The sequence below is a fragment of the Podarcis tiliguerta genome (assembly GCF_965153285.1).
Source record: "Podarcis tiliguerta genome assembly, chromosome: 14".
Lineage (NCBI taxonomy): Eukaryota > Metazoa > Chordata > Lepidosauria > Squamata > Lacertidae > Podarcis > Podarcis tiliguerta.
Window position 1 is genome coordinate 25231786 of NC_139547.1, and position 127772 is coordinate 25359557.

At 46.3% G+C, this 127772-nt stretch overlaps 6 protein-coding genes across 9 annotated transcripts; 3 read left to right on the forward strand and 3 right to left on the reverse strand.

Annotated features, from left to right (window-relative positions):
* Positions 1-392: 392 nt before the first annotated feature.
* RASL12 (RAS like family 12) lies at positions 393-17934 on the forward strand. Its single transcript, XM_083412304.1, has 6 exons — positions 393-871; positions 5200-5324; positions 6027-6083; positions 11739-11812; positions 13403-13593; positions 14425-17934. The coding sequence occupies exons 2-6, from the start codon at positions 5207-5209 to the stop codon at positions 14807-14809; spliced, it is 825 nt and encodes a 274-aa protein (XP_083268430.1). The 5' UTR covers positions 393-871; positions 5200-5206; the 3' UTR covers positions 14810-17934.
* Positions 17935-18335: 401 nt separating this feature from the next.
* Positions 18336-29190, reverse strand: SLC51B (SLC51 subunit beta). The gene is made up of 6 exons (XM_083412349.1): positions 28043-29190; positions 26058-26260; positions 23710-23800; positions 20812-20961; positions 19621-19711; positions 18336-18884 (listed from the first exon to the last, which is right to left on the reverse strand). Exons 3-6 carry the CDS (start codon positions 23747-23749, stop codon positions 18662-18664), a joined length of 504 nt encoding a protein of 167 aa, XP_083268475.1. The 5' UTR covers positions 23750-23800; positions 26058-26260; positions 28043-29190; the 3' UTR covers positions 18336-18661.
* Positions 29191-29458: 268 nt separating this feature from the next.
* MTFMT (mitochondrial methionyl-tRNA formyltransferase) lies at positions 29459-37958 on the forward strand. The gene is made up of 9 exons (XM_083412197.1): positions 29459-29736; positions 31046-31258; positions 32799-32921; positions 33751-33853; positions 34328-34403; positions 35156-35247; positions 35889-35970; positions 36519-36601; positions 37328-37958. The coding sequence occupies exons 1-9, from the start codon at positions 29474-29476 to the stop codon at positions 37520-37522; spliced, it is 1230 nt and encodes a 409-aa protein (XP_083268323.1). The 5' UTR covers positions 29459-29473; the 3' UTR covers positions 37523-37958.
* A 2225-nt stretch (positions 37959-40183) lies between these two features.
* CILP (cartilage intermediate layer protein) lies at positions 40184-65193 on the reverse strand. 2 transcript variants are annotated; one of them, XM_083411850.1, is made up of 9 exons: positions 65063-65193; positions 60790-60966; positions 54956-55039; positions 52211-52480; positions 50373-50558; positions 48054-48368; positions 47689-47797; positions 45231-45388; positions 40184-43456 (listed from the first exon to the last, which is right to left on the reverse strand). In XM_083411850.1, the coding sequence occupies exons 2-9, from the start codon at positions 60878-60880 to the stop codon at positions 41109-41111; spliced, it is 3561 nt and encodes a 1186-aa protein (XP_083267976.1). In that variant the 5' UTR covers positions 60881-60966; positions 65063-65193; the 3' UTR covers positions 40184-41108. The 2 variants fall into 2 exon arrangements, with proteins under 2 accessions (XP_083267976.1, XP_083267977.1); XM_083411851.1 differs by lacking the exon at positions 65063-65193 and adding an exon at positions 61367-61432.
* Positions 65194-83768: 18575 nt separating this feature from the next.
* LOC310663805 (gonadotropin-releasing hormone II receptor-like) lies at positions 83769-95785 on the forward strand. Its single transcript, XM_083412235.1, has 4 exons — positions 83769-84682; positions 88457-88975; positions 90262-90463; positions 92926-95785. Exons 2-4 carry the CDS (start codon positions 88460-88462, stop codon positions 93330-93332), a joined length of 1125 nt encoding a protein of 374 aa, XP_083268361.1. The 5' UTR covers positions 83769-84682; positions 88457-88459; the 3' UTR covers positions 93333-95785.
* PARP16 (poly(ADP-ribose) polymerase family member 16) lies at positions 94336-103840 on the reverse strand. Of its 3 annotated transcripts, none has more exons than XM_083412264.1 (8): positions 103691-103840; positions 103120-103214; positions 102560-102766; positions 100028-100165; positions 98827-99033; positions 98203-98374; positions 96912-97053; positions 94336-96230 (listed from the first exon to the last, which is right to left on the reverse strand). In XM_083412264.1, exons 2-8 carry the CDS (start codon positions 103120-103122, stop codon positions 96089-96091), a joined length of 1011 nt encoding a protein of 336 aa, XP_083268390.1. In that variant the 5' UTR covers positions 103123-103214; positions 103691-103840; the 3' UTR covers positions 94336-96088. The 3 variants fall into 3 exon arrangements, with proteins under 3 accessions (XP_083268390.1, XP_083268391.1, XP_083268392.1); XM_083412265.1 differs by having other exon boundaries at positions 103558-103734; XM_083412266.1 differs by lacking the exon at positions 103120-103214 and having other exon boundaries at positions 103691-103790.
* Positions 103841-127772: the final 23932 nt, after the last annotated feature.

Here is a 127772-nt window from a genome sequence, read left to right on the forward strand (position 1 = left end):
TATTATCATTTCATCTCTTAATTGCCTAAATTAATCAACCTGTATTTGGGTAAGAATTGCATACAGACGGAGTTGGTGGACAGTTTGAAGGACCCTGTGTGAGAGAGGGAAGGGGAGATCTCACAGGGTGAGAGGCTGTCGGAAGAAAAAGATGTTCCTAGGTGATAACTGGTGCGGGGAGCACATATTTTTCAGAATGGGACAAAGGATGGGATGCACTTGTGAGAGAAAATCTTGTCTGTTTCTATCTTCTTTTTATTATTCTTTGTGTGGGTTGTGGGTGGGTGGGTGCCTTTTATTGTATGGTGAAAATCTCAGGACAGCTTTATTATCAACCTGCGACACAGGGTAGGCTCAAAAAGATGGCTCTGCTGCGGTGGGGGCATGTAGGTGGTTCTACTTTAAGAATGAAGCCAGAAAGATTCCCCTCCCCCTTTCTGGGCATCTTTTATATGATGTTGATTATTCGCCCAGAAGAAAAGGCCTCCTCCTCTTAAGCCTGCCCTTTGCTGATGGGAAACTCTGTCCATCAGAGGCCAGGAGAGGCAGCAGCTTTCCTTACAAGGAGTTTGGCAAGGGCTCAACTGGCGAAAGTCTCAGGGAACGGGAGTTCCTCTTCCTCTGCCTCATTCATTCAAGTCAAATCGGAGTGACCTGCAGCTGTGCGGAGCAAGCAGACGCCTCTTTGTTCCCAGCGGTGAGAGAGAAGGGGGGGGGGCTCCTTGTTGCTCACTCCCTGCTTCGATTTGGGGAGGGAGGCCTTGGAGAGGGACTCTCGGCAACCCGAAGGTGAAAACAGTTGTGGATGTGTGGCTGTCAAGTGACTGTGTCTTGCCAAGAGGTCCCATGGCGATCCAGCTCTAATCTGAAGGTGAGCTGCTGCTGGTCTGTTTTTGCTACTTCTTGGTAGCTCAGTGGTAGAGCATCTGCCTTGCATGCAGGAGACCCCAGGTTCGATCCCCAACAGCATCTCTCCAGGTAGGTCTGGGAACATCCTCCCTCTGAAATCCTTGAGAGCGGCTGCCAGCCAGAGCAGGCAATGCCGATCTAGATGGACCTGGTGGTCTGACTCAGAATAAGGCAGCTTCCCAAATCCCTATGACCCTGAGGCCAAAAGGAAGGAGGGAATGCATGGCACCTGTGTCATGTGGGGTTGAATGGGGCAGGGGGGAAGAGTCAGCCAATGGATTTAAGACATAGGAGCATAGGAATTTGCCTTACACAGAGTTAAACCATTGATCTAGCTCAGTATTGTCTACACTGACTGGCAGCAGCTCTCCAGGATTTCGGGAAGAGGACATTCTGGCCTTACCTGGAGATGCCATTCTGCATGCGGCGCAGATGCCCTGATTGAGGCATAGATGTCCTTGCAGGGCTTTTTTCTTGCCCCACTGTCTTCTCTGCTTTAACAGGTTGTCTAGACTTCTACAGCATTCTGCTTGTTCTAGTTACTTTTTAAAATTATCTATCAAAATAAATTAAATCTCCCACTCTTCATCCAAAAAGAAGAAGAAAGTTCTCAGAGCAACTTACGATTGTCTTTTTCTTTGGGGGGAAAAAAGAAAAAGACAAGGCTTGCAATCTAAAAAGACACAACACTAAAGGAAAACAGATCAGGAGGGAGGAGGAAGAGCACAGGAAACAAGGGTGCATACTCTGGGCCTTGTTGCATCTCTCCTATCAGCCTCAATACTCTATGGAAGAAAATATTGCCGGTCACCACCAGACTTTTAGAGAATTATGGGCTGGATGAGGGGATGAATTGTTGGTCTACCTATTTGCAGCTCTCAGACTTTCATATTCAGAGCTAACTCTGGATGTCAGATATTGGAGGCAGACATCTCAGAAGAGCTATAGCCTTGGCTTGTGAGCTTTCTAGAGGGATCTGCTTAGAAACAGAATGCTTGACCAGGTCAGTGTCAGTCTCACCCAGGAGTGCTTTGACAGATGTCCCTTACTGTGTTGGTGTGAAACCTGTTTACAGAATGCCAGTCACCCTTTGCTCACCTAGCCTCTACATTTTTCTCCCCTCCCCTCATAACTGTTGCTTGCTGTTTAGATTGTAAGGTCCTTGGGGCAGTGACCTCCTCCCTCCATGAAGCACCATTTAAGTGCATCGCTAATGATTTAAAATCAGGGACCTTGTCAGCTTGAAAGCTGTAAGGCTGCAATCTGGGAGCTGAGATGCAAACAGGAGCTTCACTTCAGCCAGTCATCATCGTCTGGACTTAGCTTTGGACCCTGTTTCCAGATCCAGGGTTCTACGCCAGCTTATGGAAAGGAATGACAAACCAGGCAGGGCCTCTGGGAATGTGCAGAAAGTTCTGCTCCCTGTCCACAAAGCAAGCCCTGAAGAGTTCCCTTCCCACCTAGGAAAGGGTGTGCGACACCCAGTTCAGAGAGGTGATCATGAGAATGGGAAATGTCCAGGTTTGAGAACATTTGCGCTTCTGGCTAACAGTTGTAAGAGCAGGAAAGGCTGCTGGTTTCACGTCTTGCTCAAGTGGTTTCCTGGAGACCATCGTGGGAAGCAGAGATCCCTTAATGATCCCCAGTTTGCCAGGGATGAGTGTAATTTTATGCCAAGGACAGAAAATTAACTCATCTCATGAGAACTGGAGGAAGTCCTTGAATGAGTCAGATGTTCCTTGTTTTTCATGATGACCAGACTTGATCCTCAAAGCCTCTTACTTTGTTAGACAGGAGATAGTCAAGAGTTAAGAGTGGCATGAAGGAGGCATCATTTCCTATGATGAACACACATCTTCATTTTGACTTGCATCCAAAGCTGCGCTAAGCCGCTCGTTCTATTAGTGCAAGGATTTCTGTTTGTGCAACAGAATGTTCTCTACCTCCCCCCACAGAATCACAGATTTGGAAGCAACCCTGAATGTCATCTAGTCCAACCCACTGCAATGCAGGAATCCTGCCCACAGCTGTTCCTGAGTGGGCTTAAACCACCATCCACCAGCCAGATTCATTGCAGTCCCCATGCACCCCCTAAACCTGTTCTGGGGTTCCCACCAACTCTTCAGAACAGATATGGGAAGGGTGGATGGCACCTGAGATGAGAGAAGAGGGGCAAGTTTTTTTGCACAAGCCAAAATCCTTTTGCTAATGGAACAAGGGCTTCAAATAATGTTCTTTGTCCCGCCATCGTCATCGTTGGTCATTCTCAAGATCTGTAACACAATGGCAGCGCACATGCTTAGCTTGCAGAAGGTTCAGTCCTCAGCATCTCCAGGTAGGGCAGGGAGACAGCCGTTTTTGAAATCATGGAGAGCCACTGCCAGTCATTGTAGACCACTGACAACTAACATGGCGCCCTTTGAATATTGTTGGACTACAACTCCCATCAGCCTCAGCCAATGTGTCCAACAGGGATGATGGGAGCCCAGTGAAACCTGGAGGGCACCAGGTTCACTTCCCCTGATGCAGACTATCCTGAGCTAGATGGACAAAATGGGGAGTGACCATAACTCAACACTAGAACATTTCTCTGCATGTAGGAGGTCGCCAGTTCAATCCATGACATCTTCAAGCAGGGCTGGGAAGGACTCCTGCCCCAAACCCTGAAGCCAATCAGCACTGAGCAAGATGGACCATGGTCTGGTGTGGTAGAAAGCAGTTCCTACGTTTCTAAGCAGGCTTGGAAGTTATCAAGAAACCTATCGTGCCCGCTGAGCAGAAGCACAAATAGGATTTTGTGAACACCCCACAGCAGGGGTAGCCAACATGGTGCTCTCCATATCTTGTTGGACTACAGGTCCCATCAGCCCTGGCCGGCATAGCCAAGGGTACAGGGCTGATGGGAATTGTAGCTCAACAAGATTTACAGGTTTGCCACGTTGGCTACCCTGACATCACAGACTTTGAAAATGTCATGTCAGTTCTGTGGACAAACTCTAGTCTTCATTGACAGTGCACAGCAGGGCCTTGGGGGGATGTTGTAACAGCTTGGTTTTCACAATTTCAGAAGAAAGAAATTGTCCTAGAAAACAGTAAATCACACCATTTATTTATTTAATTTAAAAATATCACTTAATAAAAAAAATTATCTCCGAGGCAATCAAACAAAACATTGGTATCAATTCGTAGAAAAGTACAAGCTTTCCTAAAAGCTAAGGAAAAACAGACCCGAACTACAAATCACAGATTAAACTGAGCAGCTTACAAAACAGATAATTAAAAAACTAAGAGTCCAAGTCCAGGGAATCTGGAGTAAACAACATACCGGTATAAGTTTTCATGAGGTGTTCAGAGGTCATTACCATATCTGCCTCCTTAATCACCTGAGGGAGAACATTCCAGAGGGTGCATGATGTCATCGAGAAGGCCGGCTTCTGTGACCACTGGCTGGTTGTGGAATGACCTGCAGGGACTTCTCAGAACATATTCAAAACCAGCTTGGTATGTACTGGGGGGGGGGAGCAGTCCACTAGGTATCCTGCCCCCAGTTTACTTCTACCTTGAACTTCATATCCACCAAGGAATTAGTGAACATGCTTGTGCTTCTGGCAGCGTGTCTGCTTATTGTGCAATTAAGAAAAACCAAATTATTAAAATTATTAGAAGTGTGTCCTAGGGTTGCCATATTCCCCAAAGTGAAAATCTGGTCAAAGTTGTTGGCCTTTATTGGGAACATCTCCCTTTTTAAATCGCTCTACTTGCCCATGGGGTGCTCTGGTCCATGGGGTCACGAAGAGTCGGACATGACTAAACAACTCAACAACAACAACTCGCCCATATGTCCAGGTTTTCCCAGACATTTTGCAGATTCAGCAAAAATCCACACGGACGCCATTTTTAGAGCCTGATTCCTGGACATATGGCAGCCCTATATCTTGGGAGCTGTAATTTGTTAAGGATGCTGAGAGTTGGAGACCTTAGTCCCCTTATTCCCCTCCCAGAGCTACAACTCCAAGAGTAGTTTAACAATCAATCCCTCTCCCCAGGAAATTCTGGGAATTGAAGCTCTAGCAGGGGACCAGGTATCTCCTACCAACTCTCAGCACCCTTAACACATGACAGCTCCCAAAATCCTTTGGGGGAAGCCATGACTGTTTAAAATGGTATCCTGGTGCTTTAATATGTAGAGTGACTGTTACTTGAGGCTGTCTCAACGGGACAGGCTGGAAAGAGAAAAAACGAACTGATTACTACCGGAGGATGTCCCCAAATTTGCTTCTGTTCCCACAGCCAGAGGATGTCTTCCATGTTCAGCAAGACTCGGACGGCCCACTGTGCGAATGAGCGCCATCTCCACACCTTTCCCCAGGAATGCAACGTGGCCATATTGGGGTGTCAAGGATCTGGAAAATCAGGTTAGGAGATGTTGGGGGACCTGGGAGTAGGGAGGGGGAAGAAATTGTAATCCAGCTCACTTGTAAAGTTGAACCTGTTTACTTCGCACAGGGAGCAGCACATTCCCATTTCTCCTCAGGTGGTGAAAAGGGACAACCCCCCCCCCCCCATTATATCACAGCTTTCGTCCATCCTGGAACCCAAAGTGATGTTCATGTGGTTCCCAGGAGCTCACTTAACCAGGCACTGATAAGACTACGGTTGTCTAACTTGTGGCCCTCCAGATGTTGTTGGATTCCATCAACTTCCAGCCCCAGCCAGTGCACCCAGCTGTCAAGGATGATGGGAATTGTAGTTCAACAACACCTGGAAGGCCACAGGCTAGCTACTCCTCAAAAACACCCCAATCTGCTTTAGCTTTAGCAAAGTGATGGTCCCATGAGCTCTCACATCATGCCCTGGGACCATCTGCCGCAGTAGTCCCAGCTGTGGTACTGCCCATGCAGCTGCTCAAAAGTGGAACTGCTCTCTCTTCATGTCTACTGCTTGCAGGCTAGAAGGTAGGTCTTCGCAGGATAGGTTCCCAAGCAGAAGGGTCCGTTCCTTGTGTGCAAAACTGAGGTCTTTCTCATCCATTTCAGCAATAAAATAATAATCTTGCTCTTCTGGTGAAGACTCACTGCTGGAACTAAGTATCTCTCTCTTTCTCTGGCTTTTTTCAGCGTTGACAGTGAAGTTTCTAACCAAGAGGTTTATAAGCGAATATGATCCTAACCTAGGTAAGAAGACCTTGCTCTGATCTCATGGATTCCCCTTGCACCCCTCCTTCCTCCTTCCTCCTCCTCCCCTTCTTCCTATGTTCATTTTTAAATCAGTACTTTATTCAGAACCATGAGGCCTAGAATCTTGCTTTATCATTAGGAGAAAGATCATAGATGAGTAATATAGTACATGCTTTGCATGCAGAAGGCCTAAGGTTCAATCCCCAGCATCTCTGGGTAGGACTGGGAGAGGTCCCTGTCTGAAACCTTAGGATTCCTAGAAACAATGCCTTATATGGAGTCAGGCATCGGGCTCATCTACCTCCAAATGCTCAAAATCCAAAGATCTGCTTGTGCAAATTTATTTATTTATTGCAATTATATCCCACCAGAGCCAGTATGGTGTAGTGGTTAAGAGCGGTAGTCTCGTAATCTGGGGAACCGGGTTCGCGTCTCCGCTCCTCCACATGCAGCTGCTGGGTGACCTTGGGCCAGTCACACTTCTCAGAAGTCTCTCAGCCTCACTCACCTCACAGTTTGTTGTGGGGGAGGAAGGGAAAGGAGATTGTTAGCCGCTTTGAGACTCCTTAGGGGAGTGAAAGGCGGGATATCAAATCCAAACTACTACTACTCCTCTTCTTCTTCTTCTTCTTCTTCTTCTTCTTCTTCCTTCTCATCCGAGTTGCTCAAGGTGGTTCTCCCCTTCTTCACTGAATCCCAACAACATCCCTGTGAGGTAGATTAGGCTGAGAGGCAATGACTGGCCCAAGGTCACCCGGTGGTGATTTGAACCCTGTTCTCCCAGATCCTAGACTAACACTCTAATCACTACACCACACTGGCTCTCTCTATTCTTTGCAAGAAAAGTTTGCTTTTCAATTGGGTAAAGGAGGGCAGTGGTGAAAGTGCCTCCCTTCCCTCAGAGGAACTTATCTTCCACCCCACTGTATTTCTAAATGTGCCTCTGAGAATAAGTATTGTTGCATGCCACTCCAGTCTCTGAGCAGTGTGAGATTCCAGGTGCTTACCACCCAGGGTTCGTATTTCCTTTTGGAAATGAGGCACAGCGGAGACTATGGTGTCTTTATGATAAATGGTTTACCTGAGCCTACAATGGAGGGGTTCACAGCATTAACCATTGGATCAACTATTGCTCTGCTTCTCGGGCTTTGCAGCTTGCTGCTTTGCTTCTCAGTCACATCACAACAAAACTCAACCCTAAATTCAGGCTTTGTGCCTCTAACAATCCCTAAATTGAGGGAGGGGCATCTGGCACAGAGTCCCCTTTCCTTTGTTCTCTTAATGGGCCATCTCTCAGGTGATTATCTCATCAGGAAACTAGCCTGACTTCTATTTTAACACTTGCTGGATCCAGGAATTGGAAAGGGTAGGGTACCCTGAACCCGTAACAGTATTTATGCAAAGACAATTTATCTGCCTCCTGGATGAACAGAGCAATAGCACTTTGAGGTCACTTGGGTCAACTCTCACCCACAAGGACTCATCAGAGACACAAAAAAGGGGTCCAGTAATAATTAAGCAGAAAAGAGACCCAATTGTTGGGTCTCTGGGGGACATCAGCCACCGTTCCATCTGCCTTCTTGGAGAAATGGCGAGATGGGGGGGTGGGGAGAGCTTGTCCGGAAATATTCCAAGGTATTTTAAGTTGCAATGTTTTTTTCCGCCATTGTTTCAAAACAAACTGCCAAATTTAGAGCACATACCAAGGGACGAAGCAGAGATGGAAAACACTGATTGTGTAGCAAGCAAAGGCAAGGCAGCCAGGATATAAAACGAAACCCTCTAAATATCTCTGTGTTGCTCTCTTTTACTGTTTGTGAGCTGGGAGGCTTGTGGACGGCATGCACATTTCATTGAGGCAGAGATAGTCAGCTTTCCCCAACCTGGTAACCTGAAGAGGCTGTTGGACTACAGTTCCCATTACCACTGACCATCCCCGTCTGGGGATGATGGGAATTGCGGTCCAGCAACATCTGGGAGGCCACATCTCAGTCACTTCTGTGCTACAGGGTTGTCCAGATAGTGGCTACACTGACGGATATGGGCTCTCCAAGGTTTCGATTTCCCAGCAATTTCTGGAAATGGCAGGGAATTGAAATTGCCATCTTCTGCTGCTCTACCACAGACACACACCCTCTCATGTTTTGCCAAGAACCAGTAAATCAGGGGTGTACATAGAAGCAGTGGCAGAGCTTTATGCTCCAGTACTGGGGGGGCGGGGGCGGAAAGCAGGTGGGGGCAGGGCTGGCGTGTGTTCCGGGGGTGGGGCATGCCACCTGCAGGGGCGTGGCACCCAGCACTCTTCCCGCACTCCTCTTCCGCCAGTGCGTAGAAGACACAGGAAGAAGAAAGGTACCAGAAGATGGGGTGCAGGCCATATCTGCACTACACATTTAAAACAGTATCATCCCACTTTAAACAGCCATGTCTTCCCCTAAAGAATCCTGGGAGCCATAGTTCATTAAGTGTGCTGAGAGTTGTTTGGAGACCAACTCTCAATTCCCAAAATGGTTTAACAATCAATTCCCTCTTCCTAGCACCCTTTACAAACCACAGATCCCAGAATTCCTGGGGGTAGAGAAGCCACGACTGCTTAAAGTGTGACGATAATGCTTTAAATCTATAGTCCAGATGGGGTCTCAGATCGAATGTCCAATCTGTGGTTTGCTTGCTACTTCCAAGCCATTGCATTGAAAATGTGTTTTTAAGGGTTGAGGGTACAGCATTTCTGACATTCTGCAGTGTGATAAGCTACGGTATACCGAGTCCCTTTTCTATGCAACTTTTAAGGATGCGATTGCCATGCATTTCCATGGGTTTGCTTCTGAAAGCAGCCTAAACACTAATATAGATACCTGATTCCCTCTCTTCCTTTTTTTTACTTTTAAACATAGTCTAAATGGTGCAGAAACAGCTCTATCTGAATGCACAAACCTGCAATGTGTTAACTTTGGCAGGGGTCTTCTTTCTAAAAACAAATGGGTCTGGCTGGGCCAGAATTCAGCGCTCACAATTACCTTGCGCTGCCAATGTTAAACATTTCCAACATACTTTCCCACTGATTGCATTCAAGCAAACGGGGCTGCTTTTTTTCATAGGCCAACCTCAAAGGGGACGGCAACGAGCCGCAAATGATTTATGCCGAGTTATGCATGCAGGCAAAACCCAGGAACCCATCTGAAGGCCTCCTCACTTTAATGGGTTCTGTGTTCCCAAATATTCATTCTTCAAATGTCGGCAATTATAACCTTGTTTTCAACAAAAGGAAAAGGAGTGGAGGATGCCGCTGCACCAGTTTTGAAGTCTCTGTGAAAATATTACTCTGCGGAAATATCTTGCTAGATGAATCACTGGGCATTCATTTAGCAGAGCAATGAAAAAGGGCATGGAAATGTTTTTTAATTGGACCGAGAGAGTTTTCCCTTTGCTTTGAAGGTCATTATTGTCCAGCTTCTGGGGCAATCCAGAAAAGAGGTGGGGTGGAATTTCCAGTGTGGAGTTTCTTGTCCTCTGGGATGCCCATCCTCTGAGATGAAAATGGTCCCTGGTGACTGCGGGGGAAACCCTTCAAAAGATGGAGCAAGGGGCTCTTTTGTCCTTGCAGAATAAACTTTGCAACCCCATGCACTGCTTAGTTAACCAGGGAAACTGTAGAGGGGCAAAGGATAGCCCTTAGCTTGGTCATGGGGCATCTGCTTTGCATGAAGAAGGTCCAGTGGTTGGGAAGGACTCTGAGCTGTAACTTAGGAGAGCTGCTGCTGGTCAGTGTGAACAATACTGAGCTAGATAGACCAAGGATCTGGCTGTATGTATGTATACAAGCAGGGAGTTCTCGCTTGATTCTGGAGGGAAGGCTTAGTGGAAGAGCACACACTTTGCATGCAGAAGCTTCCAGATTCATTCCCTGGCGTCTCCAGGTAGGGCAGGGAAAGACTCTCTGTCTGAAACCCTGCTGCCAGTCAGAGCAGACAATACTGAACAAGATGGACCAAGAATCAGACCTGGAATTTCCCCCCCCCCCCTGCTAATTGATGCATCTGCAGAGAACAAGAGCTCAGTCTGCCAACAGCTTCATCTGTGTGTCAGTGACAAGACAGTTGAGATGTAATCTTGCAGAAATTCTTGGCAGGTGACTATTCTGAGTCAAGCCCAGAGGCCTGGGATGGGGAGAGGAAAATTTAGGAGAAAGCCAGAGTGCCGGGTGTGTGTGAGAGAGAGGTGGCAAAGGTCTGGACCTATCAAATCTCTTTCCTGAATGCAGAGATTCCAGGAAAGGGGGCTAGAGATTATGTTTGCCAGTTTGCCTGCCTGCCTGCCCATCCATCCATCCGTCCGTCCATCATCTATCTATCTAACTATAACTGTCTGTCTATCCCCTCATCTCTTTTCTTGATTCAAGAGGAAACATTCAGGCAATATTTCTAACTGCTTTCTCAGCAAGAAGCAGATTCCAGATCCCAGTGTTTTGGCCAATCGGTCCAAAGGGGACCGAAATGACTGTCAAGCACTTGACACTTTCTATTTTTGCATTTTTAACGTGACAGAGCCAGTTTAGGTTTGAAGCACAGAAGACGCAGCAGAAGGCAGCCACTCCAGCCTGTAAGCCCAGGACACATCACTGGTGCCTTCCAGGTGCCAGGAGACAAAAGACATATTGAGGGCTTCTCCTTGCAGCCAATTGCTCATCTAGCTTTGATTATGGTGGGATGGAAGCAGGGCTAGCCCTACCATGAGAAGCAGAAGGAGGGGTCCACTCAGGAGGTAGAGGCTGGGGGAAGCAGGCAGTAGCAACATTTTGGAAAACAGAGCTGTGTGGAACCCACAGTTCTGTCCCATCACCAGTGTTGACATAAGATCAACTGCTTCCCTAACTGGCTTCTGCCCATGGAATGGGATGGAATCTCACTTAGCCTCAAGCAGAAAAAAGTATTGGATGAATCCTGGACAGAAAGGCTCCATTCTGGCATAGCCTGTTGCTTGAGGGTAGCCGGGCGGAAAAGTGGATGGGACTCCTGAACCTTTAATAGTGTGTAGAAGAGAAGATTTCAGCTGGTCATGCAACTATCAAAGCTGCAGAAGCCCAGTCCTCCTCCTCCTCCTCCTTATTATTATTATTATTATTATTATTATTACTACTACTACTACTACTACTACTACTGCTGCTGCTGCATTTATATACTGCCTTATACTCACAGGTCTCAGGGTGGTTCACAAGATAAAATCATAAGATAAAAACACAAAATGCATAATAAAAATAAGAACAAGAACAACCTAATGATCCCCCCAACACACTTTTAAAGGGCATTGGATGTCAATCAGCCAAAGGCCTGGTTAAAGAGGAATGTTCTGCCTTGTGCCTCAAGGTGTATAATGAAGGCACCAGGCGAACCTCCCTAGGGAGAGCATTCCACAAATGGGGGGCCACTGCAGAAAAGGCCCATTGTTGCGATGTCACCCTCTGGACCTCTAATAGAGGAGGCACATGAAGAAAGGCCTCGGATTATGATCTCAGAGTCTGGGTAGGTTTATATGGAGAGAGGAAGTCATTGAGGTATTGCAGTCCTGTTGACCACCCTAGTAATGGCTTGGGTTTGGGTTTAGAAGCTGGTCTGCTTCTAGATTAATGCCATTTTAAAAAACATTGTCTTGCAGAGGACACATATGCTTCAGAAGAGGTGGTGGACCAACAACCAGTTCTACTGAAGGTCATGGATACAGCCGACCAGGTAATGGAGAAGTGAGTCCTGGCACAAAGGCTCCTTTGCAACTGCACCATTCATGCACTATCTCACTGTGAACTTGAGCATTTCTGTTCACCAGAGGCACACTCTGCTTTGGACCCTGGAGTCAAGTTGCCTCTTTCTCCTCTTCATTGCCCTGGAATATTTTTAAAGTTTATTAGGGACAGTGTCAGGTAAATAGAATAGGGTTTATTTTAAAACCAAGCTTCTTTTAATTGCCTTCTTTTGAAAGGCAGAATGACAGATTAAATGGATGAATGCCAAAGCCAGCCTGCAAGCCTATCTTAGCACAGGAACAAAATGCCCCATTCTTATAAGGCTCTGAGGATTAGTTGGCCCCAGGCACATCAGGAGTCAAATTGCATAATGGCTCTTGTTTCTAATGCTGCAAACAATGGACAAAAGCAGGAGGAAGAGGAGGGGAGCTGCTAGCAGCTGGCCTGCAGCACCTTTCTTGTGAGTAACAGCCAAAGCATTTTGAAAGTTTTTCAGTTTAGAAATAACAAGGCACGATGCAGATTTTTGACATTATACATGGTGTCTGGGGATGGAGAGAATTCTTTCTCCCTCGTAGCACTAGAATGCAGGGTCACTCAGTGGCATTCATTGGTTGGCTGTAGAGGCGGAACAGAGAAAAGGAAGCCCTTCTAACAACTCCTGTGACCAACTTGCAGAACTCACTGCTGTTCTAAGTTGTGCTGCTGTCCTTAGTTGCTTTTAAAGGGGTGGGAGGCAGGGATAAACAAATTCCTGCAGGAAACAGCTATGAAGTTTAATTTATTTGTTGCATTTATACCCCCCACCTTCTTCTGCAAAGAGCCAAAGGTGGCCTACATGGATTCCCCTCCTTCTTGAATCCCAACAAAAACCTTGTCAGATTGGTTGGGCTAAGAGGCAGTGAAATTCTTATGGGTACCGTGCAAGTTGCTTCATAGACAAGTGGGGATTTGAACCCTGGTCTCTCAGGCCCTAGCCTAACACTCTAACCACTACACCAAGAGCCATTCAGCGTACTTGGTGCAGTGTGGGACTAGGCTTGGGGAGACCTGGGTTCAAATCTCACACAGTAGTTAAGTTCACAGGATGGCCTTGGACCAGTCACCATTTTCCAGCCTACCCAACCTTGCAGGTTTGTTGTGAGGTTAAAATGAAGATGGGAGTTACCAGGTCCTTGCAAGCATCCTTTTTATTGTACTGAGGCAGTTATACCGCAGCATTCTGCAGCCTCCCCAGGTGCCTGCATTTCCTGTTCTGAAACAGCCCAATGAGAGGAGTTGCCTTCTCATCATGGATACCTAGGAAGGCTGCAGAGTGTGGACCACTGGAAAGATGATTTGTAGAATGAAATCACAAACAACTTTCAGCCACCCATGAAAATTTCATTTAAATTTTCTCTCCTTTTTGAGGAGGAAGAGCAGGATATGCATGGGATTGGTAAATAAATTTTCAAATGCAATTTAAGAACATAAGATGAGCTTCCTAGATCATGCCAATGGCCCATCTAGTCCAACAAGCTGTTCTCAGTGGCCACCCAGATAGTCACTAATAATCCCCATGTGGTTGGTTCCCTGCTAGGATGTGCCAGTGAGCTGCGAGCGATACTTGAATTGGGCCAGCGCATTCATGGTGGTCTACAGCATTGACAACCGGAAGAGCTTTGAGGGAAGCCAGCAATACTTGGACGTCATAGCACTGCACCTGAAAAATGCCCAGCATGAATCTCCGGTTTTCCTGGTGGGGAACAAGCTGGACATGGAACAATACAGGTAATGCCTTAAGCAGGCACCTACTGAGACCATTACTGTTTACACTGACTGGCAGCAGCTCTCCAGGGTTTCAGGGAGTAGTCACTCCCAGCCCTACTTGGAGATGCCAGGGATTGAACTTAGGACCTTCTGCATACAAGGCAAGACACTGTACCATGGACTTATGGCCCTTCCCCATAAATGAGAATGATGAAGAAGCCTGACGCTCCCCAAACAGGCTGCTTAGTTCAAATGATGATGTAAAATTGAGCACCTACATCAGGGCTGGGGGACTTCAGGTTTTCTGAACCTAGTTTAAGAAAACCAGAACCCTACGATCTATCAGCCAGACCTATGCAGTGGCATACTTAATTTGCATTTTCTGAAATATGCAAACTGAAACTCAGACATCTTTCAAAATTCTCACTTCTCTGAATTTTGCCATGCAGTTCCCCAGCCAAGAAAAGTGTGCAAAATTCCATACACTAGCATGAAGTGTGCATAAAAATGCATGCGAAATAACATACAAAAATTCATTAAAGAAGGGAATATATTAGCGAAAGCATGCTTTGCAAAAATGTTGTTATTAGGAGCAGTTCACACAAAATCTTATGAACTGTCTTGAGGACTTTAAAACAAAAACAAAAAAACAAACTCAGAAATTGAAATGTGGAGAACTGAACTTAATAGGAAATGAGAAACAGAAAAACAAAAATGGCCAGATTCACCCACCATCAGAGTCCCTAGCCCAGGCCTTGCAATGCCTAGACCCCCAGAGCACCATTTGAGCAGGGGTTTTTTGTAGGTCAAATGGTCTGCTGGAGAGTGACCATTTCTGATTTCTTTTCTCAGGCAGGTGACCAAAGCTGAGGGGATTTCTCTGGCCTCCAAGTACGGCTCCTCCTTCTACGAAGTCTCAGCCTGCCTGGATTTTGAATCCGTGCAGCACATGTTCCACGAGGCAGTGCGAGAGGTGAGGAGGGAGATGGAGAGGCACATGGCGGTCCGCCCCTTGTTCATCATCGAGGAGAAGCCGTCCCTTCACCTCATCCCTCCAGCCGCCATGGCCTCCAAGCACAGCCTGGCCAGCTGCACCTACAACACTCTCTCCACCGTGAACTTCAAGGAAATCCCTTCGGTGGCCCAGGCCAAGCTGGTCACGGTGAAATCCTCCAGGGCCCAGAGCAAGAGGAAGGCTCCAACGTTGACATTACTGAAGGGATTTAAGATCTTTTGAGGGGAGGCTGCAAAGGGCTGCTCCAAGATAGGAGAGCAAGTTGGGGCCCTTTGCCTGACTGCATTAACCCTCAGCAGCCATCTTAAATGCTGGTGTACTGGCCTTCCTTGCTTCCCGCTTGGCCTCTCGTACTAGAGCAAAGCATGCTGGGAACATAAGAGCCTTGCCAAAGATTCATCTAGTCCAGTGACCAGTTCTCACAGTGACCAACAGATGCTTATGGGGAAAACACAAGTAGCACATGAGCGGAACAGCAACTCTACCTATTTGTGATTCGCAGCAGCTGCTGTTTTGGGACCTAACACCTCCAACAATAGTGGTTTTCAGTGACAAGGCTGCACCCTCCTGTTCAGGCTCCAGTTCAGACACTGCTGCACTGCTTTTTGCTCTCCCTCAGCCCAGCTGATCAAAACCCTCCCCAGCTTCCACTGAGGCTCTCTACTCCTCAGGAAGATCAAAGGGGAAGAGCTGGCATCCTTGCTCCCCCTTCCAAAGTGACTGAAGTCCAACCTGGGCCAGCACCCCATTTCTCCCTCCTCCATCAGAGCCTGCTATGCTGATGCCAAAACTGCAGGGCTAACGGCATTAAGCGACTGTGCCGCATGCAGTTTGACCAGGATTAGTATCGACGCTGCTCCAATACCTTTTTCAAATTCTGCACCCAACGCACGGATACCTTACAACCGGCAGAAATTGCATCGCATAGTTGCATACTTTGGTTGCTCTTGCAAAGTTTGTCTGCGTTATGAATGGCATTTTGTAACCGCCAATCTGTGTGTGTGTGATAGGCTAGGAAATGGAGATAGCAGATGGAGATAGCAGGAGGACAGGCACAAACGCACTGGGGTGTGTGGGCAGGAGCACATGACGCGTGTGCCGTTGAAACAAAAAGTGCCTGTTGTTTGGGTATTGAGGATGCCTCCACGTCCAGCTTTCCAACGCACTGCCAAAGAACAGGCTAAAGGGACACAGAGCCCCCTGGTGAAAGAATGGCATATCGTTCCTTGCGTACATTTTCCGTCAGCGCTCCTGGAGCAGGGGTCAGCAGCTTTTTTGGGCCTGTGGGCACATTTGCAAACCGGAGAATCTGTCCTGGGCATCACACACACACAGCACATTCCAGTACGCACTGCAAACCTAGAGTGCATTCAGAAGCGGAGAGTATTGTGTTCGTTTTCCTGCTAGCTCTTCTGAACTGATTTCTAATGTTCCTTTCACACTGCAGTGTCACAGAACTCTGGCTTTATACAGATACAGGCATTCCACCATAGGAGCCAACTCCTAGGGGCAAAGGTCCCTTTGCCCCCCAATAAAATATTTGAGGGGCCTGCCCTCCCCAAGTTAATGGGCACTGCCATTCAAATGGTGTTTGTGTGTACCACATCTTGTGATTGATTATGCAGGGCAGGGCTTACATGGGCCCCCTTGAAATATTTTATTCAAGTTGGCACCCCTGCATGCCGTGCTAAATTTCACTCACAACAGTGGGTGAGGTGTGACACGACAGCAAACATTATTGGGCCACATTGCTACCCCCCACCCCCAAAAAGTTTTTTTTGGGGGGGTCATGTAAACAAAACAGCCCCAAAGACACCTGAATAGCCTCAAAACTACAATGGTGGGGCAGGTAAGTTCCGTTCTTTTCCTGCTGTGCAAGGCAAAGACAGCTTCCCTTCAAATGCAAATAGCAGCTTCTAAGGGGCAGTTGTTGTAGTTGTGGACTGTGGCAGGGAGAGAGAGAACAAAACTTCGCAATCTTCGCATGCCCCAACCCCACCCTGTAACAGACCAGAGCTGGTCAAGCTCCATTGTGGCTGCTGCTTACACCTCACAAGAACAAAGATGCCAACTGCATCCATGCCATTGAGGTCCCATCTATTTCTGTCCTTAAACTAGTTTCAGGGCCCAGAGAAGCATCTGCGAGGGAGGCTGGGAGGTTTCTAATAGCGGAATATAAGGTAAAAGCCCATCTAGCCCATCATCCAGTTCTCACACTGGCTAACCAGCTGCCCCAAAGCAGGACCTGAGTGCAACAGCGCTCTCAAAATAAGGGCGTAAGAATTTCCCAACTTGATCTGGCCCAAGCCCCTCTAGTCGAACACCCTGTTCTCACAGTGGCCAACCTAGAAGATATCCACAAATAAGACCTTAGAGCAGCCTTTCTCAACCTGTGGGTCCCCAGATGTTGTTGAACTACAACTCCCATCACCCCTAGCTAGCAAACCCAGAGCTCAGGGATGATGGGAGTTGTAGTCCAAGAACATATGGGGACCCACAGGTTTAGAACCGCTGCCTTAGAGGAACAGCAGCACTCTTCACGCCTATGATTCCAAGCAACTGGCTCTGACTTTGAAGGAACAGCATAGCCATTGAAAGTCCTATCCTCCATTATAGCCTTATGTACAGAACCCTGGTGAAGGCGCTGAAACACCAGTTCTCAGTATCAGGCAGTGGAAGGGTGTGGGGAGAAAGAGACGGCAATTAAACTAGTACAAAACCAGCATCAGTTAGATCTGACCTCGGTAAACATCCAGTATCATTTTGTCTGTTCAACTGAAGTAATGAGTTAAATGGTGCCTTAGCTTAGAATGCCTCCCTTTTCTTCTTTTTCCCTTCTAAGTCTGATCTGTTTCCCATTTGCCCCAAATTATTTTGCAATCGAATGACAACATGCAGCAATGCTGCTCTAAAGGTAACCAAGAAACTAAGAGTGAAGAAAACCAGTGCGGCACTTTCATAATAAAGACCATTGATTTATTTCCCCATCTGTTCTCTTTTTCCGCAAGGGGAGTAGGAAGGAAGTGGGCTGTGTGTGCAGAACCAACTTTAGCTTCTATCTTGATGCTTCTTGGGGAGCGGTGACCTTTAAATCCAGCATTGCTATTTCACTCAACTGGTGCGGAAAATATTTTGATGAAGGAAACTTTGGGGAAGCCAAGTGCGGAATCTTTTGTTTCATTCTGCTTGTTGGCACAATTGCAATTTCCCCTCCCCCTCCCCTTCTCTGTTTAGGGTTTGATTTATTCAGCCCTAGGATCCTGTAATACCAAAGCCTTGTGCATTCATTCATAGGGATTAATTACCACTCCTGGTTCCATTTGCGTATATAAAAGCTATATATGTAACTTTGTAATGTAAATGTGTTCATTTATTCATTCATTCCATGTTCTTGGACATTCTGGTCACTCTCTCCAGTTCAGTTTCAGAATTCACCGTTTTAAACTGCACTTTTAAATTGTTATTTCTCCCCCTTTCTCCCCTTTACTGAGCTTTTCTGAAAATGCAAATTAAAGAGAAAGAAAAACAAAACAGATGCAAGGGGTACTGACATAACGGGCTTAAGATAGCTCAGTCATTATACATGCTGATCATCTTAATGCTTCTTTCCTCCCGCACAAGCAAATGTAGCTCAGAACTGGAAGACCCTTTGGAATGTAAACAATATTGACCTGTGGTACCAAAAAGTTTGGCAATGTGCCTTTTTAGAGAAATGAACACACACAAAATGTAACAAGGGGACAAATGGTAAATTAAGAAAATATGGAAAGCATTTATTGATCATACAGATGTACAGAATAATACCTGCCCTCCACTCCTTGATGTACAGCAGACCATGGAACTTTTGAGTTACTTTCTCTTTTCATCTCAAACCCCTTGTAAAGAAAATCTGAAGGAGCACTTTTAAATTATAATTACACCCACTGCATGAATAGAAATGGTCAATTTGGTACCTTGCACCACATGTAACATTAATACCCCCCCCCCCTTTGCAGCTACTTTGGGTCCAGTTGATGAATTTCGCTTTGCTTAGAAACCCAATTTCCAAAAAACTAATGGCAATCTTGTGTAACCCTATGCATCCTCTTCAGGCGCATCTGCAAACATGGTTGTAACGTTCCCATCCTTCCAATGGATTGTCACCTGCCCTGCATTTTCTACTTTTGGAAGGAAGTTCTCTGGGGGGGAACCAGAGTTGTTATCTTCCTTCAAAGGCACAAAAGCTTGCTTCATTTCCGACTCATCAGGCTGGCCAGCTACATACCCTTCTTGGTGCATGAGGGCATTCTTCTGGGCTCTAGCAGGATGGGAGGAGAAGAAATAAATAAAATAAATTCATCAGGCTCAGATTAATTTTGAGGCAGGAAGAGAATGAAAACTATATTTCTCAAGGTTTCCTGGGGATAGAAAATGGCTCAAACCCATTTAAGTCTGTAGCAGAGACACATCCACAGTATTCAGGCTACATGGCTGGTGCTTCTGCACAGCTCCAACTTGCAGCCCCTCTGCACTATCACAGCACCTTGAAAAGTTATGGCTTCTCCCAAAGAATCCTGAGAAACATATGAAAAAGTTCAGAAGCATGCCAATTTTGAAGGCTAGCTGCGTTTCCTTTCAAGTATTGTTTTCAGGAAGTGTAAATGAGGTAAGTTTGTATTGAAAGGTACCGTATTTTTTGCTCTATAAGAATCACTTTTTCCCTCCTAAAAAGTAAGGGGAAATATGTGTGCGTCTTATGGAGCGAATGCAGGCTGCGCAGCTATCCCAGAAGCCAGAACAGCAAGAGGGATCGCTGCTTTTGCTGTGCAGTGATCCCTCTTGTTGTTCTGGCTTCTGAGATTCAGAATATTTTTTTTCTTGTTTTCCTCCTCCAAAAACTAGGTGCGTCTTATGGTCTGGTGCATCTTATAGAGCGAAAAATACGGTAAGCTGAACCAAATTTCTTCCTCATCTCCAGCTCCAACTCTGCAAGCCGACGTGCCCAGCTGAGGAGAGAATTACATAAGAACCCTCCATTCTGGCATTATCCTTACCTGTTTGCTGCAATATTTTTCCACAAGAGGACTATGCCTACAAGCAGAACCAGCACTGAAAGGCCGAGAATGCAGTAATTCCATGTCGTTGCTGCAAGAGAAAACAGGGAGCTATGATAATATGGGTCAATAACTCCTGGGAGTTGCTGTCCGGCTGTCTCTCTCACAGCCTGTCCCCCCCCCCCTCTGCCTTTCCAACATGGGCTCCATCTGCATTATACATTTAAACCACCTTTGTACCACTTTAAACAGTCACGGCTTCCACCAAGGAATTCTGGGAACTGTGTTTTCTTAAGGGTGTTGAGAGTTGCTAGGAGCACCTGTTCCCCTCAAGAGTTACCATTCCCAGAGTTCCCTGGGAAGAGAGATTGACTGTTAATTCACTCTCTAAGCTTCACCCTGGGCTCTCAGTCTCCACACTCTGAGTCTTAGAAAGACTCTCCACACATTGCATTGAAAACAGGTACATGCTCTCTCTTACACATCGACGAGTGCATGTGTGGAGGAGCGTACATTTGGTAACATGTACAGTTCAACTGTTGCATGCACAGGCTGTGCACTCGTTGAAGGTTATGTGTGAAAAGCTCTGTAAGTGTACAGCTCAGCTATTACACAGAATGTGTGATGTGGGAACTGCCCTAGGGCCTGCAACACTCATCAGTGACAATTCTGCAACAAGCCTATTGTGGCGATCACACAGGGTCCCAGGACGTTTGACAGTCTATTGATCCCTGTGCCACCACTGTGATTGCTTCCCCGCTGTCACCAACCCATTTCTCTTGGGTACACACGGAGTCCAGACAGTTGTTAACATTAAACCAAATAAACAAGTTTATTTTATAAGCATTAACAAGTTTATGGTTTCAGATAATTTTTCTTGTCAGTTTCTTAATCTTAGTTTCTTTACTGGCCTATGCCTTCCTAATAACTTCTGACTGATTATCCCAACTGTCTATCTGACTCCTCTTAACAGATTCTCTCACTCTCTCACATCAAACCATCCCAACCCACAGGACTTATCCTCCCTCTCTCTTCTCTAACACCCACTGACTCCTTAACAACACTAACTCTAACTCCTCCCCTTGGGTTCCCACTTGCCAATCACTTGACACTCATTTAACCCCTTCCTTATGACCCAGCATGATGTCACCTAGGAGGGCAAACGCCACAGCTATCTTTGTGAGAACTCACATTCTTCTCTCCGAAAAAACCACAGCAGCTCCTGCAGCATCGCTGAAGGCATCTCTTCTGTTTCAGTCTTACCGCTGATCTCTGGGGGATCTTGAGCGTGTGGGCTAGACATGGCCAGGGCAGAGTGTCCACTCAGGTCTGTGTTCACTGCTGGATGAGAGAACAGCACAAAATGAGTTTCCAGTCATAGCTTTAACCCTGGGCTGTAATGACTATCAAACACTGTCCCTTGGTTCTGTATTTAACCTTTATAGCAACAATGTAACTCAGCCACCTCCCAACCCAGTGTCCTCCACATTATTTGGACTGCAACTCCTGTTACCTCTGACCATTGGCCCTGCTGGCTGGGGCTGATGGGAGCTGGAATCCAAAGCCTCTGGAAGGCACCAGGTTATGGGAATGTAACCAGAACCAGCCCATCATGACATGGAGTTGTGCCCAACATTCTCTGTCCGCTAGCACCAGGGCTTTCGTGCTGGTGGACAGATGAGTTTTAATGTCACACAGCAGAGGAAGCCAACACAGCAGCTGTGCTAATGGAAACTTGCTGCACAACAAATTGTGTGTTCTACTGTGCAACAAGGTGACCAGCAATCAGCTGGTGCAACATCTTGTGCAACAGTGTTCCACTAATGCAAAACAGTACAGTGATACCTCGGGTTAAGTACTTAATTTGTTCCGGAGGTCCGTTCTTAACCTGACACTCTTCTTAACCTGAGACACCACTTTACCTAATGGGGCCTCCCTCTGCTGCTGTGCCACCACCGCACGATTTCTGTTCTCATCCTGAAGCAAAGTTCTTAACCCGAGGTAATGTTTCTGGGTTAGCGGAGTCTGTAACCTGAAGCGTATGTAACTTGAGGTACCACTGTACATCAATGGAGCAACTATAGTAAGCCCAGAACCTACGCAAATTTAACTTGTGCTCATTCAGCTTTACATGTGTGGCACAAAATTTAAAAAACAGAAAGGGAGCCGAGTTCCGGGGGGAAAAATGAATTGGACAATCCCACCTGCCACTGAACCAGATGTGTTTTGACTCTACACAATTTTAGCTTCAGGCACAATCTCTGGAACCTAATCCCTGTGTAAATTGCGGGTTTACTGTATACCACTAAGTGACATAAATTTGGTGCTACATTGGACACACAACCCATGACTGGGTTTTAAATCTGGTTAATGCATTGGACAGTTCATAATTTCCCAGGTTGTGAGTGCCTGCGCGTCTATGGAGCTCTCTGACAATTGTTTCATTCACTGGCCTGGACTGTTCGTTTCAGGTTGGGAGAGGCTCTTCAGATCCTGAAATGGAAGTGTCTTTCCCAGCTGTCTCACTTGACATTCTTTAATCCCAGTACAAGATATTGGGCCAGGCTGAGATGCGACAGAGACAGATCATGCTAGTACTGTATTTGTACTCTATTGCATTGTACACATATAATGAATGGTGTTAAAGACAGGAGGAGGCAGTTGGCAGTTGGCAGTTGGTTGATTACGGTATTCCGTTAGTTGATTTTTTGACTGAGAATGTTGAGTGGGGTGACTTCAAGCAGACACCTTCTGGAGGAGTTTCTGAGAACAGGCAAGGTTTGGATTAATAACTTATGCACTGCTGTGGAGGAGTTTTGAAAGCAAAATGACTAAACCCTCTCTTGGACTCAAGGGAGAAAAACATTGCATACACACACACACACACAAATATGAGTAAAGATTTACCTTCGAGTGCTGTGTAAGGCATCTATTTTATCACAAACAGATAACAGATCATTTGCTGTAAGACCAGTGCCAGATTTACGTATAAGCTAAACAAGCTATAGCTTAGGTCCCCACTCTCTTGACTCCCCCCCCCAAAAAAATCACTATTAATATACTTCTTCTTAATTGTATTTCAGTTCAACAATTACTTTGATAAAATACATACTTTGTTATGTGCAAATGGCTTTAGATACCGTATTTTTCACCCTATAGGACGCACTTTTTCCCCTGAAGGGGAAATGTGTGTGCGTCCTATGGGGCGAATGCAGGCTTTCGCTGAAGCCTGGAGAGTGAGAGGGGTCGGTGCGCACTGACCCCTCTCACTCTCCAGGCTTCAGGAAGCTCTGCGCAACCCTTGGGAGACCGGCTCTGTTATGTACTGAAGTTCTCACCCTGGGCCAGCAGGGGGATACTGTAGATAGTTTTCACTCAGGTCCACATCAGTTATTTTAGGCAGGAAACTCTGGGTTGTTGTTGCTACAATGTTGACAGCTGACTGCCTATAAAAGCAGGCAGGCTGAGCTGTTTGCAGTTCAGTTCTGTTCCAGCTTACAAAATAAAGAGCTGCTTTGGAGAAATTGCTGTGTCGTCTGCCATGTCTACCCACTATTCAACAGGCTCGACTTTGCGCCGGGCTCCCAAGGGTTGAGCAGAGCTGCCTGCACTCCCGGGCTTCGCGCAACTCTGCGCGACCCTAGGGAGCCCAGCACGAAGCCGCGCCGGGCTCCCAAAGGTTGCGCAGAGCTGCCTGCATTCCGAAGCCTGGGGCGCGCTGAAGAGCGCGCCCGGGCTTCGCGCAGGTCTCCGCAAGCCTGGGGAGACCGGCGCGGCTCCCTAGGCTTGCGGATAGCAGGCTGTTCTGGGGGCTGGGGTCGGGGGAAGTTTGGGCTTCCCCCGCGCCAGCCCCATGCCTGGGGGGGAAATTATTATTTTTTCTTTATTCCCCCCCCCAAAAAAAAACCTAGGTGCGTCCTATGGGGCGAAAAATACGGTACTTAAATAAAAAAGCGAAAGCTAGCTTATCAACAGCTTATTTTTGCTGGCAAAGGGGTGTACTCTGCTGAACTCACAAACGTGAGTAAGGAAGGATGATACCTAAGAAATATATCCTCTCCTAGTTTCTATACACACCCCTATACTTACCATACACCACAAAACAGAGGATTGCCCAGAAAGTATTCATGATGGCGCAGGAACTCTTCCAGTCTTCTTTCAAAGGATCTTCAAATAGAACCTAGATGGGGGAGGGGAACCAAGATGCTTATATGCGTCCAGATTATTGATATTCTGAAAATGGACAGCATCACAAGAGACAGGGTCCAACTGCAGCAAAGCCCATGAGATTTGAAGAGGAAAACATGTTTCCATTCCATTCCACTACACCCAGGTACACACAGTAGCCGGGGGGAGGGGGCAGTCCACACTGGGGGGCCATAGGGCACCATGGGGGTCTTTTGGGTGGCATGGAGGTTTGTAGTGTTCAACAACTTGGGTCTACCCTAGGAACTGGCGGAGGCTGCTACACTAAGGTTACCAGATGTCCCCGTTTCCCAGGGACAGTCCCCAGATTTACAGATCAGTCCCCTGACAAAATCCATCTACAGTCATACGTCATGTTATGTCCGCTTCATGTTATGTTCTTTGAGGTTACGTCCTGTGGCAACCCGGAAATACCGAAAAGGGTTACTTCTGGGTTTCACCGCTCACGCATGCGCAGAAGCACAAAATGACGTCACACGCATTCTCAGAAGCGGTGATTCGCAACCCACGCGTGCGCAGACGCATCACTGCAGGTTGCACACTTTTCATGTTGTGAACGGGCCTCCGGAACGGATCCCGTTTGCAACCAGAGGTACCACTGTATTTAGTAGGAAGTTGACAAGTGTCCCCGGATTCATTGAAAAAAATCTGGTAACCTTATGCTACACCTCTGGGTACACAATCAAATTTTCACAAAACACTCCAGCCACTAAGTTTTAAAATCTGCATTCCTCCCATCCACAGCAACATTTCTGACACAGGTTCATTTTAAAGATGTTTAGTATAAGACTAGCCTGCTGGATCAGGCCAATGGCCCATTCAGTTCAGCATCTTGTTCTCACAGTGGCCACCCAGATGCCTGTGAGAAACCAGCAAGCAGGACCTGAGCAGGAGAGCCCTCTCCCATTCTGTGGTTTCCAGCAACTGGTATTCAGAAGCATCACTGCCTCTCAAGCTGAGCCACAAGCATAGAAAGCCTCAATTGGCTGCTGCTAATCCACTAGCTCTGAGTCATAACTATCAAAGAGTTTCTACCCAGGGCAAAGAACACACATCCTTGCGGTTAGTGACCTCCTTTATCACTTTCCCTCTTGAACATTCCCCTGGATTTAATCTCATAGCAGGTCAAAGTTCACATTTCATGGCCAAAAGAGGCTATTGCAGTTATAGAGACAGAAAAGAGTGTTATAAGCTGCGCATGGCTCTGTATGTCTGTGTAGTGACAACCACAGCATACATACCACTTTAACAGTCAGGGCTTAGCCCGCCCCCCACAAGAATCCTGGGAACTGTAGATTACTCCTCACAGAGCCACTGTTCTCAGCACCCTTAAGGAACTGCAGCTACCAGTCCCAGGATTCATAGGGGGAAACAATATACTTAAAATATATGGTGTGGGTTTTCAGAATGCCTTTCTCAATCAGGGAGACTTAAGTGCAAAAGAAGAGGAGCACACCAAAAAGTTAGATCAGGAAAGGGAGCTGTCCTCAGCCTGAGGCCACATTCCCTTCTGGCCAGTCTTTTGGGGTCCACATGCCTATGGTGGGTGGGGCAACAAATGTAAATTTTACATTTTAGGGGGCTAGTTTTTACATTCACTCACCACACCCCTCTCTGTCCTCCATTCAGGCAAGCAAGAGGGATTCTCCAGTACAAAGACACAGCCCAATTGGGCAAAGACACTCAAGGAGGATGCAAAGCTGGACCAAAGAGGGATGTGCCCTCCAGATGTTGCTGGACTACAACTCCCATCAACCCCAGCCAGCACAACCAGTGGTCAGGGATGATGGGAGTTGGAGTCCACCAACATCTGGAGGGCACTACCTTGCCCCCCACCCCCATCCCCGTTATAAAGCTTAAGAACATTTCAAGGAACTCTGGACAGAAACATCTCTAAGCTTTGGCAAAATGTGTTACCTTCCCACTGAGGAGTCAGAGTGATCTCTTTGACATCTGGGAATTGGGGGCCCAAACTGCAAATCTGAGCTCTAGTTGTCATCATCACCATCTGTTCATTTGTATGCCACTTTCCCAGAAAATTATTCCCCTAGGTGGCTCAGAACATATCAAATGAATAACAATTCAAAAGTATATTAAGCAATTAGAAATAACCATAACATACAGAAATAATAGTGTTCTCCTCTTAGAAACCAACTACCTTCTTCCTCTCCCTAACACACCTTCTTGGTTTCATCCCATTCCCCTTTGCAAACATTTAAGAATGATCTTACCAGAAAGTATGCCCTTTGTGCTCAGGAATCAATGGGAAGATAGTGTTGTGTTGAATCAGCTTTCTGAAGATGCTGCCCCTCTAGGCTGTTCAGTGTCTGGGGTCTGTTGTGAGAATCTCAGCAATGACTCTTTGGTTGCAAAGGCTGCTGTTACTCACACACACTCATTCATTCTCCTGTGCTATAGCCAAGGACCGCTGGAGCTAAGCACAGAAGAGAGGAATTTGTAAAGTCCCTGAGCTGTCCACACCCACAGCTCCAAACCAAAGGTGAATAAACTCATCCCCAAGCCAAAAGCTGGGGCTTCATCATTTATTGACTTGTTACCCTGCTCACTTAAGAGAGTCCACGGTGGTGTTTTTTTTCCTCTGGGAAAAAGAAATTACTTTTCTGCCATCGTGAAATGAAACCATGGCACAAATTTGGAGGGAAGCAGACTGGTGCATTATCTTTCTCTCACTGTGGATAATAGTGGCACTTATCTATACAGCACAAAGTCCTTCAGCTAGCGGTAATGAACAATGCATACCTTTTAGTCAATGGACTAAATCAGGGGTCAGCAAACTTTTTCAGCAGGGGGCCGGTCCACTGTCCCTCAGACCTTGTGGGGGGCTGGACTATATTTTGGAAAAAATAATGAATGAATTCCTATGCCCCACAAATAACCCAGAGATGCGTTTTAAATAAAAGGGCACATTCTACTCATGTAAAAACACACTGATTCCTGGACTGTCCACGGGCCAGATTTAGAAGGCGATTGGGCCGGATCCGGCCCCCAGGCCTTAGTTTGCCTACCCATGGACTAAATGGATACTGGCACCAATGGACACTGGCCTGGCCAGGACAGCTTTCCTTTTGTATATTTTGGGCTTGATGAGGCATGTGACCCTCACCTATCCTGAGCCTATTCCAGCTGAGGAATCACACACCTCCTTCCTGAGCTAGTGAGCCCCACCTGGGCTGTGGGTCCTTGCCTGCCTTCCCTTAGAACTGACAACTGTAAGTTCTGGAATCCTGAGGTGGTAAGTCCCATTTTGCCACCTGAGGCAAAACAGGAAATGCTACCTTGCTCTGCCGCACCACCACCAGTGAGATACTCACCACCACGGCACCACCTGTCGGTGGCACTGCAGCTGTACCACCAAGCTGTGCCACCTCTGCCACTTGTGGAGAAGCGGTGCTGGCATTGGCCCCAATTCCCTGAAGGAGCTTGCAAGATCTCACCCAAATCTCATAAGATCCTTTGCTCTCCTTTTGCTCCTGCAAGACTTTGATGAGATCTTGCAAGATCTTGCAAGAAATCAGTAGGAAATCAGCACCTATACTGGGACTGCTTCTCTAGCAGAGGTGTGGGCATGGCAGGAGGCACCCATGAGGCAGGTATTTCATGCCACTTCGTAGGTGGGCTGGCTTTGCACACGGGTTATCTGTTTACCTGTAAGCACATACCTTTACTTTTTTTTTTAATACAACTTTTACAATCTACCAGATTTGCACAAAACAGCAGCCGTTTGTGTGTGTGTGTGTGTGTGTTGCTCCAAGCCAGGAAAGCTGAGATACTTGGGTATTTGTTTGCATGTGCACATACACCTTTTGTGATCTACCATGAGTGCACAAAAGAGCAGTCCCAAAATAAAAATAAGCGATCCCTCACTCCAAACTAGGTAAGGATTTGGAGTTGTTCACATGAAAGGCTGCTTATTGCTTCATTTCTTCCCCCTTTCCTCCCCATCCTCTGTACCCATGGACGTACCCAGGGGGGGGCAGGGGGGCAACTTTGATTTCCTAAAGATAGCTCCTTTTGCCCCCTAACAAAAATCCTGGTTACACCCATGGCTTGGACATTGAGCTTTTAAGCACAGCGAAAGGTAAACCCTTCACTGGCCTTGCTTGGCACACTCCCTAGTGCCTTTTCTAAATACCAGCCTAGGCAAAGTTTACTGCAAGCAAAGGCCTGCCGTATTCTTGCCTGAAAGATTACTCACCAGGAACATAGTTGCAAAGGTGAGTTTCGCCCTTGATATATCTAGGAAGAAACTGCAATCTGGGATGTGGTATATTTCAGGTTGTTTATGAGTTCTTGCAGATATTACCTTGTGTCTTCAGTGTCTTTGACCTCAGATCCCTGCCTGGTTAGAGAATAACTAGTGCTGCCTGCATGCCAAAATGGATGGCCAGCCCAACCATTAAGACAGGATATGTGTGTAGCCAGAATTTAGGGGGGGGGCACAATTGGTTAGTTAGTTAAGTATTTTATTTATTTATTTATTAAGTATTTTATTTATTTACACCCATGCAGGGTGAGGCCTTAGATGACAGAAGCCCCTGAAGTGGGACCCCTGCAGTTGCCCCACTTGCCCTGCAGCCTCTGACAGTGGCGGTGAAGTCCCTAAAGATGGATTTCCTTAATCTTTTTTTGTTAAGATTGGCAAAACCCCCCAAAAAACCCCCAAACCCCTTTTGAACACTTCAGTGTAAAACAAAAGCATTCTCTCAGAAACAATTCTTTAAAACTATAGGTTTGAACTGACAATGTTATATAGCAACATGTTATAATTGTGGCTGCTGTGTTTATTTATTTATTTTTGAAGCATTTTATTTATTTTGTTTTCAAAAGTTTACATAACCATCAACAATATGTTTAATTAATCCGTTGACTTCCCATCCCTCCCTCCATGATGTTCTATGTTTATCCTTTAATGCTGCGTATTTTAACTTATTAACACTCCTAAATCGTTAGCTTGAATGTCTTTCTGACATTAGAAAGATATGTATTAAATTTGCATACCACCCTTCATCCGAGGATGACTAAGCGGTTCACGTTGTAAAAGCATAAAAATACGTAACAAACAAAAGAATAACACCCACAAAGAGAGAGAGTTTAAATGGCCATAGACACTTATTCCGCAAACTGCTTTTGAGCACAATGGTGTTGGTGGGAAAATGTGGTATTCCTATTCCTATTTCAATAGCAAGGGAAGGCAGAGATGCAGCAGGTGACACCTGCCTACCACCAATGACATCTCCACGCTGCGGGGGAGGGGGGCACACCTGTTCCCGCTGGTTTTTTTTAAAATATTTTTTTTATTTGCTTTTCTATTTCTCCAAGAACACACATTTTGTTACAGCCATGAGAGAGAGACATTGCACACTTTTGTAAATCAACAAAATCTTTAATAAGAAAGCAAGCAAGCAAGCAAGCACAGGGGAGAACAAGACAACCCTCCTCCTCCTCCTCCTGCGAGTAGCAGGGACTGTGGCAACAAGTGGACGGGCTCGAGGTAGGCCCCGAACAGTTGCCATGGATACGGCTTGCTCCTGGTTGCTGCGGTTACTGGATTAACACCGCCCAGCAATCCCACAAGCCCACGCGGCGAGCCAAACTTAGACTCGAGCAGTTGTTGCCCCGCCCACAGATGCGCAAGTGGAGTGTCGCGCGGGGCTATACGTCATTCGCGCCGCGACGCTGGAGCGCGCAGGCGGGGTGGGCGGCGGCGGCCTGTGGAGGGGCCATGAGGGGCCGGATTTTGCGGGCCTGGCGGGGCCGGTGGAGCCTGGGGCGGGGCTACGCTTCGGGAGCCGCGGAGGTTCCGAGGCGGGAAAAGCCGCCCTGGCGGGTCCTGTTTTTTGGGACTGACGGCTTCGCGGCGGAGACTCTCCTAGCGCTCCAGGCTGCCCGGTGGGTCCCTAGAGCGGAGGAGGGAAGGGGGAAAAGGCCTTCGGGAGCCGGGTCAAAGTTTATGGTTTGGGACAGGGAGAGGGTGAAAGGGCATCGAGTGAAAGGGAGAAGAGAAGCCCATTTCCAGCTCACTATGGCTATTTATTTATTTATTTATCTATCTATCTAACCCAGTAGTGGCTGCTCTGGCTGACAGTAGCAGCAGCAGCTGCATTTTGAGAATGGTATTCCTCATCAACTAGCCACCTCGCTGTTATTACCGGTATCATTATGTTTATTTTTCGTTTCTTAACTGCCCTTCAGCACAGTGTCCTAGCATGGGTACATTTTAAAGGTACATACATTATTAAGTCCAATTTAAAACGGATGCAGTCAAAAGAATAGGAAGGGTCTATATAGGCCTTCCAAGCATTCCATCCTCAAAGATCCCAAAGTGCCACCTTGGAAACAGCACCATTTCATTTTTATCAAAGCAAGCTAATGAAGGCAAGAGACAAAATGTTTTGCAACATAAATTATAAAATACTGTTCTGTTGGTTAAGCACAGTACTGTGTGGGTATGTATATAAAAGGTAAAGGGGACCCCTGACCATTGGGTCCAGTCGTGGCCGACTCTGGGGTCGCAGCGCTCATCTCGCTTTATTGGCCAAGGGAGCCGGCGTACAGCTTCTGGGTTACCTGGCGAACCAGAGCAGCACACAGAAACGCCGTTTACCTTCCCACCGGAGCGGTACCTATTTATCTACTTGCACTTTGACGTGCTTTCGAACTGCTAGGTTGGCAGGAGCAGGGACCGAGCAACAGGAGCTCACCCTGTCGTGGGGATTCGAACCGCCAACCTGATCAGCAAGTCCTAGGCTCTGTGGTATAACCCACTGCGCCACCCGCATATATCAGGTGTCAAAAAGCCAGTGTAAAGAGGAGTGACTTGAGGATGGAGATGGAGGGGGGTTCCCTCACTGCCCCAAGGTGTTTGTATTGTGCAGAAGGCATTGGAGAGATAAGAATGATAGAGAGCACATGTGGAAAAAGAGGGACTAGCTCAATTGGCAGAGTGAATGCTTTGTATGGAGAAGGGCCAAGGTTCAGTTGTTGGCAATTCCTGTTAAGTAGATTTGGCAGATGGTGATGAGAAAGACCATAGACCTTGGAGAGCTGCAGTCAAAGGAGACAATACCAGGCTAGATAGACAAAGCACCTGACCTGATATAAAGGAGCTTCTTGTGGGAGGGCATTTACTGGGGTGGTAGCAGCTTGGCACTGTTCTCAAACATTGTCCTCCATGATTCTCTTTTATGTCCTGTGGCAGAGAGGCCAAGTCAGGTCGTCTTGTGGACCGTCTGGAGGTGGTAACGCTTCATTCCCAGCTGCCCAAGGGTCTCCCTGTCAAGAGCTGTGCAGAGCAACTTAAGCTCCCCATCCACCTCTGGCCAGATGTAGGTCTGTGTGACCACTTTGATGTCGGTGTGGTGGCATCATTTGGGCGCCTGCTCAGTGAGGACCTCATCCTGAAGTTTCCATAGTAAGGCTGTGAACACAAAATGTGTTGAGTAGTTTGTTTGTATTGCAATCTGGGATGTGTGTTAAAGGAAAGTGGTTGGAGCAGGATAATATGGGATAGGCTGTAATTCTTAATCAGACTAGTATTTTCATCTAGCTATGCAGGATTTTAGTGCCTGAAGACATTACAGTGGTACCCCGCAAGACGAATGCCTCGCAAGACGGAAAACCCGCTAGACGAAAGGGTTTTCCGTTTTTCGATGCGCTTCGCAGGACCAATTTCCCTATGGGCTTGCTTCGCAAGACGAAAATGTCTTGCGAGTCTTGAGGTTTTTTTCCGCTCCCCACCCCCTTTTTCTAAGCCGCTAAACCGCTAATAGCCTTTTAGCAGCTAATCCGCTAATCCCTTAAGCCTTTAATAGCCACTAAACCGCTAATAGCGCTAATCCGCTAATAGGGTTGCTTCGCAAACGAAGAAACCGCTAGACGAAGAGACTTGCGGAACGAATTAATTTTGTCTTGCGAGGCACCACTGTAATAACAAATTCCCTCTCAAATGCATTATTGTCTAAGGGGGTACAATAAGGGTTGCTTTACATGCACTGTCAGTATAAAATTAAATTGATTTAGTACTCTAACTTCCAATGCAAAATATGTAGGGCTTTCACCATAAATTGATGCAGAGTGTACAATTCTTTGTACATGCAATGGGGAACCTATTGGAATGACTGTGTTAATTTCCTATTGAAACCCTTTACGGTGCTGTGTCAGCAGCATTTGGCTAGTGAATCTTGGTTAGAGAGTAGACTTTTACCTGTTGCAAGCACACAGGTATGCTTGTATGTAAGAAAATAATAAAGTTGTTTATTGTAGGAAATGCATAACTTGGATAGAAAAGGTTTATCATTCTAGTCCGACTAACTAGTCTAAAGAAGAAAAAGGTAGCCATGCTTACGCCTTTGTTCTCTCAGAGGCTAGTTAAAGATAACCTCTCATCTTCAGGATAAATTTGTAAATAGAATACAATCTAAGTTGTATCAGTCTGTTAATAATAATAATATTAACTAGATTTATATATCACCCGTCATCAAAAGATCTCAGGGCAGTTCACAAGACAAGTTCTAAACAACAAGGAGAGAGAGAGAAGTAAGCTGATAGGTCGTGAGTGTGTGGATGTTCTTTACTCTGTCAGTCTATCAAAAGTGTTTACATCTCAACTTGCTAATTCCAATTAGCCAGTTTTGATGTTACTTAAAGGCATGTTGTCATGTGCTCCCTCATTTTCTTTTCCATACCCTTAACTTTTCTTGATTATGTTTTCCACTGTTTATCAGTGGGACAGTTTACTGGTTATAGCAAAATACAAAAATGGGAGAATACCTTTTTTACTGTGTGCATAGTTGTGTGATACTAAGTTTTCACATTATATTTTCATATCTTTGGGCAGTTACAATGAATGCTAAGTTGCATTTTTTAAAGTGAGTTCTCAAAATGGTTACTATTCGCTTATATATGTTACAGAATTACTGGTCCTATTCTAACTTCCAAATGTTCTGATTCAGTGGTGTGCTGAATGTCCATCCCAGCTGTCTTCCAAGGTGGCGAGGCCCAGCACCAATAATCCACACAGTGCTCCATGGAGATTCAGTTACTGGGGTGACAATTATGCAGATCAGGCCTAAGAGGTACAATAGCTATTTAATTCAACAGAACGTTGGTGCAAACATGTCCTTTTTAGGAACTCATAATTTCATGGGTGCCAAATAGAGATAGGGGAAGAATCTGGTCAGCATCTCTAAACAGGCTGACGTGATCAAGTGCTCCCAGCTTTGCTTGTGGACCCAAACACAGTTCCCAGTCACTTCTCCAGATTTTGCAATGCATTTTCAGTGCACTAAAAATGCACCCAAGAATGTATTTTCTATGCAAAAGATGTGTACACAATGTGCAGTTAACTGGTAAATTAATTTTGTGTAAGAAGTGTGTAGAAAATGCATAAAATGGGATAGAATTAGTTGTTCAGTCCATCCTTAGTGCTGGGTAATCTTCTCAGTGTCTTAAATTCCTTTGTGTTACTATTAAGGCAGTGGTTCCCAAATCTTCATCCCCCACAGATCACTTGAAAATTGCTAAGGGTGTTGGCAAAACACTTAAATGGGGAAGCTTAGAGGGAAGGACTTTAGTTCAGTGGTAGAGCATCTGCTTTGCATGCAGAAGGTCCCAGGTTTGAGCTCTGACCTCCTCAGGTTTGGTTAAGAGAGACTCCTGCCTGAAATCCTGGAGAGCCTCTGATGATCAGTGCAGACTAGTGTTTCTCAAACTTGGGTCTCCAGCTGGTGTTGGACTACAACTCCCATAATCCCATAATCACTGGTCCTGTTAGCTATGAGCAGGAGTTGTAGTCCAACAATAGATGGAGGCTCAAGTTTGAGAAACACTGCTATAGACAGCATTCAGCTAGGTGGACCAGTGACAGCTTCCTGTGTTCCTTAAAGTTGTGTGTTGTGTTCCTAGGTTTGATGTAGGTCCAATTATCAAGCAGGAAACATTCACAGTGCCACCCTGTTGTTCAGCAAAAGAGTTGGAATCCATGTTATCCAAACTTGGGGCAAGTATGGTAAGTTAACACTGCTCCCCCCGCCCCAAGTTGCATCTCTAAAACAGTTGAAAACTTACGAGATGCTTAGAAATTCCAAGTTATGGGAACCAGGTCAGTTGAAGCATCCAGTTTCTAAGAGACAACAAGTTGAACATTGAGAAACTCACTTTCCTAAGTTCAGAATATAAATATAGTGGTACCTCGGGTTAAATACTTAATTCGTTCCGGAGGTCCGTTCGTAACCTGAAACTGTTCTTAACCTGAAGCACCACTTTAGCTAATGGGGCCTCCTGCTGCCGCTGCGCCGCCGGAGCCCAATTTCTGTTCTCATCCTGAAGCAAAGTTCTTAACCTGAAGCACTATTTCTGGGTTAGCGGAGTGTGTAATCTGAAGCGTATGTAACCCGAGGTAGCACTGTAACACTATTATTGTAGTCAAAACATTGTTTTCATGCTGTGTGATGTATGTTTCGGGTTTTTTTCTTCCTTTCAGCTCATTTCTGTTCTGAAAAACCTACCTGAAAGTTTAAGGAACAAGACAGAGCAACCAAAGGAAGGAGCAACTTTTGGTATGTACCCGATGTTTCATGTTTGTTCTTGTGAGCACATTGCAATCAAGCCTACAGTTTCTCACAGTTCAGGAATGGCAGCTGGTCTTTCTGATAGCCCAGAAAAAATGAATCATGACCTCCCCCGCAGGCCACTTTGACATCAGTTCAGAACCTTAAAGAGGCACACAGTCAGTGCTGATCAGCTGACTGGCACTGACAACACACCTTCAAAGGGGGCAGCTGTCAGCAAGAGCAATTTGGTGTGCAGCTGCATTTTTACCTGCCACACATGTCAGATGTGGGGCAAGTGAGCATGGTGTAGGTAAAATGGCCTGGCCACAGTAGGATCCCTGCCAGGTCTCATTAGACCCACAGGCCAGAATTTTTCCCATTGCCATTCCACCTTGGCACAACAGCATTGAGAGAGGGAGGGTGCTGAGAGACCAGTCTGTGGTAAAAGCCCCTCAGTTTGCAAGGAAAGAAGCAGGGGGAACCACAATGCATTGCAGTGAAAGAATACTGGTGGTGCAATCATTTGAACTGTAGGGCTAAGAATGTAAGACAAGCCAGTTGGATCAGGCCACTGTTCTCTCTTGAGCACAAGAGCCTTCTCCCCTTTTGCAGTTTCCAGCAACTGGCATTCAGAAGCTTCCTGCCTCCAACTGTGGAGGGAGAGCATAGCCATCACAGCTAGAAGCTGTTGGTAGCCTTTTAGCTCTATGAACTTGACTCAGAGTTCACTCATTAACTTTCGTTTTGTTATCTTCAAGCTCCTAAAGCCAGCATTGCAATGAGCTGCATCCAGTGGGAAGAACAAACTCCTGAGCAGATAATGAGGATGCATCGTGCCTTGGGAGCAATGGTAATGCAGTGTTGCAAAGAAGTTCACTAAAATCCTAGGCTACAAAAGCATTTCAATAGCCTATCAATTATATATAATTAAATGCTGATTTGGGAGAGAATTTCTCCCACCCTTTATTATTCAGCTTTGGAGGAAATGGGTTAACCCCACCACTTACCAGCTGTTCTGGGATTGCAAAATTAAAATTTAAAAAAGCCGGAGGGGGGGAATGCTAGTCGATTTTTTACTTTTTACGTCGCTGTAGCTTCAAATGAGCAACTCGTTCACCCACAGTTACATATTAGCTTTTTGTTGCTCAGATTCCTTTGAAGTCCTGCTTACCGTAGATTTAAACTGCATGCCTTATTTCCAACAAAGCTACAGGGCTGGCAGGTGAAGGCTGACCTTGATTTTTAAAAGTTGTTTTAAATCTAAAATGCACTCAAATTTCATACACCTTAGGGAAACTAGTTTGCATCTGACCTAGTCTTCTTGTATTTGAAATGCTTCTGCTAATACACATCAGAAAAAAGCGGAAACTAGCCCTAAATTTGTGTTTGTATTGCTGACTGAACATGAAAACAGTTTGACAACTCTGGATTCATTTAGCTGAAATGAGTGTGAACATCTGTGGCTAAGATACCTTACTGTACCTTTTTCAGATGCCTCTGCAAACACTCTGGATGGGTACTACTGTAAAACTCTTGGATTTTGTGGAAGTGGAGGCATTACATGACCACAATGGTATGTACATACATCTCAGCAATTTTGGTTGTTAGCTATGGCGCAAAAAGTAGTTAAACATAACACTGGAGGCACCTGTGAAACTGAAGTTATATATCATTCCTTGCCTTTGCTGTGAGTGTTTCAAATTGCTGTGTGGCCTTTTAGCTTGGTGTCATCTTACCTTCTGGCCATAAATGAAGACCCTGCCTTTGATCTCTTAAAACCTTTTATAACCAACAGAAACTAACCTGCAGGGGCAGGGTTCAGCAGAGGCAGTGATTTCTTACCGTGACAACTATGATCAGCCAAGAGAACCCTGTTTGGGTTGGCCTCCATAACAAATATGGATGACCTGGGGAGTGTAAATCCTTTTGAGTGGCTTCCTGCAAGTTATGCAACCTTCCCTTGGATGTTTACTAAAACCTGAGCTTAAGCAACACTTGGAAGCTTTGCAAGATATTTTCATTTGAGCTGGTTGTATGTGGCTGATGATACATCGGGCATGCACAACTCCACAACAGCCTGCTGTGGGAAAACTAAGTCTAGAACATGTGTTTTGTGTTCAGATAGGTTAGCAGCTGAAAACGGAACCGTCCCAGGATCAGTGTTCTATCATAAGCAGTTGCAGACACTGGTGATCCGTTGCAAGGTATGTTTGTATGTACAGTGGTACCTCGGGTTAAGTACTTGATTCGTTCCGGAGGTCCGTTCTTAACCTGAAACTGTTCTTAACCTGAAGCACCACTTTAGCTAATGGGGCCTCCTGCTGCCACCGTGCTGCCGCTGCACGATTTCTGTTCTCATCCTGAAGCAGAGTTCTTAACCCAAGGTACTGTTTCTGGGTTAGCAGAGTCTGTAACCTGAAGTGTATGTAACCTGAAGCGTATGTAACCTGAAGCGTATGTAACCCGAGGTACCACTGTATGTGGTGTTTCACTTTTCTTTCCTCAGATTGCTATAACTAGACTGTTCACAGGCAGCTGCAGTAAGGGGAACAGCTTGTAAATTTATGTTGAAGTTGCTTGCTTTTACCACTCAATGGCTTGGAGAATCAAACTATGCAGAGTTCACAAGCATTTCCTAAATCCATCCCTCCTTCCCATTGCATTACAGTAAATTGGGTTTTTAAACATGATTGAGAACTGACAGGATACTGAATTTCATGGATTGTATCCAGTGTTTGTCCTTCTCAGAGTAAACATCTTGTAATTAATGGGCATAACTTTACTTAGTTCCACTGATTTCAATGTGTCTATTCTTGAGTGTGTAAGTCAGTTGGATACAACCCCATGTTTTTGCTGTGTGACTTCAGGACTTGTGGGATGTGCTGAGACCTCTCCAAGACTCAGCTTCACCTTGTTCTTTTCCCCTCCAGGAAGGCTGGGTTGGAGTTAAAGCTGTGGTGCTTAAGAAGAAGCTGACAGCTGCTGACTTCTACAATGGCTACTTACATCCTTGGTTCCAGCAGAATTCCAAAATGACTCCTGGGACGTGCAGGTTCCAAACACTCAAGCTAGCCCCAGCGAAAAGGAGTCGGCAAGGAACACTGTTGCATGTTCGCAACACATAGCAATGAAGGCCTGGTACGCTGTCTGAATCAACCAGGTGTTTGTTTATGCTGGCAGGGTGGGAGACATCTCCGCGCCATATCATCTCTGCATCAGAAATTGAGTCTTGGTGTCTCCCTGTGTAGCCATCAATTGAAACAGGGATGGAAGGAACAGGAAGATGTCAAGAGGCGGTGGAGTTTGACTGTTGCTCCTCTATGGGTCTCCCAAACGGTTTTCATTCTGGCTACCCTGAACAGTGTGTTCATCCACAGTATCTGTAGCCTTGAAATAATCTTTTCAGCTCTGCGAGAGAGATTTATATGGGCATCCTTTCTCTGGCTTTCTAGGTTAACAGTACATTAATCCTTGTACTCAAAAGTGCAGGTTTGTAAAGTTACCTTAGATAACAATGGTACACTTACTGCAATATTGAATGATAAATTATTTTTTACATAAGTTTATCTGAATGATGTGGTCTTCTGTGACTCTTACAGTGTCTGTGGCCTACACTCTGATTAGCATAAGGATGTCTGTAAAAACAAGTCCCCTGCATTTTTCACATGCTAGGATAATCAAGAAGAAACAAGTCAGCTTTGTGTTTTGTTTTGTTTTTCTTCAAACACTGGCTTCCTCACCAATAGCAGGGAACAAGCTTTGTGTTGACAAGGGTGGTATTTGAGAGTATATCCATTTACTTTTCCCTGTAAGAGTGAGGAGTAAAGTGTTGTTTTGGGGACAGTAGCTCCTCAGGGTCTTGGGCTAAGATAAATCTTTCTCTTACCTGCAACCCTCAAAACCTGTTGCAAAGGGCGGGGGACTGTTGGCAGCACATGTGGGGGCATCTTGAAGGGGTGGGGAGATGCAGAGCCAGAGGGAGTCCAATTGCATGAGTGGAAGTTGACTCATAGCATTGGACACAACTCAATGTGCCTGCATTCTATGCACTGTGCAGCGCTGTAACACCTTGCAGTACATAAGTGCTCTCTCCACACACAGTCCACTTGTCATGATGGTGGGTTTTTTTTACCGTTGTTTCTAACATTCTTGGCGGTGCTGTAGCACCAGTAAGCCAACAGGTGGCACTCTGTGCTTCTGAGCCTAACATACATGGTCAGCCAACATTACTCCTTCAGTTGGAGTAAAAACAGTATCTAAAGGATGCTGTTAGATTAAACTCAAGCAATCCACAGCAGAAATTCAGAATAATAGCAGCAGCCAGCAGGCTGCCTTTGCTAATGAAGTTGCTATTTTTGGGCTGGGAGTCAGCCATATACTTCAAATGCAGGTGGTGCAATTAAAGGTTATCTGGCAGTCATGCATGACAAAACTGCCCCCCAAAATAGACCTTTGTGATAAAGAAAGTGATAGTAAAATGCACCGGAGAGGTAAGACTTGCTTAACGAAACATCATCTAACCTCCCAGCAAACACATCAGAATGGAGCGTTGGATAAACAGATTGTTTGGAAGCATTGGAGCCAACTCATAGGGGCTGAGGTTCCTTCAGGGCCCCCAATAAAATATTTGACGAGGCCAGGCTCCACCAAGTTCACAGGCATTGTCATTCAAATGGTGTGTGCATGCTGTGTTTTGTTATGTGGGGCAGGCCTTACCTGGGGGCCCTCAGCATTTTATTCAAGTTGGCACCCCTGCATGGAAGTGACCGGAAACTCTTCTCAACTACAGAAGTGATTGCTGTTTCTATTTAAACCCACTTATTCTTCCTCACAAATGGGCATAATATTGACTACTGATTTCATAGAACAGGTGTGGGGAATCTGTAACCCTCTAGTTGTTTGCTATGTTGGCTGGCATGGATTGGAGTTGTAGTTCAACAACTGAAGTTTCCCCCACTTCCTGTCGCAGAGGAGCCTTTTTCCTATGAAGGGCTACTGACTTACAGGAAGAGTCAATCAGCTGACCTACAAGTTCCCTAGGCTGGCTAGGTATAGCATGGGCCCAACAATTCTGCTTCAAAGAAGAAGAAGAAGAGTTTGGATTTGATATCCCGCCTTTCACTCCCTTTAAGGAGTCTCAAAGCGGCTAACATTCTCCTTTTCCTTCCTCCCCCACAACAAACACTCTGTGAGGTGAGTGGGGCTGAGAGACTTCAAAGAAGTGTGACTGGCCCAAGGTCACCCAGCAGCTGCATGTGGAGGAGCGGAGACGCGAACCCGGTTCCCCAGATTAGGAGACTACCGCTCTTAACCACTACACCACACTGGCCTCAAAACAAGAGTAATGGGGCACATGTTAACTCTTGATCCATAATATTTCCTGTTTCTATCTTAGGGAAGTAATGTAAGACTTGTGGGCCAAACTCATCCCTACAGACTTGTCCCCTGTGCTCTATTTAGTTAAGCACAATTTGTGCTTAACTGGCACTGGCTTCTTTGACTAGAGCTGGGGAAATTCTAGGCTGAAATCACTAAGCCACAGAGCTCACTGGGTGACCTTGAGCCATTTGCTGTCTCTTGGCCTGCCTCATAGGATTGTTGTAAGTACTGGCGGGGAGGGGGGGGTCGGGTCACAGAAGAGCCCATACATGCTGCTTTGATTTCCTTGGAGGACGTGTGGGGTGAAAATGTAGTGAATACATTTACGTAATTGGCATTTCTGTGTTCTGCAAACAAGGGAAGAAGTTCGCAAGAGCAGTATGGCAGGAATGAAGACACACACACAGTTGCAGAGCAAATACAGAAATAAATATCATTGTTCACATTTACAGAGTCTTACAGATACTGTAGATTCAATATGAAGGAATAGCTTCCTTTTTATTTATCATTTGTTAATGGGGCTGCCAAAGCCACTTATCAGAAAAAGAATTTATGTACATTTTTTTTAAATATTCGATATAGCTTCTTCCACCCTTGCAGAGAACATTTTTTTACAGTTTTAAACATTCTTCTGAAAAACAAGATCATAATTACATAGATTAGGTGTTAACTCTTCAGCTGCATTTGGTCAGAGACTCTTAAAATGCAACCTTCCTCAAAGGGAATCTTCAGTACTGGTACTGATTAAATGCAGTAAGTTCTAAAATTTCAAAGAAAGGATTTGCCGGTGATGCAGAATTTGGGCTGAAGCATATGGGCTGAGCTAGCTTACCTGCAAATATTCATTCCCTTTTTAAGAGGTATGCAAAATTTAATCCAGGTGGAAGGAAGTGGAGCACATCAGTGAGAGAAGGGCCTTCTTGTTGGTGCATCTTGGTCTGTCCTGCATACACTCTCTTCTTTTTTTATTATTTATTTGTTGAATTTATATACCGTCCTATACCCGGAGGTCTCTTCAGACAGTACTTCACTGAGAGGTGCTACTGCTTAAGCCAGGGGCAGCCAGTGTGGTTTTATTAGATGTACTAATCAAGTGCTTGCTATTTATCTTGTTAAGTATTTCACTGCATTCCTAGGATGAGATCTGAATGTTAGTAAAAGGTGTTGAAGGACTCAAGGAACTTCATATGGGTAGAGGCTTCCCCACATAAATCAGTGTTTAAAAAAATACTATCGTCCATGTGATGCTGTCCCCAGAATTTACGTGTGTGCGTGCTGGCAAAGACCCTCTGAGCCCCATGGAGCTGTTGGATCGCGTTGGATTATAAGATCTTACTGGGTTCTTTGAGGAACTCTGACAAAGGGGGTGCCTTTCCCCCTAATCTGACCAGCACGGCTTTCGCTTGACCTTCTCACCCCTACCCTTCCTCTAAGAGGGCTCACCGGGTACCTGTTCGGCACATTGCGCAGGGATTGGAACAAGCTTTGCTGTTGTGCGTCTCTCTCTTGACAGTTGAAGGTGAGCGCTATGCCCACGTTGGTCTTCATAATTCTTGAGGAACCATCAGATGTTCCGTCGAAGCACCTTCCCAGAGCTATCTCCTTGGCTGTCCTGGGATCCTGGTCTGTAACTGTGTAGATCCCATAGTTGTGACCAAGAGGGTCAAGAGGTGCCAACATGGTGTACTGACTGGAGTCGTTGTTGACCGCAACGGGAAGGTGGTTCACCAGATACTCATGAAGTGTGCTGCTGACACTCTCCCGGTAGCAGTTCCCTTGTGGGATGATTTTCACCAGTGTCCGGTCAACACGTTCCTGGTCATACAACATGCCGCTACACTTGAATTCCAGGCACGCTGCTGAAATGTTGGGTCGCTCTTGGTCACGGATGCTACGGACATCTCTGATGCCATACAGCTGGCCAACTGTACGTGGGTGCGTGCCCCCCATGTTGCGAGACCTCACATTCACCTCCAGGGGCCCGTTGATCCTCACCTTGACATAGCAAGCCCTAAATTCCATCGGTTTAGGCCACCAGGCCAAGTAGTCTTCTGTCCAGTTCATGGGGTCGTCCTCATTGAAAGGAACTGTGTTGTAGTCATACCTGTCTCCTTCTACCCTGTAAAACCTGAAGTGAGCGGCGCTATGTGGAGCCATTTCACATTCTCGAAGTTTCTCGTAAGGGTATATGGGGCCGTTGCTCTCTTCAGCAGCGTTTGGAGTGGGCTTCGCCACGCTGATGCTGAAAGCGGTCTTCTTCACGTTACGATCCACGTGGTCCGTCCGCCGGTACTTCAGCTTATTGAGATACGGCTGCGGGACTCCAACAGCAGTAGGACTAAGCCTTGGAGATGAGGGGACAGCTTCAAGCTCCTCCCCTCCAAGGCTCGCCATGACGTAAGCGCTGTAGGCATCTGGGTTTTGGTCATCGCAGAAAGCGGGCACGCAAACGCCGTTGGAGCCAGTGACAGCGCTGTCAAAGCGGCCCCATGCTCTAGGATTGGTCGAGTAGCCTGGTGTGGGCTCCATGTTGATAACGGAAACCACCACCCCCGTAACTTGTTCACTGGGCATGTACCTTTCACTTCTGTAAGTGCGCACCTTGATATAGCACCGCCTGCTCTCTGGGACGTCAAGGTTGAAAAGCCTCCTTTCCCTTATCTCCATGTTGCCTACCAGAAATGTCCGTTCTTCTCGCTTGTTGCGCCTTCTCTGGTCAAGCTGGAAGTCTCCTTCTTCTTCCCATAAGCCTGTCTGGGGGTTCAGAGACCAGAGCTTCATTCCCTTCAAGTGTTCTGGCATCCTCACCTGAGCGGAGTCTAGGTGGACTTTCACTTTCCCTGCGTTGAGGGTTTCGGCGGAGGTTTCATCTGTGAAATCCATGGAAAACATGCCATACGTCCGCAGAGGGAGCATGTCGCCTTCGTCGTCTACAAAGTTCAAGTCGCTTTGTGCTATGGCTGCACTAGAGACATTTCTTGGATCCAGGAAGGTCACACTGGCTTTCACCTTCCCAGCATAGAGTTCTCCGTTCTGTCTATAGAACGTATTGGGGGGAATTTCCAGTTCGGCTATTGGGTCATCCCCCTCCATAACTCCCAGAGGTATCACGCTGGTCTCTGTCGACTCCAGCGTGACGGGCGGATTCTTCCTTAACATCTTGATCTCGTGGAAGACGGTCCCACCGTTTTTGTTGAAAGGCAGCACCTTGGTTGTGTTCACAAATTTCTGAAGGCGATCGACGAACGTGAGGACCAGCCTCTCTGTGTTGGGTGGCACTTGAATGGAGAAGGTTCCCTTATAGCCGGTCATGCTCACCCTGTTATTCCCCATGTATATATGGCCAAACCTCATGGGCTCTTGCGTGTCGGAAGCCACGGCTCTTCCTCGCACCGTCACCTTGGCTTCAACGCACTTCTGACAGCCGCACCTCACATTGACTTTGATGGGAAGTGTGTACCCGGAACAGGTTAATTCTCGTGTCTCCATTCTGGAGACCCCACAGCAGTAAGCGGCAACATCTTTGCAGCGGAGGCCGTTATCCAGCATCCCAAAGCAGGCACTGGATGGGCACCTGCCAACGTCATAGTAGAAGGAGCCTGTTGAGTTTTGGAAGCAGTCGTGTGGCAGCCGGATGAGATAGCTCTCAGGCCTTGGGTTGCAAGGAGCTTCATTCTTTGCTGTTGAAATAGATTTCATATGTTAGTTTCTTGTGCAGCCATTTCTGTGAGAGTTCAGGGACTTCCCTTATGCAGGAATGTTGTTCAAGCCAAAAAGTGAGAGTTCTGAACCCGTGTAACTAAGGGCTGAATAACAGGATACTAGTGACATGGGTTTCCATTGAGTGAAGAACTTTTCTCTGGAAAGTAGCTAGCAATGGGGGAGAGTCATCAAATTGTAACGTTGGAAGGGACCCCAAAGGTCATTTAATCCAACCCTCTGCAATGCAGGAATGTGCAGCTGTAATCCATTTGGGGAATCGAACCTTGGTGTTATTAGCACCGCATTCTTACCAACAGAGCTAAGCTGGCGAAATTCAATTCAGTTTGCATTTAAAGGCAAATCTGCGCAATTCACGCTTTCCAAACGATAAGCAAACCCGAACACAGCACTCCTTCAAAATTCACGCTTTTCTGAAATTTGCAGTTCTCTGGCCACGTAATGTGTACCAAAAAAATGCACCAGCTAGGGAAAAGTGTACATAACAATGCACACATTTGTCAAAACAGCACATCGTAACACACTATATATTAGGCAAATTGCATACAAAAATGTGTGCATTAGGAAAAAGCCGCATAAAAATGATGGATTTTCATGAGCTTGCTGTCGTTGTTTTCAAGCAAACTAATGTGGAAATGTTGGAGAATTGAACTTAAGGTTGGGAAAATGAGAAACTGAAATTTGACAGCTTCACCAATCCATGCAAGTAGCCAAATGGCACGAGAAGTGGTGGTGGGGAGTTTTTACAAATTGCCAGCATAGGAGACTCAACTTGGATTGGGACCCTGGTTTGGGAGGTATGGGGGCTCTAGACTGAGTCCTGGACATTATAGATGGAGAGAACAGCTGTCCCATCATGAGTGCAGCTTCGCAGCCAGATTACAAAAGGGGCACCTACTTCAGGTCTGTTTGCCATGGGGCCTAGCTGCTATGGCGCCATAGAACTCCAATTTGCTTCCCTCCATCCTTCTCTCCAGTTTCTAAATGTTTCATTTGTTCCAAGTTCAGCTGAGCAACAGTTTTTACCCTATAGATGTCAGGTATAGAATACAGGCAGAATATTTGCAGCTGCTTTTCAGATACCTTTTTTCATTTTTAAAAAAAGCTGGTGCGTTTTGAGATGGCACTACTTTGTTTTTTTGCAAAACAGTTGCCTGCTAAAAAATAAATAGATGCCAAAATAATTTTTAAAAAAATATTCTTTAGGATATGCATTTAGAAATGCACACACTAAGATAAAATAATGTATAGATTTTTTTTTTAAATGGCAACAACGTGTGAAAGGGGGAATTGAACAGACTTCTGAATGGACATCTGTGAAATCAACACAAACTATAGAAATCCACCCATCCTTTCTTGCCTCATGAAGGCAATTTCCACTGCTTCAATTAATTAATTAATTTATCTCATAAAATGTATATACAGTGGTACCATGGTAGTCAAACATTCGAAGCTCCTGCAGCCAATCGGAAGCTGCGCCTTGTTTTTCGAACCGTTTCGAGAGTCGAACGGACTCCCAGAGCGGTTTAAATTTGAGAACCAAGGTACAACTGTACTGCTTAATTGGAGTGTGGGGGGGGACCCTCCAAGCGGTCCAGTCCCACTTCCACTCTGTGGTGTGGGTGTGCACTGGGACTGCCCCACTTGCTTCCATACACTATAAGTAAGGAACAGGGAAGATCTGAAGTCCACCACCACTTCTGCCTCCCTGCCCCTCCAAAAATGGCTCCTTACCTGTTAGAGAAAGTGTGGCTGCTCGGGACTTCACAGATCCTGCATCATTGCTGGTCTTGCAATAATACTCTCCAGCTTGGTCCATTTTCAAGTTCTTTATCACCAGGTTGCTTTTGTACTTATAGAGCGAAGGGTCTAGCAAGGTTTCGTTATGGTACCTGTAGTATTTTCAGAAAGGGAAAACTCAAGGCTTAGAATCAAAGAAATATTTTTTTGCTAAGTTGTGGGTGAACATATCAGACGACACAGCGATTCTTCAAACAGCTCTTGTTTATTCACAGGCCAGAACAGAACTGAACTGAAGGGTTCAGCCAGCCAGCGTATATAGAGCTCCACTAGAACGCAACAGTAACCTTTTTCTGTAACTATCCAATCACTGAATGTCACTTTCAATCCCTTATTTGCATATGTGGGCCTGAACTATCTACAGTATCCCCCTGCTGGCCCAGGGTGAGAACTTCAGTACATAACATTTTTCTACCTCTCTTTGCTTTTGTGGATTTTCCAGGTCTGCTGTCTTGATGATTTCCCTTTCCCCACCCTGGCAATGGAAAGCTAATGGGAGATCTGTGATAAAAGTTTATCGAATCAATAGCAGCCTCGTACTCGGCATTGCTCAGGAATTCTAAGAAACCCAAAAGATCAGTGCAGTTTTGAAAGGTCGGGTCTGCCATTGTGATTCAAAATGGCGTCCAATTGCATCCAAACATAAAAAGCTGCTTCCTGATCTGAGGAACCATTGTGCAACATTTGGTTAGGGTGTCTTAAGCAATGTCCCAATGAATAGCGAACAAACAAACAACGTTCCAAAATATATAGTAGATAAATAATGTGAAGAAATTAGCAGTATACCTCTAAGAACCAAGTGTTTGGGACAAACAAACAGGTGAATGGGTTTATCACCCAGACTCCTCCCTCCATCAGTTGTCACCTGGCAGCAGTCATTCCATCAGGCAGCAGCAGATGCGTGAAGAGAAAGAAGCAGGACTGCTCCATCAGCACAGCAACTTCTGTTGCCCCCTCTCCCTGAACCTTTTCATCCCAGCTGGACATCAGAACAATTTGTAACCTTTCAACTTGTAGATGAGTTTGCCTATCTCTTCCTCCCTCCCAATCCATTTTCCTTTTGCGCTGTGTTTTTGTTTTTTTGTAAGCCTTTTAACTGACTTGCAAGCCACTCTGCAAGTCTCTCTCTCTCTCTCTCTTTTGCTGAAGAGTGGGATTAAAAATTGTCATTGTCAATAAATATTGTGGTTAGTATTCAGCTAGGCTTTACTCAGACTAAACCCATTGAAATGAACGGAACTGAGTTTGTTGTTTAGTCATTTAGTCGTGTCCGACTCTTCGTAACCCCATGGACCAGAGCATGCCAGGCACTCCTGTCTTCCACTGCCTCCCGCAGTTTGGTCAAACTCATGCTGGTAGCTTCGAGAAAACTATCCAACCATCTCATCCTCTGTTGTCCCCTTCTCCTTGTGCCCTCCATCTTTCCCAACATCAGGGTCTTTTCCAGGGAGTCTTCTCAGCCAAAGTATTGGAGCCTCAGCTTCATGATCTGTCCTTCCAGTGAGCACTCAGGGCTGATTTCCTTCAGAATGGAGAGGTTTGATCTTCTTGCAGTCTATGGGACTCTCAAGAGTCTCCTACAGCATCATAATTCAAAAGCATCAATTCTTCGGCGATCAGCCTTCTTGATGGTCCAGCTCTCACTTCCATACATCACTACTGGGAAAACCATGGCTTTAACTATATGGACCTTTGTTGGCAAGGTGATGTCTCTGCTTTTTAAGATGCTGTCTAGGTTTGCCATCGCCTTTTCCCCAAGGAGCAGACATCTTTTAATTTCATGACTGCTGTCACAATCTGCAGTGATCATGGAGCCCAAGAAAGTAAAATATCTCACTGCCTCCATTTCTTCCCCTTCTGTTTGCCAGGAGGTGATGGGCCCAGTGGCCATGATCTTCGTTTCAACCAATTTTAGTGGTCTACGCTGATTAGATCTTGGTTGAACACCACCCTATTTAAAGAATTGTTTATTCTAGTGCTATTAGGAGGCTCCATATGTTCTGGGCTCACAATTTCCCCCCCTCCAAAAGCTTTCCCATCTGCAATTTTCCACATGGGCAATTACTTTTATAACTACACACGTCAGAAGCACCAGGGCGGGTAGCAGCTAATGTTGATTTTGGGACAGAAAACATCCCTCCTTTTGCAGGTTGCTTTGTGTTCCTTTAACAGCCCCAAAACCATGTTGGGGAGTCACAACATTCAATTCCATGTAATGTAAAAGGTGTCGCTTCACGTGGTTACATTTGCTGCTTTAGAACAAAACTAATGTCAGTGGGAGCTTAATGAAATAAAGACTGTGGCATTAGTGTAATGACTTAATTATAGCTTTATACAGTTTTTATAACCTATTAAGGAACACACTTTGCCTGTGTGAACTTTAAGGACTTACCAAAAGTATCGGTCAGGTACTGGGTCTCCAACAGCCTGACAACAGAAAGAAACACTTTGTCCCTCTCTCCTGGCTTTGCTCTCGGGATGCGTCACCATGTACGGTTTTTCTGGGGGCAGAAAATATTCCTCACTGAGTTGGCTTACATAGCTGGATTTACCATTTCCTGTGTTTGATCCAGACCTGGAGAACCTCAGGCCTGCTGGCCTAATTAAACCAACAAGGCCATTTCCTCCCAAATTACAGCCACCTGCTCCACCCTTGATGTCATATGTGAGCTCAGGTGTGTGGCAGGTAACAAGAGTGTGGCTCCCATCCCTTTGAACAGTTTGCACCAAAGTTGCTTGTTAACAGACTTTGTTTACCTGCTCTTTCCAAGTGGATGTGGACTGATGAGGAACGTCCGGAACTCTCGGGGACGGTGACCAAAGCTGTTTTGTAATTGGGCTTTTTGATCTGCAAGACGGTTTTGCCATCAAGGCACACGCCAGGAACCTGAAACTCCCCATTGCTGTCAGTCACTGTCAATAGTTTTGTCGGCTTGGTTTGCAAGGAGATGGCCGCACCGACTGCAGGGCCACCACCTTGCAAGGAGACTTTGCCACGAAGCAGGTGTTCCTCGCACATGCAGGTGTCACATTCAGCATTCACGTGGCCCATGGAGCAGGTCATGTTGCAAACTGAGGGATGGAGAAAACAGCCGGTTATGACCCATCACATCATTTTTTTATTTGACTACGTACACAGCTTGCACACAGAACACAGTACTCCCCAAAGAACGCTGGGAACTGTAGTTTGTTAAGGCTGCTTGGCATTGCAGCTCTGTGAGGGGTGAACTACAGCTCCCAAGATTCTTTAGGGGACCTCATGTGCTTTAAATGTATGGTGTGTACATGGTCTTCTCTGAAACCAGCACAATTAAGGGTTGTATCCAATGAAGTTATAGACCTACTTAAATTTATGCATCTAAGTTAGGTGTGTGCATTAATTTCAGTAAGTCTACTCTAAGTATCACTGGTGTTGGATACAACCCCAAAAGAAGGAAGAAAAGAAGTATCCTAATAAACACATTTTTACATGCAGTTCTCTGACTAATGTACACATTTTTGCAAGGATTGTAAAAATGTGTTTTACTAATGTGTTCATTTTTACACACACTTTCCACTAATATTTGCATTTGATGCAATGAGTGCTGGAAGGAAGACTGCTTCCTGCTACAGGGCTCATTTCCACCTAGGGGGTGGAGCCCAGACTCACCTTGAACAGCTAAAAGAGGCTCCTGGGAGGACGGAGGGACAATGCTAGAACAACTCTAGGGTTGGGGCAACTGGCTAAAATGTTTTAAATGGTTCTAATTTTGGTTCCTCTTTTGTTTTTGTCAGATTGGTGTTAGTTAAATGTTTAGTTAAGGTTGTGGTTATTTTAATTTGGGTATAACTGTAAACTGTTTGTTATTATTGTTATATTGGTTTCTATTGATTTATTGGTTTGTTGGTTGCTTGTATAGGATATTTTGTTTTTTAATGTTTGGTGTTTTGTTGTATTTTTATATATGTTGTAAGTCACCCAGAGTGGCTGGGGAAACCCAGCCAGATGGGTGGGATATAAATTTAAGAACAACAACAATAATAACAAAATTATTATTATTATTATTATTATTATTATTATTATTATTAGTAAACAGTCACTGGAGAACCACACTGTAAAATTCTGACAAGTGTGAATTTTGGGTAGCTGTATTTCGGTTCTCATATTGTTTGAGAAAGTGAGAATTTGATAGATTCCCCTTTAAAAGTGAACTGAATTGAATTTCCCTCCCATCCCTAGACAGAGCTGAAAGGACCACAGTCACCACCAGCCTTTCCTCCAAAATCCACAGTTAGGCAATGCCTTTGTTAGCAGTATGTAGTGGCAAATTCAGACGCGCAGGGTCCTTCCATGACAAACACAGCCGTACCTCCTCACAGCCATGCCCCCTTCTAAGACTATACAAAATTCTGAGAATATACAATAAGGCTATAATTCTACAACAATAATATTTGTTGCATTACAACAATCAATGCAGATCTCCATTGGTTGCATTTCAGCAAGATCTATTTTCTGTTGACATAATGCGGGTAAATGATTTGGAGTCCTCCAATATATTCTTTCTGCCTGACTTAATTTATGTTTCCTTGAAGTTCCATTGTATATAACAGAACTTGCATACCATTCCCTTGAAACAGAAGCACCTTGTGTTTTCAGTGTTCATAAATGCTTAGCTTTGGAACATACAAAACAATGGCTCCTCAGTGATCTTCCCACTCTCTTTCTCCAGAGTGACCCTTGGAGCCAATCCTCAGTGGCTGGTTCCAATCAGCAGAAAGGGTGGGAAGACTTCATCTCAGTGGCCAAGAAGCTCCCCTTTCATGCCAGTTGGGTGACCCCAGTATGCTGGAGGGAGGGACCCTCCTGGGACCCAGTTGCCGAAACAGCAATGGGTCTTCAACCCCAGACCACAACACCTCTTGTTGGTTAGGGACCAACCAAACTCTCACAAAATTGTGACAAGCTTTTGAGTTCTCTTCATCAAGCAAGATGCTAGACAAGGCATTGTGAGGGTAAGAGTTTGAGGTATTGGGGGGGGGGGGTAATATGCAAGTACAGTTGACCCTTAACACAGTCTTAGAATTTTATGGGGGCACCTGAGCAAGGAGGTCCAGCACAGCGTCGCCCTTCCTCGCTCACTTCTTTGCAGTGTGGCTCCTGAAGGCTTTCTGCAAGGCAGGTCCTGGTCCGAGTCTGGACGCCATCCTGTTCACATTTTGCAGAACATTCACTCCATGTTGACCACGAAGACCATAACATTTTGGAATCTTGAGGTAAAGTGTCTGGCAACAAGATTGTCGCTGTGTTACAGAGGTCTGGCCTCATGCGTCCAAAATAAAACAATTGGGGCCTTTCTCTTACAGTGATTTCTTTCTTTTTTAAAAAGAGTGCTTTTAGAGAATAATAGAATTAGCCTTCTCTACCTCATCTTCTCGAGCATATCTTGGCCATAAATCTTTCCAAGGAAGACTACTTTCTCCTTTGGCAAAACCTGCTTGTGCAAAGACCCTCACTAGGAAATCTCCCAGTCATGCCCATCCACTTGGGTGGCTTTAAAATGGGGGTATTTAAAGTGCAGTCAAACCATCAATTCATGTTTTGCTAGACAGGGACATGTTAGGAGCTGAATCTCACAGAGTTTTCCTGTAAGTTTGCTAGAGAGAACTCTGTGCCCTGAGCTATACACATTTTCCTACCAGCCTAGCCATATCATCTTCTTTGTCACTTTCCACCAAGCCAGAAATGCTGCATTTGAGCTCCAATGTTCAGACACCATCTTAAGCTAAGCTAAAGTATGTCTTTCTAACAGAATTACCATTTTAAGCCTGAACAAAGTCTGAACAAAGCTGCTGTATCTGTTACTCTCCAACAAGCTTCTGGGTGAGTAAATGTTGTTTTTACCTTTTTACAAGACTGTTTGTGCAATTATTGTTTTAAGGGGGAAATACTAGGAGAATCCAGTCTGCCTTAAAGCATCCTGGATTGCTTAAACTAAAAGTCTAAAACTAGCCTATCTATGCTTCCCTTTTAAGTTGCAAAGGGATGACACTCTGCTGAACTCACAAATGTGAGGAAGGAAGGATAATATCTAATAAATGTAGCCTCTCCTAGCATCTATTCACACCCCAACATAATAAAAGAGGATTAGACAAATTCCTGGAGGGTAACGCTAATGGTGGCTATGCTCTGCCTCTACTGTTGAATACCAGCTGTTGAGAATCACAAGCGGGGAGAATGATGTTGCAGCCAGTTCCTGCCTCTGGGCCTCTGGTTGGTCACTGTGAGAACAGGATGTTGGACTACATCTAGCCTGATCCAGTGAACAGGCCCTTCTTATATGATCCAATACGATAATCTTTATTGTCACTGACCCATACAGAACAATGAAACTGAAAAAAATCTACAGACATTCAAAAACCAACAAGCCTGCTAGCCTAGCTATCCCAGCCTGGTTAACCCCCTAAAAACTCTGATACCCCATAATTAAATACAATATACTCCCATAGAGACAACCTTATAATGCGTTTAAAACCCAAATCACATTTGGGTAGAAACTGTTTCTCAGGCGGCTAGTCCTAGTCTTTATAACCCTGTACCTTCTTCCAGAAGGCAGAAGCTGAAAGAGATCATTTCTGGGGTGCGCACTATCCTGCACTATCTCTGCAGCTTTCTTATGACACCCGGAAGCATAGATTTGATCCAAGGTAGGAAGAGTGCACCCAATTATTCTCTCTGCAGTCTTTACAACCCTGGACAGCATTGTTTTTCCCCTGACTGTGCAGCTCCCAAACCACACACGCAGACCATAAGTTAATACACTCTCAACAGTACAATGGTAAAATGCCATCAACAGGTCCTTTGAGAGATTGTTTTTCTGGAGGATTCTCAGAAAATATAACCTCTGCTGTGCTCTCTTCATCAGGTGAGCACTTACCTCTGGGGCACAGGAAACGCACAGCATAATTCAAGCATGTTTGCCCTGCAGGCTGCTCCTTGTTCAGGCACCAGAATCCCTCCTGAGCATTGGAGTGAACCACCTGGCCTGTGCTGGCGGCAGGGATCCAGTCTGTCGTTCGGGCTTCGACGCGGATGGGCCTGGGACACAACCTGTCCCGATAGTAGAAGCGGATGGCATCTGTGCGCTCGTAATCCCCATTGCCTCCAGGGTGGTCAATGTTAAACCAAGTGGTCCATCTCACATTGCCTGGATAACGGAGAAGAATGCAGGGTGCCTCTCACATACCTGGAAACCTTCTTGTCTTCCATCAGTTTTATTGTTTAGAATTAACAAACCCCCTAGCTTAGCAAGATGGAAAACATGATTTGGAAAAGACACTGATGGGAGGACCATAGCTAAGTGCTGAGACATCTGCTTTGCAGACAGAAGCTCCTCATCCTTGGTTGAGATCCTTGCATCTCCAGGTATGTCACCTGGGAATGTCTTCTGCCTGAGGCCCTGGTCACTGCCAGTCAGTGTAGATAATGTGGAGCCAGATGGACCTATAGTCTCTTAAATGAGGTTTCATATAACACAGCCTTGCAGGATCTCATCTAACTCCAAAAAGCTGTTTTTAGCTAGTATGTATATAATTCAGCTCTGTTTTAATTTGTCCCCTCCTTCTCTTCACCCCTTTGATTGGTTAACTGCCTACTCAGCTTTCATTTTCTATTTTCTTAATCCAATGTAAACTGGAAAGTTTGCAGGGAAGGGCTCAGTGTTAGAGCATCTGCTTTGCATGCAGAAGGTCCCAGGTTCCATTTCTGACCTCTCCAAATAGGGCTGAGAATGTCCTCTGCCTGAAATCCTGGAGAACCACTGCTAATCAGTGCAGACAATACTCAGCTAGATGGACCGATGGTCAGGCTTCATAAGGCAGCTTGGTCGGTTCCTCCACTTGCTCTTAGACATATTCAGAATCACTTTATACAGTGAAGGTGGTGTTGTATATGGACAAAGAGACTGATCTGTGGATCAGAAAGTCCCTGGGTTGAACCTCGCTTGTGCCATAGACCCTGTTGGTAAGCCACTCTCTTTCACTCTCTGCCCCGCAATCCTCAATTTTTATTTTATTTACGTATTTTTCGCTCTATAAGACGCACCAGACCACAAGAGGCACCTAGTTGTTGGAGGAGGAAAACAAGGAAAAAAATATTCTGAATCCCAGAAGGCAGAACAGCAAGAGGGATCGCTGCACAGCGAAGGCAGTGATCCCTCTTGCTGTTCTGGCTTCTGGGATAGCTGTGCAGCCTGCATTCGCTCCATAAGACGCACACACATTTCCCCTTGCTTTTTAGGAGGGAAAAAGTGAGTCTTGTAGAGCAAAAAATACGGTATATAGCATTTGATTACTTAAAAAAAAGCAACCCACAACCTCACAGCAGTTTACAAAAAAGAATAAAACAACTAAATTACCCGTAAAACACAGTTAAAAACAACAAATTAAAATCTCTGAAAACAGTGTTTCCCAAACTTGGGTCTCCAGCTGCTTTTGGACTACAATCCCCATTATCCCTGGCTAGCAAGACCAGTGGTCAGGAATGATGGGACCCGTAGTCCAAAAGCAGCTGGAGAGCCCCGTTTGGGAAACACTGCTCTAAAAATAAGTAACATCAGCGTTAAGCTAAAAACCAGATTAAAGCATATCAACATTACAGTGGTACCTCTGGTTACGAACTTAATTCGTTCCAGAGGTCCATTCTTAAGCCGAAACTGTTCTTAACATGAGGCGCGTTTTAGCTAATGGGGCCTCCTGCTGCTGCCGCACCGCCGGCGTGCGACTTCCGCTTGCATCCTGGGGCAAAGTTTGCAACTAGGGGCATCTACTTCCAGGTTAGCGGAGCTCGTTACCTGAAGCATTCGTAAGGAGGACGGTATGTAACACGAGGTTCCACCGTACACATATCTGGAAAGGCTTGCCTAATCAAAAACGTTTTAGCAGGCATTCCGAAAGAGCACAGTGAAGGTACCCACCAGATGTCAATAGACAGGGAGTTCCAACTTTCTGGGTGCTGGGAAATGATAGCAATTACCATGGCTAACCTTTGACCTATGCTCACCCCCAGTGGCGTAGCGTGGGGGGTGCAGGGGGGGCCGGCCGCACCGGGCGCAACATCTGGGGGGTAGGGTTAGGGGGCGCAAATCACGGGTTAGGGGGCGCAAATCCACGGGTTAGGGGGCGGAAATTACTTGCCTTGCCCCGGGTTCTGACAACCCACGCTACGCCACTGCTCACCCCCCCCAAACCTTTTTGTAGCTACTGAATGCTTGACTAAGGTGGGCTTTGGGCATGATCTAGAAAGGCTCCCTTTCTGTTCTCATGAGGAATAAATGGACCAGGTGCTGCCACCGTTCCTTACGCCAGTCTGACATATACTGCCTGAGCAGGCTGCCTTCTCTGCCTATTGGCAGGACCGGCCTTGAAATGGGCTGCGGTTCTATGTTTGACTTTCGCTGTCCAGCAAACGCAGCCAGGCCGATTCTCTTTTGCTGCTCGCCAAAAGTCGTTCAGCAGTGGCAGGACTTACTTAGTATGTTTTCCATTACTGAAGAAAGTCGTGGAGACAAACTGGTTGGATCTGTTGTAAATTAAATCATTCTCTTTTTTTAAAGGAACGGCCAAGTCCGAGACATCCTCCCTCTTTCCTAAAACAAAACTACTAGAGATGGGAAATGACTTACTGTCTGGACCGCGTTTGATCAGAGGGTTGTACAGTTTCTGTCCTGGCTTGATCCTGCTGACTGATTGCTTTAGAACTCGCTCGCCTCAGGGAGAGAAAAGTCAGGAGAAAAACATAATCAAACGAGCTGGAGAAAATAACATATTGAAGTGATAACAGTAGCATAAATTCTATTATACCCAGCTATTAGTTTCTAGAGAATACATACTGGGAGTCCTCAATGCTCCTTGTGATGCTGGAATTTTGTAAATGCATGTCCACTTCAATTCCTGATGTGTAGAGACACTGTCGTTACTCAGTGTAGGAATGGGTGAACCTTTCAAATTTTGGCTTCTCATTTTTTCCAGCCTTAAGTTCAGGTTTCTACATTTCCACAAAAGTTTGCAATATTTTGTTTCATGTCCTGATGAAAATTCACCAGTATTTTAATACCAATCTCTCCTAATGTACATATTTGTAGGTGCAATCTCTCCTTATGTACACATTTTTGCAAAGCAGTGTTCCCTAGTATAATACCTGGATAGCTCAGTTGGTTAGAGGGTGGTGCTGATAATGCCATGGTTGCAGGTTTGATTCCCGTATCGGAGAGCTTTATATTCCTGCATTGCAGGTGGACCAGATGATCCACGGGGTCCCTTCCAACTCTACAATGCTACGATTTTAGTATGATTTTTCTGCTCACTATAATGTATACATTATGTGCACACCCTGCCCTAGCATGTGCACATTTGTACACATTCTGCGGCTGGAGAATTACACTGCAAAACTGGGTGAAGCGCAAATTTTGGTTCACGGATTGTTTCAGAAAGTTCATACAGGTTTCCCTTGAAATGCAACCTGAATAAAATTTCTTTCCAGCCCTACTAAGGATCCCTTGTACATGTCCATAGGTTCACATATTCCAAAGCATCCTAAATAGGTTCTGGGACTCAGCCCTGCCTCAAACAAAGCCTTAGTTAGAGCCAAAAAGAGCCAGAAAGCGACTCCCTTAATATAATGGCATCAGTGCACAGGCTTCTTTATAGAGAACATGGAAAGGGTTTTTTTTGGGGGGGGATCCCTGCCTAAAAGTGCTCACTGTCTCGGATCTCAATTTTTAGTTGCCCATGTTACTCTCTAAACAGAAGGGGGGAAATAGGATATGGGGGAAATGGAGAGACATATTTGACCCACTAGACCAGGGGTCAGCAGGATTTATCTTGACTGGGCCGGATCAGTCCCACGGAGATCCCTCCGTGGGCCGGATTGTGCATGTGTGTGAGTGATTTTTGGCATCTGCGCATGAGCAGACACAATTTTCAGCGCCGTGGAAGTGAGTCCCCGCGCTGCACTGCATAGGTTTAGCGCAGCGCGCAAGCGCGCAGCTTAGTTTGGGGACAGCTTGTGGGCTGGTCAAACAATCTCCGCGGGCCACTTCTGGCCCATGGGCCTTAGGTTGCTGACCCCTGCTCTAGATTCAACTAGCCATTTAGATTCAATTTAACTTTTAAACGTTTTTCTATTCTGTTCTAACCAAAAGTGGCTTATGACACAAAACAGCGGAAGTACAGTGGTACCTTGGTAGTCGAACGGCTTGGCTCCTGGGCAAATTGGCTCCTGAATGCCACAAATCTGGAAGTGAGTGTTGCTGTTTGCGAACGTTTTTCGGAAGCCGAACGTCCGATGTGGCTTCCGCTTGATCGCAGGAAGCTCCTGTGGTCAATCGGAAGCCACGCCTTGGTTTTCGAACCATTCCAGGAGTCGAATAGACTCCTGGAAAGGATTACGTTTGAGAACCAAGGCACCACTGTACGATCTAAGGTATTAAAATGACATGTTTGATATAGCCATATCGATAATATATTCCAGCTGCTGCTCCTCTTCCTGTCCTCCACACAGCAGAGTCCCTGAGATGCCAACCCAGATTCTTCAAAGGACCACCCCAAAGTGCTGTCCTCCCATGACCTCCACCCAGAGGCAGTACCTGCCCCACCCCCCAGGCACCAAGACTTCACATTTGTGGTGTTCTTCTGACCCTTCTGGGCCCTGCCTGGCCTGCAAAGGTGACACTCTGCGGGTGTCAGAGTGGAAAGATTGCCCCATCCCCTGCCCCAATTCTGCTGCTATCTCTGTTGGTAGAAGCCTTATTGGCCACAGTGCTGGGCAGCCTCACAGCTGTAATAACAGCTGCCAAGTAGAGCTCTCTGCATCCACACACACACCCAATAGATGTGCGTGCAAAGGAGAGGCAAGTGGGTGCATGTGAGCATTTGGCAACGTGATGCAAGAACAAAATTGTATAGTCTGCTGCAGACCTTTCCCCAATTTTTTTGTGCTATACAAGACATTAGGCATTAAGGGGAGGAAGGGAAACAACTCCCAGACTCTAAAAGGAAGCCAGATGACGATTCGAATGTAAATGAAAAATCCAGAAAGTTAAGAGAGGAAATGACTGGCTGATACAACCTCCCTTTGTGGTTCTGTAGACTCGGCTTGCTTGTCGCTGCACAGACTTGGCTGAAGCTAAACTCCTCTTCTAATTCCTTCCTGTGGAGGTAGAGCATGGCTTGTTGGCCAAGTCCCTGGCACTGCTTGCCCTTAACTGCAAGGAAGGATGTGATCCCGTTGCCAGCACTGAAGAAAGGACTTTGGAGCAGTGTGGTGTAGTGGTTAGGGTCATGGGACTTGTGAGACCAGAGGCCAAACCCTCCATCAGCCTCAAAGCTTGCTGAGTGACCTTAGGCCAGCCACTTTCTCTTCTCTTTGCCTCACCTACCTCACAGGGTTCTTGGGAGGATAAAATGGAGAAGGAGGAGAACCACCTTGAGCTCCTTAGAGGAAAGGTGAGGTAAAAATGTGATTTGAAAATAATATCATAGATGACCTATTTACTGAGTGGTCACCCTGATTTGATTACACATTAGGTTTTCTTGATTACCCAGAGGGTTACACAATAGGGTGAAATGCATCTCACACAATTATTATTATCATCATTTATTAGATTTAGATACCATCCTTCGTCACAAGATCTTAGGGTGGTTCACAAGATTAAAAGTACATGGTAAAAGCACAATTAATAGTTAAAACAAAGACAAAAAAATAATACTCCCCTCCCACGAACACGTTTAAAAGGCTGATTTAATCAGCCAAAGGCCTGGTTGAACAGATATACAGTGGTACCTCGGGTTAAGTACTTAATTCGTTTCGGAGGTCTGTTTTTAACCTGAAACTGTTCTTAACCTGAAGCACCACTTTAGCTAATGGGGCCTCCTGCTGCTGCCGCACCGCCGGAGCACAATTTCTGTTCTCATCCTGAAGCAAAGTTCTTAACCTGAAGCACTATTTCTGGGTTAGCGGAGTCTGCAACCTGAAGCGTATGTAACCTGAAGCGTTTGTAACCCGAGGTACCACTGTATAATGAAGGCACCAGATGAATACACTGTCCTTGCATAGCAATGAACCTGAAGTCCCACCTGCATGTTTAACAGTCATGTCTTGTCCCAAAGTGTTCTGGGAGCTGTAGTTTGTTAAGGGTGCTGGGAGTTGTTAAGAGACACCCCCTATTCCTCTCACAGAGCCACAATTCCCAGAGTTCGCTGGGAAGAGGGAGTGCTAAAAACCACTCTGGGAATTGTAGCTGCCAGCACCCTGTACAAACTGCAACTCCCAGGATTCTTTTGGGAAAGCCACGGCGGTTTAAAGTGCTGTCAACGCACAATGTAGATGGGACCTCTGGTTCATTGCTATGCGGGGTGCAGCACCTCTGTGCGAGATGCGTTTTCAAAAGAACAAATGTTCACGGTGCCTGTCGTTGGTGTAGTGGTTCATTTTATGGCAGCCGACCCAGCCTGTGGGGCAAGAGAGCAGCTGGTTTGGGGATTGGAAACAAAAGGTTTTGTGTCTGTTCCCTGTCAAATTCGGTTTCCACTTGAGTGTGCCAAGCGGCAGCTGTCTGCACGGGCTGTTGAGCAGAACCTCTTGCAGAGTTGAAACCACGACAAACCCGCCTCCCGCCCCCTCAAATGCATCCTCCGCTGAGGAAGGCAAGCAAGGTTGTTGGGGCACGCAGGGGAGGCCAGAAATTCAGCACACAGAGAAGCAATCGTCCCGTCCTATTCCCAGCACAACTCCATCAAGTCCGGTCCTACTGTTAGGCAAAGTGAGGCAACTGCCTTAGGCCACAGATCTGAGGGTGGAGGCAGCTTTCCTAACCCACCCACCACAGCCATTCCCAAGGGGAAGGCAGGTGTGTGTAAGCAAAAGACAAGCAAATCTGTCCCTTTGGGTTTCTCACATTCTCATTCCACCCCCCCCCCCAGTCTTGAGTTCCGTTCTCTCCACATCAGTTTTTTGGTTGGGGGGATTTAAGTCCTCGTGGGTAAGTCACAGGGATGTCAACTTGAATAAAATTGGTGGGGGGGGAGGCAGGTAAGCCCCGCCCTGAATAATCTATCATGAGACGCAGCACACAAACACCATTTGAATGGCAAATGCCCCCGGCCCCCACAAATATTATATGGGGTGGGTGAAAGGACCTTGGCTCCTATGATCTCTCAGCCTAACCTACCTCACAGGGTTGCTGTGAGATAAAAATGGAGACGATGAGAACCATGTATTTTCAAGCTCCTTAGGTGGCATATAAATGCGACAAGTAAGTAAGCATGTAAATAAATAAAGCATAAAGAAATTGAATGTGAAAATAATTTAACAGTGTCCCCCCTTACATTTAGGCTGTGCATACACAATACATTTAAAGTCCCCCCTCAAAGAACCCCAGGAACTGTAATTTGCTAAGGGTACTGGGAATTATAGATCAATGAGGGGCAAACTACACTTCCCAGGATTCATTGGGGGGGATTTAAATACATGTTGAGGTAGCCAAGGAGTACCTTTTATTGGTCTGCACTCCACAGCCTTCCCAGGTGTTTCCTGAAAATCCCATGGCATCCTGGGCTGGGAATTCCTACTCCCTGCTGGGCACCTTTTGTGTTCTCAAGTAACACATTTACTTTTTCACTTTTGAAGAAATCCCTGCAGAATTTTATGTTAAGGTACAAGGAAGGATTTTCCTTAAAAGCAAGGTCTGCAAGCACACCAACCTCTGGCCCTCAGCAAACGTCTCCCTGGCCTTCTGTGCAACTGTTTGCCCCCTGAGGCAACTCCTCCATTGGGGCTTTTTCAGATCAAGAAGCAGAGGCAGCCAGGGAGGCTGCGAAGTGTGAGAGAAATGTTTACTGGGAAGAAAAACACATGCCATCCTTGGCCACCTGCAGGGCCAGGCCACTTTGACACTTGAGGCAAAACAGAAAATGGCACCTCTGCTGCTGCTTCCTCCCTCCACCCCCTGCCGCACTTCCTTTGCTGCCTTAGGCAAGTGGAGATGGCCAGGGGAAGCCCTGGCATGTTAAAGGAGGTGGGGCAGATACAGAAAGGAGCAAGCGGGGTAGCAGCAAAGGAGGCAGAGAGCGGCATGCTCCTTGGGGGCTGCCTCTGCCATAACTGCCAGCCGTCCCCAGCCAGCTGCCTGAGGTGACTGCCTCATGAGCCTCATGGGCAGGTTAGCCTGGTCACCTGGAAACATTAAGGTAAGCTCTATACTTCACAGCCACCAAAGTTATAAAGGAATTCTCAGATGCCCTGCGAATGAGATGCAAAAAAACAGAAGCATCGTTCCTTCAGGAAATTAGAGAGCGAGTTTTGGCCCAGCACAATTCTCGATGGACCTTTAGTCTGACCCAACAGAGCTTTTTCTGATGGTCTTTCCAGAGCATGCAAAAGCTGCATGAAGAAGATCTTTCTTAGACCTGGATAGCTAAAACAAAACAAAATAATAATAATTTCATCTGTGATGCTCACCAAAAATGCCTGCCACTCCGAGAAGGATGAAGGAAGCCAAGAGGCATCGCTGTGTTGCAGCCATCCTCCAGGGACAGAACTGGTTCCTCATGGGGATCTGAGTCCCAGTCAGATTGGATGCATTCAGGTGGTGCCCCTCTGGTCTGAGTGGATGTTTAATCTTCCTGCATGGAACAACTGGTGGAAAAGGAGGACATGTCTATCAACAGGAGCCTGACCTTGAGACTCTTGAGACTTTGCAGGGATCTGCTTGGCCGCTGAAAAAACAGGAGGCTGGACTAGATGGGCCATTGGCCCAATCCAACAGGCCCTTCTTACATTCTGACAAAGTTAATAGATGTGATTAATATGGGTAAATTCATCTCAGTGGGTCTACTATGATTAGAATTTAGTTGGATACAGCTGTGATGGGTAAACGCCCCGGAAAGCGTGGGATGAATGGAAGGATTAACGGGAAGACGTATAAACACTCCACCCCACAAATAAGGATGAACGGAGGGTGATTGCCACACGTCGTATAACCGCACCCCCCAAAAAACAAATTAGAGTGAAAGCTCAATAAAGACCAAAGTCTAACCTCCATGTAAGCTTTGTGTAAGCAAATCTGGATGAGTGCTCAATAAACAGGGCTTCTAATGGAGCACCCGGAAAAAAACCACCCATGCCCTCTTAGGCTGTTTTCTCGGGACAGTGACGTCATCAGCAGAGAGGGTCTGTTCCCCGAGCATCTTGGCCGGGGAGGACGCAGCAGGCTGCACTTTTAGGAAGCTGGCTCTCCCTGCTCTAACTTATTGGAAACTCGAGTGGATGTTTCCCCTCTCCGCCCCCCGCCCTGAAACTCCTGGCATAACTTCTCAAGTATAACAAGAGGGAAGCGTGTAGCAGAGACGGTATTCATATCTGTCTATCCACTTAAGCTTCCACACTAAATCTGTTCTGCAGATGATGGCTTCTTGCAATCTCATTGGAGGCCCCCTTTTAAAAGGATTAAACGCCCCCAGAACCGAAATGATTCAAGAATGCTGAAATAACGGAGCTTGGCCACGGCATATCCATCCTGTAACACAATCCTCCCTCCTGAGATTGGAACATCCTCCGAGACATATGCTAAGGAAAATAAATATCCTTGTTATAGCCAGTTTCGCTCGCAAATCAGATAGGAATGTAGCCAGAAATGATGAGGAAGTGTAAACCCTTTCCCCAGGGCCCTCAGACACAGATGTGTACATGCACATGCTACATGTTTTGATTTGCACTGAGAGAATATACAAATTATTTTACAAGTTTCTAGTCCTGTTGGTGTTAGGATTTTTTTACAAAAATAAAATGTCTGTTAAATGGTAAAGGGACCCCTGACCCTTGGGTCCAGTCGTGGCTGACTCTGGGGTTGCGGCGCTCATCTCGCTTTATTGGCTGAGGGAGCTGGCGTACAACTTCCGGGTCATGTGGCCAGCATGACTAAGCCGCTTCTGGTGAACCAGAGCAGCACATGGAAATGCCATTTACCTTCCTGCTGGAGCGGTACCTATTTATCTACTTGCACTTTGATGTGCTTTCGAACTGCTAAGTTGGCAGGAGCAGGGACCCAGCAACGGGAGCTCACCCCGTCGCAGGGATTTGAACTGCTGACCTTCTGATCAGCAAGCCCTAGGCTCTGTGGTTTAATCCATAGCGCCACCCACGTCCCTCAAATGTCTGTTACTAAGTACTGAATCCTCTTCCACCCGAACAAAATAGAATATGAGATTGTCCAAGCAGCTAGGCAAGGAAGGAGTCTAGCAAGAACTGAATTCCTAACCCCCAGCCATTGAGATTCCTACTGAAACACCACTGTGGAGAGTTTCACTAGGCACTGCCCTCATGTCTTCAAGCCTATCATGATGTTCACAAGGTCTAGAAACTTTGATATTTTAAAACTGACGTTATAAGGAGTTTTAATACTATGGCTAATGCCATGTCAGGAGTTGTGTGCATTTGCAGGGAATCCATATACAGAATGCAAACCGTCCTGGTAGAATCCTTGCAGCAGGCAACGCATTAAGATTAGGGTTGTAATAAAACCTTGCTCAAATCCAACCTTTGGTCAGGCTTTCAAAAATTCAAATCCAAAGTTAGAAATGCGTTTTAGGGGCACTTTGGAAAATGCTTCTTGCCATTTGTTTATTTATCTGTTTAAAAGATCTCTATCTCACTCTTCATTAAAATAATCCCAGAGCAGTATGCAATATAATCAAAAGTATATAAACCAGTGAAACGTTTAAAAATCGTTTGCTGACCTGGTGCCCCAACCAACATTATAAGGCAAAACATTTGGAGGAGTCCAAGTTGGAGACAGCTGAGTTAAAGCATCCTCATCAACAACGCAAGTCACAAAAGACCTCAGCCATAAAACTGTCCCAAAGGAAACGGAACATTACAAACTTCTTGATGTTCTTAATTCTTGTAAATAAGCTTAACTTTCCAGCATCGCCATGTGGTTAGGGCTGGGTGAATGTATCAATTTCACCTTTTTCTCAGTTTCTCATTTTCTTGATTTTAAGTACAGTTCTGCACATTTCCACGTTAGTTTGTGATTAATGGGGGGGGAAAGGTTCTCATGAAATTCATCAGTGTTTTTGCAAAGCAATTTTCTCTGACATTCTGCATTGTTGTATGTTATTTTCACTAGCGCAGTTATTTGCACACTTTACCTCAGTCTACGTATTTTGGTACACATTACTTGGCTAGAGGACAACATTGCAAATTTCAGAGAAGTGCAAATTTTGAAGGATGCCCGTGTTTCCAATCTCGTATTATTTCGGAAAGAGTGAATCAGGTATGTTTGACTTTAAACAGGCATAAATTTGAATTTCTCCCCCAAATCCCTACATGCGTCACCCTGTGTTTTTTTTAGAAATCTTGAAATAGAACATCATATATAATTGGGAACACTTCCAGACAGCCTAAGCATTCATCTTGATTTGTTTGCACTACGTTTGTGGGTAGGTTATATGACTTTGTGTCAAGCAATTGTCATCCCATACATTCCAGTGCATTTCACCATCACTTTGGAGGCACAGCAGGTTTTGTTACGCAAGAGTTCTGGATCAGCTTTAACTGCAACCACCCGAATTTGCTGGTATGTGATTAAATCTCACCCGAAAATAGTGACAGCCTGGAAGGGCCCACAGTTTGGTTTTGTTGCAAACAGATGAAATGGAGGAGAATATGCTATTGCAATTGCCTCCCACACATCTCCTTCAGATCCCTCTGAAGTAAATATGTTTGTGGGGGAATCCATCTGAAGCCTAAAGAAGGTCTGTCCAAGATGTAAACAAAACAGAGTTTAGACGGTTGAATGAAAAAATTCTTTCTTTCTTTCTTTCTTTCTTTCTTTCTTTCTTTCTTTCTTTCTTTCTTTCTGTCTTTCTTTTTAAAACTCTTGTTCACATTTGCCAATACATTTCATTTTAATGCAATTAAATAAAGCCTGAACTTTTTTTGGTTTTGGTTTTTTTTTTTGCAGGGGGGTGGGTGGGAATCATCCATTCCAAGCAAAGCAAAAGGACTTCATATCAGAGACTTAGGCACATCCATCCATTTCTCCGCCAGATGAGAAGCTCTTCATGCTGCCTGGATCACGGCGGTGGCTCTTTATTGAACATCTTTGAAAATTAACGCTCCCCTCCTTTTTCAAATTCTGAATGTTGAGTGATAGCTGGAGAAAAATCAGGAGGAATTTATCCAAGTCCTGAATTCTCTGACCTAATGGTGTGAATAAATTAGGGACAACCTGTCCTAAATCAGAGGTTCTGTCCTGGCTGGTTTGGTCCCTTCAACTTTCCCAGTCATTGCATCATGATGAACCTGCCTTGCAAATCCACTGTTTTCACACTGCAGAACAAATTGTCCTCTGCTCCTCTGACACAACTGCCTCTTATAAGCTTCTAACTTGCTACTTAACCAAGCATTCAACAGTTCCATGGTTAAAAACAACAACACATTTTATGTGTTTTAGGATATATATAACCTGTTCTTAAAGAAACTTCCCACTTATCAAGATAAATTAAAGCACAGTCTAAATCAAGCGAGCAGCAATAAAATTTTTGTTCCTACCCCTGCCTCTATTTCTTCATGTTGTATGTAAGTGGTTTTTGCATATAACAGCATATAAAGTCAACCTCACACCATTTTTAAAAATGGACTTAATGATGGAGAAGCTCAGATTTAGTTCTGCCTAGTCAAGCTCTAAGAAGTTTGAGACGCTAAGAGAAAAATTAGTGTTGCAGCTTACCCCAGGCTCCCAGTTCTTTGCACCTTCTGGACTCCTGTCTAAATACATCCGCTCTGAGTGTTTTCCAACTGCCGGGGTCTCTTATATAGCCTTGTGTAGAGCTTAGGGGGTGGCATTGAGCCACACAGATGGAAAACCTGCTCTGACAGCAAGGAAACCAGAGACTTTTAAAATCCCTTTAAAGGAGGAGATGCAAACTTTTTCTGGACGATCAGAAAAAAATGTAACGGCCAGCAGGCTAAGTGGCAGTGCTCTGGAACACACTCATGTATTGAATAACTTGTAAAATCACCTTCTTCTGAGGTCCTAGTTCTGAACCACTGGGATCAGTGGGGCCAGCTGCAAAGGGTGGTACGTTTGGGCATTTGCTGGGGGGCCCCAGCCCATCGCCCCAATGGTGCTGCCCTCCAGTCTTATGGAGCACCCCAAAATGTCAGCATCAACATGAGACAGTTGGGTTTGCACACCCTCTTTCTTTCAGGTCATTTCCCCCCACCCACAGATGGAAAATGCACCCCAAAAGTCTGCACCACATTTTGCATTCGTGGCAGAGATTTAGCACTTAGCCTGCAGTCAAATGTTTTGTAAAAATTAGAAATCTCTCTGTTCAACTGCAAAGCTTTTCTGTTTGTTTCTATTCTATTCTATTCTATTCTATTCTATTCTATTCTATTCTATTCTGTTCTTGAATAGCTCAGAGTTAAGCATCCAGGACTTCTGTTTCTCTTTTCCTACATATTCTATCACCTGTACATGTTTGCAAAAATTATTTTCATCAGGATCACTCCTAGGAATGGGTAAGGAATTTATTCAGGCAACGTTTCACAGCAATCCAGTGCTCCCAAAGCTGCCTACGTTAGTTGTGTTCATTCATTTTAATAGGTCTATTTTGAGTAGGTTTAGAATTGGGTACAACCTTTTCTGTGCACAGAAAATGCATATTTTATGAATGAATGCACTGGAAAGCATCAAAACATTTCTTTTCTACATTTTGAGCATGTATTTTGTGCAAAAGTGCACACAAAGTGCATACTATTCAAATGTGGGCTTTCCACTAGCCATTGTTTTCCCCCAGGTTGCTAGCATCCGTCTGTCTTGAGAGACAATGGAGTGTGCTACTGGGGGTGAAGCCAAACGACTGTACAGTGGTACCTTGGGTTAAGAACTTAATTTGTTCCAGAGGTCCGTTCTTAACCTGAAACTGTTCTTAACCTGGAGCACCACTTTAGCTAATGGGGCCTCCTGCTGCCCCCGCGCTGCCGGAGCACGATTTCTGTTCTCATCCTGAAGCAAAGTTCTTAACCCGAGGTACTATTTCTGGGTTAGTGGAGTCTGTAACCTGAAGCGTCTGTAACCTGAGGTACCACTGTATTAGCAGCACCAAAGCCCGAGCCGTGTGTATGGAGGCCCTGGGTTGCCCAGATGACACGACCCCCCTCTCGGCCTTGCTGGTGTGGTCCAAAGGAAAGCAGAGCATTATGTTCATCACCAGCTTGTCTGCAGGAGTTGCTGGAATGAGGCAAACAAGGCGCCAGCCAAAGGTCTTAGGGACTCTACTCCAGATTTGTGTAGGGTTTACTCCTTAGACTTTTCTTCTCCTGAAGATATCCCACAAGGCAGTGGAGATTTAGAACCAGAGTTCTCCTTCTCCTAGATGGGCTACCTTCCCAGGCTGACAATCCCCATCTGCCCCTCACTTCCATCTACAGCAGGGGTAGTCAACCTTTTTATACCTAACCACCCACTAATGCATCTTTCTTGATTGTAAATTTCCTTACCGCCCACCAGTGCTTGATGGATGGAGGATTCAGCTTGTGCCATAGAACCCCCTACCGCTCACCTAGAATCCTGAAACGCCCACTAGTGGGCAGTAGGGACCAGGTTGACAACCCCCAATCTATAGCAAATGCCAAAACTGCCTTCTTGACCGTTGGACCCACTATTGGTCTTGTCTACTCAGTCTGCCAGAGCTTGTCTTCACATGCATGGGAAGTCCCTAACTCACTGAGGATTTGAGACCCATCAGCTACCCTCACCTAATTTAGCTGGCCAGTTGAAGCCATTCCCAGGGTGTGGCCGCTGTCGCATGCTGCCAGCTTCTAGGACAAACACACGAGACGTAACAGCTGTGTTCTTAGAGAAATAAGGTATACAGTAGTACCTCTGGTTACATACTTAATTCGTTCCAGAGGTCCGTTCTTAACCTGAAACTGTTCTTAACCTGAAGCACCACTTTAGCTAATGGGGCCTCCCACTGCTGCCGCGCCGCCGGAGCACGATTTCTGTTCTCATCCTGAAGCAAAGTTCTTAACCTGAGGTACTATTTCTGGGTTAGCAGAGTCTGTAGCCTGAAGCGTCTGTAACCTGAAGCGTATGTAACCCGAAGTACCACTGTACTATTCATTGTATCGAATTTCAACAGAAGTAGCTCATAAAGTTCAACAAACGAACAAAGCAGAAGATCCAGTGGATCAGATCATTCTCTAGTCAGTTCATGCATAAGGTCCATCCATGCAGTGGCGTAGCGTGGGTTGTCAGCACCCGGGGCAAGGCAAGTAATTTGCGCCGCCCCCCCCCCGCTGCACTGTCCCTCCCCCAGATAGTCCCTCGCTCTCTCTCCGCACCGCACCGCATGCCTGGCACCCTCCCCTCCACAGTGGGCGGCGACCCGGCGGCTCGGATCGGATTCGCACAGCCAGCACTGCAGTGAGAGAGAGTGAGTGAGCCAGGTAGGGGCAGAGAGCTGTGAGTGCGAGCACGCCCCCCCCCAAATGTTGCGCCCGGTGCGGCCGTCCCCCCCTGCACCCCCCACGCTACGCCACTGCATCCATGTAATGCTGTCCATTCCATTTGATACAATGATAGTATACCTTATTTATCTAAGAACACAGCCGGTTATGTCTCGTGTGTTTATTGAAGATGCTTTACGTGACCACAGGTTTGTTTGTTGTTGTTTTACCAGCTTCTAGGAGCCACAGGTGAGAGCTGAGTGCTGGGTGAATACCAAAGGTAGACAAACTACCGCAGAAAGAGCATGACGTGTCCCCCACCCCTCCCCTAACACACACACACACCAGATTTTCCAGGTACGCATCTGAATTTGAGCAGAAGGTTGAAAACAGGAGTTTGGAAGGCTTGTAGGATTCAGGGCTACCCCTGTCTAGGGCCTTCCCAGCTCTGCTGTGCGATGGGGCCAAGGGAAAGAGAGAGAAATGTTTGCAAAGTTGTCAGTGAAATAAATAACCGGCCTCTGATTGCACAGGGTTCGATTTATGTTTGCACAGTAAAAGAACAAAAACAGATGAGATCACTAAAGGTTACTGCAATAACATAAAAGGTGGCGGGGGGAGATTGTTTTTGCCTCCTTTGCATTACAGTGGACTCTTGTTGCCGGAGAGCAGTTTGTTTACTGGCCCATGCACAGGAAATTACAAGAAGACAAATGTATTTTATACAACTGTCTAACTAAAAAGTGCCTCTAAGCAATAGCAAAGGCAGATGTGTTCTGCTCAGGCTCTGCGTCTCAAACATTTTGAATTCCACTAAAGAATGGGTGGATCTGTCAATTTCAGTTTCTGTCTCAGGTCACACCCACACCAGACATTTAAAGCACATTTAAGGCACATGGGGAACACCATCAGAGAGCACTTACAAACTATAGCTTCCAGGATTCTTTGGGGATGAATGTGCATTCACTGTTTGGTGTGAATGTGGCCCACAATTCTCTTAAGTTCAGTTCTCCACATTTCCAGATACGTTTGCGGTTGTTTTCTTTTTAAGTCTTTGTGAAAGTTTTTCAGAATTGTGATTGTTTCCTTTAATACCCATATATTGGTATGCAATTTTTACTGATAAACACATTTTGGCAAAGCACTTTCCCCTAATATGTTTGTATGCTTATTATTTTTTTCATTATTAGGCACATGTCAGGACGCGGGTGGCGCTGTGGGTAAAACCTCAGCGCCTAGGACTTGCCGATCGTCAGGTCGGCGGTTCGAACCCCCGCAACGGGGTGAGCTCCTGTTGCTCGGTCCCAGCGCCTGCCAACCTAGCAGTTCGAAAGCACCCCCGGGTGCAAGTAGATAAATAGGGACCGCTTACTAGCGGGAAGGTAAACGGCGTTTCCGTGTGCTGCGCTGGCTCTCCAGATGCAGCTTGTCACGCTGGCCACGTGACCCGGAAGTGTCTTCAGACAGCCCTGGCCCCCGGCCTCTTAAGCGAGATGGGCGCACAACCCTAGAGTCTGTCAAGACTGGCCCGTACGGGCAGGGGTACCTTTACCTTTTTTACCTCGGGTTAAGTACTTAATTCGTTCTGGAGGCCCGTTCTTAACCTGAAACTGTTCTTAACCTGAAGCACTACTAATGGGGCCTTCTGCTGCTGCTACGCTGCCGGAGCACAATTTCTGTTCCCATCCTGAAGCAAAGTTCTTAACCTGAAGTACTATTTCTGGGTTAGCGGAGTCTGTAACCTGAAGCATACGTAACCTGAAGCATATGTAACCCGAGGTACCACTGTACACATTATTTGGTGGGAGGAGTGTATTGCAAAAGTCAATAAGTGTGGATTTCAAAAAGGATGGCTGTGTTTTGGTAAAATGTTACCTTTCGACAAAAAGGCAGAATTTGTGTTTGTTACACTGCCCATCTTTTGCCTCTGGTCCCACCCATCACCAGTGGGTGGCCCTCAGAAGGCTGTCAAGAAAGGAATGTGGCCCTCAAACTGGAAAAGGTTCTGTAACTGTCCTGGACACTTTTCATCTCCAGATCCCGAAATGCCCCACCTGTGGCTTCCTGTGTTTTAAATCCATGTTAAGGCCAGAGCCACAGAAGCCAGCTGTGGCAGGCTTGCTTCCTACCCATTTGGCTGGTATATTCATCTTGCTTCTTCTCTCTCTCTTTTTTGCTTCACATGAAATAATAGGTTGCGCCAATGGGGCTGCAACCTGAACATAAACAGTTCTGTCATGCGGAAGTGCGCATGACGAGCTCTTGGCCCTGCAAAGAGAACATTTCTTCCCAAGCAAAATTGAATTAAGGCTGCTTTGCTCGGCTATGGAAGGCGCCCAGGCTGTTGTTGCATGTGAGGGGCGCAGAGATTATTAGCAAAATGAAATCTGATTACTTGAGGAGTGCCGTGTGCCAGAAGGTCCCAGGTTTTGACACACCCGATCCAAAACCAGCCTGTGGCTGATTTTCTGCTTTGGAAGAGGTGGCAGCGTGAGTCACACCATGGTCAGAAAGAATGGCTCCTCCTTCTCTGTCCGGGATACAGAGATGGGGCTGTGGGCGCCTAAGCATCATGGAGAGCCAGGTCCTGCTGTGTTCGGGGAAGGGTTGTAGCTCAGCGGCAGAACATCTGCTGTGTGCGCAGAAGGTCTCGGGTTCAATCCCCAATGGCATCCGCAAGTAGGGCTGGGAAGGCCCCCTGCCTGAAATTATGGAGAGCCACTCTCAGTCACTGTAGGAAAACAGGAAGCTGCCCTACACTGAATCAGACAATTGGCCCGTCTATCTTTTTAAAAAATATATATAATTTTTTTATTACGGTTTTTTTAACATATCATTTTCAACAGTAATTAAACATACTTTTGCATCTTATTCAAATTTTTGACTTCCATCAATCCTGTCTGAAAATTTTCCAATCTAGTCTCTCAGTATACATTTCTTATCTTCCCTATTACATTTCAAACTCATAACCAATATCTCTATCTTTCTCTACTTTGTAACACTTCATATATTTCTCCTTGCAAAACTTCTTGTAGGCCTACTAGCGTAATTTGTTGATTACAGTTGCTCTTCAAATAATTCATATACTTCTTCCAATCTTCTGTAAATCTCTGGTCCAGCAGGTTTCGAATACTTCCTGTCATTTTGTCCAATTCTGCATAGTCCATTAATTTCATCTGCCATTCTACCTTCGTCAGAATAATTGGCCCGTCTATCTCAATATTGTCTACACTGACTTAGTCTCTTTCCCAGCTATTTCTGGAGATGCCATTGGGGATCGAACCTGTGACCTTTAGCATACAAAGCAGGTGCTCTGCCACTGAGCTACAGCCACATCCTAGAACCACTGCCACTGACAGGAGCAAGCCACCAGCAACCACACCTTTCAAGCTGGAGTTAACCATTAGCAAAAACACGATTTGCACAGATTTGATGGAGCCTAATGAGCACACCAGCTCATCCTTAGTAAGTCTTGCCCCATGGATCAGTTGCTGAGTCTGAAAGTCCCCACCTCCCCACAGTTCCTGCCTCTCCAGGGTTTTCCCCAAGCAATCGGAGACTGCACCTGCATGAAGCCAACCTCTCCTCCACTCTTTTCATGCCTCTTCTGGTTCTGGGACACAATTGGGAAGGGGAACTTTTCACAGCAGGAGAAAGAGACACCTGTGACTCTTCATCAGCCTGATTCATCTCTGCCTCTTGGCCTCTCTCCTCCCATGCAGTGAATGAAAGGAAAACTAGCCCCAGAGTTAATTCTGGAGCTGTTGTCCTGCAGGTGTATAAAGTCCTGCACAGCACTTACAGGTACCTGTATGAAGAGTGGTTTGATGTTCACGAGAACACAGGATCTAGTCAAAGAAAGATGCAAATAGACCTATAGCTGGGTCTATTTTCTCCTACCTAAAACTTCAGTGTTTAAAATCTGATTGGCACGATACTTGCGGAGATTGCACTACTCCCTCGGGGCATCATTGCTGCCAAACGTCAGAGAGATTGGACAAAAGGTGTCCATTTTGAGAGGCATTTATATAAGGGGTAACCTCTAATGAACTTTCCATTAGATTTAATGGAAGGCACTCTTCAGCATTTTCAGTCTGAATGGCATGAAATTTGCATGCATTTTTCTCACAGCACTTCAAACCTGTCAAGTTCCCCAAAGCTCAGACAAATGGGGCCCATTTTACAGACATAGAAAAAAAAATAATGCCTTTTAAATTGCTCTGAACTTGGGGGAAGATGGGAGAGGGAAATTAATTGTGCTCAGTGTCAGATCAAAGCCCTTTTTGCTTTTGCTTTTTATTTTTTGCAGAGACCTCTTTGCATTCCTGATTTCAGTTTTTTCAAAATGTTTCATATCTAAGTCCCCTTTGGCTCATAGCTACGGAGGTATAGCTAAAGAGATCTGGAATCAGGCAGCAGAATGAGACTGCCGTTTGGTATTGTCACCCAGATGATACCCACAGATAGAATCTGTAGAGTTGGAAGGGACCCATAGGGTCATCTAGTCCAACCCTCTGAATTGCGAAAATCTCAACTAAAGCATTCATGGTAGATGACTATCCAACCTCTGCTTAAAAACCTCCAAGGAAGGAGAGTCCACCACCTTCCGAGGGAGTCTGTTCCACTGTCTCTTACCATCAGAAAGTTCTTCCTAATGTTTAGTCAGAATCTCTTTTCTTGACATTTAAATCCATTGGTTCAGGTCCTACCCTCTGGAGCAGGAGAAAACAAGTTTGCTGCATCTTCCATGGAACAGCCCATTAGATATTTGAAGATGACTATCCTATCTCCTCTCATCTTATCCAGCCTGAACATACCCAACTTGCTCAACTGCTCCTCATCACGCTTGGCTTCCAGACCCTTTATCATCTTGAAATCCCGGAGGCACTGGGGTGGGAACTGTGTTTTCAGATTGTTGTGTGTCTGGGAGCTGACATCTGCCCGATGCATATAGCCCAGCTGGGAAACGTATCAATGAATGTGAGGCTTGGTGGAGGCAGGGGATGGAAACCAGAATGTTGTATCCTCTTTTCGCTCTTCAAAGGGAGGCATGGGATTCTCTCTTATCTTAAACTTTTTATTCCAAATGCAAAACAAACAACATACCACCATGTCCGCTAATGACAGCTTATTTGCAAGAGAAACCAATCAGATGTTCTACAGATGTTTTGGATTCTAACTCCCATCAGCCCTAGCCAACATAGCCAGTCATTAGGGATTATGGATGTCTGTTTGGACAGCTAACCGCCCATAATTTAGTGACCCCCTTAAACAGGTTGTTAACTTTGGCTGTTGGGAAAGCCCTCTTTGACAGCCACTGGGACTTCCTAGTAAGATGTTCCATTTGCTTAGCACTGACCCCGCTGAAAAATAATAATGTCAACAAATATTAATGCCAGTTTCACTTGCTTACTTGGTCCTGCTTGTTTTGAAACATCTTTTACATACAAAAGATGCTGCCTATGTTAAGCTCCCAGGAGAATCCCTCTCTTTTGGTCGGACTCTCTTTATTTACATTCATCCAGTTCTTTCTGCTTCTGTTGTTGTCAAGTGCAGCAAGTTCTTCCTTGGGAAACTGGGGTCCCTTCCAGATGAGGTTTATCTTGAGCAAACGTCCTGATTGGCAGACCACCTCCCCCAGTACAGAAACCAAGCCAGATTTAAAGATCTCCTGCAGAGATGGCCGTTCCAAAACCAGCAGATTGTCACTTGGGGACAATGCAGAAGGGAACCATCTCAGTGATGGAGTAATGACCTGGAAACACCTCTTTAAAATTGTTGTTGTTGTTTAGTCGTGTCCGACTCTTCATGACCCCATGGACCAGAGCACACCAGGCCCTCCTGTCTTCCACTGCCTCCCGCAGTTTGGTCAAACTCACGTTCGTAGCTTCAAGAACACTGTCCAACCATCTCATCCTCTGTCATCCCCTTCTCCTTGTGCCCTCCATCTTTCCCAGCATCAGGGTCTTTTCCAGGGAGTCTTTTCTTCTCATGAGGTGGCCAAAGTATTGGATCCTCAGCTTCAGGATCTGTCCTTCCAGTGAGCACTCAGGGCTGATTTCCTTAAGAATGGATAGGTTTGATCTTCTTGCAGTCCATGGGACTCTCAAGAGTCTCACCTCTTTAAAATGTCTGGAGCTTATTCAGAGTTCTCTGCTTGCTACCACCAGGGCTTTTGTGCTAAAAGCTGGGTTAGTTTTCATGTTGCACAACACAGGAATCCAACACAGCTTCCACTGTGTTGCACAACCCATTGTGAAACAAACGCAACCTGCTTGTGCATCTTCTCGCACAACAATGTTCCACTGGAGTAACTTGATCACACTAAGTGACTTTAACTTACCACTGCCTTGGAAAGGACCCTATGTGTTTGTTCATCTTTCCTGGATTTTGACTCTTAATAGTTAACACTTCCTTTTGGACACCTCAGTTTTATCTGTGCTATACTGTTTTGCTGTATTTTTATCTAGCTTTTAGGAAGCTGCATCAAATGATATCATTGTGCTTTTATTTCATTTACGCAAACCACTTAAGAGAAATTTATTATATTAAACAGTGGTGTGGTCATTTTTAAAATGTAAATAAATTTCTCTTTGCGAAATGTGCACAGAGGTTATATGATATCACCATCAAATAGTTGTTTTCCTGTATTTCTCACCATAGTTTTCCATTCGCTGTTCTTTCTGCAGAAGTGTGATAGCCTGGACATGCCCTAAGGTTGTGTAAGATACCCCAGGGTTGTTTTCATTCAAGGTGAATGTCTGAAAGACAGGCTTCATGACCACCACCATCGAGTTGATTTCTGGAACACAGGATATTTTATTTAATTTTGAAAATTCTATAATTTCTACAAGGAGACTCAAGGCAGCAAACAAACGCTAATAAAAACAGGATAAAACACAAATTATTCTTTTAAAGAAACATACAAATTTTATAATATTAAGTAGTATATAAGTTATACAAAATAAATCATGACTTTAATAACTTTCTAACAGCCCAAATGTAATGAAACAGGGGCAGCAAATTGACACACTAGCAGACTGGGTCAAGGCTACCTTAGAAAGCACTTGATTCAATCTTCTAAGTAACTCAGCTTCATTCATTTGTTATCTGAAATGTTTTTCTGGCAAGGAGCTCAGGATGGTGTAACTTCCTTTTCAGAGCCTGCTGTGATTTCTCTTATTTCCTTCCTTGCACCAGTCTTTTTGTAGAATCTCATGCCTGCTCAATCCCAGTTGGTTTTTTTAAAATGTTGGGTGAATCACTCAGACGTCAAGTGCAGATTCCCAGCTCTCTGCAGTTAAAGCCAGGCTTGAAACAGGTGGCTTAGCAAGGAAGGGGGGTGGAGCTGAGTTGTGCCAGCCAGGAAATCATAAATCCGAGCAAACTATTTTGCCTATTGGAAATCTGTTTTTTCGACAGCGAAAGCCTGCCCTCCTCATAAAGACACATTTCACTGCTGGGAATCCAGCGAGAAAACGTGGGCAACTTGTCTCAAGGCAAGAAACCTGAGTACAAATGAGAAAGCTCCAAGCCCGCGTTTTACAAATGGATAAGCTCGCACACCTTTAAAATGGGGGTTTGAGTTTACAGTGCACCTTGTTCACCACAACTCAGGTTAGTAAGGACTGGCGCTTAGTAGTGTGCTGGAAAATTTAGATATGCATGATCCCTTCTAGACCCCCTCACAGTCATGCCCCCTTCTAAGATTTAATAACAATAACAATGCATTGCAACAATCAGTGCAAATCTCCATGTGTTGCCTTTTCGCTTCATTTACTTGGAGATTTGCACTGATTTGCACTGATTGTTGCAATGGGCAAATGATTTTCAGTGCTGCAGGATCTTCTTCCAGAATGACTTCTGTTGTGTTTTCCTTCAAGTTCCTTCGTACATAATGAAACTTGTGCACCATTCCCTTGAAACTGAAGCACCTTGGGTTTTCAGTGTTCCTGAATGCTTAGCTCTTAGAATATATGGAGCAATGCCTCCTCAGAGATCTTCCCACACTCTTTCTCCAGAGTGACCCTTGGAGCCAATCCTCAGTTGGTGTCTCGCCTCCTTTCACGGTGAGTGGCTCCAATCAACACAGAGGGTGAGAAGATGTCTTCTCAGTGGCTAAAAGGTTCCCCTCTCATGCTGCTGTCAGGCAGCTCTAGGATGCTGGAGACAAGGACCCTCCTGCAAAAATAGTAATGGGCCTTTGACTCCCTGCAACCCAGATCACTATACCTCTGCTGGTGCACCATAAAACAGAACTGAGTTGGAATATAACGACGTATGGTGAGATCTGCTGGATGAGGCGAATGGCCCACCTAGTCCAGCATCCTGTTAGGTAAAGGACCCCTGGATGGTTAAGTCCAGTCAAAGGCGACTATGGGGTTGCGGTGTTCATCTCGCTTTCAGGCCGAGGGAGCCAGCGTTCGTCCACAGACAGCTTTCTGGGTCATGTGGCCAGCAGGACTAAACTGCTTCTAGTGCAACGGAACACCGTGACGGAAACCAGAGCACACGGAAATGCCATCTACCTTCCCACCGCAGTGGTACCTCTTTATCTACTTGCACTGGTATGCTTTTGAACTGCTAGGTTGGCAGAAGCTGGGACAGAGCAATGGGAGCTCACCCCATGGCGGGGATTTGAACCACCTTCCAATTGGCAAGCCCAAGAGGCTCAGTGGTTTAGACCACAGTGCCACCCGCATCCCTAGTTATAGCATCCTGTTATCACAACGGCCAACCAGATACCCATGGGAAGTCTGCAAGTGGAACTTGGGTGCAGCAGCAGCTCTCTCCAAACAACTGGTATTTGGAGGCGTATTGTTCTGTATGCAACCCACTGAAAGTCAGGTGTCTCCAAAGCGTTAGCACAGCTGAGTGCAAGGACTCTTCTAACCCAGAATAAGCTTGCAATGCTCTCCTTTCAGTGCTCAGGATCAGAGCGGAAAGAAGCACACCTGATGCTGCGGTCTACTGTTTTGGAGTGCAGGTGTAGCTCTGTTCAGAAATGTTCTCCATGCCTGGGCAAATCCATGGGGCCGCTGGAGCAAGGCTGCACCTCCACCTCCTGCCCCAGTGTCAGGTTCTGTGCCAGCCCCACCCAGTGGACACCTGTGGCCCCAACTGCACAGAGCACCTATGTGGAAACAGTTGTTCATGTGTAGGTGCCCCTTGCAAGCGTCTGTATTCAATGCATGAAGATGTGCCTCCAGGCAGTTACTCATGTTGGCTGGCATTTCTGGTACATAAGGGGGCTGCTTGTTAATACTTTGATTTATTTTTATTTTTTAAAAAACAGAGAATTCTGCTGAGCCAATGCAGCTGCAAACAGATTGATTTACTTTAAAGCTTTATTTTTCCAGCTCTTTTCACTGGAAAAGAATGAACCATTTCCCCAAAGCCTCTTTCTCTTGCAAATTCACACTCAACAGACAAAACTGAACACTCCGAAAGAGCTTATCTATTGATATCTTTCCCTCTCTTGTTGGAAATATTGGAAGTAATTCAGGAAAAGTATTACAATCATCTTTTGGCACTGGTTTTGCTAGCCTTCGGATGTATTGATGGACAGACTCTGTTACGTTTTTAGGCCATGAACCGGGATCTTTTTTTTAAGAAACAACCCCTATAAATCAGAGAGCATAGGAGTTACCAACACGGTGCCCATGGGCACGATAAAGCCCTTGAGTTCTGCTCCTGGTGCCCACAAAGCCCCTGAGCTCCTTCCCTGTGAGTGCTGAGGGTTGTTAGGCAGCCCCTAATTCCCCTCACAGAGCTACAAATCTCATAGTGGCTTAACAATCAATCCCTCCTCACAGGGAACTCTGGGAATTGCTGTTCTGTGAGGGAAACAGGGGTCCCCTAACAGCCGACAGCACCCTTAACAAAGTGCAGTTCTCAGCATTCTTTGGGGGAAGCCAGGACTGCTTAAAGTGGCATGATGTTGTTTTAAATGTATGTTACAGATGCTTCAGTGTGTCAAAGCAATTGTTATCACACACTTTCTGCTGCATTTTCTTGTCACTTTCCTTCCTGCAAGAAATCCAGTTTTGGGGGGAAGTGGGCTTGTTCCCTAAGAGTCCCCTATCAACTGCACAACCTGAATTTGCTGGCATGTGATTGACTCCTATCCCCCCCCCCCATGGCAACAGTCTAGAACAGCCTTTCTCAACCTGTGGGTCCCCAGATGTTGTTGAACTACAACTCCCATCACCCCTAGCTAGCAAGGCCAGAGCTCAGGGATGATGGGAGTTGTAGTCCAACAGCATCTGGGGACCCCCAGGTTGAGAACCGCTGGTCTAGAAGGATACAGAGTTGAACTCCCTATCACCCACCACCTTCATTTTTTTAAATAAGTGCTTCATGTTTCTCTACATCAGGAATGGTGGCAATTAAGGACAAGAAAGCTGAATTTTTTGAAACCCAACTGGGTTGAAAAAGAGCTTCCTTGATTTGTTTAACGCAAAATTTGCCAACTTGGTGTGCTCCGGATGTCTGGGAGTTATAATCCAAAACATCTGGAGGGCACCAGGTTGAGAAAGGGCTGGTGTCAGAGCAGCTCAAGTTCTTGCATTTCTTGGGTATTTCAGATATTAACAGGCCTCCAGGGAGAGAAATGGGCAACTCTGAGATTTTCCAAAGCGCTGCCTGTTGACCTAGCTTTCTTTCCACTAAAATTTACGACCAGTTTAACACCCTGACTTCAAAAAAATATACAGTTAGGTCAGCATTCAAGTCACTGGAAACTCATTTTCATTTAATGACTTGCATTTAAATCCAAAAATCAGGAAAAAAATATTTAAAAACACAATGTAGCTTGGAGTCGTGTTATCTGGGGGGACACTTTCTCCCATACAGGCCAGCCTGCTTAGTCAGTAAGATCTTCTATGCTGCAGCCTACAAAAGCCCATCTTGTGATGACCAGGAGCAGAGACTTCCCAGTGGTGGCACCCAATCTGCGGGATGGGCTCTCCTTTGGAATAAGATGGGGCTGGCTATGAAGTCATCTGGGCACCAGAGAAAAAGTTATTTGTTATCTGTGGCTTTTGCTGGCTATTGGTGTCAGCTCGTGGTTATATCCGTGTAGTTGAACTTACTCAGGGATGGAGAGCCTGTGGTCCTCCACATGTGGTTGGCCAGTTGCAGGAGCAACTGGAGGGCACCAAGTTCCCAATGACATCATCTCTAATTGGTACAGAATTAATGTGATTCTGGCTGCATCAAAATAAAGGACACCATTAATGTGCATTGCAGAAGACTTGCAGTGTTCATCTGCTGCGGCAAAAACAACAGAGTCTTGTGCCATCTTAAAGGTAAAGGGACCCCTGACTATTAGCTCCAGTCATGGTCGGCTCTGGGGTTGCGGCGCTCATCTTGGCTTTATTGGCCGAGGGAGCCACCGTACAGCTTCTGGGTCATGTGGCCAGCATGACTAAGCCACTTCTGGCGAACCAGAGAAGCGCACGGAAATGCCGTTTACCTTCCTGCCAGAGGTATTTATCTACTTGTACTTTGAGGTGTTTTCGAACTGCTAGGTTGGCAGGAGCAGGGACCAAGCAACGGGAGCTCACCCCGTCGCGGGGATTCGAACCTCCGACCTTCTGATCGGCAAGTCCTAGGCTCTGTGGTTTAACCCACAGCGCCACCTGACTAGCAAATTGATTATGGCATCAGCTTTTGTGGGTGCTTGTTTGCTTTATTAGCATTCATTTACACTGGCTAGTTTGATCTTGCCTGCAAAACTCAGTTTTATTGAAGTTGCCTGGTGGCTTTCAAGCCTTAGACCACACGCTAATGGTGCTTTTAACGATTAAGAAAATAAAAAATAAGCCCTTGGCAAGTATGTTTTTAAAACCCCTGACCTTTCTGGCTGCTTCTGAGAACCTGGTGTACCTCTTGCACTCATTTCCTTCCAGTCCCAAGGAAATGACTTAATGGTTATTGATATTTACTCACATAGCACAACGTCCCCTGGACTAGACATTCTGCGTAGGATCCAGCATGAGACAGATTTTTCCCTGGGCATGTGGTGTTGGAGAGCGACTTAGGCTTTTCAACAAAATACTGAAAATAGTGGGGGTGGAGGAGAAAGAGAGAGAGAGAGCACTTTTGTCCCACATAGCTACATTGGATAAGCAAGGAAGGGGACAATACACCAGGAATGGTGGGGGAGAGAAATTACATTCTCTTTGCATTTAAAGGCGAACCAACTCAATTCACACTTTCCAAAGCAGCATGTGAGCCAAAACGCAGTCCCCCTTTGAAATTCACATTTCTCTGAATTTTGCAATGCTGTTCTCCAACCATATAGTGTATACAGAAATGCAAGTGTTCTTTGGTATGTGTGTAAAAATGCATATGTTAGTGAAATTAACCTACAGAAAGGCATCATGGAAGAGGAAATTGCTTTGCAAAAATATGTGTATTAGGCAAAATTGCGTGCAAATATGTGTGCTTCCTGAGCAAGGTTAGGAGTCAAGGCATAAGAGGGCACGTCCCCTTATGGATCAGAATCTGGTTAAAGAATGGAAACAGAGAACAAAAATAAATGGACAGCCCTTCCAGTTTAAGAAATGAGGTCCCCCAATGATCATTTGCCTAGGCCATAAGGCCATGGTAGGGCAAAATTTGAATGAGGGGCTTGATGATCTTGGCCTTCGTTTCTTGGCCACCATGCTCTATCAGGTTGGAAATTCAGGGCACTTCCAGGCTTTTGCTATTTTCAGATGGGATCACTTACCAGCAAATTTGGGTTGTGTGGTTATAATTGATTGGGAGTTCTTACACAACAATCTCCCTTCCCCCAAAAGACAGGACTTTTGTGGCAAGGAAAGTGACCGGAAAATGCACTGGAAAGTGGGGTTAATACAGTGGTACTTCAGGTTACATATGTTTCAGGTTACATACGCTTCAGGTTACAGACTCCGCTAACCCAAAATAGTGCTTCAGGTTAAGAACTTTGCTTCAGGATGAGAACAGAAATCGTGCTCTAGAGGCGCGGCAGCAGCAGGAGGCCCCATTAGCTAAAGTGGTGCTTCAGGTTAAGAACAGTTTCAGGTTAAGACGGACCTCTGGAACGAATTACGTACTTAACCTGAGGTACTACTGTGTTCACTTTTATCTGATGTCATCCACAAACAAATCAGGGTGTTCAGCAGACATTCTGTTCTGGAAGCTCGCTCAGTGACCCCACAGCTGGCACAAGAAAGCCTGCCCCCTCTCCTAGGCATTTCACCCCAGCAACATCTGCCCCCTTTTAAAGGCTTCTGGCGAAGTTTGCCCACACAGCCTGAGTGTCGTCCAGCTGGCTCTGATCTGCCACTCCAGCCTTAAGTCTGATCTCCTTGGGAAATTATTGTGAAATTGTTGAAACAACGTTTAAAATGTGTTGGCCGCGGAAGAGGCTGGGTGTGTTTGTGTTTCCCCTCTCCCCCTCTCAGCATAAGTCGCCCACCTTGCATCCTCTGGGACAAAAGGCGTATTATAACAGGGCCTAATCTAGAAAACAGGACCATGGTAACCCAACAGGGGGGAAAGAACCTTTGGAATGTCTACTGTTTTCTTTCCAAGCGGCAAAGCGCGGAGAGTGGGAGTGTGTTGTGGTTTTCCCACCCACCCCCACATCCCACACCTCCAGTTGTCATACTGGACTCACAGCTAGCACATGTTATATCTGGCACATGGTCAGGTCTGGGGGAAGGACACTGACAGCCACAATGAGTTTGGGGTCCCGTTGCACTGAGGTCTTGATTTCCTTTGGCAGTTTTCTGCACTAGCTGCTCAAAATCACTTTAACCCAGGCTGATTTCTAGTGGGTTGTGCTTCCTTGGTTATGGCAGCTACTGTTTGACGTATTTACAAAGGATGTTTGTATGCCACCCCATCACTTTTTATCACATTAAGTTCTCTGGGCGGGTTACGATACCCAGGGTGGTACTGAACATAGACGTGATGTGATCCCTACTGGATCCAGTACTGCAGCTCTGCTGATGCAATGGACATCAGAGAGCTTTCTCTTCATCTCCTGTCCTCCCAGCCCCACCCCCTGAACCCTCAAAATCAGCTCCAGAGAATTGGGGACCCCCCCAGCAGATCTGGGGAGCACATGAGAGGAAAAAAGGAGGTAGAAATCCCATTGTGCCAGCAGAACTACACAGGTGGGGCATTGGATACAACTCCCCACACAAACACACAATAGACATACTGAGGCAGCTGCCTCAGACAGTAAATACTAGTGGGCAGGCAGTGTCAATGAAGCGATGGAGGGGACAGAGTTCAGTGGGTCCTACACCCCATAAGCTGCCCTCAGGTGTCGTGGAGGATGATACATCATCATCATCATCATCATCATCATCATCATCATCATCATATTCTATTTATATCCCGCCCTCCCCAGCCAAAGCCAGGCTCAGAGCGGCTAACAACAATAAAATAATACAGCATTCTATAATCAATTCATTAAAAAATCAGTTCACTGGCAAAAGGCAGATCTCAAAGCAGACTCATCTGCTTTTATCTGAGATCATGACCCAGATCGGATCATGGGTCTGCTTCAGCACAGGCAGTTCTGTAGATTCCTTCATGAGGTGTCTTGCAGCGCTCTCTCCTCTTTGTAAGCTGGTAACTCCCCCCCCCCTTTCCTTCTGAAATACTCATCCAGCCAGCCAGCCACAGCCTGGAGCAGCTAGTACAAGGAGATTGTGGCTGCCACAAGTTTCAAATGGAGTAAAGCAAATCCCTCTGGGAGTGACAGGCTGTTCCATCACTCTCAGTTGGAACTGTACATAAAAAACTTGGCTGCCCTCAGTATGTACTTCTAAAACATCTATTTTTTAACATCTATGTCTCTGCACAGATTTTAAGGACCGTCCCTTGAAAATCCACACAGAAACAGCACGTATGTACTTAGTCCCCTGCCAGTGCAGAACTTTGATGGAGAAAACTTTTATTGGGTCTGTCCAGCCCTACTTGTTGTCCCCGTGCTGAGGTAAGATTCAGCTCTCAGTCCAGTCAGCTTCTATATGTGGAACAGGGACGTGTCCTCTTGACTTCAGACGGCAAAACAGGCCAGGCCTGACTCTCCATGTGTCTGTCAAAACCAGCAGCCTGTATGATCAAGCTGATAGAAGAAGATATCTCCGACCAAACAGATGGCATTATCCTTCTCACAGGGAACTCTTACCACAAGGTGAAAGATCAGAACAATTCTTCTTCAGTTCCCATGGCCAGCTTAAGACATTTTGCTACCTGAGGCAAAGGACAAGATGGTGGCCAGAATGGTAGCTGAAAGCGAAACAGCTGAAAACTAAGAGCATGACAGTCAAATCAATCAGATCCTTCTTCCAGATCTCCACTTGAGACAAGACCAAACCTAGCCCCATGCTGCCAGTAGAAGCTGCCTTGGCATTCTCATGGAGCACCTAAATAGCAAAGCATTTCAGCGAATGGACCCAAGTGAAGACTGCTCAACACCTTGCTAGCCACATCCTGTGTGGAAGGACCATTGCTCTGTAGTAGAGGATCTGGGCCCCAGGTGCAATAAAACAGCATCTCCAGATAGGGCTGGAAAATCCCTGCCTGAAACAGCAGCCAAACACCTGGCAAGGAGACAGTGTGTGGGAAAGGTGGTCTCAGGGGGTCACTAGGAGCACTGGCAAGTTGAGGAAATGAATAAGGAGAGGGCCCAGAGGTGAAATGGCAGAGGGCAGGCAGGTGACCTGAAGGCAGGCTGGGTGGAAACCTTTCCATTAAAAATTAAAAGCTTATTTCCCCCAAATTTTGGCTCCATCTGCACTAGACACAGAAAGCAGTATCATCCCACTGTAAGCAGTCATGGCTTCCCGCAAAGAAACCTGGGAATTGTAGTTTGCTCAGGGTGGTGAATTCCCAGAAGAGGGACTGATTATTAAACCACTCTGGGAATTGTAGCTCTGTGAGGGGAATTGGGGGGGGGGGGAGTGTCTTCTAACAAGTAAAAAAATTCAGAGAAGTTTGCAGTTTTTTCTTTAATCTCCTCATGAAAATTCACCAGCATTTCAGTGCAAATTTCTCCAAAGGTATACATATTTCCATGCACAATTCTGCAAGCAATTCCCCCTAGGCTAATGCATTTTCGTACATTATCTTGACAGACAGAAACCTTTTTCCTGCACACTTCCCCCTAAGACCCACATTTTTCTACATATCCATTGGTCGGATACCTGCATCGCAACATTCGTCTCGGTGCAGATTTCAAAGGATAGCTAGCTGTGTGAATTAGGAAGTGCGAATTCGCCAGCTTTGCATTAAAATTCAAAGTGAAGCCAGTATCTTCCCCGTCCTAAACTCAAGGCGCAGTGGGGGGTGGGGGCAGCGAGTGGAGGAGGGCAGTAGTCCCTGTGCATGTCCCTAGCTTTGATTTCTTCCCACATCTGCCAACCTGAACGGCAGCACTAAGCATATAACCTAAAATGTTGCCTGTTACTGCAGAGAGCATCTCTGCCTGCCTGCCTGCCTGCCTGAAGCGCTCTCTGCAAACCCACTCTGTTGTGGCATCGCGTCCTCTGCACGGTTTCGCAGCCTCTGTGCTTTGACAAAGCCTCTTTGCGCTTCCCGCAAAGCTGGGGGGGAGGCTTAAGGGGGGGGGCCTGGAGGCGGCTGACTCCAAAGCCGGTGGCAGGAGCCGAAGCAGGCAGGCAGAGACTCTTGGGATGGCATCTCCCTTGCCTGCAGAGAAAGTCCTAGGGCAGAACTACCAGCTTCCCAGCTCACCTTTCCCGTCTCAGATGCCACCCAGGAGCAGAAATGCGGTGCTGAGGGCACTGCAGAGAGCCGGTTGGTAGGACTTGGCACCAGCCGGGGAAGGAAACGAAACCGGGCAGCCTTTTCTTGTCTCTCCTTTCAAGGACATGTGCAGGTACAATAGCGGGACTCGGACCAGGACTGGGTTCCTGATTGCCTTTGAAATGCCTTGCTGACTTTTGTTTTAGAGACTTGCCAATTATGGGAGAAAGAGTCTGAATATGATGGGGCTCTCAACTTGGGGGTAAAACCCCGTAGAACTGAGCCAAATTGTCTTCTTACGCAGAGAGAGGGTAGGGCTGCTGATCAGCTTGGTCCTTTTCCTGCTTTTCCTTTTTTTTAAAAAAAAAGTTGATTTCTTTAAAAGTCACTTATTTCCAATTTCACTTACATGATAGCAAGAGCATGTTAGCCTTCTATTTATATATGCGAAGTAGATAGCTAAGCGTCCTTTGTTTTGCTAATATTTCTGTACTGTATAGAAACGGTAGAATTCCTACTCTCAGTGTATTTAAAACTATCGACAGAAAACAGTCGTTTTATTTTACTTTATCATCTTTTCTCATTTCTTACCCCTTTCTCCCCTAGTACAGCTATTGCAGCCCTCATTCTCTAAATAAGTATGATGGCTCATATTTTTATTAGGCTTGGGTGATATCAAACTGTCCACTCTGATTATTTATATCATCCATCTATTATATAGGTGATTTAGTGTGACGTGTGATGCTGTAGATTCTTATTTTTTCTAATTCAAAAGGGGGAGGGGAGTGTTGTTGGTGAGGAGGCATACATTTAAGCACATTTAAAGCATGTTCCCCTCCTCCAAGAATCCAAGGAACTGTAGTTTGTTAAGGACGATGGTAACTGTAGCTGTGTGTGTGTGTGTGTTGTGTGTGTGTGCTTTAAATGCTTGGTGTCTATGCAGCCTTAGTTGACCATTAGGAAGAACTTCCTGGCAATAACAGCTGTTGGACAGTGGCGCAAACTCCCTCAGATGGACTGTCATTGGAAGTTTTGATTGATGGAGCCATGAGTATGCACTCAGATTTAAATTGGCATTCACTGGGATTTTTACGTTCGCTTACTGGAATTTTAGAACTGAGCTCAGTACGTCATTTTATTGATTGAGACGCAGTAAGCGCCGAGTTCTCAAAACTGGCTCTGCTTCAAGGATTGCCTGCTTGGTTTCTAAGGCTGCAGTCCTATGCCTGCTCAGCTGGGGAATCAGCCCCATTGAACTTCATGGGACTTGCACCTGAGTAGACCTGTGCAGAATTACATTAGAGGCTGTGCAGAATCACATTAGAGGTAGACACATCATGTGTCTACCGTGAGTGCAGAACCAGGGAAAGGAAGGGGAGGCAGCAATCGGGGCCTGAATGGGGCCATAGGACATTTTAAATTAAAGCAGGGGTGGCGGACTTGTTTCAGCCCAAGTGGGTGAGTCTCATGCCAGAGACAGTAGGCTGGTTTCTACACACACACACACACACACACACACACACACACAATCTCTTTCCTCTGTTCAGACCAGCAGGAGACATATAATACTGGGTGACCTTGAGCCAGCCATAGTCCCTCAGCCTAACCTACCTCACAGGGTTGCTGTGAGGATAAAATGAGGAAGAAGAGAAGAAGGGGCCTTGAGCTCCTTGGAAGAAAAGTGGGGTTTAAATGCGATAAAAAATAAATAAACAAGTTACCACAGCTCAGGGACAGTTAAGGAGGGTGCGAAGCAGGGTGGGTGGAGCGGGTGGCAAGGGAGGTGGTGTGGCCCGGTATGCTGTCGTGTGATTGGCTGCCACCCACCTGTCAAATCTGGCCCCGCAAGGCAGATCCTCATAAGGATTTGGCCTGTGGAGCCAGAAAGGCCCCCCACCCCACTGTTGAACTTATGGCAGTACAGTGGTACCTCGGGTTAAGTACTTAATTCATTCCAGAGGTCCATTCTTAACTGTTCTTAACCTGAAGCACTACTTTAGCTAATAGGGCCTCCCGCTGCCGCCCGAGCACGATTTCTGTTCTCATCCTGAAGCAAAGTTCTTAACCCGAGGTAATATTTCTGGGTTAGCGGAGTCTGTAACCTGAAGCATATGTAACCCGAGGTACCACTGTACTCCGTACCTGACTGCTATGAAAGACACAGGCCCCAATCCCCCTCTCCTTGCACTTCGTTGTGCCTGGCACCTAGCCCCATGACGGACTGAGCATCTGAAATGCCTCAGGTGCGCCCAGCAAATTCACTAGGGGGGTGAAGACTATACTGCTAGCTGGACAAGTAACTCTCCCTTGCCAGATCAGGACATCTTAATTAAGAGACATCTTAATTAAGAACCTATTTTTTCCCGGATTCGCAAAGGGTGTGTGTGTGCGCGTTTGTGCGCGTGTATGTGTACGTCAGCCAACACCCACACATAACCTGTTATTCCCATCTGTGAACAACGATGGAGCTTGTGAATAATTATGGATGCCATCATGTTGAGCAGAAGGGAAGATGGAATTGGCAGGATGGCGTGCATTCAAAAGATGCCCTCATCTTCATTACCTTGCTGGTTTTAGATATACATATGTTGGTGGGTCGTCTATTTGCCCTCCCTAACTTCCAGATTCAGCCTTCCCTGCCAAACCTATCATCCAAATAAACAATGTCATTGGTTGGGAATTGTCTATCAGCCCTATTCCATAATAATCCAGCAAACTCTCCCTCTCTCTCTCTCTCTCTCTCTCTCTCTCTCTCTCACACACACACACACACAAACACACACACTTATTCTCTGCTAGAATAAGAACCTGCTGGACCAAGTCAGTGACCCGTCTAGTCCAGCATCCCATTCTCACAGCTGCCAACCAGACCATGTCTGCTGTGAGTCCTAGAAAACCTGCTCCCTGCCTTGCAGGCCTTTCCCCTGGTCTGCGGAGGTGGGGTCCTGACTGACTGCAACTACAAAAGCTGTTCAACAGTGGAATGGATTACCTGGGAAGTGGGTGGACTCTTGGCAGTTTTATGCAGAGGTTGGACGGCCACCTGTCGGGGATTCTTTAGCTGTGATTCTCACATTGCAGGGTCTTGAGTTACATGACCCTGGGGGTCCTTTCCAACTCTATAGAACTATAATTCTAGGACTTTTGTACTGTCCCTGGAACATTATATCCTGGACATTTGGATAACCCATATGGACCGATGAGATTCATTCATGTTAATATACAACCCAATACCTGTTATGGGGGTGGTGGGATGCAATTTTTTGTTATTTGTGTATAATAGATAGATAGTTAGTTAGATAGATAGATAGATAGATAGATAGATAGATAGATAGATAGATAGATGATAGATAGATAGATAGATAGATAGATAGATAGATAGATAGATAGATGATAGATAGATGATAGATAGATAGATAGATAGATAGATAGATAGATAGATAGATGATAGATAGATGATAGATAGATAGATGGATATAAATAGATAAAGGTAAAGGGACCCCTGAACTTTAGGTCCAGTCGCGGACGACTCTGGGGTTGTGGCGCTCATATTGCTTTATTGGCCAAGGGAGCCAGCGTACAGCTTCTGGGTCATGTGGCCAGCATGACTAAGCCGCTTCTGGCAAACCAGAGCAGCACACGGAAACGCCGTTTACCTTCGCGCTGGAGCAGCACCTATTTATCTACTTCTACTTTGACATGCTTTCGAACTGCTAGGTTGGCAGGAGCAGGGACCAAGCAATGGGAGCTCACCCCATCGTGGGGATTCGAACCACGGACCTTCTGATTGGCAAGTCCGAGTTTCTGTGGTTTAACCCACAGCGCCACCCGCGTCCCCAGATAGATAGATCCAATAAATAAATAAATTATTATTAATAATAATAATAGATGATATTATTTTCTCCAGGTAATGACAGACAGAGAACACCTGATGAATCACCCACAAAGATGCCACGTTGTGGATGAGAACATCTCTGCATCTGTGGTTTGCCCAAAGGGTTGGGTGGAGCCAACCTTCACACTCGCTGCCAAAGCTCGAGTTGTCATCACGGGTTGCTTCTTCGTCATTGCAGCATGCAGCAACCTTGCCGTCTTGTACAGTGTCACGAGGAAGAGACGGAAGTCCCACGTCCAGCTGCTCATCCTGAGCTTGACAGTGGCCGACTTGCTGGTCACAATGACCGTCATGCCCCTGGACGCTGTGTGGAACATCACGGTCCAGTGGTACGCTGGCGATGCCCTGTGCAGGTTCCTGAACTTCCTCAAGCTCTTTGCCATGTACTCGGCCGCCCTGGTGCTGGTGGTGATCAGCTTGGACCGGCACTCTGCCATCCTGCACCCCTTTTCGTTTGCTAACTCCAGCCGCCGCAACCGGATCATGCTCTCTGTCGCGTGGATCCTCAGCGTCCTGCTGGCCGCTCCCCAGGTATGAATCCGTTAGGACAGAAGTCTTGTTTAGCGTGGTGCACATATTGTAAGGTAAAGGTAACGGGACCCTTGACCATTAGGTCCAACCGCGGATGACTCTGGGGTTGCGGCACTCATCTTGCTTTACTGGACGAGGAAGCCGGTGTACAGTTTCCGGGTCATGTGGCCAGCATGACTAAGCCGCTTCTGGCAAACCAGAGCAGTACATGGAAACGCCATTTACCTTCCCACCAGAGTGGTACCTATTTATCTACTTGCACTTTGACCTGCTTTTGAACTGATAGGTGGGCAGGAGCTGGGACTGAGCAACGGGAGCTCACCCCATCGCAGGGATTCAAACCGCTGACCTTCTGAATGGCAAGCCCTAGGCTCTGCGGTTTAGACCACAGCGCCACCCGCGTCTCGCACATATTGTACATAGCCACAAAACAGTAATGGAATATAGTGAGAAATACAAAACCAAACAATAACAAGCACCTCCCTCCCTCCCCACAATGCCAGAACCCAAATAAGAGATTGCATACACTCCGGTGCATCGCCACAGTTGCCTATTTAATTCACTTCCCATGTCATTCTTGCAGGGACCTTACAGAGTATTTTGTCAGGGCAATGTCACTATTTTCATTGGCCAGGATAATGAAGGACAACGTTCAGAGCAGAAATATAATCGCAACACCCGAAAGCTACCAGGCTTGTTCATGCACTGCGCAGAATACAAGTACAAGCTCTCTGTACACGTGTACAAGCGTTTGTGCTACAGAGTGTACACTTATTGATTTTTCAATTTTTCAGCTCTGTTAGTGTGTACGCAGGTACACAGATTGCACACTGAGTGCACAGCTCAAGGATTTGTGTAGAGAGGTACACACAGAGATTGTGCACTTGTAGAACATAATGTGTGAACACTCCATAAAAGCAGCCTCATGGGGAACAGCTTCCTTAGATACATGATTTCTGAACCATGCAGTGTTTGAGCATGAAGGCTGAAACGGAGAATGCTGGCATTTAGAATGTCATTATTACTAATTTCATCCTTCTGACCTTTTCCCACCACTGCATCCTGTGGGTTATTTTAGCTGCCTAAATGTATTTGTATGTGTGTGTGTCATTATGCAGTATTTAAAAGCCTTTATGTATTTCAAATCTCAGAGTATTTCAAATCTCAGAGTGCTGAATATGTGTACATAAATAACAATGAAATTGATAATTAATATAATAACAAACCAATATATGTGTGTAAATTAAGTGTGTATATTATTAGACTGTTTTACTTTTCCATTTCAGCTCTTCCTTTTCCACCTGTACACCATCCCGGGCGTCAATTTCACCCAGTGCGTGACGCATGGGAGTTTCAGAGAGCACTGGCAGGAGACCACCTACAACATGTTCACTTTCACCACCCTCTATGTCACCCCGCTGACCGTGATGGTCGTCTGCTATGTCCGCATCTTATTTGAGATCAGCAAGCAGCTGAAAATTAACAAAGGTGAGTTGGCCTCCCCTCAACTGCATTGGGTGGGAACAATGAGATGCCCTTCAGCTTGTGTTTTTCCAGTTTCTCAAAAGGTTTCTCTTCCCCTGAAAAACAGCCTTCCATTTTTCTGCCTTGTTCTCAGGGTTTGGCACTGACCTTATAGCTACGAAATGGCTGAGGATTGTGCCTGTATTATTATTATTATTATTACTACTACTACTACTACTACTATACTACTACTACTACTCCTTCCCCTGCCCCCTATTATTACTATTACTATTATCATCTGTGATTTATTAATCGCCTTCTGAACAATTGTCTCAAGGCGATTTGCACATAACTAGAGGTAAAGGTAAAGGACCCCTGGCAGTTAAGTCCAGTCACGAACGACTCTGGGGTTGTGGCACTCATCTTGCTTTACTGGCCGAAGGAGCCCATGTTTGTCCTCAGACAGTTTTTCCGGGTCATGTGGCCAGCATGGTGAAACCAGAGCAGCACATGGAAACGCCGTTTACCTTCCTGCCAGAGTGGTACCTATTTATCTACTTGCACTTTGATGTGCTTTCGAACTGCTAGGCTGGCAGGAGCTGGGACTGAGCAACGAGAGCTCACCCCATCGCGGGGATTCGAACCGCTGACCTTCCGATCGGCAAGCCCTAGGCTCAGTGGTTTAGACCACAGCACCACCTGTGTCCCTAACTAGAGGTACCACTGTATTTAAAAGCAATTAAAAACACAAACACAGCAATACATTTATAGCAACAGTAAACCCTAACAAGGTAGACACTTGAAGACCCATTTCTCCAATGGGAAAAGCTCTATGGGCCCCTCCAGATAGTCTTTTTTTATTGCACATTCATGATGATTTGTGCTCATGTTGGTATTGGGGCAATTATATACAATCGTACTTTCGATACTGTCTGCACCTGAAAAAGTTTCAGCTTTGTTTCCAATCAGTGCATGTCTCATAACTTCCTGCAGAAAACCTGAAACTTTTCATGCCACAAATGTTCTGGTTCAATGAATTTTTTTTTGTCCCACTTTTGGTGAGCTATAGCACAGGATGGCAATAATATGGTAATGTTGGGGAAGTGTCACACGATGACTAATAAAGTAGATTGGTGTGTGGATTGTCCAGTATAAATCCACCATTAATGCACTAGTATTGCCTTGATGACATGTTACAAAAATTGGGTTTCCAGACCTCTGGGGCTAACCTGAACTCTCCAGGTTTGCCTGGCCCCCTCCAGGGGAGGGCGTGAATATCCAGGTGGCTGAGAGTGCCTTTAGTTTTATTCTTAAGACTATGTGTGCATCTTGTAAGCTTCAGTCCAGCAGGAGCAGCCTGCAAAGTATTGCACAACTACCTGGAGGGATCTGCCCTCCTCCTCTCCCTCCGCCCCTCTCCTAATTAACCTCCATTTCCAGAGTTCAGTGGCGGAAGGGAGCACAGAGGAAGAATCACCAGGGGCTGCCCCTGAAGCTCAGGTTTGGCCCCTACAATTTCAGGGTCTGGGATGCTCCCGGCCTGGCAACCCTATATGGTAGTGGTTTTCAACCAGTGTGCTGTGGCACCCTGGGGTGCCTTGAATGATGGTCAGGGGTGCCGCAGGCAACACTGGCCTCTGTCCTTCTTTCCTTCCTTCCTTCCCTCCCTCCTCTGATGCCCTCTCGCATCTCTGCCTCCCAAAGGCTTGTGTAGCTGTTTGTTACAACAGCCCTGGCTACAAGCTCCCCAGGTGAATGGTGCCTGTGGGGCTGGACCAGGGGCTTCACCTTCGGTTAGTCTCCGTCAGGCTGCTAAAGCTAGGGGCATCCTCTTCCTAGGCCCCTGTGGGGTGGCATGAGGAGGCACCTCTCTTTGGGGTTGCGGCTCAGAGACCAGGGACAGTGGTGGCAGCTGCCTGGAGGACTCCCAAGGAGAGAGGAGGGAGAGGAGGCTGAGGGAACACTCCACAAGGGAGGGTGTTCAAAAAGGGGTGAAAGCTGGCTCTGCAGGCAAAAAGTAGGGTTGCCGTATTTCAAAAAGTAAAATTCCTGACACCCGCAAAGTTGTTTTTTTTACATCGCATTGCAATACATCTGGGTTTCCCCTGACATTTTGCCAATTCAGCAAAATTCCCCCGACGCCATTTTTACAACCGAAAACCAGGACATGTCAGGAATTTTCCTGATGTATGGCAAGCCTAGGAAGGGGTGACATAACTGGGCTTCTGAGGCTCAGGGCGTGTTTCCCCACAGGGGAGCCGCAGAAAGAATGTAGTTGGTCAAGGGAGCCATGGGCTCAAAAAGGTTGAAAACCTCTGCTATACAGATAGCAACAATGCCATCATCACCCGTCCGGAGGGGCCCTGTCTTGTTTTTATCCGCCCCACCTGCTGTTGGGTCACTCCAGCCCAGAGTGGGGCCTGCATTTCATTCAGAAGAGGGCAACCTTTTGTCCCACAACTGACTCCTTTGAGCCTCTCCCACAGGTCTCGCCAGAGGGAAGGATGACCACATCTCCAAGGCCAGAATGAAGACACTCCGAATGACGGTTGTGATTGTGGCTTCTTTCATCGTTTGCTGGACCCCTTATTACCTCCTGGGCTTGTGGTACTGGTTCCAGCCTGACATGATCCGCAGAATGCCGGAGTACATCAACCACTTCCTCTTCCTCTTCGGCCTGCTGCACACTTGTACGGATCCCATCGTCTACGGCCTTTACACCCCGTCCTTTCGAGAGGACATGAAGCTGTGCATCAGGAACCTGAAAGCGACGGTGGCCCACCAGGAGAAAAAACTTGCATCTGTTTCAGAGATGAACCATAAAGACTCTCATGACCAGGGTCAGGTGCCGTCAAGTGTTTCCAACGGAGGGACTATGCACACTGTGTTCTAGAGGGGGAAACCCTCTGGGAGGGATGAAACTCAGGGCAAGCTCATTTATGCAGGCAGACCACCTGAATTGCTACACCTGTCTTAACTGTGCACTTGAGGACTAAATGTCTGGACCAACTCTCTTAAGCTGCACTAGGTTGAAGGTGATCTAGGAGGGTGCCTGATCCCAAGTCACACACTTGGTGAATCCAGCACAGTATCGTCCGCATTTACCAGCAGCAGCTCTCCAATATTTCAGGCAGGGATTGCTGCCAACTGTGCCTGGAGATGACTGGGACTGGAACCCGGGGCTGTCTGGATGCAAAGATGCTCTGCCACTGAGATAATGAGTCAAGCAGTTCCTGCACGCACAAGTCACCAGTTTATGCCGCAGGCATCAAGCGATGGACAGGCATGTATGAAGCAGGCCCCGGCAAACACTGAGTGGGCTCATTTGTACCGAGATCTCAGCATAAATGGAAGTTAAGATGTCAAGCTGTTGTTAAACATTTGGGAGTGGGGAGGGTCGAATTCTGTCCCACAATCATCCTGAACAAAATGCAGCCACTTGAGACTCAACACATTGTGCAATGTCAGTTTTTAAAGCTGTATTAGGCCAATTGGATACCTTTTCAGAAATTATATTATGCTTTATTGGGGTAGCATGATTTTTGTTCTAGTAGCAGTTTTATTATTACAATTAACTGTTATTGGGTCTGTGACCATATAATAAAATCTGTTGTATTATTATTATTATTATTGCTGCCTGGATGAAGGATGGGCAAGTGGGTGCATCCCGAAATCTCTGCCTTTGGCATGGCTGGAATGTACCCAACTTTACCAGGGTTAAGAGGCAAATGTGTTGGCCTGCCCACTCTTCCCTCTGGCCCCACCCACCACTAGCATATACAAAGACCCAGCCCACTCCCTGGGGGCTTAGATGAACAGTTCCTCGGAGCTTAGTGTCTCAGGGCACTCCCCCCCCCCCAATAGGAGCGTCATGACTTACCACGCGTATGTCGCAGTTCTAATGTTCAAAGTGCATGAGAGTCTTTATTGCAATTGCCTTTACAACAAGCTTGCGAGGTAGGCCGCCACAATTCCCATTTTATCAATGGAGGGCTGGTGTTGACAAGTGATTTGCGCCCAAAGGCCTGGGGAGAAGAGGGGACTCGAACCAACTGCCCTTGGTGTGTGATTTGTAAAGCGGCTGCTACGCAGAATAAAACCAGGAAGGCAAATGCAAAATTCACCCAGAAGGTCTGTTTTGCAAAGTCCAAACCGAAAGAAGTCCATTTACTTATTTTTCCACCTTCGCAACTTGAGCCACCCTCTGCCTCTTACGGGTGTTACCATCCTGAGCTGCAGCGGAGATGATCTTGCCATTTGCAATATCTCTTCCAGTGCTCAGCCGGCGTGTGGTTTTTCCTACAGTCAGATCACAGGTGGAAACCCTGAGTTCCTGCATGGGCTCTTAAGACTCTCAGCAGCTCCCCAGCAGGGCGAATGGTCAGGGATGATAGGAGCTGGAGCCCCATAACATCTGGAGGGCCCCAGGGTCCCGTCCCCCTGAGCCAAGTGATCAGATTGTTGCTCCGAGAGCCACCTGTGCCTCTCTGCTTGAGGGCAGACGCTGCTCCACACTGTTGCCTTGCTTTGGGGAAAAGGGGACTGTCTGGAGAGAGATGGTTCTCCCCCTTTGAGGAAGGTGTTCCTGCAAGATAAGCCCCAACCAGCTGAAAGGAGGGCGGCGGCAGGCTGGTCACAGGGAGAAGCAAGAGAAAGAAGAACAGGGAGAAGCACAAAGGAAGGGGCAGCCCAGCAGCTGAGGTGAAGCAACAGGATGCAGATGGCATGCCTTTGCTCTCAGACTGGGAACGTGTTTCTGACTTGCGCATTTGGCAGGCGAATGCTGGAGTGGAAATCATGTTTCAAGGGACACAGGGTCTCTTGTCTTCTTTATCACACCCAGAGTTGCGCTCATTTCTACTTGCATGCTTCTCAGGGCTATCTGGTTGAACACTGCAAAAACAGGCAGCTGGGCTAGTTGGGCCTCCTCTGACAGGGCTCTTATGTTGTCTTGGGCCAAATCAGGACACAGGAAGGTGCCTTAGGTGTGTCAGACTATGAGTCTAGCTAGGGATTGCCTCTGAGCATCAATTTCTGGCAATCACAAGTCAGGCAGGAAAGTGCACATGGTCCTGCTTCTAAACTTTTCATTGCGGCATACAGGTGGCCACTGTAAGAAGGGCTGCTGGGCAAAAGGGCATCTGGTCTGACTCTGACCCAGCTCTTCCGTCATTCATATGGTATTATGGGGGGGCAGGGAGAGAGAGAATTCAGGAAATTTATTTCCAGTGCCCAAATCAGAAAAGAGTGCAAGGGGGAGATTTGAGATGAAGAACATCACACTTACTTGCACAGGGCACTGAAGCTCTTGCTAGTGATTGCAGACATGGGACCCCACCCCCACCCTTAAGTCTTGCCAGTCCCTGTTCTGCAGGATTTCTGCACTTCCTGTCACCTGCATCGTCCTGCTCCATCTTTAAGCTAAGGAGGGTCCACCTACCTGACTCGTGTTCAGAGAAGCAAGGCAAAACCAGAGAGATATGAAATAGCTGTGCCAGGAAAGTTAAGGCAGCTGAAACATCCTACCCCAGCCCCCAGAGGGCACCCCCCCCCCCCCAGCTTCAGAGTGGAAAGTTTCATGAAGGCTTTAGATTGCTCAATATTAAGGCATATGGTGAGGGTCGGCAGCCCTGTCCCATCCCCACAAGTTCATTGTTTTAAGTCAAAAATCCTGTTCCAATAGTAGAGGAAAGCTGGGGAGTTGCTAGCCCCGATGGCAACCAGCAGCAGCAGATACAGGCTCATCATGATAGCGAAGCGATGCTTAGAGACCCACGACTGGCTAGCAGGCCTAGAGAGAAAAAAGAGACAGCGATAACTACATCCAGCCACAAGGAGGCGCAACTTTTCAAAGCCCCTACCCCCCGCAATGTGATTATATGCCCAGGCCAAAGCTTTGCTGCTGGTTTAGATATGGCCGCAATGGCTCTTTTTAAACATAGAATTGTAGAGTTGGAAGCGACCCTGAGGATCATCCAGTCCAACCCCCTGCAATGCAGGAATTCTGCTCACAGCTGTCCCTGGATGGGCTTGAACCGCCAACCTTCTGGTTAACAGCCAGACACACTGGTCCATTGGGCTGTTTTATTGTCTTTTGAATACTTTTCTCATTTTGGTTGCCCGTGCTGAAGACCACTGGCAAAATATATATGTGTCAAAATACTACTATGTGTACAATGTGTGTGTGTACAGGATTCTGCATATGCATTTTTGCAAAAGTTAACAAAAAGATAAATAGAACTTCTGCAACCACAGCAGCGAACTGTGATTTTTTTTTTTTGCGTTTGTGCAGAAGTCTTCTGAGTGATGCCAACACTGCAAAACAACTTGTTTTGCACACTCATCCCTTACAGTCCTGTCCGTCATGTTAGAGGTTTTCCTGCATTTTTGAAGCACAAGGTTTCAGATGAACTTACAAAGCACTTGCTTTCAGGGTATTTGGGGGCGAGGAGGGTGGCAGAAGGGCACTCACCTCCGGTGCTGCTTCTGCGAATAGACGAGCAAGTACTTCACCCGTATCAGCTGATTGTTCGTGACGACAAAGTATTTCTGGGGAACATCACCCCCTTCGCTGTTCCTCACTCTGGCTCTTTTCTTGTCTATTTCTTTAGAATCTGGTCAAAATGAGCAGAAGAGGGCCTCTTAGACAAGGAGGTGAAAGACACAAGCGCATTGGAGGTCTCGGGGAAAAGGGATCAGTTCCTGACACCAGCACAGGTCTTGCCATGTGCCCCATGAATTGCTGTGTCTGTTTTCTGAGTAAAGTGCAGGCATCTCAAAGGAACACAGGAAGATCCCTGATACCGAGTTGAACCACTGGCCCATCTAGCTCACTACTGTCTACTCTGACTGGCAGCAGCTCTCCAGGGGTTTGAAGCAGGGCATCTCTCACAGCCCTACCTGGAGATGCTGTCAGGAATTGAACCTAGACCGTTTGCATGCAAAGGCCTCAAGCAACAGATTTTGGAGTGACCATTTTCTCTCTCTTGGAGAGTCACTGCCTCACAGGAGACTATAAAGGGCTAGATCAGGGTGGACCTCACTCTAACGTCACGTGGCCTTCCGTGCAATTTCAAAAGCCAGCAGTTCAGAGCTTATCTGATCCTCTTGCCTACTGGACAGGGAAGGAGAGAAGGGCGTGTCAGGAAAAGCTAGAGAAAAAGGGGGCGGTGGCCTGCTTCCTTTTGACTCTGGCCCCTCCCACTGCTGGCTTTTGACTCTGGCTCCTCCCACCTCCAGCAGGTGTTCCTGCAAGGCTCTCAAGAGACAAAATGTTGCCCAGCCAAGCTAGATGGACCAATGATCTGATCACATGTGAGGCTGCTTCAGCCCTGTCTTCCCCAACTGGGTGCCCTCCAGACTGTAGAGTTGGAAGGGACCCTGAGGATCGTCTAGCTCAGCAGTTCTAATCCCTGAGCTCTGGCCTTGCTAGCTAGGGGTGATGGGACTTGCAGTTCAACAACATCTGGGGACTCACAGGTTGAGAAAGGCTGGTCTAGTCCAACCCCCTGCAATGCAGGAATATGCAGCTGTCTGTCCCATATGGGGATCGAACCTGCAGTCTTGGTGTTATCAGCCCCACACTCTTAACCAATTGAGCTATCCATCTAGTACCAGATGTTGTAGCCTACAACTCCCATCAGCACCTGCCAATACAGCTGAACCGAGGATGGGGTTGATGAGAGCACGGCTCTGCTGGCTGGGGGCTGATGGGAGCTGTGGGCGTAAGCAGCTGCGTCGAGTCAAGTCTTTTCTAGACTCACCTTTCTTTTTCACCTGGCATTTTACATCTGGGTGATCGATGATCTCACACACGGCAACACAGCTGAGGATCGGTCCCATCAGGCTCTGCTGCCAGCCGAGGCCATGGGGGCTATAGAGGAGAGCGAGGCTCAGGTCACTGGTGAGGTAGGTGCCTTCCCCAAATAAGGAGGTCTAGAAAAAGCAGGACGGGGTTGCACATGAACTGGGCTGCAAGCTGGCAGCCAGCCATTTCAAACATATCCAATCACAGCAAATCTGTCTCATTCCTAGAAGCGTTTTAGGAAGCTGCTTTAGACCTAGCTCAGTCTGAACTGACTGGCGGCAGCTTTCTGACCAAGCTAAGCAGCCTAGAGCAAAATATACATCAGGAGGCTTAGTATGGCCTGAATCAAGTATACACTTCCAGAGCTAACACTACATACATTACAGTGGAACCTCGGATGTTGAATGCTTCAGAAGCTGAACAATACAGAACCCGAATGCCAACAACCTGGAAGTGAATGCTGAGGTTTTCAAACAGGCCTCGGAAGTCCTCGCCTACCCATGTGCTATCTGAAACCAGAACGGGTTGCCAGATGTGAAATATATTCAGTTCTGAAATACAACCCAGACTCAAACCTTACCCGGTTTAAATGGCACTGTAACCCATTGTGCACGATGGAGTGGAAGTTCTCCAGTCGGCTCCCATGGAATGCATAGATGAGGTCTCGTCCCGCCTTGGTCTCTTCAAATTTGGCGTTCATTTGACTGGAATAAGTGATTTCAAACAGGAAGTCTGGTGCCGGGACGGGGACGCAGGGCACTCCGGTCAGTTCCTGGATCTTCTTATACTTCAATGCCAATAAAATATATTGAAGTTACTGGGTTGCTTTGAGAATCCAGCGCCCTCTAGATATTTTGGACTACAACTCTCACCAGCCCCCGGGCTAAGGCAAGTTGTGGTGTGAAACACCTGGCAGACCCCAGGTTGGCAAAAGCTGATTTAAAGGCAGAAATCATCCCCATGGAAAGCAAAATAGTATCTTTAAGAAACATAGGAAGCTGTCTTCCCCTGGCCCATCTAGGTCAGCACTGTCTGCACAGACTAGCAGCAGCTGCCCAGGATTCCAGGCACGGGTCTTTCCTGGAGAAGATAGGGATTGAACCTGCAAAGCAGGCATGCCACCACTGAGTTAAGACTCTTCCCCCAAGTCTTGGGACTCCGCTTAACAAGACACCCCAGTAATACTGCAAGCAGTGGGCTGCCCCAGCACTTCCCTGGCCCATGCTGAAGCCAGCAGGAGGCTGTGCTCAGTTAACTGATGCTCAGTTAACTTTTTGTAATCGATGAGGATATATTGTAGTGGAAAAGGTTTGAGCAAAGACACTGTTGAGGTGAGGGGGCAAGGAGTTGACTTACTAAGCAATGGAATTAGTTGATTTGAAGGTTAATGTGAAAAGGTTTGAAACATTTAAGAAAAACATTATGTGTGTGTGTATGCATATATATGCACATATATATATATGTACATATATATGTGCACATATATATATCTATATATAGATAGGTTTGACTCGCTCCTGCATTGCATTTTTGCCATCTGTTAACCACCTCACAGGTCCTCTCTTTTGTCCAAAAAATAATTTTAAATTATTTTTTTTAAAAAAAAATACCATAAAACAAAATATGTCATCCCATTTGTCTAGATTCTGCTTTAACATGCTTACTCTCCCCTGCAGCCTTGTGCCCAGATGCAGGTTGCTGACACACCTGACACCTCCAATATTACTTGGATCCATTTGCACACGTTCGATAACTGGGTTGTCGCCAGCATCGCCTCTCACCTCCTTTTTGCTTGTGCTGTGGATGCACAGGGCCTTGGAAGACAAAACCCAGCCCAGCAACTCCCAGCCTCTTGTGCCTGTGTCTTGGGCCAACTCAAGCAGCTCTTTCAAGCCCACCAAGGCATTTGTATCTGCAAGCTGAGAGAGAGAGAAACATGGGTTGCTGGCTTTCCTTGAGCATCTTACACAGTCAGAGACCCCCCTAGTGGTGAAAGAAAGGCAACTTCTCCAACACACGTCTTCAGGGCATTAGCTGGCAAGCAAATCCCTGTGGACCTGAATCCCTATAGGCCTTCTTATTCGCCCCCTTGGAACACAAACTCCACATGGACGGAGACACGCACACATGGCTTCCTGTTCTCTCCTCAATCCATCAAACTTGAACCATTTCATCTAACAGATCCTCATAACTGGTGGCATTTATTTCCACAAGCATGGTGGCACTGTGAACAACCCCACAAATGGCAAGGGTGGAATTCTTTTAGAACACAACAGAGCTCAACTATCTTTCATTACGAAACATCACTCCATCACTCCTCTAACGACTCCTGGGTACCCTTGTCTGCTTAGAATGGGAAGATATTTGCAGAAAGGGGTACTGTTTCTGGTTGTATATCCAATACAGTGGTACCTCGGGTTACAAACGCTTCGGGTTACAAACTCTGCTAACCCGGAACTAGTACCTCGGGTTATGAACTTTGCACCAGGATGAGAGTGGAAATCGCGCGGCAGCGGGAGGCCCCATTAGCGAAAGCACGCCTCATGTTAAGAACGGTTTCAGGTTAAGAACAGACCTCCGGAATGAATTAAGTTCGTAACCAGAGGAACCACTGTAATAATAATAATAAAATTTATACTATACTATACTATACTATACTATACTATACTATACAGTGGTACCTCGGGTTAAGAACTTAATTCGTTCTGGAGGTCCGTTCTTAACCTGAAACTGTTCTTAAAACTGAGGTACCACTTTAGCTGTGGTACCTTTAACTGAGGTACCACTTTAGCTATGGGACGCGGGTGGCGCTGTGGTTTAAAGCCTCAGTGCCTAGGACTTGCAGATCGAAAGGTCGGCGGTTCGAATCCCCGTGGCAGGGTGCGCTCCCGTCGCTCGGTCCCAGTGCTTGCCAACCTAGCAATTCGAAAGCACCCTCGGGTGCAAGTAGATAAATAGGGACCGCTTACTAGCGGGAAGGTAAACCGCGTTCCGTGTGCTGTGCTGGCTCGCCAGATGCAGTTTGTCACGCTGGCCACGTGACCCAGAAGTGTCTGCGGACAGCGCTGGCTCCCGGCCTCTAGAGTGAGATGAGCGCACAACCCTAGAGTCTGTCAAGACTGGCCCGTACGGGCAGGGGCACCTTTACCTTACCACTTTAGCTAATGGGGCCTCCCGCTGCCGCTGCGCCGCCAGAGCACGATTTCTGTTCTCATCCTGAAGCAAAGTTCTTAACCTGAGGAACTATCTCTGGGTTAGCGAAGTCTGTAACCTGAAGCGTCTGTAACCTGAAGCATTTGTAACCGAGGTACCACTGTACTACAATGAAATTTTTAAATGTTTATTTGATTGTCCCGCAACACTTGCCATTCTCTCCTGCCACCCCAGTGTGGCTTGCTACACCCTTTGAGAACCACTGCCCTAACCCATGAGGGATGTTGGGATTACTTTGGGTGGGAATTTACCAGGTGCTCAATAGAATCATAGAATTGTAGAGTTGGCGGGGACCCCCCGGGCCATCCAGTCCAACTAGATGCAGGAATCTCAAAGCCCCTTACAAGCAGAAAACCAGGCAAAACAACCTCCCATCCCCTACATCAATTCCAAGCCCGGGTAGGGAAGAAGCTTGTTTTTGAAATTCCTGCTCCCACCCCTGTAAGCTGGGGCGGAGAACAGCTTGTTCCTGACCTTGAGCTGCCTTTTAGAGGCAAAGTCAGGGACAAGACCCTCTCATGAGTTCCCTAGTTGAACTATGCGCTGTGTGAATAATAATAATTACTGATAGAATAAGAGAATTGTAGGCATATAAAGGGTCATGTAGTCCAACCCCTGGGTGGGACACGGGTGGCGCTGTGGGTTAAAGCCTCAGTGCCTAGGGCTTGCTGATCGAAAGGTCGGCGGTTTGAATCCCCGCGGCGGGGTGCGCTCCCGTTGCTCGGTCCCAGCGCCTGCCAACCTAGCAGTTCGAAAGCACTCCCTGGTGCAAGTAGATAAATAGGGACCGCTTACTAGCGGAAAGGTAAACGGCGTTTCCGTGTGCGGCTCTGGCTCGCCAGAGCAGCGATGTCACGCTGGCCACGTGACCCGGAAGTGTCTTCGGACAGCGCTGGCCCTTGGCCTCTTTGAATGAGATGGGCGCACAACCCTAGAGTCTGTCAAGACTGGCCCGTACGGGCAGGGGTACCTTTACCTTTTTAGTCCAACCCCTGGCAATGCAGGAATTGCAGCAATCATCATCATCATCATCCCTGGTAGATGGCCATTCAATCTCTGTTTAAAAACTTCCAGTGAAGTAGAGCCCACCACCTACTCACCAAAGCCTCAAAATCCTTGGTCTCGTCCGTGGTATAGAGTCCTGGGAAGGGCCGAAGGACAGAATCCCGCTTGTAGCTCTGCAGGGCAGAGACGAAGAAGCTGCACTTCAGGTCTGCAGCCAAGAGGTCTGCCTTGAGGGCCTCTCGCACCCGCTCTCGGAGGCCCGCGACCCCGGCAGTGGGCACCTGCATTGCCAAGGGGCCCTCCTGCCATTAAAACACAGGCGGAAGTTAGAAAAATCAAGAGTTGGGAGCGGCCTGGTTCACACAACACCATTAGCCAGGCTATAGCTTACTGGGAGCAAGCTAATGTGCTGCCTCCTGGAGAGGCGTTCCCAGGCACTCTGCTCCCTCCTTCCCTCCTCTTTTTTTTTTACTCCTGTGCTGCACCAAGCTAAGCCAGCGTTTGGCACATCATTCAAACCTGGACTCAAGGGCCTTGGTTCAGATAACAAGCTCAGCATGGGGGGTGGGGATACCAAGGAGAAGCCAAGCAGCTAAGCGCTCCTCTCTGGGAACCCACACATTTGCATAGTCCTCAAAAGTCCCGTTTGGCTTACCATGTCATGCGAACCAGGCCATAAGGTCTCCAGCACACATCCCCACAAGCAAACAGACGTTTCCCGGGGAATAGCGATCCTACTCTTCCCAGACGCTGAGTTGAAAGAACAACAAAAAAGAGAGGATAAAATACATTCTGCAGCATTCAGAATTAAAGTTACCCTCACTGGTGCCGCCCGAGGCTATGCTTCTACCCTTTAAACCGTCACATGGCAGCCAGGCATTCAACAGGTGAGACTTTGCGCAGCTGCATCATTGCACCATCCAGCTTGGAAACCCCCACCCCCCAGACCCAAATATGGCAGACTGCAAGTATTTTGAGGGGTGGGGAAACACAAATCAAAAGATACAACTGCCTAGCAAGCAAGTGTTTTAGCAGCTCTGTGACGGGCTGAAGCCCAACAGGTCTGTTTTTATCGTTTGTATCCAAGCTTCACCTGTTGAACTTCTGCCTGCAAGGCAGCTGTTAAACGGGCAGGCTCCCAGGCTGCTAAAAAAGCGTCTTCCCCTTACTCCTTGACATTTGTGTGTGTGTGTGGTCTTTATTCTTCCCCTCGCCCTCCGGCCTACCTCAGGGGCTACTCAGCAAAAGGCGACTCTCACTGAGGTTGAAGAGGAGAAGAGGCCCTCCCAATGCCTACTGAACATGCTCAGCTCAGCTCAGCCATGCGCAGTAGCAGGAGCTGAAGCCGCAGGCCTGCCAGCAGTTGATTATGAGCGTGCGCAGTGGCAGGAGCTGAGCCGCCTCCCTTACCCTTACCATGCCTTTGCTTACTACGTCATCCTGAGCATGCTCACTAGAAGCACCTGCCGGCCTTTGTTCTTAGACAGGCTCAGTAGCAGCAAATGAAGCCACACTTTGCCCTTACCTGATGCTCAGTATAAACAATGAAGCTCAACCCCTTGCTCTGGTCCTGCCCTCATCCAATCCTGAGCATGCTCAGTAGCAGTAAGTGAAGCTACAGCCTTGACCTTTCTTTCACGTGGAAAGTGTTCAGTGGCATTTAACTGGCGCGTACAATCCTGCACAGGTCAATTCAGGAGTAAGCCTTCAGCATCAATTTATGTTCCCAGGCTGTCTAAAAATCAGTAAAAAGCAGGGGCAGCAGCAGCCACTGGCAGCCTTATCCTTCGTCCGTTTCTGTCTAACCGCCTTTTAAAGCCATCCAACTTAATGGTCATTACTGCATCTTGTGGTGCAAAGTCCATAGTTTCACTAAGGTCTTCCCTTTGTCTGCATCTTCCAACATTCAGCTTCAGTGGATGGCCCCAAATTCAAGTGTTATGAGAGAGAGAGAGAGAGAGAGAGAGAGAGAGAGAGAGAGAGAGAAACGTCCTCCGCCCTGAGCCTGGCCTTTGCTGGGGAGGGCGGGGTATAAATATTATTATTATTATTATTATTATTATTATTATTATTATTATTATTATTACTTTCATCTTACTTCATGACGTGCATACATGTGTGTAGCCGGGACTTTTGTTGAGGGCGGCAGAACCAACGTATTTGGTCAGTTAGTTCAGTATTTCTATTGATTTGGGTGGGCAGCTCCTCCCCCCCCCCCCCGGCTATGTCCATGCATGCATAATTCATACCCTCCAACATTTTTCTGATGAAAATAGGGACATCCCATTCCATAACAATAATTTTACTATTTATACCCCACACATCTTACTGGGTTGCCCCAGCCACTCTGGGCAGCTTCCAACATATATAAAAACACAATAAAACATTGAACATTTTTTTGAAAAACAAACAAAGCCCTTCCCTATGCAGGATTGCCTTCAGACAGCTCTGGAGTCAAATAAATACATACACTCCAACATTTCTCCAATGAAAATAGGGACATCCTACCATACCCTCTGGGATCAGATGGCGCTGTGGGTTAAACCACAGAGCCTAGGACTTGCCAATCAGAAGGTCGCAGTTCAAATCCCCATGATGGGGTGACCTCCCGTTGTTCGGTCCCTGCTCCTGCAAACCTAGCAGTTCGAATGCACGTCAAAGTGCAAGTAGATAAATAGGTACCGCTCCGGCGGGAAGGTAAACGGCGTTTCTGTGCGCTGCTTTGGTTCGCCAGAAGTGGCTTAGTCATGCTGGCCACATGACCCAGAAGCTGTACGCCGGCTCCCTCGGCCAATAAAGCGAGATGTGCGCTGCAACCCCAGAGTCGGTCAGGGGTCCCTTCACCTTTAACATTTTTCTGATGAAAATAGGGACATCCTAAGGAAAAGTGGGACATTTGGGGATAAAATCAGAAACCAGGACAGCTTCTCTAAATCAGTGATGTCCCTGGAAAATAGGGATACTTGGAGGGTCTGATAATTTTATACTCCTCTTATCATGTTCCCCAGTTGCTCACCTTTTTTCTAAACTAAAAAGCACCCATATGTTGTAACCTTTGATCCCTACAGGAGCTGCTTCAGCCAGTTATTAAGAGTCTGACTCTATCTGACTCCTAGCGGTGAATATTTGACCAAATTTGGCAGCTGACATGCAGCAGCAGTTAACATTTGACCGGATCAGCCATGCAAGCAAGCAATACTTGATAGTATTTGACAGAAGAGTAGGCGGTCAGTGTTTGCCCATGGATTGCAATACATATAACGTCTACGCAGCTCAGTGGGAATAACTCACACCAAGTAAATGCAGTGTAAGATTGCAGCTACATAGCCCACAAGCATAATAACATGTTCTGATATATAGAATCCCAGAAGGACAGTGTGGCAAAAGATTTGCTGGAAGATTCAGGACAGAAAAGAAAGGTACTTCTTCAAGCTGCGCATGGTTCACCTTTGGAACTCACTCCCACAGGAGGCAATGATGGCCACCAAAATGGATGGCTTTAAAAGATCAGTTATTGGGCCGATCCAGCAGGCTCTTTTTATGTACTTATCCTGGCAGCTAAGGTTTGTTAAGGGTGGGAGTAGCAAACTACAGTTTGCCAGATTGTGCTTTACATGTATGATGCAGGTTCAATGAGGCAGCTCCTGATGTAGTAAGAACAAACTTGTGCGCTGTTTCTGCCTGTTGAGGGCAGCAGAGTCTCTTTGGAAGACAAACAGGTCCTGCCTTGCTAGAAGGAACTAATGAAATAGAAGGTGAAGGAAGAGTGTGGAGCACTCAGCTCCTGCCTTCATCTTTCCATAGCAGCGAGAAGGTCCTTTTCCTAGCTGACATCTGTCCCCCCTCCCCCTCCCCGATTTCCCCTCCCCCAAATAGAGCAATGCAAGTTAATAAGGCAACAAGAGGCGGCATCTGGGACAAGTCAGGAATTTCAGCTAGTTAGTTGATATGGTTCAGGTAACTTACCCTCTAGAGGGCAAGAGTGAAGGGAGAGGGGCAGTTTTCACCGTGGGTGGGAAAGGAAAAAACAAAGGTTTTTGCAATGATATCAATCACACAAGTAAGCTCTGTGGTAAGAAGAAGGATCCAATCAAAGTTCTCGCTCTCTCTACACACACACACACACACTTGAGTTTTCATTTTTCTACATTTGAAATTAAACTTTTTACAAACTTTAAAATATCCAATGGCTTTCCTTCTTCTCCTTCCATGGTTCATATTACATATCATAGTTTCCTGCATATTTTACTATAACCATTCAAATCAATTTTCCACTTTTACATCAATCAAATATTATTTACTCTCAATGCTGCCAGCGTTCTCAGCGGTGTACAATTATTTTCCATATACCCAATAAATATTTTCCACTCTTCTTTAATCCCCACACATTTTTCTAGGCCTTCTTGATAAGGTTTATCAGTGTAGCAGACATGGTGGGCTCCGTTTCGCATCCAGCAGCTTCGCAGATGATATCCTCTGCATGAGGGGATCAGATCTTCCTTCCAAGAAAAGCAAGCCAAGGGTTGGGGGCTTCCTAACCAAGACAGAATACCTAGAGCACAGCTGTAGCTCAACATCTGGAGGGTCGCAGGCTGCCCAGCCCAACTCAGAACAATGACTAAAATCTGATTGTGTGAACCGATTCCACAGAAAAGCATTAAATCTGAGGTGACTCCACAATCCCGGCTTATTTTCAGAGAATTGGCTGCACCTAACGTTCACCAGAAAGGGACACGGGTGGCGCTGGGGGTTAAAGCCTCAGCACCTAGGACTTGCCGATTGAAAGGTCAGCGGTTCGAATCCCCGCGGCGGGGTGCGCTCCCATCGTTCGGTCCCAGCGCCTGCCAACCTAGCAGTTCGAAAGCACCCCGGGTGCAAGTAGATAAATAGGGACCGCTTACCAGCGGGAAGGTAAACGGCGTTCCGTGTGCTGCGCTGGCTCGCCAGATGCAGCTTGTCACGCTGGCCACGTGACCCGGAAGTGTCTGCGGACAGCGCTGGCTCCTGGCCTATAGAGTGAGATGAGAGCACAACCCTAGAGTCTGTCAAGACTGGCCCGTACGGGCAGGGGTACGTTTACCTTTAACTTTCACCAGATAGTGCCCCATTAACCATTTCTGGGCAACTGATTAGCATGTAACACGTAGCACATAGCCATTCATTCATGAAACCAAATTCCACTTTTCAGGGTCAAAAGACTTTCTGTGGGAGAGATTCTGCAATGGAAATCCAATCCATCACATTCAACTCTGAATGGCCAGTTTTGGAATCCAAGGCAATATGAGGGGTTTTGTTGTGTCGTGTTTGTTCAACCATTTTTCTTTTCAACACTTTCATCTTATGCCACCTTGTGAGGGTTTGTGTAAAAGGCAAAGAAGAAAGAATAATTTTATTTAATAACATTTTTAGATCTTATTGCAGTGAACCTCAAGTATGCAATAAAACCATCAATATAAACCACATTGACCGAAAGAAATATACTACTACTATGCCACTAAAACATTTTAAAAGCCTAAAATTAAAATACAGTATCATAAAATGCAGAAGGGTTAAGGTCTAGTGATCCAGGAATATATTGAATAACTAAGGCAGGCATTGAAAATATAGCACTTTTCCGTGATGGATGCATGGATTATCAAACCACCATACAGATATTATTCAATATTTCAATGGTATTTAGAGTACCAAGTGCATAACCTTCTCACCCCGATCCAAGAAGGAATATTCATGACACCGAATTCAGTGCTGATTTTTATTCTCTCTCTCCCTCACTGAATTATTTAACAGTGGTAATGAATAATGCAACTCAGTCTTAATCTTGGTAACTATCCTTATGTATGTTGGGCATCCCTCATTTCCTTTTGAGGTGTTGGGGAGAGAAGAGATCTGGGAAGGCAGTGGGATAGAGTGGCCTTTTCTCCATACTACATAGGCAGAACTGGGGGAGCCAACTGCCCTGTCTCCTATCAAGGCAGAGGAAATATAGAAGGAATTGCTTTGCACTGCAGGTGGAAAGAGTTTCTTGCAGGGAATCCTGAAGGGCAGTAGCCTGGAAGGTGAGAAGCCAAATGCAGAAAAATTATCCTTCCTTTTAGCACATATATATGCAATTGCAGCTGGCTGCCTCCCCGACCTGAGGCAATTGTCTCAATGCGCCTGAGGATTGGGCTGGCCCAAACATCCCCCTCATTCTCAGTGGCATTTATGGCTTTTTCCCCAGCTGGAACTCGCTGGAACTCAGTTCCGGCGCGCGCGCACACGCACACACACAATATTTGGTTTTACATCTTTAAAGTTATAATCACACCGCAACATATCCACAGTTAAAATATCCCTCCAAATTTCTGGACTTCTCACCTTCTCCTCCATGAGTTTTATTGTTAAATCTTTTCTACTGCATCTTTTTTCAATAATCCAAGCTTTTTAAAAACTGCATTATGTCCATAGTTCTCATTACATTACAAGTGTTATTGCAGTCCTGCTAATGTTTTCAACTGCTTACAGTGGTCTTTAAGGTAAATTATATAAAAAAAATCCCATTCCTTATTAAAGTTTTATTCTTCCTGGTTCCTGAACTTTCCAGTCAGTTTTGCCATTTTGGCATAGTCCATCAACTTGATTTGCCACTCTTATCTGGTAGGGACTTTATCTTCCTTCCATCTCTGGGCTAACAACATCCGTGCAGCTGTCATCGCATACATAAAAAGTATTTTTCTGCTCCCTTGGAATTTCAGCACCTACAGTTCCTAATAAAAAAAGCCTCTGGGTGTTTTTTAAAAAATAAAAGTTATTTTAAACATTTTTTCAATTCATTATATATCATTTCCCAGAATGCTTTTGTTACCTTATGATAAAAGGAGCCTTCTTTTTCTTTACATTTCCAAAAGATATTTGAGTTCCGGCACCTCTGGTGCCATTGCCATTTGAAGAGAACAAGGGAGGTGTTTGGGCCGGCCCAACCAGAGGTGCATTGAGACAATTGCCTCAGGTCAGGGAGGCAGCCAGCGGCCATTGCACAGAGTCCTCTGCTCACTGGCCCCTCTGCCAGCCTTCGAAAGGGACCTTCTCCTGCCTCACTCTCAAAAAGGGTCATTAGAGCAAGGCATTCTGGGTAAGGTGGCTGGGAATAGCGAAGCGTTTTGTTGAAACATCCAGTGGAGGGAGGCTGGTCTGTGAGGGCAAATGGGGAAGGAGATGGGGGTTATGGATTTAATTACCGCCCCCAACTTTCCCCTATAATTTGGGCGTTCTTTACCAATGCCCTGCTTGCTCTCTCTCTCTCTGTCAAATGATCCTGCCCTTTTGAGGGTCTTGCCTTGCTTCTGAAATAAAAGACCTTTCGTCAATGGCACCGTGAGAATGCTTATTTCAACACCATTTGAATTTTCAGAAAGAAAAACTTTGAAGAAGGCAGATGGAGCTGGCAGTGAGCAGAGACGACGAATGTTGATGCTGTGAATGTAATAGCAGAAGCTGGCCATGCCCTCTGCACCAGATCCACGTGGGTGTTCCCAGCATAAACGTTTCCAGATTGGGGATGTCACAGCAATGGAATGCAGGCAGCAATTCTCATTATAATGGTGTGGAATCTTCCCAGGGACACCAAACTATTTGGGTAGCTGTTGCTGTCATTAGGCCTGCTATGGATTATGGGTGTGCAATAGCCTCCCTCCCTCCCCCTACCATTATACTTCTGGATGTAAAACTTTAATAGAGACTTATAGAAGAGCTCTGGAATTTGCAATGATAATTTGGGCATTGTCTTGGAGATGCAATTGAGCTAAACTGAATACGAATTGTACAAATAGGAAGTGGAGCCCATTCATATATTTCCAATTCACCAGGGACAGCCCCAGGGACACAGGATTTGGCCATGTTGTCTACTTTGACTGGCAGCGGGTCTTCAGGGTTCCATAAACATGACTTTTTAGGTGCTTCCAGATGATCAGTTTATTGAGCATTTATCCCGATTAGTTTGCAGGCTGATTATACAAAGCTGGCTTTTTAACAAGCATTCTGATTTGCTTGCAAGGAGGCTGGATGGCGTTGCATCAAAGCAAGCATTATCCCACGTTTCCGAGCACTTTCCCCCCATCACTTTCCTTCTTGCAAAATGCCTGCTCTCTTGAGAAAATAGGTTTGTTGAATAAGACCTCCCAATCAACTATAATTGCATAACCTGGATCTGGTGATATGTGATTGGATCCCACCTGAAAATAGAGATAGTTCAGAAGGACCGCTAGTTACCTCCTAGCAGAGGACTTTAGGAAACAAAGTAAGCTGGGAAGCGGTGTTTTTTTTTTGGGGGGGGGAATATTGAATCTCTTTGGACCGAAATGAGGGTTATTCATATTTTATTTACACTAAAGTGGGTGTTTTCATGCACAATTTACCCTAGTACAGTGGTACCTCGCAAGACGAATGCCTCGGAAGACGAAAAACTCGCAAGACGAAAGAGTTTTTCATTTTCTGAGTTGCTTCGCAAGACGGATTTCCCTGTGGGCTTGCTTCGCAAGACGAAACATCTTGCGCCTTTTTTAAAAAAACCGCCAATGCATTCCTACGGGAAACCGTCAATACACAGTGGTGCTTCGCAAGACGAAAAAACTCATAGAACGAAAAAACTCGCAGAACGAATTAATTTCGTCTTGCCAGGCACCACTGTATCTGCATTTTTATATATGTTTCTAGGCTGAAGAACTGCACTTTGAAATTCAGAGAAGTGTGAATTTAAAAGAATGGCCGTGTTTCAGTTCACATATTGCTTTTGATAGTGCAAATTAGGTAGGTAGGTTCACCTTTAATTAAGAAATGAATTAGAATAAAGCCTATATCTATGTATGTTGTACTTTCCTCCTTGGGGTTCTCTTTTGACTTGGTTCAGATGAGCTGGCTTTGTTTCCCCAAGGTCATTTCAATGTCAGGGGAGCAGCCCCTCCTCCTCCTCCTCCTCAGCTGAAGGGAAAGGTATTGATCACGGATGATGAATGATTCACGCTCCCTGAAGTAAGAATCCTTAGTTAATGGGTGAACCATGTGAGCATGTCTGAACCCTTCGTTGATGTGCTCTTCAGTGTTTAATTTTCCAACCATCACTTGTTGCAAAGCTCAGCTCATTGTCTTGCAATTTCTTTTTTATTTAAAGCCTTAATGTTAGTATGGCATTAATTGTTGTTGTTTTCTAGTCAAGGGATATCCTGCTTTCTCCCTCTGCAAAAGAGTTGCTCAGAGTGGGTTATAAACAGAAAAGGAAGTCCAAAGAAAGCAACAGTGACTCAACAAATGACCGAAAATGAAAAACAGCAGTGAAAATTGAAAACACAAAGAGCAGGGAACAGCAATCAATACATGAAGCAGCAACAGAATTAAAAGCTTGTTGTTGTTTTTTTTAAAATGTTAATTACAGACAGAAAACAGATTAAAAGGAAAGTGACCTAAGGAAGTTAGATTAGCCTCAACCAGAGCCAGGGCCTTCTCAGCACTGGCTCCGGCCTGGTGGAATGCTCTGTCTCATGAGACCAGGGCCCTGAGGGATCTGATTTCTTTCCGCAGGGCCTGTAAGACAGAGTTGTTCCACCTGGCCTTTGGCTCAGAATCAGTTTGATTCTCTCCCCCTCTTTCTTTTTCCTTTCTCCTCCTGTGAAGAGGCTGCATCCTAATGTTTTAATGTTGTATTTTAATCTTGTTTTTTACATTGTATTTTAATCAACTTGTTTTTATTATTGCTTGTTAGCCGCCCTGAGCCCGGTCTTGGCTGGGGAGGGCGGGGTATAAATAAAATTTATTATTATTATTATTTATTATTAACCTCTCAGGGCAGGGTGTTCCACAAATCAGAAGCCACCACAGAAAAATCCTCTCACATTCTGCCACCAATCTCACCACAGAAGGCAATGGCACCAGTACAGCAGCTGGTTTTAAAAGGAGATGGTCTTTCATGTGGCTCCATCCAAAGATCTTTAGAGCACTATAGATAAAAACAGTACCTTGAATTGCACTTGAACATGAACTGTCAGCCAGTGCAGCTGATACAAAGAAGATCACTTGATCAAAGGAATGTAGGAAGCTGGTCCATCTAGCTCACTATTGTCAATACTATCTGGCAGCGATTCTCTAGAGTTTCAGAAATGGGATAGCCCTATCTGGAGATGCCGAGGGTTAAATCTGGTGCCTTCTGCACGCATAGCAAATGCTCTACCACTGAGCTACTGCCTGTCCCCAAGCGCTTGCCCCATCAAGATTTTAGTGACAGCTTTATGCACCAGTTGAAGTGTCTGAGTTGTTTTCAAGGGCAGGTGTGTGAAGAGTGCATTGCAGTACAGTGGTACCTCAGGTTACATACGCTTCAGGTTACACACTCCACTAAGAACTTTGCTTCAGGATAAGAACAGAAATCGGGCTCCGGCGGCGCGGCGGCAGCAGGAGGCCCCATTAGCTAAAGTGGCGCTTCAGGTTAAGAACAGTTTCAGGTTAAATACGGCCCTCCAGAACGAATTAAGTACCGTATTTTTCGCTCTATAAGATGCACCAGACCACAAGACGCACCTAGTTTTTGGAGGAGGAAAACAAGAAAAAAAATATTCTGAATCTCAGAAGCCAGAACAGCAAGAGGGATCGCTGCGCAGTGAAAGCAGCAATCCCTCTTGCTGTTCTGGCTTCTGTGATAGCTGTGCAGCCTACATTCGCTCCATAAGACGCACACACATTTCCCCTTACTTTTTAGGAAGGAAAATGTGAGTGTTATAGAGCAAGAAATGCGGTACTTAACCCGAGGTACCACTGTAGTCCAATTGAGATAGAACTAATGCATTCAGGACCATGGTCAGCTCTAACACTCCCAGGAAGAGGAGCCACTGGTGCTCCAGGCCACAGGCAACATCTGAGCATCTAGCAACAATTCTTGGTCCAGATGTACTCCCAAGCCACAAACCTGATCTCCCAGAGACAAGCTGATATCCTATTCCTTAACCAGTAAGCTTCACGCTAGCATTTCTGCCTTGTCTGGATTTAATTTCAGTTTTGCTTACCCTCATACAGCTCATCACTGACTCCACCGACTCCATGGTTGAACCTTTCGATTTCAGTTTCTCTCGTTTTCCCAGTGTTAAGTTCAATTCTCCACATCCCCACATTGGTTTTTTTATTGGTCTGTTTATCTTAAAAGTCTCCATGCAAATTTATTCGCATTTAATGCCTTTTTTTTTAGTCAGACCGCCCCATGGAAAAGCTGTTGTTTGATTCCGCTCTTTTGACTAATGATTGGCAGGTGTCCAACACTGCATTAGGGGGCAATTTGTGCTGACCAAACTCCCAAGAATTCCTGAATGAAACTGATAGTCTGGATCCATTTCAGTCTGGGTTTAGGTCTCATTGGGGAATGGAAATGGCCTAGGTTGTCCTGATTGGTACCTCCTCTGGGAGCTGGACAGTGGAAATGTGTCACTGTTCATAATAATAATAATAATAATAATAATAATAAGATTTTTTTATTTATACCCCGCCCTTCCCAGTTCAAAAACCGGGCTCAAAGCGGCTAACAACAAATTTGAAACACTTAATTGATGCAACAAAAAACAGCATAAAATACGGTATAATGCCATTGAATTTTTCAGTGACTTTCAATACACTTCTTTCAATTACATTGCAATACATTTCATTGTAGGGACGCGGGTGGCGCTGTGGGTAAAACCTCAGCGCCTAGGGCTTGCCGATCGTATGGTCGGCGGTTCGAATCCCCGCGGCGGGGTGTGCTCCCGTCGTTCGGTCCCAGCGCCTGCCAACCTAGCAGTTTGAAAGCACCCCCGGGTGCAAGTAGATAAATAGGGACCGCTTACCAGCGGGAAGGTAAACGGCGTTCCGTGTGCTGCGCTGGCTCGCCAGATGCAGCTTGTCACGCTGGCCACGTGACCCGGAAGTGTCTGCGGACAGCGCTGGCTCCCGGCCTATAGAGTGAGATGAGAGCACAACCCTAGAGTCTGGCAAGACTGGCCCGTACCGGCAGGGGTACCTTTACCTTTACCTTTTACATTTCATTGCATTTCTTCTAAGTCTCCTTGCAGTGGTGATCTTGGAAGTGGGTGGCCATTTCTCAGTGGTTCTGGTCCTTCATTACAGATGGGTCTCAGAAGGCAGTTTGGGGGAGGCTCATTTGGACTTTCCCCCTATGGGTTTCCATATATTTTAATTTGGTCCCCCTTGCTTTTCAACATCTGCGGCGAATCCCCCTAAGACAGATGACACCCAGCACCTAGGAGTGGGAAATGATTTAGGCTTGACCATTAACAGGAAAGTCATGTGCAGAAAATGGATTAATGGAGAAAAAAACCCACAAAAAAACCACCCAGCCGCTTTCCATTAGAATTAGGCCAGGTCAGATGGGGTTAAAACTGGGTAAATGAAGCAGGAAACAGTGCAGCGTGTTACTGAGCAAAGACGATCAAATGCCTTGATATCTGTAACTTTCCCCTCAGTGTCCTGACATGCTCTGAAGTAGGCAAACCCCACACCCTCAGAAATATGGTTTCGGTCTATATTTTTTTATTAGATTTTAGGGAGGTTGTGGCACAGCCTTCCTAAGACCAGGCTGGTGGAAGGCTGGTCCATGGCAGCTACTAAACTAACCTAGCATTCCCCAGACTGGTGTTCTCAAAATGATAAGGGGGAAAGCTCCGTAGCAAACTACAGTGGTACCTTGGTTCTCAAACGCCTTGGTACTCAAACAACTTGGAACCCAAACACTGCAAACCGGGAAGTTAGTGTTCCGGTTTGTGAACTTTTTTTGGAAGCCAAACATGCTCCGTTTTGAGTGTTACACTTCCGATTTGAGTGCCACACTTCTGTTTTGAGTGTTACGCTGAGGTCTGTCTGGTTTTGCTATTTATTTTTTGTTTTTGTTTTTGCGGCTCTGTTTTGTTTCGTTTTTGTGACTGTGTGGAACTCAGTTCAGCTACTGATTGATTGATTGTATGACTGCAGTACATTGTTTATTGCTTTCATTTTATGAATCAATGGTCTCGTTAGATAGCAAAATTCATATTAAATTGCTGTTTTAGGGGGTTGTTTTTAAAAGTCTGGAACGGATTAATCCATTTTGCATTACTTTCTATGGAAGAGCGCACCTTGGTTTTGGAACGCTTTGGTTTTGGAATGGACTTCCAGAGCAGATTAAGTTTGAGAACCAAGGTACCATTGTACACAGTTTGCATGGAAAAAAATTCCAGGTTTAATCCATGATATCTGCAAGCAGCACTGAAGAAGCCTGAAAACCCAGTGAACCCCTGCCATGCCTTGCAGGCTACACTAGGCTAGATGCACCAGTAATCTTGACACAGGGCAGATGTGCACCATCCCTCTAACACACATCCAGTGCACATTTAAAGTGCATGGCTTCCTCCCAACATCCTGGGACTGCTGTCCCCCCCCCCTTATGAAGCGACAACCCCCATCACCCTTCACAAACTACAGTTCCCAGTATTCTCTGGGGGAAGTCAGGGGCATTAAATGTGTGTGGGATGTGCTTTAGAGGTATAATGCATGGGTAGGCAAACTAAGACCCGGGGGACAGATCCAGCCCAATCACCTTCTAAATTCAGCCTGCAGACGGTCCGCGAACCAGCATGTTTTTACACGAGTAGAATGTGTGCTTTTATTTAAAATGCATCTCTGGGTTATTTGAGGGGCATAGGAAATCATTCATTCTTCTTCTTTTTCAAAATGTAGTCCGGCCCCCCACAAGGTCTGAGGGACAGTGGACCGGCCCCCTGCTGGAAAAGTTTGCTGACCCCTGGTATAAAGCATCTACGATGACTAAGGTAGCTTCCCCAGGGTATCGCTGTGTTTTGGACAACAACTCACAGCAGCCCCAGTTGGCTTGTGCCTAAGATTTCAGATTAAAACTGCCAGTGCTGGAAGGAAAGGAGGGCCTTTTTATGCCTCCCCACTTCTAGCCACTCTCTGAAGACTGGAGAAGCGACCCTCATAAGAATATTAGGGGGGGCAGGCAGGGAGAGTATGGCTTTGTCTTAAGATGAGGACTAGACCATGTGAAAAATAAACATAAGGTTTTAGCTGCAGCTCATTCATTTTCAGCTTTGTTTTCTTGTATTAAAAAAAAAAGTGTGTCTACTCTAGACACTCCATTGCGGCACCCATGACCTAGGTCTAAGGTGCCATTTAGCTCCTAGCTTTCATATCTCTGTTTCTAACACTGCCTGGGACTGATGGGAGTTGTAGTCCAAAACATGTGAAGGGCACCAAGTTGGGGAAAGCTGGGCTGATGCTTTTGGCCACTGATCCTTGATAGCCATTTTGCTATAAGGCATTTTGCTTTAATGGCTCACCTGATGGATGAGCTCAGTCCTGAATTCTGTTCAGGCACATTTTTTTCCCAGCAGCAGCAGCTGGAATTAAATCTATCTGTGAACATTCAGGAACATGCAAGAGAGAGATAGAGAGTGTAATGATGACTCCGTTAAATTGCAACGCTCATAACCTGTTTTGAATAAGAACCACTGTTGGCGTAATTTGGAAATGGACCGAGTCTCCATACATCTTCATCTCCCGTGCTTAATAATAATACCCGCCAGGTTCATGGCCTCTGAATCTATAGCCCAGCTGTAATAGTATGTTGCATATTAATGGGACATGTTTGAAAGTGCTTTCAGATTATTAGAATTCATACAAGTGATTTATGGAGGGGAGGGGGGCTTAAAACAGCTGGCTGCCAATATAAATGGGCTTAGGGAAAGTCGAGTGTAATATTTGCAGGTCCGAATAATGACAGCCCTCTCCCCCACCCCCCAATACATCCAAAAGGCTGAGAAGCAGAAAATAATTTCCTGGCTCAAAAGATAAAGCAAAGGCTTTGGGGCCGAGGTGGTGAACCCAGCCTGTGAAGAATTCGTGCTATTCTCAATTAAATGTCAGGAGCTGCTTCTCTCGATTTAAAAACTGGTGGATTAAGACACCATAGCTTTATATTTATAGCCCAATAAGCAGCACAGCCTTTCTTTTGCTGATCCTGGCCAGTGGCAAAGCAAGATTCAGGGGAGTGCAACTGGTTCTGTCACAGAGTCTTGAGGGCACCATAGCGAGTGTTACAACCATTTTTTAGAATGGAGCACAAGAGGCAGGGGGGGATTTTGACTTCACACAGGGTGCCACTGAAATTGGAGACCCCAAGGTCCCCCGCTGCCAGTGGGCCTGAACTGCCTTCACCAGTAGCCTGAGAAGCAGAATCAGCTGGCGATGGTTTGCCTAAGGTAAAAATAAATGCAAATTTGGGGGCCATCAGGAGCCAGGCTCATGAATTGCACATGGCCCAGCTCTGCCAGTGGGCGGAGGGGAGCAACTGCCTCAGGTGGAAGATACTGTTGGTGCTGACCTTTAAAGCCCTAAATGGCCTTGGTCCAGTATATCTGAAGGAGCGTCTCCACCCCCATCATTCTGCCCGGACACTGAGGTCCAGCGCCGAGGGCTTTCTGGCGGTTCCCTCACTGCAAGAAGCCAAGTTACAGGGAACCAGGCAGAGGGCCTTCTCGGTAGTGGTGCCTGCCCTGTGGAACACCCTCCCACCAGATGTCAAAGAGAACAACAACTACCAGACATTTAGAAGACATCTGAAGGCAGCCCTGCTTAGGGAAGCTTTTAATGTTTGTTGTTTTATTGTGTTTTTAATATTCTGTTGGGAGCTGCCCAGAGTGGCTGGGGAAACCTAGTCAGATGGGTGGGGCATTTATTAATTATTATTATTATTATTATTATTATTATTATTATGTGCAGGATGCTATCCCACTATCATTCTTGGATTGAGATTCAGCTGCCAGTTTAATCAGCTTCAGGAAAGGAATGTCTGTGCACCCTCTCGTCTTTGGTCCCCAGAGAGGAAATGCATCACTTGCCAAAAAAAAGTGACCCAATACAAATTTGCAGTAATGCTTCTGAATACCAGCTGCCAAAAACTCTTGTGCTTGGGTGCTGCTTCCAGCTTTCCCACAGGCCTCTGATTGGCCACTGTGTGAACAGGATGCTAGACTGGATGGACCATTGTTCTTATATTGTCTACTCTGACTGGAAGCAGCTCTTCACAATGGCTTTTCTCACCCCCCCTCCCTGATTTTTTTAAAAAGGGAGATCCTAGTAATTGGACTATGGGGTGTTCTGTCTGCAAGGCATGTGCTATGCTACTGACCAACATCCTCTGGAGGGGCGCCGGGTTGGGGAAGGCAGGTGTCGAGAGAAGCCTGCCAATCTGCATACGGCTGATGAAGATGTTCCAGCCCTTGATTTTTACAGATCGTTTTCCAGCATGGCAAACATCACTATAAAAACGGTTTTATAGCCTCTCGGTTGAAATTAAGCATGGATTCATAAAAGTGTCAGCAAATGAGCCCAAAGGACCCGATGCAATCTCAGAGGAACCCAAATGACCTTTCAGGTAGCTTGACTTTTATGGGGTGTTATAAAATATATATTTGCCAGCAGCGTTGGAGTGAGATTGTGGGCAGCCTGCTCCCGTCTTCAGCAGACCAGCCTTTCTCTCTCTCGTCTTCTGATTGTGTGGTTGCCAATGGACTCAGCGAAAGGGGCCTGGCCTGCTCCTTGCACTTTGACTTGCTTTCGAACTGCTAGGTTGGCAGGAGTAGGGACCGAGCAACGGGCGCTCACCCCGTTGCAGGGATTCGAACCGCCAACCTTCTGATCAGCAAGCCCTAGACTCTGTGGTTTAACTCACAGCGCCACTCGCATCCCTTCAGGACAGGTAGAAGAAAGGAACTCCTCATGCTGCACACAGGTAAGCTATGGAACTCACTTCCACGGGAGGTAGTGATGGCTACCAACTTGGATGGCTTTAAGAGAGAATCAGACCAATTCATGGAAGGCAAAGCAGTCAATGGCTACTAGCCATGATGGCTATGTTCTGCCTCTATGGTCATAGACAGTGATGCTTCAGACTGGGATGAGTTGCTGGAAGCCACAGGAGAGAGTGCCCTTGTGCTTGGGTCTTGCTGGCTGGCTTCCCAGAGGCACCTGGTTGGCCACTGTTAGAACACGATGCTGGACTAGATGGGCAGGCTCATCTTAGGTTCTTATGACGTGTCGCATGCAATCTCTCATAACACATACAGGAATGCTACGTGCCGCTCGAGCCTGTGCATCTATACTTTCAAGTAAGCCCAGTGGCGTAGCGTGAGTTGTCAGCACCCGGGGCAAGGCAAGTAATTTGCGCCCCCTAACCCGTGGATTTGCGCCCCCTAACCCTAACCCCCAGATGTTGCGCCCGGTGCGGCCGGCCCCCCCTGCACCCCCCATGCTACGCCACTGAGTAAGCCCCACTGAAGGCTCTCTCCCAAGGGTGCCTGCAGCCCCAAAAGCTTTCATAGCATCACTTGGAAAACCACCCATTGATTCCAGTACAGACAATGGAAGCTTCGCATCGCTGGACCAGTATCCAGGTTATAGACTAATGTGTGGGAAGCTGCCTTTGAAGCAGGAGCGAGGAACCCTTTTCAGTATGAGGTCCACATCCCCGTATGGGAAACCTTCTGTGGGGGGCTGCACACCTGTGCTGGATGTGGCCAGAGATACCCCACCAATCCACTCACAAAAACTCAAGCCTCCACCCAGCCAAGTGGAGCCATCAATCAATCAATCAATCAATCAATCAATACTTGCTATAAATATTGGAAAACTAGATTTTGAAAACCAGGTAAGAGTTAGAAGAGAAGCACATTTCTGAATGTGGTTTCCTTTCCTTTTTTAAGCAAGTTGGTGCTAAAATAGGAGCCCTATCTAATACGACTTGTTTAGAATATACTTCAGCTGTCACCCAGCCTTCCGAGAGCCAAGCGGCAGGTCTTTGGGCTTCGGAATATGCCTTGGTTGATTTTCCTACCCAGCCAAGCAGAACGCGCAGGGAGAATCACGCGCGTTGAACAGTGAAGCCTGCGAGCTTAGTTGCAGATTTAAACCGAGGAGCGATGCCCTGTGGGACTGGCCTTTCTGATAGCAGTTAATCCTGAATAAACATTCACTAGGAAGCATTGCCTTCTGCCTAATGCATTTGCTTAGGGCTCCAGCGAGGGAAACTCCATCCCTAGGGAAAGTCACACCGTGGCTTCTCTTTTCAATTCCGTGCAAATTTCTGAAAGCCAAAGCCACACAGCTGCATGCGTTGATTATGTGCAAAACTGCTTTTGTCAATACATTGGCAGAGGCATGGCGTGCCATGAAACCTTTAATAAGCCAAGATCGAGGCACCACATGTTATTAGGTTAACATCCGTGCTCTCAAACTGCTCCTTTGTTTTCATTTCCCTATTCCTGTTTTGTCCCATTTAATTTGCCTTTTGGCAGCAGAGGTTGCTGGGGGAATGTGCAGGATGCGCATTTAAAAATGTTTGTCGACAGCCTGGAGTTTCTAGACTCCTTTTCTTAGGCAAGGAAAGTGTCACACAGGATTTTGCCTAAGTTGACTGCCCAATGTGAAACTGGAGGTAGGCTAGCAAACACTGCCTGGTGTTAAGTAAGGTAAAGGTAAAGGTACCCCTGCCCGTACGGGCCAGTCTTGCCGGACTCTAGGGTTGTGCGCTCATCTCACTCTAGAGGCCGGGAGCCAGCGCTGTCCGAAGACACTTCCGGGTCACGTGGCCAGCATGACAAGCTGCATCTGGCGAGCCAGCACAGCACACGGAACGCCGTTTACCTTCCCGCTGGTAAGCGGTCCCTATTTATCTACTTGCACCCGAGGGTGCTTTCGAACTGCTAGGTTGGCAGGCGCTGGGACCGAACGACGGGAGCGCACCCCGCCGCGGGGATTCGAACCGCCGACCTTTCGATCAGCAAGTCCTAGGTGCTGAGGCTTTAACCCACAGCACCACCTGCGTCCCGGTGTTAAGTAGGAATTCCTAAAACCAAAAAAGTGTTCATAAATGGATAAGTTAATTTGTTAACTTTCTAGGGCAGTGCATATATATATATACACACACACAGAGCACATTTTAAGCCATGGGTAAAATGTGGCTTCAGGGCCAAATGGAACCTTTTTGGCATTTGAATTTTCCTCAACATTCTTACCTTATGTCATATTATGGCACCTCCACGTTTAAAAGCCATTTATAGAACAGTAACTGCCTCTCTTTGGAGCAGTTTTGGCTTGGGGCTGTTCATCCTTTCTCACTCACCGCCATCTTATAAATCTTCCTTCTTTATGACATGCCCCACAAGACAGCCATAAAAATATGCACTCAAGAAAATTGCAGCAGTTATTTTTGACTACCAAATGAATTTATTTTCACACTTTTATTTTTTTAAAGCTGTGGGCGATTTCTGACATCTTTCAAGCAACAGTTTCACAATTCCTTCCCTGCCCACCCCCAAATTTCACTCCTGAAGTTCCTCAATGCAAAAAGAAGAAGGTTATATGGTACGAAGTTGCAAGTGGAACAAGGGGAGGGGAAGGGGTTAAATATGCTCTGTTCCTGTTTTTGAAAATGCAAATAATTTTTTTAAAAAATGCTAAAAGAAGAAGGGTATATGAGTGAAGCTGTGTGATATGCCAAGATGACGAGACTCAGAGGCTTTCCACTAGCACACTGTAAGTTTGGCATCAGGGTTTTGTTTCGTTTTGGGGGGGGCTATGTCTTTTAATAATATTCTGCTGGAGGACCAGCTCAAAATGCTTTGCCGCCTGATGGGAAACAGCAAATGGTTCCCCTCTTCCAAAGTCAAAGGGCATACTGTATTTTTCCGTCTATAAGACGCTCCTGTCTATAAGATGACCCCTATTTGGGGGCCTCAAAATTTAGAAAATAGGGGGGATTGAGCTTTTGGGGAGGATTATTTGGGGGGAATGCTGAAAATCGCTCACCTGCCGGAACGCAGCACACAACCCCTTGTGTTGCAGCTGCCTGATCTCTGCCATTAGCCCTCTTCTTTGCCACTGCGGCAACCAATACTGTAGACAACTGCCCTTGTTGCAGCAAGCGGGAACGTGATTGGCGGCCGCAGCGGCAAGCAGGAGGGCTAATGACAGAGATCAGGCAGCTGCAATGCAAGGGGTTGTGTGGTGCACTCTGGCGAGTGAGCGATTTTCGGCATCCACCCCCCCCCCCGCCAACAATCAAGCGGCCAATCGCCACTTACAATCTTGGGCTCGCGCCAAAAAACCATTCGTACGTCCCCCCTCAGCACTACCCGTGTCTAAGATGAGCCTCAATTTTGAACCTCATTTTTGGGTCAAAAAAAGCTCGGCTTATACACGGAAAAATACGGTATTACCCATTAAGTTATTTTGACACCTATATGCAGAAAGATTCCAAAAAGCACCTCTCGTGGGAGTAAAAAGACAATGACCGCGTATTTAATGAAAAGCAATTTGCTGCCACTTCTTGACGCTCGAAATTAGCTGCCTGAGGCAACGGCTTCACTTTGCCTAATGGTAGGGCTGCCAAGTTTTGTTGCACCTTTTTGAAGGCACTGGATAAATAAATGGACAAAGAAGGCTAAATGGAGGTGCAGAGAGCATTGTTGCGGTCAGGAGGGGAGCTGATTTAGGAAGCTGCCTTTTGCTGAGTCAGTCCAGCAGTCTCTTTCTAACTCAGGATTGCCTCTGAATACCAGTTAATGGGGATCACAAGTGGGGAGAGCCCTGTTGTGCTCAAGTCCTGCTTGGGGGCTTTCTGTGGGGATTGGCCGCTAGGAGAACAGGATGCTGGACTAGATGGGCCACTGGCCTGATCCAGAAGGGTGCTTTTATGTCCTTAAAAGGGCCCCTTTAAGAAAGGATTGTGCTGGAGCTGACTGAATACTGTCGTACCTCGGGTTAAGTACTTAATTCCTTCCGGAGGTCCGTTCTTAACCTGAAGCACCACTTTAGCTAATGGGGCCTCCCGCTGCCGCCACACTGCTGGAGCACAATTTCTGTTCTCATCCTGAAGCAAAGTTCTTAACCCAAGGTACTATTTCTGGGTTAGCGGAGTCTGTAACCTGAAGCGTATGTAACCTGAAGCGTATGTAACCCGAGCTTCCACTGTATGGTCCCCCTTCTCCATTCTACAATAACTAATACAGTGGTACCTCGGGTTAAGTACCTAATTCGTTCCGGAGGTCCATACTTAACCTGAAACTGTTCTTAACCTGAAGCACCACTTTAGCTAATGGGGCCTCCTGCTGATGCTGCGCCGCCGGAGCACGATTTCTGTTCTCATCCTGAAGCAGAGTTCTTAACCTGAAGCAATATTTCTGGGTTAGCGGAGTCTGTAACTTAAAGCTTATGTAACCTGAAGCGTATGTAAGCTGAGGTACCACTGTAATCAGTTGGGATTTGGTTGGAAATGGCCGACTATTTTTTTTTTATTGTATATACCTAGTTGGAGTAGAAAACGGGTTTGTTACCATCTCCTCTATCTGCAAGGAGCTCAGTCAGGTGGACTGGCACATTCAGAGAAACTGTGTCATCACCTGCAGCTTGAAACCACCCAGAAGCACCTTTCCTGGTTGATTCTTCCAAATGTACCAACAGCCTTAATGCCTGCAATGAGCGTAGATTCTGAAGTGCATTGAGAGCCTTCAAGAGGTTTCGGGTCCCCTTGTGTGTGATCTAAAGGCACTTCAGCCTGGCAACATTGCCACTTCTCTGCTTAGCTCCAAGCAAGGTTCGCCAGTCAATTACCCTCTCTCAGAAAGCCTTTGTGCACCTGCTTTTAGCATCTCTGTCTCCTTGGGTGTTTCTGTCACTTCAGAACCGTGTGACAGAATAAAGGGGCAGCCTTGAGTTATCTTTTTGATGCAGTTAAGCTCGCAAGAGGGAAGGGCTGTGGCTCAATGGCAGAGCATCTTCCTTGCAGATGCAGAAGGTACCCAGGTTCAGTCCCTGACAACATTCCAGGTAGGACTGGGAGAGATTCTTGCCTGAAACCCTGGAGGAGCTGCTGCCACTTAGTGCAGACAATATTGAGCTAGATAGACCAATGGTCTGACTCACTGTAAGGCAGTGAGAGCCACTGGAGAGCCAGTGTGGTGTAGTGGTTAAGAGCGATAGACTCGTAATCTGGTGAACTGGGTTCGCGTCCCCGCTCCTCCACATGCAGCTGCCGGGTGACCTTGGGCTAGTCACACTTCTTTGAAGTCTCTCAGCCTCACTCACCTCACAGAGTGTTTGTTGTGGGGGAGGAAGGGAAAGGAGAATGTTAGCCGCTTTGAGACTCCTACGGGTAGTGATAATGCGGGATATCAAATCCAAACTCCCAAACTCCTATGTTCCTAAGATTATCTGTTTCTGCTTTTGCACTGCGTGTAAGGCAAGCATAACTGAACTCCTAGCCTACTGTGAGACTTCACAGTAGAGGTGTTTTCTATCAAGAACAGCAAGGGGAATAAGGCAGAGCAATTTAAGAGAGTGGGCTTTGGGGGCCTCAAGGTGGTAGAGTGTTACTAGATCAGGCTACATGCAGCGGCTTTGTCTACCCAATATGAAAACAGAATATGTGGACATGGGGTTTATTTTCCACTAGCAAGGATGTTATTTTGAGTGAGCAGCAAAATAAGGAAGCCATACATCAAGTAAAGAACCAGATCTAGTTTATTCTATTTTGTGTTTGTCTGTCTGTATAAGTAACCACAGGCTAAACAGAACACCCTACCAAAAAAAATTCAAAAAAATCTAGATTTTATTTCTCCCCTTTCTTTTTAAATACAGAGCTAACAATCGTAAATTCAGTGGGATTTCAAAGAACAAGAAATGGTGGTTAGAAAGGGCAGAGAAGTGCTTTGCAAGTCACAGTTATTCCTGAAAAGGGCCAAAACAGAAAGTATTTTATTTGCTTTTATGTTATCAACACTAACATGCATGGTAAGGGGGTCCAGGCTTTTGGGGGTTGGGAAAGTGGCAGACAAGCTCCCTAAGAGAGAGAAAATGTCAAAGTCTGATAAGCAAACAGGACAGCTCCTACCAGACCATTGTTTCCCTGTGGCCAGGTTTCCATGTTGCAAAGGCAAGCCACAGTCATGTGGATTGTCTAGACCAGGGTTTCCCAAACTCGGGTCTCCAGCTGTTTTCGGACTACAAGTCCCATCATCCTTGACCACTGGTCCTGCTAGCTAGGGATGATGGTCATTGTAATCCAAGAACAGCTAGAGACCCAAGTTTGGGAAATGCTCATCTAGATTATTCTTCCCCAGCCTGATACCCTCCAGATGTTTTGGACTTTCATCAGCCCCAGCTGGCACCAGATTGATGTAGATATTGTAGGCTGATGTAGATCTACAACCAGTGCTTCCTGGGCTACCTTTTTACTTGGCTTGCTTGTTGATGGCCAGACAAATGTATTTTGGAATTCTAGGTGTAACCTGATGCCCTCAGGACCCAACAGAGACTAACTCAATCTGCAATCTCCATCTTGGACTGAGCCTAAATGCTGGTTTTCTGGCTGTAACATTATCCTTATTTTTGTTACTTCTTTGTGTAACATCTAGCTTAATGAAGGACCCAGGAGGACAGGAAAGTGCGCTCACTATTTTCTGAAATTTTGGTTGGTCCTAATAAAGGGGCTGCACAGTGGTGGGTGGTTTTGGTACATCTGGGGTCTTCTTGTATCCTTATCAAAGAGTTGAGTGAAATATATAGGCAATGGGAGTGAATCTACCCCCACCCACCCCCTCACTCTCATACATGCACACACCTTTTGGCCTGATTTTCATCTTTCTGTCGCTGCTAGAGATCCCTCGGCTTTGTGCCCATTCAGAGATGTTTTGCAAAAAAGCCTAGAATCACAAAATTGTAGCATTGGAAGGAGGCATGAGGGGGTCATCTCATCCAATTCCCTGCAATGCAGAAATCTTTTGTCCAACGTGGGGCTCAAACCCACAGCCCTGAGATTAAGAGTTGGGTGCTCTACCAACTGAGCTATCCCAGCAGCCACATGTTTTAGCAACAACCCAGATGCCTTTGCTGTCCGTACCCAGTCTAAGGCTACAGTCCTATACCACTTCCCTGGGAGTAAGCCCCACTGGCCTGAGTGGGGCCTCTAGGTAGGAATGTGTAGGATTCTGCAATAAATCAGTAAGCCCTTCAAACTGTGGGGTTTCCGAGCTGAAATACTCTGATCTTAAGAGAACATTTCATAAAAAATAAAACCAGTTTTGTTCCCTAACATTATATCTCCCCACTTATTAAAACAGTAACACTCCCCCCCCCCAATGGGGGAAACCCCTGTGTGTTCCTTACCCACAGCAGGTGGATACATTGCCAAAGACAGGCATAGGCAAACTCGGCCCTCCAGATGTTTTGGGACTACAACTCCCACGATCCCTAGCTAACAGGACCAGTGGTCAGGGATGATGGGAACTGTAGTCCCAAAACATCTGGAGGGCCAAGTTTGCCTACGCCTGGACAAAGAGATGCTGGTTGTGACCACCAACTAAAGTCCCGTGTGTACAATTCTTTTCTTTAAAGTCTCCCAGATCCTTTTGCTCCAAATCTCAAAATACTTCAAGCCCCTCCTCTTCAAAGCAATGCAGGGAAACAGCTGGTGTGCTTCTTATCATCAGATCACATTTTCCTCCACACCTGGGAGGATGAGGCAGGGCTGAAGGTTTGTCCACTGGTGATGTGGGATGGATCTCCTTCCAGGTAAAAGGTAAAGGTAAAGGTACCCCTGCCCGTACAGGCCAGTCTTGACAGACTCTAGGGTTGTGCGCTCATCTCACTCTAGAGGCCGGGAGCCAGCGCTGTCCGCAGACACTTCCGGGTCATGTGGCCAGAGTGACATCGCTGCTCTGGCGAGCCAGAGCCGCACACGGAAACGCCGTTTACCTTCCCGCTAGTAAGCGGTCCCTATTTATCTACTTGCACTTAGGGGTGCTTTCGAACTGCTAGGTGGGCAGGAGCTGGGGCCGAAAGACGGGAGCTCACCCCGCCGCAGGGATTCGAACCGCCGACCATGCGATCAGCAAGTCCTAGGCACTGAGGATTTACCCACAGCGCCACCCGCATCCCTAGGATCTCCTTCCAAGTGCATTTAAAGGAAAATCCCTGTTGCTGGTTCTATGGAAGGGCTGTAGAGTTCAGTCCCTGGCACCTCCAGGAACTCCATTCCTGAAACCATGCAAAGCTTCTGCCAGTCACTGTAAGCAATGCTATTAAGAGGACACAGATGAGGAAGGCTATTCCGGCAGCCCCACAAACACTGGAACATTCGCACCAGGGAGAGGAAGGAAAAATCAACAATGAAATTGAAGGAGACTTGTAAACATGTTTGCTTTCTGAAATCATCCTAGACACTGAATGCAACAATAGAAAGAAGGGTGTGCC

Bases quoted from the DNA above. Each gene is read 5' to 3' on its own strand.
- CILP (XM_083411850.1), bottom strand. From the start codon at position 60,880: ATGAGGAACCAGTTCTGTCCCTGGAGGATGGCTGCAACACAGCGATGC. The intron at 48,369-50,372 runs GTGCCCCCATAA...TCCATCCCTCAG, and splicing joins TGCTGGACCTCCTTGCTCAG to TTTGCAACATGACCTGCTCC. The intron at 43,457-45,230 runs GTAAGGAGCCAT...CTATTTCAACAG, and splicing joins AGCCACACTTTCTCTAACAG to CAAAGAATGAAGCTCCTTGC.
- PARP16 (XM_083412264.1), bottom strand. The intron at 100,166-102,559 runs GTGAGTAGGTGG...TCTCTCTCTCAG, and splicing joins CCAAGGATTTTGAGGCTTTG to CTTGCAGATACAAATGCCTT. The intron at 96,231-96,911 runs GTGAGTGCCCTT...TTTTCTCTCTAG, and splicing joins TCGCAGAAGCAGCACCGGAG to GCCTGCTAGCCAGTCGTGGG.
- SLC51B (XM_083412349.1), bottom strand. From the start codon at position 23,749: ATGAATACTTTCTGGGCAATCCTCTGTTTTGTGGTGTATG. The intron at 20,962-23,709 runs GTAAGTATAGGG...TCTCTCATCCAG, and splicing joins CCTCTGTTTTGTGGTGTATG to CAGTGAACACAGACCTGAGT. The intron at 19,712-20,811 runs GTGAGTTCTCAC...TTTCTCTTGCAG, and splicing joins GTTTTTTCGGAGAGAAGAAT to CAACGACATGGAATTACTGC.
- RASL12 (XM_083412304.1), top strand. From the start codon at position 5,207: ATGTCTTCCATGTTCAGCAAGACTCGGACGGCCCACTGTGCGAATGAG. The intron at 5,325-6,026 runs GTTAGGAGATGT...GGCTTTTTTCAG, and splicing joins TCAAGGATCTGGAAAATCAG to CGTTGACAGTGAAGTTTCTA. The intron at 11,813-13,402 runs GTAATGGAGAAG...GTTCCCTGCTAG, and splicing joins TCATGGATACAGCCGACCAG to GATGTGCCAGTGAGCTGCGA.
- LOC310663805 (XM_083412235.1), top strand. From the start codon at position 88,460: ATGACAGACAGAGAACACCTGATGAATCACCCACAAAGATGCCACGTT. The intron at 88,976-90,261 runs GTATGAATCCGT...TTTCCATTTCAG, and splicing joins TCCTGCTGGCCGCTCCCCAG to CTCTTCCTTTTCCACCTGTA. The intron at 90,464-92,925 runs GTGAGTTGGCCT...CCTCTCCCACAG, and splicing joins GCAGCTGAAAATTAACAAAG to GTCTCGCCAGAGGGAAGGAT.
- MTFMT (XM_083412197.1), top strand. From the start codon at position 29,474: ATGCGCAAGTGGAGTGTCGCGCGGGGCTATACGTCATTCGCGCCGCGA. The intron at 31,259-32,798 runs GTAAGGCTGTGA...GTTCTGATTCAG, and splicing joins CTCATCCTGAAGTTTCCATA to TGGTGTGCTGAATGTCCATC. The intron at 34,404-35,155 runs GTATGTACCCGA...GTTATCTTCAAG, and splicing joins AAAGGAAGGAGCAACTTTTG to CTCCTAAAGCCAGCATTGCA.